Genomic DNA, 128,106 nt, shown 5'->3' with positions numbered 1-128,106 from the left:
GTCTAACGAAGGAAACCTGTGGCTGGGGTGATGCAATGCCTAGCGCCAGGGGTCGTTCCAGACAGATAAAGCACAGGGGTTATACCCGCTGGCATAACAAATTCACACTTCAGCTGTAGGTCTTACTATCTCCTGTGACAATCCTGATGCAGCATCACTTCCACTTCCTCCCCCCCCCCCCCCCCAATATGGAGGCTGCCATATTGATTTTAGACATTAATATCGCGCTTTTACCCTGGCGGTTTTAAAGTGCCAGAGCTGCAGCCAATTGGGGCACGTGCTGTAGGCAGTAGCAGTGTTAAGGAGTCATGCCCAAGGTCTCCCACTGACTGGCTAACTGAACAGGAACGACACATTTTGAACCCAGGTCTCCTGTGTCAGAGGCAGAGCCCTCAACCAGTACACTATCCAGCCACAATGCCAGTTGCCTGACGCGAACACAGTGAATCCAGCGCAGGAGACTTGGGCGCACAGGGAGTAACTTCGGTGTCGTCAGAAGACGGAGCTGAAGTTCCTTTTAAAACACAATTATTCGGCCTCCAGCAAGGCTGGAAGCCAAATCATATCATTCCTCACCGTCCATGGCGGCCTGGAGGGGGAATAGTAATTAACACGGCCGGGACTTGTGCAGCAGCAGGATCAGCCATATACCGCTGTGTCCTGCGCCCAAGTCTACCGGCCCCAATTCCTCTCGTACCCATCTTGACGATCCTCTGCCTTTTAGGCTAGAGTCAGTTGGAGCTGCAATACACTCCCTGTAAAAACATGAACGGAATGAAAGACTGCATGTTATGCTGCCATTGTGTCACATACAGTCAATGAGAAGTGTGCTTCACTGCTACTGTTAATGCACACGTTATACGGTAATGCACTGTGCTGGGATACTGTCCATTGGAATGTATCGCACCGGATGCAATCTGAACATTGTACAAACTAAGTATTGCAATGCAACTTTATTTGACATTTATCTTCAGCAGTATAAGCATAGCTAAAACGCTGCATTCACGCAGCAGAACAATGTAATTAATCTCCCCCAAATCCCCAGGGCAAAACTTGGGGATCACTTCCTGGTAGAGGCAGAGCTTTGTGCTGTAGCTCTGCCTCTACTCTTGTCAATCCCCGCCTCCTGTCTTCTTTCACTGAGAGGGGCGGGTTTGACGCTAATGGAGGCAGAGATAAAGCGTTAAACTCTGCCTGACCCCGAGCAGCAAAATCCAGGACCTGGAAAGTCATGGAATTTTTCCCCGGTATTTGGGGGGGTTTAACCCTCCTGGTGGTATGCAGTTTCAGAGGCTGCATCCGCGGGAGAATTCTTTTTAATAAAATGCGTTTTTTAATGTTTTAGCTAGCACTGCGCTAGCTATGTCCCCCAACCCCACCGCACCTAACTAAATCCCCTGACAATATTTACCCCTCCGTGATCCCGCAAGAGCCGCAGCTTCACCATTCAGCTTCACCCGTCGCTATGGTGACGATCGGACATGACGTCATGCGCAGTCCTGATCCTTCCCATCATGAAGCCTGGAGCTGATTGGGAGGCTGCGCCATCGCGGGATCCCTGGGGGGGGGGGGGGGGTACGTATTATGGCAGCGATCGGGGGAGATCGATGGAGAGTGGCGAAACTTGGGGGACATAGTTAGCTAGCCAAGTGCTAGCTTAAGCATATACAACAGATTTTATTTTAAAAAAATCCTCCCGGGGCCATGTGATCCTCAGCGGCGGCTATCCAGAGTGTAGCTCAGGGTTACTGCCAGGAGGGTTAATTTAATGACATCGTTCTGTCGCGGGAATGCGGCGTTTTAGCTATGCTTATACTGCTGAAGATAAATGACAAAAAAAGAGGATTTCAGACTCTCCTTAAACAATACCAGTTGCCTGGCAGCCCTGCTGACCCTGTAATACTTTTAGCCATAGACCCTGAACAAGCATGGAGATCAGATTTCTGTGACAAAAATCTGACTAGATTAGCTGCATGTTTGCTAATAAGATCAGCAGGACAGCCAGGTAACTGGTATTGTTTAGAAGGAAGTATAGCAGCCTCTATATGCCTCTTACCTCGGGTTTCCTTTAAGGTGCATACACACATCCAATTTTGATTGGCCAATCACTGAACATTTTTACCACCTCCATGTAGTATGAAGGCCAACAGACATGGAATACTATGAACAGATTGTGTAGCTAACCTGTCATACTACAGGGAAGTGGTAACATTGGATGTGTATACCAGGCCTTGGTGCATAACTTATTCCATCTGGGAGTTTCTTGGTAAATCCAGGCGGCCTTTGTATCCCCACAGCACACACAGACTTGATGGCGGTTCAGTGGTTTGCAGTTTGGGCTCTGAACTTCCCTCTGACCTCATCTTTGTAGGGCTGACAAGTTTCTCCCGGGTCTGTGTTTGGACATTGCAGTATGAGAAGGAAATATCCAGGCAGGTTAACCTGAACGTGACACAGAAAGTGTGCTGACAGACATGACTGAGCGATGACAGATGAGCAGCACGTGGCTTTGTGCTGCACATCATGTCTGCAGAGAGGCTACATACCAACACACAACTAATAGAGATGTGTCAGAGTGGAGCTGGACGCTGAGCGGTGACCCTGCTGGTACAGCCGCATAGCACGCTGCCTTTTCTTTCCATCTGTGTTGTTATAAACCGGGATGAACGGAGTTCTGGTATGTCCCTGTAGTTTAACTGTATACGTGTAAAATGGGTGAAGTGGCAATTTGTGTGCCAGAAATAGCCGTACGTAAAATATAGGTAAAATGACTGATATTCTACCATTGGGCAGTGGTAATTCTGACAAATATGTCAGTAAATCTTTCCAACCTTTTACTATCGCTAATCTTAATCCTCACATGAGCCATCCCTCTACAGATGCCTAATCACCACCCCCTCCTTCCCTGATGCCTAACGCTAACCAACCCCTTCCCCCATCACACCAATGCCTAAGGCCCAGTTAACATCAGCAGTTTTTGCGGATCGGAACCGGACTGTATACTGTAGAAATGGAAGCGAACGGATCCAATGTTAATCTATGGTACCGTACACATCCGTCCGTCCGGATACGTTATGTACGTTTCGGTCCATGGATCGAAAAAATGCCGCAGGCCCTAATTTTCCGGATGGTTGCTCCCTGCGGACCTGAAACGGAAGGTTTTGCACGGCTATAGGAACCAATAGAAAACGGAACTTAACAACACACTGGCTATAAAAACGGACCTTTCTAGCCGCTTCCTGTATACTCTCTATGGTACAGCGGCCATCTTGGCTTGTTTGGCACATGGGCCTAGCAGTGCTGCAGGAGTGGGATTCATCCCAGTTCATTGATTTCTGGAAAGAGATGGAAGACATCAGGCCATACAGCATCGAGGACCTGATTGTCCAAGTGCAGGGGCCACATTCCAAGGTGTAGAGGGTGCACCCACCATCTCCTGCGAACAGCAAGCCTCCGTCCCACATTGTAGTAAGTGAAAATTAAGAACGAGGCTATGCCAAGCCAGAAGCTGTAGAAATAGCCTGGATCCATTGTCCAAACAGCCAGCTCTCTCCTCAACAACAACCGCAATGTATTTACAGATCATTCAGAGCTCTGGTGCATATATAGCTTAGCTTATCTTTAATGCTAATTTTAGAACTTCCCCTTTAAAAGGGAAACCGACGCAAAACATATGCGAAACAGAACTGAAACGGACTGGAAACTGATTTAAACTGGTCCGCAACGGATCCGTTCGAACGGACAACGGATCCGCTGGAACTGATAGTTTCGGCATGAAGCGCTAATGTGAACCGAGCTTAACCGTAACTGACCTCCCGCTGCAAAATCCACCGATAACACTAAACCACTAAACCCAACCCTCCCCCCTACTGATGCCTCACACTAGTCTAGCCCTTTCCCCCCCCCCCCCCCCCGCCCCTCTCCAAAATCCATCAATATTTCACACTAAACGTAACCCTGTTCTTACAATAACCCTCCCTCTACCAATGGCTAATCCTAACTGACCTCCCCCTCCAATATCTCTGCTGCCTTTTCTGCTAAACACTCTCTCCTCTCTGCTATTTATTGGATGCCAGTCGGGTTATACCGATATATATTGAGCGCCCAAATGACCTCCTGGCCATTGCTATATCCACAATTGACACTGCAACCATTTTACCATAGCGGCACAGGTGTTGGGGAAGCGGGTTGTGGCTTGGCGGGAGGGTGCCGAGCCATAGGCTACATACTGTACTATGCACTGCTGTACAGATGTGGACGGAGCAGCAGAGGGCAGCACAGAAATATAGGTAGGGGTGGGAAACAAGATGCAAACAAAGTCTGAGTTGATGCAGCTTGCAAAAGGAATGAAATCACTGCTGCAACATCCGATTAAAAATTTGTATCCACTCAGAATTATTTGCATCTCACTGACCGCCCCCTAATGAAGAAGTGGGGGTGGCGGGATCTGCAGCTTGAGGCATTGGGGCACCTGTCAGCCATGAGGTGCCTCAGAGAGGTGAGTATTCATCTCTCTCCACCCTGCAGAACTTTTTATTTTTACTAGATCTCCCATTCCAAGCAGCGTTTCATACTTCTTTGGCCTTGAACTGGTATTTTACGACTTTTAATTTTTTTTGGTCCTCTAAGTCTGCGATTCACAAATGGATTTAATATTTCCTCAGCCTATCATGGAAGTTGGAACACATCAGTGTAATTCCTGGGGTACATTGGAGCTCTAAACATCGGATCCACAGCTCTAGGGACAATAGAGTGGGCAGGCCCTGGCTGGAAGAAATTGCTGGGCAAGGAAAAAATAAAGGCTCGTACACACGTCAGATTTTTCCAAACGACCGGCCGTTTGGATGTTTCAACATCCGGTCGTTTGGACGTCAAATCGGGCGTGTGTACAATCGCTCGTTCAGCTGATAAGACTGGTTTTGACGGCTCCGCGGCAGGCCAAACCCCCCCCCCCCCTTACAAAGTTCCCTTGTGTCTTATGTCACGCAACGCACAGATAACGTGCAGTGCAACTTTTCCATTCCTTTACAGCAATTTATAAGCAACACCCGCTATGAACGAAGCCTGAAGCATTTGGACATTTTAAAGTATATATACACTAAAAAAAAAATAAAAAAAAAAATAAAAAAAAAATCGGTAGATAAAAATCTTATTTTGCATAAAAATGTTTTTTGGTTCCAGCCATAAATAAATAATTTTCTCCTGTATTTCTCCTTCCTGTGGCTTTGCCATGGCAGAGGAAGAGGAAGTAGATTTCAGGGAGGGGTGGTGATAAAAAGCTCCATTAGACAGATACTCAGGACCTGATGCAGGAAATACCGGTACATTTACCATGTGCAGACAGCACACGGCAGCTTTACCGGTACACACGCCAGGAAACCAGCACCCGCTACACTATTAGCACCGTGCACATTGCTATGGAAATGCACTTTAGACCATCTGTTATCATTGTAACATGCGTGGCGCTAATATTGTAATGGGCAGTGCGGCAATTTTACCGACTTTTCTGTTTCAGGCCCTGAGTGTGTTCAGCTAAATCAACTCATATAAAATAACGAGCTTCTTCCAGTCTAGCGTACTGTTCAGCATGTTTGCTGATAGGGGTACATTTTGATATAGATCCCTGTCATGAGGAGAGGGATCTAAAAGTTCACCTACAAAAGTCCAAGGAAAACGTAAAGCACACTTGAAGTGAGAGGAATATGGAGGCTTACATACCTGTATATACTCGAGTATAAGTCTAGAAATGTAGGTCTGGTTCACTTCATAAAATTATAGGGGTCGACTTATACACGAGTCACGGGCAACACCAAAAACCTCTAGCAGATCCACAAAACGCTAGAGGTGTTTGAAGCAGATTTCAGAGAGATTCTAGGCATGTTTAGAGAGGTTTTCTAAACATACCTAGCGGTTTCTGGAGCATTTTTGTGTAGCAGATTTTTTATATTGTTACAGTGAAGCTGTTACTGAACAGCTACTGTAACAAAAACGCCTGGAAAACCGATCTGATGTAGCGTTTTTCAGAGCGGTTTGAGCTTTTCCTATTCTTTACATTGAGGCAGAAATGCATCTGCAAACCGCAAACATGCTGCAGGAGGCACGTTTGCGGTTTGCTAAAAACCTCAAACCGCTGGTGTGCGCCATCCCATTGAGATTCATTAGCCAAGCGTTTTCACAGGCGGCAGCGGTTTTTAAAAACGCTAACAAAAACGCTTGGTGTGCACCTTACTCAGTATACAGGCAAGCTCCTTGCCCTCACTCAGAGAAGCGTCCATGACTTTTTTTTTTGTTCAAAACTCTGGCCACTCCCACCTCCGTTGCTGCAGCCAGCCCCCAGTTTGGCAGCTTAGGCATAATGGATGGCTACTGAGCTGCAACAGGCCATAGCAATACAAGGGGTGGCCGAAGAGCTTTGGAAAACTTCAGAAAATTGGCCCGTCTGCATTGCTAGGAGGAGGGGCGGAGCATCACCTGGCAAGAAGGTAAGTAATTAACTATGGGTCTCCGCTGAACCTGGCAGCACTAAGACAGATCCTGCCATGACAGCCTCTGAATCAGTGGCGTAACTGCAATTCATAGGGGTTCCCCAGCAAAACTTTGATAGGGCCCAATCAGGACGTAACTAGAAATCACTGGGCCCCCTGCAAAACTTTGGTTGGGGCCCCCTTCTTTTTCTGCACAGGTAAGCTGAGAACCAATGTTATTCAATTGGCTAGTGCACACTTGAAGCAGAACTGGCTCTACAGTCTTCTCCAGCCCAGCATCACTACAGTACACAGCAGTGGCGGCTCCAGGAATTTTTTTTAGGGGGTGCTATGCAGGTGCTGGACCAATTTCCGGGGGAGCTGACGACCTGCGGCGCGCGAAGCGCGCCGCGCCAAAAATGGGTGTGGCTACAACCTGCGGCGCGCGAAGCGCGCCGCGGCGAAAAAATGGGCGTGGTCATGACCGGATGAGGGCGGGGCTAACTGTAATTTAAAGTGAACCCAGGGTGAGAGTGATATGGTGGCTGCCATATTTATTTCCTTTTAAACAATACCAGTTGCCTGGCAGCCCTGCTGATCTATTTGGCTGTAGTAGTGAACTGAATTACACCAGAAACAAGCCATGCAGCTAATCTTGTCAGTTCTGACAATATTGTCAGAAACCCCTGACCTGCTGCATGCTTGTTCAGGGTCTATGGTTGAAAGAATAAGAGGCAGAGGACCAGCACGGCAGCCAGGCAACTGGTATTGCTTAAAGGGAGATAAATATGGCAGCCTCAATATTATTCTCACCTCGGGTTCCCTATAAAAGTGCAACGCAAAGACAGAGGGCCCAAGTTTTGGTGACCCTTTTCCCAGAAAATTCACATAATTGTGCAGGTTTTCTCAAGAAAATACACGTAATGTGAGCAGATTTTAACAAAAAACACGTCCAATGACCCCAATATGCACAATCGTTATCAGATATGGCCCCAATATGCACAATCGTTATCAGATATGGCCCCAATATGCACAATCGTTATCAGATATGGCCCCAATATGCACAATCGTTATCAGATATGGCCCCAATATGCACAATCGTTATCAGATATGGCCCCAATATGCACAATCGTTATCAGATATGGCCCCAATATGCACAATCGTTATCAGATATAGCCCCAATATGCACAATCGGTAGCAGATATGACCCCAATATGCACAATCGTTATCAGATATGACCCCAATATGCACAATCGTTATCAGATATGGCCCCAATATGCACAATCGTTATCAGATATGGCCCCAATATGCACAATCGTTATCAGATATGGCCCCAATATGCACAATCGGTAGCAGATATGGTCCCAATATGCACAATCGGTAGCAGATATGGTCCCAATATGCACAATCGGTAGCAGATATGGTCCCAATATGCACAATCGGTAGCAGATATGGTCCCAATATGCACAATCGGTGGCAGATATGGTCCCAATATGCACAATCGGTAGCAGATATGGCCCCAATATGCACAATCGGTAGCAGATATGGCCCCAATATGCACAATCGGTAGCAGATATGACCCCAATATGCACAATCCGTAGCAGAAATGACCCCAATATGCACAATCGGTAGCAGATATGACCCCAATATGCACAATCGGTAGCAGATATGACCCCAATATGCACAATCGGTAGCAGATATGACCCCAATATGCACAATCGGTAGCAGATATGACCCCAATATGCACAATCGGTAGCAGATATGACCCCAATATGCACAATCGGTAGCAGATATGACCCCAATATGCACAATCGGTAGCAGATATGACCCCAATATGCACAATCGGTAGCAGATATGACCCCAATATGCACAATCGGTAGCAGATATGACCCCAATATGCACAATCGGTAGCAGATATGACCCCAATATGCACAATCGGTAGCAGAAATGACCCCAATATGCACAATCGGTAGCAGAAATGACCCCAATATGCACAATCGGTAGCAGAAATGACCCCAATATGCACAATCGGTAGCAGATATCGCCCCAATATGCACAATCCGTAGCAGATATGACCCCAATATGCACAATCCGTAGCAGATATGACCCCAATATGCACAATCCGTAGCAGATATGACCCCAATATGCACAATCCGCATCACCTGAAAAAGAAAAGAAAAACCCATTTACTCACCTACAGCCAGAAGACCTTCTTTCCCGACCTCCTGTCCCGAGTCCCGACCTCATTGTGGCGCGCAGCGCCCGCGCGCCCACGATCCTCTTCCTTCCCGACGTCACCACGAGACTTCCTGCCTGCATGCAGAGAGCAGGGCTACGGGAAAATGGCCACCCGAAGTCTGCAGAACAGGGCTCCGGGCGGCCATCTTACCGTAGCCCTGCCTGCTGCTCCGTGCTGCCGGTGTGTGAACTGACTTGGCGTCTTTTAGACGCCTGAAGTCAGTTCACTCCAGGGGGTGCTTTGGGGGTGCTTGGACAATTCTAGGGGGTGCTCGAGCACCCCCAAGCACCCCCCTGGCGCCGCCCCTGGTACACAGCACTTGGGGAGGGGTAGTGAGGTTGGGGGCTGGGCGCTGTACACAAGACCCTGCTGCACACTGAATAGGGACGGTCTACAAATCTTTGTCTACAAAACTGTGTACGACTCCTTATCAGTGGCTGAGCAGATGCAGTCATTTGAACAATTGTGCAGAGAGCAGAAAGCTTTTTCTCTCCATGTCCTTAGTTGTCAGTCTCTGAGGACAGGGAAAATAAACTTCTCCCCCCATGGGGCCCCTTGCTGCTTCTGGGCCCACCTACGGATGCAACCCTTGCAGGGTCTATTGTTACGCCCCTGGGCCCAATATTCACCATCCTTCCCTTGCCTCTCCTTGGTGCCCTTCACAGCCTGGGGCCCCATCTCACAAGGGCCATAAAACAAGTGAGACCATCAGGATCTCCCCACTCATAACAAGTGTAGCCACAAAATCACCTGATGTGAAGGATGGTTCCCTGTATCGGAGGAAGGGAATGTTAGTAGTTGGGGGCCCCCCACAGCTTGGGGCCCCCTGTGATTGCAGTGGCTGCTCCCCTCTAGTTACGCCCTTGTGCTCTCTCTTCTACACTGTAAGTACAAGGGATAAGCTGGGACCCCATCTGCCCCCCAAAACAGCTGCTATGACTGTCGTGGTGCCCCCTGTGGCCAACATCACAGCTCTACAGGAAGGGTGTGTAAATAACCCAGCCGGATATGACAATTGTCACAAATCAGGTAAACCAACTCAACAGAGCAAAGGCATTGTGTACACAAGTCACTGTAACAGCTAGATCACTTAAAGTGAACTAGAGACGAAGCACCCTCATGTATTTACCATATATATCAGTGGGAACATTAGAGAAAACCCCAACCCTGCTCTCTGTTTCATTCTTCACTGCTCAGCCTGCTTATCAGCCCTGATAAAATCCCCCACGGAGCATTCAGTCTGGCTTTGCTCAGGAATCATTATAGCTGAGTCTGTCTTCTCTGGTGTCTTTTCAAGCCCAAGCCTGCCCCCTTGTGGCTCTGCTCAGGAATCATTATAGCTGAGTCATTATAGCAAAGCCAGACTGAATGCTCAGTCGGGGATTTCATCAGGGCTGATTGGAAGCAAGCTGAACAGTTAAAAATGAAACAGAAAGCAGGGTAGGTGCTTTCTCTAATGTTCCCACTGATCTATATGGTAAAATACATGAGGGTGCTTCCTCTCTGGTTCACTTTAAGAAAGTTGCCACAATGTACATAAATAAATGCAAACTTCTCCAATAATAAATTCAAAATACAAATTTTATTGAATATAATACGCTGACAAAAATCTAAAAACGCATAAAACTGCAATGAAACAATGCTCCCAAGGCAGCCTTTTATTGCAGTTTTATGCGTTTTTAGATTTTTGTCAGCGTATTATATTCAATAAAATTTGTATTTTGAATTTATTATTGGAGAAGTTTGCATTTATTTATGTACATTGTGGCAACTTTCTTAAAGGACACCCGAGGCCAAAATAAACTAATGAAATAAACAATTGCATCTATCTTCCTTCTCCTAAAAATGACTTTTTAAGATATTCCACAGTTTTATTTTATGTTTAAATCTACTTTTTAAGTTTTAACTGTTTTATTGTTTTTGCTCAATGACACATTCATTGAAGTATGCCGGAGTTAAAATCTATTAACTATTGACCCTTTTTATCTCTTTCCTGCTCTCAGAAGCCATTTTCTGCCAGGAAAGAATTTTATAGTTGGAATTTCTTATCAGTGAGGGTCACACTGTAGTCACTTCCTGTCTGAGTCAGGACTGAGTCAGCCACTTACATACCTGATATTTAACTCTTTCAGGCAGAGAAAGAAAAAAAGGAACACAGCATAGTTATTTGTGTGCTTGGCACTGTACATACACGTGTCTATCTCATCATGTCACATGTCACTTCCGGTATCCTTTAAGTGATATACTTGTCACAAATAAAGCTTTCAGATGACATTTTCTCCAGAGCTCTCGGCATGTAGGTATAGGTGAACTTTTACCGCAGTACATTTCTACTTCACAGAGTGACTTTGTTTAGGTAAAAGTTCCTCATTTCTGAAAAACACAGTGAGAGCTGTGACAATAAGGGGACATTATGGAAACCCACCTAGCAGCAAATAAAAAACTTGTCTCAAACTGTTATTAGGAGGGACGATGATCAATGGATATTGTAGAATTGAGCTTATGCAAATTTATGTAAATGTTTATGGAAATATATGCAGCTTGAAAATGGACCAATCAATTTAAACCTTGCTGGGACATGATTGGTTCATTTTCAAGCTGTATATATTTGTAAAAAAATTTACATAAATTGACATGAACTCGGAAATATTTGCATATCACTGATCATCCCTAAGGCCTCTTTCACACTAGAGGCAGCGGTAGAAAAGGCTAAAAACGCTGCCTTTTGGCTGTCAGCATTTTGAAGGCATTTTAACGCCAATACATGACCGCGGTCAGCCCTGAAAAAGCGACGGAGAGCTTCAAAACGCAACGCTCAAAAACATGGCGTTAAGTGTGAAAAGTAAAATGAAAGTCTATGGACTTTCATTTTACCATGGAAAACGCTAATTATGGCTGTGGCGGTAAAACGCCGAAGACAGGTCTCTAGTGAGAAAGATCCCTAATGACAAGAAACGGCCACACTGAGGTAGTAAATATCGCCGCGGCCTCAGGTGCCCTTTAAAGCAAATGTAAAGCCATCTTAAAAAAGAAGTCCGATACTCCCCCAAGGAGAGAGAAGGCTCTGGATCCTATAGAGTTTTCTTGGCCCCCTCGGAGCACTGCTGTCCCCCGGTTCAAAGTCTGAACTTTCAGGACTGCTCGGAAGGCTTCGGAAGTGCTTCAGAAGACGGGCGCATCTGAACTCGTGCATGCTCGTCTTTCGAAGTCCTCGGAAACGCAAGTACCTATGACTCCTCACGAGGGTTCCCGAAGGCATATATAACCACTTGGTTGAATAACTTCAACAGGGAAGGGGGACAGCAGTGGAAGGAGGAGGCGGAGAGAGGGGAGGGCAGGCTCTATGTGTTCCAGAGCTTTGCCTCAACTTAGGGGAGTATACTTTTTTTTTATTTGGTGGCTGTATTTTTACTTTAACAACATGGATGTGCCCATAGCAACCAAATCCTTTCACATTATACAAGTTAGCAGCTAAACTCTGGTTGTCACAGGCGACACTTCCCTTTCTGCAGTGTCCCTCATATGGCTTACAGGACAGTTTGTTTTGGACATCGGGACAGCTTACACTCACCTACGCTGGGTCACCCACGTGACGACCTTACGTGGTTATTCAGAAATCTCTGAATCCGGCCCGCGGGAGATCACATGACTCAGTGTAACTGACATGCACAGCAGGCAGAGGGTTTGCATCACCTGCGCTCAGCAGCTCTGTAAAACCGCTTTCAGGTAACTGGTAAAAGGAGGAGACAGTAGGGGAGTGTTCAGTGACAGACGTGCACAGGCGCGGCATACGACGAGTGCTACACCTGCTCATGTCAGGAATGTGCGCAGCCCCCCCACCCCCCAATAATACTGCAGTTCTGTCTGTCCAAGTTCAATAAATATCCTTCTTCATGTGATCAGCTGCATGGCAGAACTTTCCTCCGGGCTTTTCTCCGCATCTCTCGATTTTTTCCTGGTTTTACCGCCTACAGATAAAGCAGAGAGAAAATGACTGGAATTGTAGGTGTTATATTTAACGCATTTTTAAAACTGAAATTGAACAGACTGGAATACGGGCGTTCAATGAGGTGCTCCTTCCCCCTCATTCCTGCTTTAACAACACTGTTTACCCTTTCCATCTCAACTGGCACTTTCCCTTCTTCATTTAAACAAGCTATCATAACACCACTAATCAAAAAACCCTCTTTAGACTCTACTGCCCTTTCTAATTACCACCCAGTCTCTCTCCTTCCCTTTGCCTCCAAACTGCTGGAACGCCACATTTACTCAGAGTTGTCTAACTTTCTCTCAGCCAATTCCCTGTTGGACCCCTTCCAGTCTGGCTTCCGCCCTCAACACTCTACGGAAACCGTTCTCACTAAGGTTGCCAATGACCTCAGGCAGATTTTCGGTACTAATACTCCTAGATCTGTCCTCTGCCTTCGACACTTTTGATCATACCCTACTTCTCCAGACCCTCTCAACACTGGGAATCAAGGGCCTAGCACACTCCTGGCTCAACTCTTACCTGTCTGGACATTCTTTCATGGTCTCCTAAGCCAATACCAGCTCCTCTCTGCGCCCACTGTCTGTGGGAGTACCACAAGGGTCAGTCCTTGGACCCCTCCTCTTTTCCATTTACACCCATGGCCTGGGACAGATAATAAGCTCTTTTAGGTTTCAATATCACCTCTATGCCGATGACACCCAAATTTATTGTTCTGCCCCAGACCTCTCCACACTACTATCAAAAGTCCCCGAATGTCGATCCGCTGTATCTACATTTATGTCAACCCGCTTCCTTAACCACCCTGGCGTTCTATTAAGATCGCCAGGGCAGCTGCGGGAGGGTTTTTTTTAAATAAAAAAAAACCAATTTCATGCAGCCAACTGAAAGTTGGCTGCATGAAAGCCCACTAGAGGGCGCTCCGGAGGCGTTCTTCCGATCGCCTCCGGCGCCCAGAATAAACAAGGAAGGCCGCAATGAGCGGCCTTCCTTGTTTTGCTTAGATCGTCACCATAGCGACGAGCGGAGTGACGTCATGGACGTCAGCCGACGTCCTGACGTCAGCCGCCTCCGATCCAGCCCTTAGCGCTGGCCGGAACTTTTTGTTCCGGCTACGCTGGGCTCAGGCGGCTGGGGGGACCCTCTTTCGCCGCTGCTCGCGGCGGATCGCCGCAGAGCGGCGGCGATCAGGCAGCACACGCAGCTGGCAAAGTGCCGGCTGCGTGTGCTGCACTTTATTTGATGAAAATCGGCCCAGCAGGGCCTGAGCGGCAGCCTCCGGCGGTGATGGACGAGCTGAGCTCGTCCATCACCGCCAGGCTGGTTAAACTCAATATGAGCAAAACGGAGATTGTGATATTTCCACCTTCACTCTCTGTTCCACCTCCCATTGTCACAATCAATGTAGATAACACCCCAATAGCATCAACCCCCAAAGCTCGTTGCCTAGGGGCAACTCTGGACTCTGAGCTCTCCTTTAAACCACATATTAACACTTTAACTACCTCCTGCTACTTCCATCTCAAAAACATTTCCAGAATCCGTCCCTTCCTTTCACAAGAAGCAACTAAAATGCTTGTACATGCCCTAATCCTCTCCCGTCTTGACTACTGCAACACCCTACTCTGTGGTCTACCAAAAAGCAGACTGGCACCTCTCCAATCCCTACTAAACTGCGGCCCGTCTCATCCACCTCTCTTCTAGATCCTCTGAGGCAGCCCCTCTCTGTCAATCCCTCCATTGGCTACCAGTTGCCCAAAGGCTCCAGTTTAAACTTCTCACACTTGCATACAAAGCTCTACACAAGCTGTCGCCTCCATACATTTCCTCTTTAATCTCCAGATACCTCCCCGCCCGGACCCTCCGTTCCTCACAGGAGACCCTTTTGTCCTCCAGCCTAGTCACCTCCTCTCACTCTCGCATCCAAGACTTCTCACTGGCGGTCCCTCTCCTTTGGAACTCTCTCCCTCAGCTGGTTCGTCATGCCACGAGTCTGGAAACCTTCAAACGTACTCTGAAAACACACCTGTTCAGACAAGCCTATAATCTGCTATAGGCAGCACTGAAGGCACACTGGCTCACCCACTAATCCTGGTGTTTCCTCCCCACTACCCTTTAGATTGTAAGCTCGCAAGGGCAGGGACCTCCTCCTAGTGTTTCTCATACTGCTGTAATTTTAACATATGTATATGTACCAACTACATATCAACTATGTATGTATCTGTATTTATTCTATTCAATGTCATGACTGTACAGTGTCTTGTATTTCTTATGTATATTTGTTCCCCATTATTTGTTTGTACTATGTACAGCGCTACGCAAGATGTTGGTGCTTTATAAATAAAAAATAATAATAATAATATTAAATCTGTGCTCTCCTCCCAGTCTCAGTTTCACTGCCCAAACGCGTGAAGTCACATGACATGCTAAAGACCGTGAGTAAAGCAGAGGCCACCTAGTGGCTGCAGAGGATCGCGCTGATCTCTCGGCCTGACACAGCCAGGGAACAGGTGGATTCCGCCTGCACTACAAGCTGTGTAGCGCCTGACTTGGGCGCAGCCATAGTCATAGTGTAATGCTATTATGTCTATAGTGGCGCAGCAGGATTTTACATTTACTTTGGGTGCCAGCAATAGCCGAACCCCAAATTACTTATCCCCCTGAGTTGGTACGACTTGGAGGGGGGATAGTATTTCACGACGCCCCCAATTTCAGCAGTAGCTGACCGTGCTGCGTACTAATACGCACGCAATGGGAGGGGCCCCTGGTGGAGGAGGAAGTCTGGGCCCCTGGTGGAGGAGCAAGTCTGGGCCCCTCTCTCCCACTGAACATTCAGATTATCTATACAGAAGTGGAGTTAGCGGTGTAAAGTCATACTCAGTGTTCGCAGTAATTTCTTGCCCAGGGTCTCCTCTGTGCTGGTGGGTGTAATGCTGGGAACTGTCACATTGTTCGGCTGCTCCGTGTCCAAACTGACACCACATGAATCAGAATCTGCAACAGAGCAAAACAAGCCACATCACCACCAAAATCTTAAAACAAAACTTTATCAAACATTTGTTTCATAAGTTAAATGCAGGAGGATGAAGGATAATAACCACCTGCCTGATACAGTTTTTCTTAATTGTAACCTGTAGGTTTTTTAATTCATGACTTAAAGAGAAACCATGAATTGAACTTCATCCCAATCAGTAGCTGATACCCCTTTTCCCAGGAGAAATCTATTCCTTTTCTGAAATGGATCATCAGGGGGCGCTGTATGGCTGATATTGTGGTGAAACCCCTCCCACAGGAAACTGTGAGGACCATGGTCCTGGCAGTTTCCTGTCTGTGAACCTCATTGCATTGTGGGAAATCGCTGTTTACAGCTTTTTCCAACTGCCAAAAATGCAAGCATCTCCTTCCACTGACATCACCCTGCCAGCAGTAAAAATGTCACCATGTGATAGGAGAGGAAAGATTTTACAATGGGCAAACACTGGCTAAATCATTTCCACATAATTCTTGTAAAAAATGAAGCACTTTTTTTATTACATTATTTTCACTGGAGGTTCTCTTTAACCACTTGAGGACCCACCCTTTACCCCCCCTTAAGGACCAGCGCTGTTTGTTTGGATCTGTGCTGGGTGGGCTCTGCAGCCCCCAGCACAGATCCGCGGCCACACAGAGCGATCAGATCGCCCCCCTTTTTTTCCCCCTATGGGGATGATGTGCAGGGGGGGTCTGATCGCTCCTGCGTGCAGGCTAGTTGCGGGGGGGGGAGCACCTCAAAGCCCCCCTCCGCGGCGACATTCTCCCCCCTCCCTCTCCTACCTTCTCCCCCCGGTGATCCGGGCTGCACAGGACGCTATCCGTCCTGTGCAGCCAGTGACAGGACGTCCCCTGTCACATGGAGGCGATCCCCGGCCGCTGATTGGCCGGGGATCGCCGATCTGCCTTACGGCGCTGCTGCGCAGCAGCGCCGTACAATGTAAACAAAGCGGATTATTTCCGCTTGTGTTTACATTTAGCCTGCGAGCCGCCATCGGCGGCCCGCAGGCTATTCACGGAGCCCCCCGCCGTGATTTGACAGGAAGCAGCCGCTCGCGCGAGCGGCTGCTTCCTAATTAATCAGCCTGCAGCTGGCGACGCAGTACTGCGTCGCTGGTCCTGCAGCTGCCACTTTGCCGACGCACGGTATAAGCGTGCGGTCGGCAAGTGGTTAAAGTGAACTTGAGACCATTAAGGGAAAAAAAAATTATACATACCTGGGTCTACCTCTAGCCAGCCCGTCCAACCCTCCATCCCCCCCACCCCCGGCTCATTGGTCCCTTGCCGTCCTCCCAGGCTGCCCGGATCCTCCACCAGGCGGCCTAGTAATTCGTTCAGCCAGGTCCAGTCGGTCACAGGGGCAGTCCGGCTGGGTACGCTACCAGTGACTGAAGCATTCTAGTGATGGGAGTGCAATGAGGACTGTATGAATCCAGGCAGCCTGGGAGGACTGGGAGGGACCATTGAGCCTGAAAGGGGCTGGAGGAAGCCCCAGGTATGTGTCATTTTTTTCCCACTTAATCAGGTTTCCTTTAAATCGCTCATTGGGGTACATGTGCGCAGAAAGTCGTCCCCTGGATCACCCGTCCTCACTGTATGACTGCTGCTCCGCCAAAGCATTCATCTTCCTTCCAGCTATCATTTTACAGGGCTGCTTTACAGATGAGACAAAATATATGGCTGCTTGCTATGAGCAATCACAAATCCTTCCCGTACACAAAGCCTTGACTTACAGGTCTATCTCTTTGTCAAGAATGCCTATAGTAGGTCAGTAGAAGACTGCTGCTGCCCACTGCCTGTGCAGTAACACCATATAAAACCCTTCTTAGCATAAAATAATGTAACCCCTGTCCACGTTAGCGCTGACTAGTTCAGCAATAGCTCAAAAGTCTTAAAGAGGAACTCCGGTGAAAATAATGCAATAAAAACAGTGCTTCATTTTTACAATGATTACATATAAATGATTTTGTCAGTGTTTGCTCATTGGAAAAGCTTTCCTCTCCCTGATTTATATTCTGACATTTATCACATGGTGACACTTTTACTGCTGGCAGGTGATGTCACTGGAAGGAGACGCTGCTTGCTTTTTGGCAGTTGGAAACAGCGGTTATTTCCCACAATGCAACAAGGCTCCCACAGTGTGATGTCAGCACCATGGTCCTGACATCACCCTGTGGGAGGGGTTTCACCACAATATCAGCCATACAGAGCCCCCTGATGGTCTGTTTGTGAAAAGGAATAGATTTCTCATGTAAAAGGGGTATCCGCTACTGATTGGGATGATGTTCAATTCTTGGTTACCGTTTCTCTTTAACCACTTCCCGACCGCCCACTACACAGGGGCGGCGGGGAAGTGGAGCCCTGCAGGACGGCCTCACCCACAGAGGCGGCGGTCCATTTAAGGGCATGGGCGGAGCGATCGCGTCATCCGTGACGCGATCCTCCGCCGGCGCCTGTCACCGCTCGCTCGCCGCAACATCCCGCCGGCTATACGGAAGCGCCGGCGGGATGTTAACCCCGCGATCGCCGCATACAAAGTGTATTATACTGGCTGCCTCCTGCCCTGGTGGTCCCAGAGTCCGAGGGACCACCAGGGCAGGCTGCAGCCACCCTAGTCTGCACCCAATCACACTGATTTCTCCCTCCCCTGCCCCAGATCGCCCACAGCACCCATCAGACCCCCCCCTGCCCACCCCCCAGACCCCTGTTTGCACCCAATCACCCCCCTAATCACCCATCAATCACTCCCTGTCGCTATCTGTCAACGCTATTTTTTTTTTATCCCCCCCCCTGCTCCCTGCCCCCTCCTGATCACCCCCCACCCCTCAGATTCTCCCCAGACCCCCCCCCCAGACCACCCCCCCCCTGTTTACTGTATACATCTATCCCCCTGATCACCTGTCAATCACCTGTCAATCACCCGTCAATCACCCGTCAATCACCCCCTGTCACTGCCACCCATCAATCAGCCCCTAACCTGCCCCTTGCGGGCAATCTGATCACCCCCCCACACCAATAGATCGCCCACAGATCCGACATCAGATCACCTCCCAAATCCATTGTTTACATCTATTCTCTCCTCTAAACACCCACTAATTACCCATCAATCACCCATCAATCACCCCCTATCACCACCTGTCACTGTTACCTATCAGATCAGACCCTAATCTGCCCCTTGCGGGCACCCAATCACCTGCCTACACGCTCAGATTGCCCTCAGACCCCCCCTTATCAATTCGCCAGTGCATTAATTACATCTGTTCTTCCCTGTAATAACCCACTGATCACCTGTCAATCACCTGCCAATCACCTATCACCCATCAATCACCCCCTGTCACTGCCACCCATCAATCAGCCCCTAACCTGCCCCTTGCGGGCAATATGATCACCCACCCACACCATTAGATCGCCCGCAAACCCGCCGTCAGATTACCTCCCAAATGTATCGTTTACATCTGTTATCTTCTCTAAACACCCACTAATCACCCATCAATCACCCCCTATCACCACCTGTCACTTTTACCTATCAGATCAGACCCTAATCTGCCCCTTGCGGGCACCCAATCACCCGCCCACACGCTCAGATTGCCCTCTGACCCCCCCCCCCCCCTTATCAATTCGCCAGTGCATTAATTACATCTGTCCTTCCCTGTAATAACCCACTGATCACCTGTCAATCACCTGCCAATCACCTATCACCCGTCAATCACCCCCTGTCACTGCCACCCAACAATCAGCCCCTAACCTGCCCCTTGCGGGCAAACTGATCACCCACCCACACCAATAGATCGCCCGCAGATCCGACATCAGATCACCACCCAAGCGCAGTGTTTCCATCTGTTCTCTCCTCTAAACACCCATCAATCACCCCCTGTCACTGTTACCCATCAGATCAGACCCTAATCTGCCCCTTGCGGGCACCCAATCGCCCGCCTACAATCTCAGATTGCCCTCAGACCCCCCCTTATCAATTCGCCAGTGCAATATTTACATCTGTTCTCCCCTGTAATAACCCACTGATTACCTGTCAATCACCCATCAATCACCCCCTGTCACTGACACCCATCAATCACCCGCTGTCACTGACACCCATCAATCAGCCCCTAACCTGCCCCTTGTGGGCAAACTGATCACCCACCCACACCAATAGATCGCCCGCAGATCCGACAACAGATCACCACCCAAGCGCAGTGTTTCCATCTATTCTCTACCCTAAACACCCACTAATTACCCATCAATCACCCCCTGTCACTGCTACCTATCAGATTAGACCCCTATCTGCCCCTAGGGCACTCAATCACCCGCCCACACCCTCAGAATGCCCTCAGACCCCAGCCCTGATCACCTCGCCAGTGCATTGCTTGCATCTATTCTCCCCTCTAATCACACCTTGAGACACCCATCAATCACCTCCTGTCACCCCCTAGCACACCTACCCATCAGATCAGGCCCCAATTTGCCCCGTGTGGGCTCCTGATCACTCGGCCAAACCCTCAGACCCCCTTCCGATCACCTCCCCAGTGCATTGATTGCATCTATTTTCCCCTCTAACCACCCCCTGAGACACCCATCAATCACCTCCTGTCACCCCCCTAGCACTCCTATCCATCAGATCAGGCCCAATACAACCTGTCATCTAAAAGGCCACCCTGCTTATGACCGGTTCCACAAAATTCACCCCCTCATAGACCACCTGTCATCAAAATTTGCAGATGCTTATACCCCTGAACAGTCAGTTTGAGACATTTGGTTTCCAGACTACTCACGGTTTTGGGCCTGTAAAATGCCAGGGCGGTATAGGAACCCCACAAGTGACCCCATTTTAGAAAAAAAAGACACCCCAAGGTATTATGTTAGGTGTATGACGAGTTCATAGAAGATTTTATTTTTTGTCAAAAGTTAGCGGAAAATAATTTTTATTGGTTTTTTTTCACAAAGTGTCATTTTTCACTAACTTGTGACAAAAAATAAAATCTTCTATGAACTTGCCATACACCTAACGGAATACCTTGGGGTGTCTTCTTTCTAAAATGGGGTCACTTGTGGGGTTCCTATACTGCCCTGGCATTTTAGGGGCCCTAAACCGCGAGGAGTAGTCTAGAAAACAAATGCTTCAAAATGACCTGTGAATAGGACGTTGGGCCCCTTAGCGCACCTAGGCTGCAAAAAAGTGTCACACATGTGCTACCGCCGTACTCAGGAAAAGTAGTATAATGTGTTTTGGGGTGTATTTTTACACATACCCATGCTGGGTGGGAGAAATTTCTATGTAAATGGACAATTGTGTGTAAAAAAAATCAAACAATTGTCATTTACAGAGATATTTCTCCCACTTAGCATGGGTATGTGTAAAAATACACCCCAAAACGCATTATACTACTTCTCCTGAGTACAGCGGTACCACATGTGTGGCACTTTTTTACACCCTAAGTACGCTAAGGGGCCCAAAGTCCAATGAGTACCTTTAGGATTTCACAGGTCATTTTGCGACATTTGGTTTCAAGACTACTCCTCACGGTTTAGGGCCCCTAAAATGCCAGGGCAGTATAGGAACCCCACAAATGACCCCATTCTAGAAAGAAGACACCCAAAGGTATTCCGTACGGAGTATGGTGAGTTCATATAAGATTTTATTTTTTGTCACAAGTTAGCGGAAAATGACACTTTGTGAAAAAAAACTATTAAAATCAATTTCCGCTAACTTGTGACAAAAAAATAAAAACTTCTATGAACTCACCATACTCCTAACGGAATACCTTGGGGTGTCTTCTTTCTAAAATGGGGTCATTAGTGGGGTTCCTATACTGCCCTGGCATTTTAGGGGCCCTAAACCGTGAGGAGTAGTCTTGAAACAAAAATGACCTGTGAAATCCTAAAGGTACTCATTGGACTTTATGCCCCTTAGTGCAGTTAGGGTGCAAAAAAGTGCCACACATGTGGTATCGCCGTACTCGGGAGAAGTAGTACAATGTGTTTTGAGGTGTATTTTTACACATACCCATGCTGGGTGGGAGAAATACCTCTGTAAATGACAATCTTTTGATTTTTTTACACACAATTGTCCATTTACAGAGGTATTTCTCCCACCCAGCATGGGTATGTGTAAAAATACACCTCAAAACACATTGTACTGCTTCTCCCGAGTATGGCGATACCACATGTGTGGCACTTTTTTGCACCCTAACTGCGCTAAAGGGCCCAAAGTCCAATGAGTACCTTTAGGATTTCACAGGTCATTTTGAGAAATTTCGTTTCAAGACTACTCCTCACGGTTTAGGGCCCCTAAAATGCCAGGGCAGTATAGGAACCCCACAAATGACCCCATTTTAGAAAGAAGACACCCCAAGGTATTCCGTTAGGAGTATGGTGAGTTCATAGAAGTTTTTATTTTTTGTCAAAAGTTAGCGGAAATTGATTTTAATTGTGTTTTTTCACAAAGTGTCATTTTCCGCTAACTTGTGACAAAAAATAAAATCTTCTATGAACTCGCCATACTACTAACGGAATACCTTGGGGTGTCTTCTTTCTAAAATGGGGTCATTTGTGGGGTTCCTATACTGCCCTGGCATTTTAGGGGCCCTAAACCGTGAGGAGTAGTCTTGAAACGAAATTTCTCAAAATGACCTGTGAAATCTTAAAGGTACTCATTGGACTTTGGGCCCTTTAGCGCAGTTAGGGTGCAAAAAAGTGCCACACATGTGGTATCGCCGTACTCAGGAGAAGTAGTATAATGTGTTTTGTGGTGTATTTTTACACATACCCATGCTGAGTGGGAGAAATATCTCTGTAAATGGACAATTGTGTGTAAAAAAAATTAACAAATTGTCATTTACAGAGATATTTCTCCCACCCAGCATGGGTATGTGTAAAAATACACCCCAAAACACATTATACTACTTCTCCTGAGTATGGCAATACCACATGTGTGGCACTTTTTTGCAGCCTAACTGCGCTAAGGGGTCCAAAGTCCAATGAGCACCTTTAGGCTTTACAGGGGTGCTTACAATTTAGCACCCCCCAAAATGTCAGGACAGTAAACACACCCCACAAATGATCCCATTTTGGAAAGTAGACCCTTCAAGGTATTCAGAGAGGGGCATGGTGAGTCCGTGGCAGATTTCATTTTTTTTTGTCGCAAGTTAGAAGAAATGGAAACTTTTTTTTTTTTTTTTTTTTCTCACAAAGTGTCATTTTCCGCTTACTTGTGACAAAAAATAATATCTTCTATGAACTCACTATGCCTCTCAGTGAATACTTTGGGATGTCTTCTTTCCAAAATGGGGTCATTTGGGGGGTATTTATACTATCCTGGAATTCTAGCCCCTCATGAAACATGACAGGGGGTCAGAAAAGTCAGAGATGCTTGAAAATGGGAAAATTCACTTTTTGCACCATAGTTTGTAAACGCTATAACTTTTACCCAAACCAATAAATATACACTGAATGGGTTTTTTTTTTATCAAAAACATGTTTGTCCACATTTTTCGCGCTGCATGTATACAGAAATTTTACTTTATTTGAAAAACGTCAGCACAGAAAGTTAAAAAAATCTTTTTTTTTGCCAAAATTCATGTCTTTTTTGATGAATATAATAAAAAGTAAAAATCGCAGGAGCAATCAAATAGCCCCAAAAGAAAGCTGTATTAGTGACAAGAAAAGGAGCCAAAATTCATTTAGGTGGTAGGTTGTATGAGCGAGCAATAAACCGTGAAAGCTGCAGTGGTCTGAATGGAAAAAAAGTGGCCGGTCCTTAAGGGGTAGAAAGCCCTAGGTCCTCAAGTGGTTAAGCCTGGTACACACATTCAATTTTGATTGGTGAATCACTGACTAGTTTTACCACCTCTGTAGTATGAGGGCCAAAAGATTTGGAATACTATAAACTAGATTGTGTAGGTAAGCTCTGATTGGCCAATCAAAATTGGATGTGTGTACCAGGATTCTCTGCGCCATCATAGTTTTCCATAGGTAAGGTTAAGTGAGTCCTCTTCCCGGCAGGATCGCCCTCCCATCAGTTCTATTTCCTACAGTCCTGTCTCATCCTCAGTGGCTCTCGGCAATGTGGCGGTGGTAACAGTTAGTGGCTGGCGCTGATCTAGTCAGTATTGGCCCAGCTGTGAGATTCTTGGTTTTCATCCTGAAATGCTTTACACGTGGCTCAATCTCTGAGCTCTCCCTGCGTCACGATACCTGCGGGATTCTCAGAGTCCACCTGCTGGACAAATAGAAGTATAACCATCTCCAATCCTGCACAAGGTCCTTCTCGACTACAAAGAGGCGTGGCTGCTACTTGGCTAACAGTAGAAACCCTGTAAGGGCCGGACCCACAGGAGCGGTTTCAGCCGCGGTTTGGAATCGCCGGTGATGATAGTCTAATAAAAGGCAATGGAGGCGATTCCACTGGAGTGCTTGCGATTTCCCTGAATTACAATCGATAGTCCTGCAGCACTTCTGGAGTGATTGCACTCCAATACTAAGTATAGGATCACTGCAAAATCACTTTTTCATCACTTGTAGCGATTTTGCAGAGATTTTACTACCCAGAACAAAAAAAATAAAATGCAATTGCTGTACAAACTGCTAGCATCAACACTTTAGCAGCCAACGTATGGCTTGTAAGTGCTCCAGGCCAATTTTTTTTTAGCACATTTGTTTTTCTTACTTGTTACATTTCCCTGCTTCTAATTAGTACTGCTGTAATGCTTGTCACTAGGGGGCAGTGTGAGACAATAACAGAGGACTTCTGCTTTCAGTTTCTATATGTTCTGCTAGCAGAGAGAGATGAAAGCATTCCAAGAATTTACAGCACAACGAGTTCTGCCGACTGAGGTGAAAAGCACTGCACTTATCTCACACCAGATAACTCTATTGAAGCTTCTAATAGGTTAAAGGGAACCTGAGGTGAGAGTGATACGTGGGCTGCCATATTTATTTCATTTTAAACAATACCTGTTACCTGGCTATCCTGCTGATCCTGTGCCTCTAATACATTTAGCCATAGCCCCTGAAGAAGCATATGTTGATCAGGTATTCTCAGCTGACTGGATTAGCCATATGCTTGTTCCAGGGTTTTGACTCCAACACTACGTATGACAGAAGATCAACAGGGCTGCCAGGCAACTGGCATTGTTTACAAGGAAATAAATATGGCAGCCTCCACATACCTCTCTCCTCAGGTTCCCTTTAAGATAAAAAAATGCCAGGAATTGCTACCAAAGATTGTGATTTCTAGTGTGTGCAGCTCCCAGTCTGTCAATCAGGACAGTGATTGTATTCTGGGCGGCACTTACTGGGAATACACTGCTCTGTGTCTGCCAGATCCTCCTTTATCCGAGGGATATCCTCCATGTGTAGGAACACCGAGTCATTCGGGCTTTTTAAGACGTCCGATCTGCTACTAGCTGTCGGGAGAAAGGAAATCCAGGAATAACCCGTCCTCAGTGATAATATACATAAATATACAGTGATAATAAATATACATAAATATACAGTGATAATATTAACCATATCAGCCCCCCCTTATGGGCGAGAGGAATTTTCCCATTTCAGCGCTCCTCCCTTTCATTCCCCAATAACTTTATCACTACTTATCACAAAGAAATGATCTATACCTTGTTTTTTCCACCACCAATTAGGATTTCTTTGGGTGGTACATTATGTTAAAGGGAAGGTCCAAGGACTATGAAAAAAAATAAAAATCCTCATCCACTTACCTGGGGCTTCCTCCAGCCCGTGGCAGGCAGGAGGTGCCCTCGGTGCCGCTCCGCAGGCTCCCGGTGGCCGACCCGACCTGGCCAGGCCGGCGGCCAGGTCGGGCTCTTCTGCTCTCCATTTTGCGGTTCACAGCGGCGAGCTGACGTCATCGGATGTCCTCCGGTCTGTACTGCGCAGGTTCAGAACTACTGCGCCTGCGCAGTACAGCCCGGAGGACGTCCAATGACGTCAGCGCGCCCCATTAGGTGCAGATTGGAGCGCAGAAGAGCCCGACCTGGCAGCCGGCCTGACCAGGTCAGGTCGGCCACCGGGAGCCTGCGGAGCGGCGCCGAGGGCACCTCCTACCTGCCACGGGCTGGAGGAAGCCCCAGGTAAGTGAATGAGGATTTTTATTTTTTTTCATAGTCCCTGAACCTTCCCTTTAAGAATTATTTTATTCTAAATGCATTTTTAATGGGACTAATTAAGAAAAAAATGGAAAAAAATCATTATTTCTCAGTTTTCGGCCATTATAGTTTAAAAATACGACATGCTACCGTAATTAAAATCCACACATTTTATTTGCCCATTTGTTCCGGTTATTGCAACGTTAAAATTATACCCCTAGTATAATGTATAATATAATATGCCCTCTTGACATACATATTAATTTTTATTTATTGGTACACTGAAGTGAAAAATTGCACCCGGCACTGGGCTGATTATCTTGAGGGTTGGCCTTTCTGCGAGAGCTTGTACACAACGTAATAACAGATGCTTCACCTAAACCGCACACTCCTCCATTAGCTGTAAAGGTCATAACATGAGGCGTGCAGCAAGTACAGTAGTGCAGAGCACAACTAAAGGACATACAGCACACAAGGAGATAACTGTGCACCTGTCTCTTTAAAGAGGAACTGTAACGACAAAACGGCCCCTGGGGGGTACTCACCTCGGGTGGGGGAAGCCTCCGGATCCTAATGAGGCTTCCCACGCCGTCCTGCGTCCCTCGGGGGTCTCGCTGTAGCCCTCCGTACAGCGGTGACGCAATATTTACCTTCCTGGCTCCTGCGCAGGCGCTCTGATGGCTCTCGGCGCCGAAGTAGGCGGAAATACCCGATCGCCGTCGGGTCTGCTCTACTGCGCAGGAGCAAGTTTCCGGCGCCTGCGCAGTAGAGCGGACCCGACGGAGATCGGGTATTTCCATCTATTTCCGTGCTGAAAGCAGCCACAGCGCCCCCGCTGCAGCCAGCAAAGGTAAATATTGAACTGACAGTCGGCACAGTCGCCGGCTGTTCGGAGGGCTGCGGCGAGACCCCCGTGGGACAGAGGACGGCGTGGGAAGCCTCATTAGGATCCGGAGGCTTCCCCCACCCGAGGTGAGTACCCCCCAGGGGAGGTTTTTGTTGTTACAGAGTCTCTTTAAGACCTTTTATTCAGTAAACAGCATACAGCCACGAATACAACAGTCTGACAAATGGTAAAGATACATCAAACCTGGGTGGTGGAGGGTGTCTGGTGAGCTGGGAAGGGTGACCAGGGGGTGAACAGTGCCGTCCTGTTCACCCCCTGGTCATCCTTCCCAGCTCACCAGACACCCTCCACTACCCAGGTTTGATGTGTCAGACTGTTGTATTCGTGGCTGTATGCTGTTTACTGAATAAAAGGTCTTAAAGAGACAGGTGCACAGTCATCTCTTTATGTGCTTTAATTTTTATTTAATCCCTAAAGTCAGTAGGTGTAATTTTACTATTTGGCCACAAGATGTCCCCGCTGAGCAAATCCTATGTAGCATACAAGTACCCTACATAGGAAACAATGTGTTGCTACATTGTAACTAGGGAAATGAGGCAGGCTTCAGTGGAAGCCTGCGATCACGGGTGGCCTGCGGGGAGAGTTCCCTTTCATAAATCTAACGATTGTCGGCGGACGGAAGCGCGGCGGCTCTATCTAAGAATACAGTGTTTATTCTCGGCGTTAATGTACGGATTGGCACAGGGGACTTTTGTCTCCTGCAGCCAATCCCCCCTGCTACCAGCAACATCACGATCGTGTGCATCTGCCCGCACAATTGTGTGTAACCCCCCCCCCAAACTTCAGGGACGTGACTGGCGCGTTCCTGCAGCTGTAGCAGCTGCCGCTGCGGATGTGAGGCTCATAAATGGTTAAACAGCTCTCACAATCAAGAAACATTTAGTACAAATTTATGAAAATGTTCAAGACATTAAAAGAAGGTTTAAATTGTGGAATGGGATTCCTGACACCTTATTTAACGTGATTAAGTTAATTTCATGATCTTCAGAAAGCTGCTGGACTTCACATATACCTGCATGAGCTCCCTGGCTCCAGCCTACTGATCACCTGACATCTTAGGGCCCTTTCACACGAGCAGTTGATAGGCAGTGAAAAGCCTGTCAAACTCTCACAACTGCTCACTGCTGCCTAGCAACTCCTCACTGCTGGTAACTGCTCACTGAGCACACAGTTCAACTGCCCATGTGAAAGAACCCTAACGGCTAAATAAAAACCAGCACAAACGGTCATCTTCGTGTTTACTATTTACATCAGAGTTTTACTTCATGTACCCCTAATCTGGTTCCCCCCCCCCCATACTTTTAATATTGTTTAATTACTGGTGCTGCGACTAGCATACAGCACCATCCTCCCCCTTCCAGCCCCCGTTCTGCTGTCATAATCTTCGACTGAGCAGAATGTCGAATATGGGGGGGGAAGTGGCAGTTCTTTCTCCCTCCTGCCCCCTCCACTTGCCGCTATATTTCCCTTTAATATTCTCAGCACACAGCGCGCCGGGGGCTGCATTGTGTGCGATCTTGTGTTATTTGAGGTCGGATATCCTTCCGACTTCAATCACCACAAGACCACACACAGCGCAGCTCCCCTGCACGATATGTGTAGTGATTTATATGGCGAACTATAGCGGCGAGTGGAGGGGGCAGGACTAAGGACATGCAATGGGGTGGAAGAGCTGCCACTTCCTCCCTGCCCATATTTGTTGTCAGAACGGGGCCGCAGGGGAGGGGGGGGGGGGGCTTGGAGGTGGAGAGATGGTGCTGTGTGCTTGTCACACAGCACCAGTAACAAAACGATATTAAAAATATCGGGCCAAGTTCAGGGGTACATTCAGCTAACATCAGAAAGTTTACATAATTTAACTTAATCGGTTAGCTATTAAAAGGTATTATTTTTACAAGTCTGTTTTTTTTCTACCTACAGCAGGCTCTCCTCATGCGCACCGCACCGCACCCCGTTCTCCTCCAGCACCCTCCAAAGTTACTTCCTGGTCAGTAGGGTCGGTGAAGACTGCGCAGGCGCTGCCCAGTGACAAGTGTCCTTGATCGTGCGCCCACCGCCATGGGCGCTCTGCGCATATGCACTACATAGCTGTGACATAGTGCGCATGCATGTTCCGGCTGTGGGCGCATGTTCAAGAATGCTCTGTTTTCTTTGCCATACGGCACTAAGGATCTGTATGGGTTGAGAGCAGCATTACCCAAGTTGCAGTTTCTGTCGCTGATTAACGTGGTGATGGCGTCATCTTTTGGCGACTCTGACATCCTCTGGTATTTGGTCACTTTTGTGGGCTCCCCATCGCAGAACACTTCAATGTCGGGGGACTGCGGGGAGCTGTCCATGCGGCTGGCTGTCAGTGCGTTCTGATACTGCTGTCTGGTAACCTATAGGAAGACAGCGACACATACAGTCTGTACACCAGCATATTCTAGTATATCTAATCAGCCAATCAATGGTCAGCAGTGGCATGCACAAAACAAGATACGATACATTGTGGCTCAGTGGTCAACAGCCTTGTCTTATGCTGGCAATACACTAGTCAATGTGGCCAACAGACTAAAACTGTGTGTTGATGAGTTATTTTGATGGGTCAGCATATTTACACTGCTATACAAGCTGTACACTGGCTACTTTACATTGTATGACAGGGTCATAATTGTGGTCCCATGTAGAGACGGAATAAAATATCTACAAAAATGTGACAGGTGTACTCACTTTTGTGAAATACTGTAAGTACTAGGATTAAAGGACAACTATCAAAGTTAAAGGAAAGCAGAGATCAAGGTAAAGCAAAAATAGATACTTACCTGGGGCTTCCTCCCGCCTCAAACATGTGCGAGTCCCGCGCCATCCTCCCGCCGTTCAGCCTCGGTAACTGGCTCAGTGATGTCAGTGTGAGCCTACTGTGCATGCGCAGTAGGTCCGCACATGTGCAGAAGACCCAGACTGGACGTGACTCAGCAAGTTACCGGGGCTGATCGCGGCGGAACGGCAAACTGCGGGGGGCGGCGTGAAACTCACGTGTGTTTATGGGGCGGGAGGAAGCCCCGGGTAAGTATAGATTTTTGCTTTACCTTCAACTCTGGTACACTTTAACTAAATTTCTAAATGCCATATATATTTCCAGTGATTACTAGAAAATGGCAATACAAAGGCTTTTTTTCATCTTTTCTTGTTTTATGTGAAGAAAATGACATTTACAGAGAACAGTTTTCACTGTGGGCATTACTATGGAGGACTGTGTCCAGCACATCCAGCATACAGAGACAGTCCTCACTGGCTGTAATACTGTGAGTAAAATGTTTTCAGAATGATAGAAAGCAGAAATATAGCTTCAAATGTGTGTAAATAATCATCAGCTGCAGCTCTGTCTTTGTGCTCCTGTGTCTCTCTGCCTGGCAGTCTAGAGTAAACAGTTTACAGGCAGGTTACAGTTCAGCTCTGCCTCCGAGCAAGAATGTTTCCTCTTCACTGTAACTAATAGAAGTCATGCGATCCATCTCTGAGCGGACACCCCAGTCCCTCTCTCTCTGCAACAACCTCTAAGGCTATCCTCTGGACTTACAGTACATTAAAGATTGGGCGAGCATCAGGTTCACCAATCCTTCCCTAAAACTTCCAGTACCACATTCCCCATTATACTTAGCACACTGGGACAGGTAAGAGTGGGGAGCACAGTGAGTGGTTAGAACAGCCATGCCCCTTGGACTCCAATCAAATATAGAGGAGGAGAGGTGAGTGGCAGCATGAACCACGCCCCCTCCCAGAAAGGCTCAGGTGAAGATGTGGCAGGAGACAGTTGGATGAGGCCACCATGGACCATTCAAAGAGGATACAGTGACTATGAAGTGTTGGTTTATTTGCTAGAAAGGAAAATCCAAGGTGACCCCAAGACAGGTTTGAGTAAAATTGATTGAATAGAGGCGCCAGAATAGGATAAAATAGGTTAAAAACCGTTTAAAAAGAGGGGGTGGGTGGATCCACTACCCTCATAAAAATGACCAGGCTAGACTCAAAGCCGTAAATAATGCAAGCAAAATATTTATTGGTCTCCAATTACAGTGCAACGCGTTTCACGGGCACACATCCCGCTTCATCAGGCAATTTGAGACAGGAGAACACAGTTCTGGGTCATATGAAAAGCTAGAGCGCCTCTGTAGAATCTACAGAGGCGCTCTAGCTTTTCATATGACCCAGAACTGTGTTCTCCTGTCTCAAATTGCCTGATGAAGCGGGATGTGTGCCCGTGAAACGCGTTGCACTGTAATTGGAGACCAATAAATATTTTGCTTGCATTATTTACGGCTTTGAGTCTAGCCTGGTCATTTTTATGAGGGTAGTGGATCCACCCACCCCCTCTTTTTAAACGGTTTTTAACCTATTTTATCCTATTCTGGCGCCTCTATTCAATCAATTTTACTCAGATTTTGTCCACCCTAGGTGGAGGGGTGTATCCCCTTTTTTCTTTCTATAGAGAGCGACTTTTTATACCTGAGTGGGGTCAGGTTAAAATTCTCCCCACCTGCTATTTCAGTGGTCGCCTTTGGGGTGACCCATACTTGTGAGTATATTCTCATTTACATTTTTTCCATACTGGTTAAACATACTACACCAGATTTGGCTCTCGGTCTTTGTTTCCTGTTTCTCAACCAAGACAGGTTTGAACAGTAAGCTTAGCAAGGGGTAAGGACGGCCCACGCGGAGCCACACATAGGACGGCCCCCAAGGAGCCACGCATAGGACGGCCCCCAAGGAGCCACGCATAGGGCGATTTACCTTGACATATTGGACGTCGCTGAGTATGTGCACGGAGTAGTCTGGCACGTAGAGGTTGTTGTTGCTGTTACTCAGCTGGTTGTTGCTGCCCCCGTAGTCGTTACGCTCTCTGTTAGGGGATTCAGAACGATTCAAGCCGCTGCAGCGAGAAGGGGATCTGTTTACTATGGACAGCAGGGGAGGGAGGAAAAGAAAGAAGAACATTGGACAGAAAATAGGATAAAGAAGATAGCAAAGGAGATTTACTAGATTGGAAGGAAGAGACTGCCTGTTATTGTCAAGTGGACAGAGATAATTCCTCATTACACACACTATAAAACTTCATTAAAGTGGACCTCCGCTGTAAATTCCAAAGTGAAAAAAAGATTCAGAATAACCCGATCATTGTTCCCCTTCTTCTTTTTACCCAATGCAGCAACAATGCAGCAGGGAAGCATTATGGCAGCTCTGGAATGCAGCATACTGTGGCCAGCACCGCACTACCTCTCTCTTCGTCTCTCCTTTCTCTGATAGGCTGGCTCATTCACAGGTAGAAGCAGATTACCCCTCAGGCCACACTATGAGGCTCCTCCCACCCACGGGTGACACAACCTCTCAGCAGTCTTTGCAAATACAGAATAATGCCATGGCAGTTTGTCAGACGGGGGTGTGGCTAACCATCAAATCCTGGATATTGTGGCACAAATGGACAATTTTTGGACATTCCCTGCTACTGTACTCTGTTATTTTTCTGCAGCCTGCGCTGATAGTGTGGGTTTTATTTATACACCGGAGGTCCCCTTTAAGTAACATTAAAGGTAAACCAAGAAGCTGATCTCCTCCATATAAACACGGCAATCCCCGAGTTATACAATTATTGTACTTCTATTAAGGTGGGCTGGCTGAATTTAGGTAGATTTCTAAAAATAAAAGCTAAGATTTTTCCTCAACTCATTTTTTCTTGCTCTATGGAGAATTTAGAGCACTGACTGGCTTCCTTACATTCATGGGACTCTAATGAACACATGGCAGGGTAATAGGAGGCACCCACATTGATCAGGTATGTTATGATGAAAGTAATTTATCTCTTAGCGTAGGTAAATAGCAGTATAAAAAGGTAAAAAAAAATAAGGATAAACTGGTCCTACCTTAAGTAGGCCTTAGTAAAATAAAGGACATTTATTGAGCACTTAAAATGACAACGCGTTTCACGGCGTAAGCCGCTTCCTCAGGTAGAGTGCAGTGCCTGGATATGCACCTTCTCCAGAAACTGGGCGCCTGTATACAGGACAAGGTGCATATCCAGGCACTGCACTCTACCTGAGGAAGCAGCTCACGTCGTGAAACGCGTTGTCATTTTAAGTGCTCAATAAATGTCCTTTTATTTTACCAAGGCCTACTGAATTATTAAGGTAGGACCAGTTTATCCTTATTTTTTTTTTACCTTTTTATACTGCTATTTACCTACGCTAAGAGATAAATTACCTTCATCACAACATACCTGATCAATGTGGGTGCCTCCTATTACCCTGCTATCTACTTTTATACCCCCGTGTTAGGGGACGCAACCACCTCTGGGTGGTTCATTTTAAGGAGCAGCGACCATCACCCAACAACTACAAGGCCGAGTGGAGACGGTACTTCTCCACATGCTGACATAGAGTGGTTGCTTCTCGTTTGCAACCCTGCTTTGTGAGTATCCGTCTTACTTCATACAGTCCTCGCCCAGAGTAATAACGATAATACACCAGAGTGGGCTCCCGGTCTCCTCTTGTTTTTTGTTTTCTCTACAAGCCCAGTCTAATGAACACATGCTTCTCTAAGGAGGAGCCCTTAAAGGGATACTGTAGGGGGGTCGGGGAAAATGAGTTGAACTTACCCGGGGCTTCTAATGGTCCCCCGCATACATCCTGTGCCCGCACAGCCACTCCCTAATGCTCCGGCCCCGCCTCCGGTTCACTTCTGGAATTTCAGACTTTAAAGTCTGAAAACCACTGCGCCTGCGTTGCCGTGTCCTCGCTCCCGCTGATGTCACCAAGAGCGTACTGCACAGGCCCATTATGGTCTGTGCCTGCGCAGTATGCTCCTGGTGACATCAGCGGGAGCAAGGACACAGCAACGCAGGCACAATGGTTTTCTGACTTTAAAGTCTGAAATTCCAGAGGTGACCCAGAGGCGGGGCAGGAGCATCGGTGAGTGGCTGCGCAGGCACAGAATGTATGCGGGGTACCATTAGAAGCCACGTCTGTAAAATGTCAATTAGCATCATTACCCCTGCCGGTAATGACATTTGAAGGATTTGATCTCTGCCAGTGGCGGACATACGGCCGTGCAGGATAGGAGTCGGGGCCCCCACCCGGATAGCTACCCACCCGGCTACCTAACCACCCACCCGGCTACCTAACCACCCACCCGGCTACCTAACCACCCACCCGGCTACCTACCCACCAGGCTACCTACCCACCAGGCTACCTACCTACCCACCCGGCTACCTACCTACCTACCCACCCACCTGGCTACCTACCCACCCGACTTCCTACCCACCCACCAGGCTACCTACCTAAAGACCCACCAGGCTACCTACCTACCCACCCGGCTACCTACCTACCCACCCACCCACCTGGCTACCTACCCACCCAACCACCAGGCTGCCTACCTACCTACCCACCCACCCACCAGGCTACCTATCCACCCAACCACCCATGGGAGCTGCGCGCCGGATGGAAGCTGGGACAGGAGGTCTGCTGCTGCAGGTGAGTAAATGTTTTTTTTTTTTTTTACTTATATTAGCAGGTGTATGTTCTGGACAGGTCTGCCACATGATTGCATGTATTTTCTGGGCAAATCTGCTACTTGATTGCACGTATTTTCTGGGCATATCTGCCGACTTGATTGCATGTATTTTCTGGGCAAATCTGCTACTTGATTGCACGTATTTTCTGGGCAAATCTGCCGACATGATCGCATGTATTTTCTGGGCATATCTGCCGACATGATTGCACGTATTTTCTGGGCATATCTGCCGACATGATTGCACGTATTTTCTGGGCATATCTGCCGACATGATTGCACGTATTTTCTGGGCATATCTGCTCACATTATGTGTATTTTCTTGAGAAAACCTGCACAATTATGTGAATTTTCTGGGGAAAGGGTCACCAAAACTTGGGCCCACTGTCTTTGCGTTGCACTTTTCAAGGGAACCTGAGGTGAGAATAATATTGAGGCTGACATATTTCTCTCCTTTTAAGCAATACCAGTTGCCTGGCTGCCGTGCTGGTCCTCTGCCTCTTATTCTTTCAACCATAGACCCTGAACAAGCATGCAGCAGGTCAGGGGTTTCTGACAATATTGTCAGAACTGAGAAGATTAGCTGCATGCTTGTTTCTGGTGTAATTCAGTTTATTACTGCAGCCAAATAGATCAGCAGGGCTGCCAGGCAACTAGTATTGTTTAAAAGGAAATAAATATGGCAGCCTCCATATCACTCTCACCCCGGGTTCACTTTAAATTACAGTTAGCTCTGCCCTCATCCGGTCATTGCCACGCCCATTTTTGCCACAGGTTCTATCCACACCCATTTTTAGGTTATGGCCATACCCATTTTTTTGCCGCGGTGCGCATTGGTCATAGGGGCCCTCAATTGCAATTTTGCACAGGGGCCAACTGCTGGCTGTGTCCGCCACTGATCTCTGCTACCCCCAGTATGTACAGTATAAGCTGTTACTCTGTGCCTGTACTGATAGTAAACTAGCTGCAGTGTGTGATGATCTCTGCTGCCTCCAGTATGTACAGTATAAGCTGTTACTCTGTGCCTGTACTGATAGTGAACTAGCTGCAGTGTGTGCTGATCTCAGCTGCCGCCAGTATGTGCAGTATAAGCTGTTACTCTGTGTCTGTACTGCTAGTAAACTAGCTGCAGTGTGTGCTGATCTCTGCTATCCCCAGTATGTACAGTATAATCTGTTACTCTGTGCTTGTACTGATAGTAAACTAGCTGCAGTGTATGCTGATCTCTGCTGCCTCCAGTATGTACAGTATAAGCTGTTACTCTGTGCATGTACTGATAGTAAACCAGCTGCGGTGTGTGCTGATCTCTGCTGTCCCCAGTATGTACAGTATAAGCTGTTACTCTGTGCCTGTACTGATAGTAAACTAGCTGCAGTGTGTGATGATCTCTGCTACCTCCAGTATATACAGCATAAGCTGTTACTCTGTGTTTGTACTGATAGAAAATTAGCTGCAGTGTGTGCTGATCTCTGCTGCCTCCAGTATGTACAGTATAAGCTGTTACTCTGTGCCTGTACTGATAGTAAACTAGCTGCAGTGTGTGATGATCTCTGCTACCTCCAGTATATACAGCATAAGCTGTTACTCTGTGTTTGTACTGATAGAAAATTAGCTGCAGTGTGTGCTGATCTCTGCTGCCTCCAGTATGTACAGTATAAGCTGTTACTCTGTGCCTGTACTGATAGTAAACTAGCTGCAGTGTGTGCTGTTCTCCACTACCTTCAGTATGTGCCTTATAAGCTGAACTTAAACTGATAGTAAACTAGCAGCAGTCTATATTGATGTCTGCTTAAAGAGACACTGAAGCGTACAGCTAGGAAATAAAACATTAGGAGCAGAGACATAAATCTAATATTGTTTCCAGTACATGAAGAGTGAAGGATCTCCAGTTATCTATGCAAAAGAGCCATTGAGCTCCAGAACTTTCAAAGTGGCAGAGAGCTCTGTCTTCTGAAGCTTGTTATCTCAAGTGTCTGTCACTGTATTTTCTTTTTCTCTCCAGAGAAATAGTCACTCTCCAGGTCAATAGTTCACTAGACTGCTCTGTAAAATCATTGAGAATGCTGAGTAGTGTGTAAACTGCAAATATTTGAGAATGATGCAATGTTATAAAAGACACTATATAAATGAAAATAAAAATATGAGAATATTTTCTTTGCTACTAATGTTCTAGTAATTATCCGTACTACACAATCAAGTCATTAAATCATCATCTTTTTTCGCTTCAGTGTCTCTTTAAAGTTCAATCCTATAAATTGTTCCCTTTGGCCTCTGACGGGGGTTGGATTTTTGGAAAGGCCACAGAGGCCCAGGTCCTTGCCATAAAAAGCTCATACCATTTACCATTGATGGGAGGTGTCAAGAACCGGCCCGCGGCACGCCTGCGTATACGGTTCCCGACTGCGGGTTTGACCAGATTAAGCGGGGAACAGCCTTATTTAAGCTACAAACAAGGCTGGAACCCCTCAAAACACCTCTCACTGCCACCACTAGCGTTGCTAGACCCTTCCACTCTGCTGTCGAGTCCCCAGCGCGCACTCCGCGTTTTCGTATTTGGGTCAGCTTTGCGCTTAGGCCAAATACGGGAACGCCACGCACCCACACACACACACAGTTGCAATCTTACACTGTCGTGAAGCAAAGACCCACTAACAGTCGTTCCGAACGATACTGTTAGCTACTCGCACTGGCGTTGTTCGTACGTTGGGTCAGCTGCGCGCTTAGGCCAACGTATGACAAACGCCCCCACACACAATGCAATTACAATTTCCTACGGTAGTGTTGCTCAAGCGTACAATTAGGCATGAACTTATACACGGTTACACTTCAGTCTCTTCTAGGCTATGAGTGTTAGTTTAGTACGGCAGAAGTCAAACTTATTAAATAATAATTTAATATTTCAGAAAAACATAGACAGTGCAGAACTGAATATATACAAAAAGATTACAAAAAAAACAAAGTAAAAATAGTTACAAGATAAAATGTACAAAGATAACACACAAAGCGATTTTGCTTACCAAAATAAACGGGAAATAAACGTACCAGCGTATCGATCTGGTGTTGTTGCGGGCGGTACGCACTTCTGGTCAGGAACCAGGTTAGTTCTAGCCGTGTGAGCTACCTCCAAGAACTACAAGTTGTGGCTATCCTAGCTGCGGTTTTATACTATGAAATACGCCTGGAGGCTGTAAGCCTGTGTGGACGGGGGGAAGCTAGATTTAATAACATCCTCAGACATAATTTGATTTCCCAGAGATCTGACATCCACATGTGAACAGTGTCCTATACAACAAAAGACTTTGTTAACCTCCAATCTCCCCAGGTTACAGGTGACAATTGATTAAGGCTTTCACATTGCAGCAGGATGTCCTGTGTGATCTGCTTCAAAGCAACTGTCTGATTAAGTGTTTCCTAATTACCTGTTTTCTGGCTGTCCAGAGGAACTGTATGCTAATGTCCCAGCCCCCTGCTTCCAGAGAAATTCACTGCAAATGTAGTACAGCCAGATAACCATCCCTTCAAAGCAGAATACACATGTGAGATATAGCAGACAGAAAATGACAGAGATATGTTCCTGTATTTCCTAATATCATCAGCACCTCAATATATTCCTGACACGCCCCCTCTTCCAGACGGCGCCGGCAGATGATTCTAACGAATCGTCCTGCCAAAGCCGACACTGACGGCCGGGCCTGGGGGGGGTAACTCCTTAGCTCCAAGCTACAGGAATGGAAAAGTTGGTCAGGTTGCTGCAATGTGTCGTTGCCCTTGGCAACCTGACGTAACCAACCAGGGGAATGCGAGTCAGTGACAACCGTGAATTTGCGACCATAGAGACAGTGCTGCAGCTGGGGAAGGGTTCCAACCGTCGCTACACGCACTTCCTCTATAGTGGCAGGAGCTATCTCTCGGTCCCTTTGGGGAACGATTATCTGCCGGTCTGCCTCCTCCACTTCGGACAGCTCAGAGGGAATAACTCCCCAGGACCCTCTCAGCCCGCCCCTCCCAGCTGGTGACCTGCTGGCTAGCCCCCTGAGCTCTTCCAGGCTGCTGTCAAATCGAACAGCCCCAGAGAGCTCAGTGCTGCCTGTCACACATTCCAGGAAGGCTGCAGACGGAGAGGCTCCTGGGCCCTCCGGGCCAGGTTCCGGATTGGATGTGGCTGACCCAGCAACATTTGCCACTTCGGTGGACAGTCCCTGTGCTGTAGACCCACTAGCGCTGCGGGTTACCACTGCAGCTGAGGGAGCGTCCACATTAGACGTATCATAAACCACATCACCTTTGGTCTTAAAAACATCGGAAGGGTGAAGACCCGGCCTGGTGCCGTCTGCCCCTTCAGTGGGCAATCCATCTGCTGCAGCCCAGCGACCATTGCTGGTTACTCCTGCAGCCGACGGAGTGTCCACAGGACAAGCATCATTATGTAGCACAACACATATGATATCAACATTATCCGTCTTATACATATTGACATTTAGAACATCACATAAAACATCCACATTATCTGTATCATTACACACATTGCTACTCAGCACTTTACAAGTAGCCTCAACAGTTCCTGCATCGATCACCTCGATAGTCCGTGTGTCATGAATGACATCATCAGTTTCTGCATTCTCCATATCAACATGTCCCACTCCAGGCCTAGGCACTGGAGAATCACTAGGGCTGGCTCCTAGCACACAGTCTATAGCCCCTGGGGCCTCACCAGCACTCCCCACTTGCACTGCGTTATCAAATAGTACCTTGCAAGAGTCCTGAACTTCTGCTGGGGATGCAGGCTCCACGGGGGTTGGATTAGGCTCATACCGGGCTACTAACCGTCCCAGGTCAGTACCCAGCAAAACGTTGGTGGGGATTTTGTCAGTTACCCCAACTTCTTTCAGTCCACTGCCGGCCCCCCAATCCAGGTGGACCAAGGCGGTGGGTATGGCTGGGGTGACACCCCCAATTCCTCTGACAGCAATCATTTTCCCAGGTATGTACTGCTCTGGGTTCACAAGCTGGGGATGTATGAGAGTCACTTCTGCTCCAGTGTCTCTCAGCCCAGTGGCAACTGTACCCCCAACCGTGACAAGCTGCAGATTCTCTGCATAGCCAGTGGCATTTCTGGTAGCACACAAAGCCGTTGGGACTTCACTGGGGTTTGAGGCCTCACTGGATTTTGGGGCCTCCCTCTTCCTCTCTGGGCAAGTCGTGCTGATATGACCCACCCTGTCACATACAAAGCATTTCCGAGTGTCAGTGGTTGGTTGCCTGACTCCAGGAGACAGCGGTGCTTGCCTCCTCTGGGTGCTGGGTGACACCGGTTTAGCCATCTGTTCTCCTCTCCAGCTGGGTGTAGTAGTCCTCCGGGACTCAGGTGCTCTATGGGCGGTGTAGGCATCGGCCATTTCCGCAGCCTCATCCACTGTCTTTGGTTCTCGATCCAGCACAAACAGCCGGACCTCAACAGGACAGGTGTGTAGGAACTGGTCTTTTATCATCAGCTCCTTCAGGGCATCCAAGGTTTCAACTGACAGTCCTTTTAGCCACTGCTGGAAGGCAGTGCGCAGGTTGCACGCGTGATCCAGGTAACTGTCATTAGGACCTCGCTGCACTGTCCTGAAACGTTTTCGATACACCTCTGGCGTGAGGTGGTATCGTGCAATGATGGCTTTCTTAATTGCCTCAAAGTCTGTTTCTTCCTCCTGGGGGAGACTCACAAACGCCTCCAGGGCCTTGCCTCTCAGCCCTGGTGTGAGGTATCTTGCCCACTGCTCACGGGGCACCCCATACTGCCGACAAGTCCTTTCAAACCCCTGTAGGAAAGTGTCTATGTCAGAGTCCTTGTCCATAGCGGGGAACTTATCCAGGGGGATTCTGTGGACTCGCTCACCTTCGCGTTCTGCGGGTCCAGCAGACCGGTTCTGCTGCTGAAGTTTAGCCAGCTCCAGCTGGTGTTGCCGTTCAGCTCTTCCCTCCTCTGCCCGGAGTCTGTCCCTCTCGGCCTGGAGTCGCTGGGCAGCTTGTTCCCTCTCTGCTTGCCGATGTTCCAGAATCAGCTTTAGGCGCAGTTCGGGCTCAGCCGAACCTAGTAGCTGTAGGTCGGCTTCCAGAGATGTCATCTCCGTGTTAGGTGGATCATCCAGGACATCGTCTCCACTCGCATCCTGTGGCGGGAGCGATTCCTCCTCTGGCGTGTCGTGAGCTGCATCTGCTGACGTTGAAGCACGGGCTCATTCTGCCTCATCATGCTCCTCGAGCGCACGAACTAACTGCTCCTTAGTCTGGCCGCTCACCGTCTCGATGCCTTTGTGCTCACACAGGTTGAGTAGTATCTCTTTGTTTTGCCTTGCATAGCTGGATGCTTTCTGAGCCATCGTGTTGCACAAAATAAAAAGAAAAAAAAAGGGGGGGAGGGAAAGCAAACACCAAGTGTGTATCTTTGAACAAAAAAAAACGTATATAGATTCTGCACTGAGTAGACTTCTGTAGGCTAGTTGCTTCTAGCAAGCTTCCAGCCTTTAGTACTCAGAATAGCGAGCTAAACTGCGTACTAATGTACTAAACGATGCCACCACTGCCAGCCAATTATGTCAAGAACCGGCCCGCGGCACGCCTGCGTATACGGTTCCCGACTGCGGGTTTGACCAGATTAAGCGGGGAACAGCCTTATTTAAGCTACAAACAAGGCTGGAACCCCTCAAAACACCTCTCACTGCCACCACTAGCGTTGCTAGACCCTTCCACTCTGCTGTCGAGTCCCCAGCGCGCACTCCGCGTTTTCGTATTTGGGTCAGCTTTGCGCTTAGGCCAAATACGGGAACGCCACGCACCCACACACACACACAGTTACAATCTTACACTGTCGTGAAGCAAAGACCCACTAACAGTCGTTCCGAACGATACTGTTAGCTACTCGCACTGGCGTTGTTCGTACGTTGGGTCAGCTGCGCGCTTAGGCCAACGTATGACAAACGCCCCCACACACAATGCAATTACAATTTCCTACGGTAGTGTTGCTCAAGCGTACAATTAGGCATGAACTTATACACGGTTACACTTCAGTCTCTTCTAGGCTATGAGTGTTAGTTTAGTACGGCAGAAGTCAAACTTATTAAATAATAATTTAATATTTCAGAAAAACATAGACAGTGCAGAACTGAATATATACAAAAAGATTACAAAAAAAAACAAAGTAAAAATAGTTACAAGATAAAATGTACAAAGATAACACACAAAGCGATTTTGCTTACCAAAATAAACGGGAAATAAACGTACCAGCGTATCGATCTGGTGTTGTTGCGGGCGGTACGCACTTCTGGTCAGGAACCAGGTTAGTTCTAGCCGTGTGAGCTACCTCCAAGAACTACAAGTTGTGGCTATCCTAGCTGCGGTTTTATACTATGAAATACGCCTGGAGGCTGTAAGCCTGTGTGGACGGGGGGAAGCTAGATTTAATAACATCCTCAGACATAATTTGATTTCCCAGAGATCTCACATCCACATGTGAACAGTGTCCTATACAACAAAAGACTTTGTTAACCTCCAATCTCCCCAAGTTACAGGTGACAATTGATTAAGGCTTTCACATTGCAGCAGGATGTCCTGTGTGATCTGCTTCAAAGCAACTGTCTGATTAAGTGTTTCCTAATTACCTGTTTTCTGGCTGTCCAGAGGAACTGTATGCTAATGTCCCAGCCCCCTGCTTCCAGAGAAATTCACTGCAAATGTAGTACAGCCAGATAACCATCCCTTCAAAGCAGAATACACATGTGAGATATAGCAGACAGAAAATGACAGAGATATGTTCCTGTATTTCCTAATATCATCAGCACCTCAATATATTCCTGACAGGAGGTTCTTATATTGTTTGTTTGTTTTTTTACCTAGGAGATTTTGGACTAGGTGTGAGCGAGAACCTCCAGCAGAGGGCAGGGGGTGAGAGCAGGATATGCGGGGTTAACTCACCTGGCCACCACTCGCACTTCGATGCGGTCTATGGTGCGTTCCATTGGCTTACACTTCCACATACGGTTCTGGAACTTCCAACTCTGAATGCAGAAGTGTTAGCCGATGGAAGGCATCGGAATGCAGGCGGTGGAAGGCAAGAGCTTATCCCCCTCTTGCCTCCCACACTCTGCAGGATGTTCTGCTTTTTGCAAGTGCGCTGTTCTCGCCTATCCATAATTTGGACCCCACAAGTACCCTTAAAATGGGATACAAAATTAAAGTACACTTGAATAATTTTTTTTTTTTAAAGGGGTAATACTTACCTAAGTAGGGGGAGGCCTTTGGATGGTCTGAAAGCTTCTCTAAGCCTATTCAACTGGCATCAGTTTCTTCCTGCCGCTCTCCCATGGATGAGCGGATCCCTACTGGGCGTACATGGATAAGGTCCGCCCATGCCCAGTAGAGTGAAGCTGCTTGTGCATGGCGGTATTCCTCTGTGCAGAAGTGCTTCCTTCTCCAGGTATAGGCGGAGCTTACTCACTTGTCCAGACTGGATGCGCCGGTCCACCATTGGGAGTGCGGCAGGAAGGAGATGATTTGACTTGCCCTGTAAAGGGACCCTGCACTGGATTGGTGGGCTGCAGGAGGGGGCGTGAAGCCTCTGGACCATTCAGAACAGCAGAAGGTGGCCATTACTGATCTAGCACGATGTATCGCTAACACTCCCCTCAATGGCATCTGTACACATTCATGATGCTCAGCCAATACATCAGGAATGACAGTTTCCGCTGAGGAATATCTATAGATTGAGCGTAGCTTGCTACTTTAAATAACCACTAAGAATCACTTTCCACTGCATGTGTTTGGATGCAATTTTTTAGAACGCCATCAGATTTCCAATCCCAACGTTGTCAACACTTTAATATACATGCAGGGCTGTGGAGTTGGTACAAAAATTATCTGATTTAAACTCCGACTTCGACACCTCAGTTTATGAAACCACCGACTCCAACTCGGACTCCGGGTGCCCAAAATGGCTCCGACTCCACCACCCTGGCAATGATGTCCCGACTCCGGGAGCCCAAAATGGCTCCGACTCCACCGCCCTGGCAATGATGCCCGACTCCGGGAGCCCAAGATGGCTCCGACTCCTCAACGCAGACTCCTTAGTCTAATACTTACCAGGGCTTTGGAGTTGGTACAAAAATCATCCGACTCCCAACTCCTCAGTTTATGAAACCACCGACTCCGACTCGACTCCAGGTATCCAAAATGGTTCCGACTCCCTAGCTCAGTATAAATCAAACAGCGGCGTTTCTACTACGGCGGTATGACTGCTCCAGCGCACTGCCTGCTGCCGCTTTTGAGAGTTTGGTTTTGTTTAATGACAACCCCCTCAAAAATGTATACAACAAAAAAATATAAATTTCCCTTTTTTAATATTTTCCTGGATTATCCAATTGAAAATGCAAACGCAATGGCAAATTTAAAGCACACCTCAAGTGAGAGGGATATGGAGGCTGACATATTTATTTTCTTTTAAACAATGCATATTACCTGGCTGTCCTGCTGATCTTCTGCCTCTAATACTTTTAGCCATAGATCCTGAACAAGATCAGGTGCTCTGACTGGATTAGCCGCTTGCTTGTTTCAGGTATGTGATTCAGACACTACTACAGCCAAATAGATCAGCAGGGCTGCCAGGCAACTGGTATGGTTTAAAAGGAATCAAATATGGCGACCTCCACATCCCTTTCCCTTCAGGTGTCCTTTAAAAATGTCTCTCAAACAGACATAAAACAAATGACAGTGCTCATAGGCTGCAACTGAATTGTAGACCAACAGAGGCATGCAGAGCCCCACAGGTGCTAAATACATGCCTTGCATGCAAGTACATGACTAGTACATGATTTGCATCTGATTTGCATGCAAGGCATGTATTTAGCCCCTGTGGAGCTCTGATTGCCTCTGTTGGTCTACAATTCAGTTGCAGCCTATGAGCGCTGTCATTTGTTTGATGTCGGTTTGAGAGAAATGTGTATACCATTTTATGACTAGCAGCACTAGGAATAAATTGTGTTTTTATTGTTAGACTAGCGGTAGGTCTTCCCCGAGAGGACCCGTCACCGCCGTGGGGAAGTCTAGTAGGGAATAATTTGTGCACATATTTATACTGAAGCTAACGTCCTCCTTTGCTGTACCTGTTTGGAATGCAAGTTGTGTATATTAGTCCACATTGTGGAGCTCTGCACATCTATTGCAGGTAGTCAATTTGGGTGCAGCCCAGCTCTGTTTGGAAGCGCTGCCAATGTCTCCTGCTGTACAATCCTTTAAAAATTTGCAAGTTTTAATTGGCAAAAATCCCAATCGTATCACAGTGTGTTTGTATCAGGGCCGGATTTACCATAAGGTATGTAGGCACATGCCTACAGGCGCCTGATGATGGAAAGGCGGCCCACTACCCTCCCCTCCCTCCTTCCTTCCCTATGCAGAGTCCCAAGTGGAGCATAAATGAGGTCACTCACCCAGCTTTCAGCATTCCACTGACCAGATCTCCCTTCAGTCAGTGGCATCTCTAGCTACTTAATACTGAGGGTACATCTGGCTACCTAATACTAAAGGGCACCTGTAGCTACCTATGATGGGTAAAGAAGTGACAGCTGGGCCAGCCAGCACACTTGTAGTGCAGTTCAGCAGGTGTTTGTAGATGCATCGATGGTGAAGTCTAGGGTGCTATGACTATAGGCTCCTGTGAGGTAAACCCGGGCCTGGTTTGTATTGAAAACAAGCCAGCTAAAATGTAGGAGTCCTGGGTTCAAATCCTGGCTCTTCCGACTCGGTAAGCCAGCACCTATTCAGTAAGGAGTTCATTGGGCAAGTCTCCCTAACACTGCTACTGCCTACTGAGTGCGCTCTAGTGGCTGCCTCGCAAGCGCTTTGAGTCCGACAGGAGAAAGGCGCTATACAAAAAAAGGAATTATTAAAGGAATTAAAATATCAGAAGCAAAGAAAAAGAACACAGAAGGTTGTTTGAGTCATGGAAAGGTTTCTGTGGCCATCTTACATGCACACCAAGGCTTAGCTTCAGAAGAAATTCATATAGTATACACATATGAATCCAACCCATTTTCATACACTGTAAGAGTCCAGCCATGCAATTACCTGGGGAGCCGGCCAACGATTCCCCTCTGCTGAAAACGAAGGTGCGAGATACGGACACGGGTACTGAGAGGGCAGAGCAAAATCACCAGTAAGAAGAGTCTGAGGGATAGATGGGGAGCAGGGCAACATACAGAATGACAGAGGAGCCAGCCAATCACCATCACACAGAATGACAGAGGAACCAGCCAATCACCATCACACAGAATGACAGAGGGGCCAGCCAATCACCATCACACAGAATGACAGAGGAACCAGCCAATCACCATCACACAGAATGACAGAGGAGCCAGCCAATCACCATCACACAGAATGACAGAGGGGCCAGCCAATCACCATCACACAGAATGACAGAGGGGCCAGCCAATCACCATCACACAGAATGACAGAGGAGCCAGCCAATCACCATCACACACAGAATGACAGAGGAGCCAGCCAATCACCATCACACAGAATGACAGAGGAGCCAGCCAATCACCATCACACACAGAATGACAGAGGAACCAGCCAATCACCATCACACACAGAATGACAGAGGAACCAGCCAATCACCATCACACACAGAATGACAGAGGAGCCAGCCAATCACCATCACACAGAATGACAGAGGAGCCAGCTAATCACCATCACACACAGAATGACAGAGGAACCAGCCAATCACCATCACACAGAATGACAGAGGGGCCAGCCAATCACCATCACACACAGAATGACAGAGGAGCCAGCCAATCAACATCACACACAGAATGACAGAGGAACCAGCCAATCACCATCACACACAGGATGACAGAGAGGAGCCAGCCAATCACCATCACACACAGAATGACAGAGGAACCAGCCAATCACCATCACACACAGGATGACAGAGGAGCCAGCCAATCACCATCACACACAGAATGACAGAGGAGCCAGCCAATCACCATCACACACAGGATGACAGAGGAGCCAGCCAATCACCATCACACACAGAATGACAGAGGGGCCAGCCAATCACCATCACACACAGAATGACAGAGGGGCCAGCCAATCACCATCACACACAGAATGACAGAGGAGCCAGCCAATCACCATCACACACAGAATGACAGAGGGGCCAGCCAATCACCATCACACACAGAATGACAGAGGAGCCAGCCAATCACCATCACACACAGAATGACAGAGGGGCCAGCCAATCACCATCACACACAGAATGACAGAGGAGCCAGCCAATCACCATCACACACAGAATGACAGAGGGGCCAGCCAATCACCATCACACACAGAATGACAGAGGGGCCAGCCAATCACCATCACACACAGGATGACAGAGAGGAGCCAGCCAATCACCATCACACAGAATGACAGAGGAGCCAGCCATTCACCATCACACAGAATGACAGAGGAGCCAGCCAATCACCATCACACAGAATGACAGAGGAGCCAGCCAATCACCATCACACACAGAGTCACAACACACACGAGAGGCTCAACAGCTGCACAAGCTCAGAAAATGGGTTGCTTACTTTCTGAATTAGCAAAACAGCAGGAACAGTTACAAACAATTTCATAGGAAGGCAAAAAATAAAAATAATATACTATATTATAGCATTCACACACCCACCTATAGGGGCCCATACACCTAGCGATTTTCCCGGCGATATACAGCAGATTTGATCACTGTGATCGAATCTGCTGTGAAATCGTTGCGCAAACGCTGACCGAACGATCGATTTCCGTCCGAAATCAATCATTCCCGTTGATTCCCGTCGATCCGTCCGTGCGGAAGATTTTGCTCGATCGCCGGCGGGTCGGGAATGCGTCGATAGCGACGTTCGAATGCCCGACGCAAAACAGCGGCAATACATTACCTGCTCCGTCGGTGCGAGTCCCCGCTCTCTCCGCTGTCTTCTTCTCCGCGCTGGGCTCCGAGTCCGGCAGGCTTCACTGAACTTCCTGTCCAGGCAGGAAGTTTAAACAGTAGAGCGCCCTCTACTGTTTAAACTTCCCCCGGACAGGAAGCTCAGTGAAGCCTGCCGGACTCGGAGCCCAGCGCGGAGAAGAAGACAGCGGAGAGAGCGGGGACTCGCACCGACGGATCAGGTAATGTATGCGGGGGAGTGGGGGTGAGCGACTGCTCCACAGATTGTGAATCGGTTTCAGGCTGAAATCGATTCACAATCTGTTTGCAGTAAAGGCTGCCATACAATCCCTCTCTGATAAGATTCGGTCAGAGAGGGATCTATCTGTTGGTCGATCTGATGGCAAATCAACCAGTGTATGGCCACCTTATGTGAGTATATACATCCTTAGCAATTTGCTTTCCTGAATCTTCCACGATTCTGCACTATTGGGCTGCTGGTCTCCTTTTATCTTTTAGATGAACTTGGGGTTGTTATAATCACAGGAGCCATCCACATAATCTATCTTTATGTAAATATACCAGTTTTTCAGCCTTTCTTAGGTTCCAGTCTATGTGATTATACAATATTATTCCGCCACTATGGAGTAATGAACATAAAAACTAAGCCCTCCGTATTCATGGAAGTTTATGCCTGTGACAAGGGACTCAAGTCATAAGGAGTTTAGGCAGTTTTGTCTTTCTTAAATAGACTCAGATAGTTTTGTGAAATGCATGGCCAACTGCGTTGCCGCCCAACCTGAAAGCGTGTTCAGGTCCTACAAGCTTCTATTTTGCTTAATTTGCAGTTAAAGCGGAACTGAACACTGAAAACAAAAACAAAGTGTTTACTTACCTGGAGCTTCCGCCAGCCCCGTGCAGCCTTCCTGTCCTGCGCCCGTCCACCACGATCCTCCATTCTCCCGCCGCCAGCCCCGTGCAGCCTTCCTGTCCTGAGCCCGTCCACCACGATCCTCCGTTCTCCCGCCGCCAGCCCCGTGCAGCCTTCCTGTCCCGCGCCCGTCCACCACGATCCTCCGTTCTCCCGCCGCCAGCCCCGTGCAGCCTTCCTGTCCTGCGCCCGTCCACTACGATCCTCCGTTTTCCCGCCGCCAGCTAGTTTTGTTACCGTCGACTTGGAAGTTGATGGCGACTGTGCCTGCGCACCCCGGGCCACGCATATCTTTGTGTTCCCTTCCGCAATAGCGGACTTCGCTAATAGTGCAAGACGCTATTGCGGGCGGGAACACGAATAACGATATGTGAGGCCCGGGGCGCGCAGGCGCAGTTGCCATCAACTTACAAGTCGACGGTAACAAATCCAGCCGGCGGCAGGAGAAAGGGTGATCATGGAGGACCGGCGGGGGACAGGAAGGCTGCAAGGGGCTGGCAGAAGCCACAGGTAAGTGAAACACTTTGGTTTTTTGAAGTATCCAGTTCCGCTTTAAGCGTACCTTTGTGGCGTTGTACGTTAATACAGTATTTCACTTTGATATCAATACCAGTAACACCAACGCTTGTCACTGAACCAAAAGGAGTCCCCAGAGCTTCTGTAGAAAGAGCTGTTCTATAAAATGTTTATATTGCCAGCGGCCGACATACTTACAAAGGAAAGACGACCCTGCGAGACTTCCAACTTTTCTGACATCATTGTCTGCAAAGCAAAATAGACACTCTTCAGTATAACCTGCAGCTTCACAACAGGAAAACTGCTACAACAGACAAGCCTATAATTTACTATAGGTAGCATTGGAAGATCACTGCCTCACCCAATAACCCCTGTGTCTCCTTCCCTAGTGTTTCCACCCCACTACCCTCTAGATTGTAAGCTTGCAAGGGCAGGGACATCCTCCTAGTGTTTCCACCCCACTACCCTCTAGATTGTAAGCTTGCAAGGGCAGGGACCTCCTCCTAGTGTTTCCTCCCCACTACCCTCTAGATTGTAAGCTTGCAAGGGCAGGGACCTCCTCCTATGGTTTCTTATTCTGCTGTAATTTACCACATGACTGTATACCAATGGTAGTGATATCTCAATCCACACCCGGACACCAGGACACCCGGGGCGAAAATAAACAAATGAAATAAACGATTGTATCTATCTTCCTTCTCCTAAAATGACTTTTTAAGATATTCCACAGTTTTATTTTAGGTTTGAATCTACTTTTTAAGTTTCAACTGTTTTATTGTTTTTGCTCAATGAAAAATTCATTGAAGTATGCCAGAGCTAAAATCTATGAACTATTGACCCTTTATATCTCTTTCCTGCTCCCAGAAGCCATTTTCTTCTAGGAAAGTGTTTTATAGTTGGAATTTCTTATCAGTGAGGGTCACACTGTAGTCACTTCCTGTCTGAGTCAGGACTGAGTCAGCCACTTACATACCTGATGTTTAACTATTTCAGACAGAGAAAGAAAAAAAGGAACACAGCCTAGTTATTAGTGTGCCTGGCACTGTACCCATATCTATCTCATCATATCACTTCGGGTGTCCTTTAACCATGTATTTCTATTACTGAATGTCATGGCTGAACAGTGTTGTGTACTTCTCATGTATATATGTTCCCCAATAGTTGTGTACAGTGCTAGGGAAGACGTTGGCACTATGTAAATAAAATTAATAACAGATGCTAGCAATATGCGTAATTCATGACATCCCTGTAGGCAGGGAGGGAACCTCAGAACGCTGGTGAATCGGTCTAGTATAAAATAACTGCAGTCCATCCAGTCAGATTATGTAGCTGGAATAACCTCCTACTGTCACATGTACAAGAAAAGTCAGCATGTGATGTGCTTTCACTCTATTTTGTCTGGCTACCTCCCACCCTCTACCTCCACCCAAGCCAGCATTTGGTAGAAAAAGATTAGTACTGAACAGATCTCGCTTTCTAGTTTATGAATGGATGGGCACTGTACCAGAGGAAACAGTTGTCATGATGGCGGGAACTCCATAATATGTGAATGCGCCATTCTCAAATCGTAACCCTTCTTTGCCAACTTCTACTTCCACTTTACCCTGGAAGAGACAAAAAAAAAATAAACAGTCCAGTGTTGTGTTTGTTCTCCAAAGATTCCATAACTCCGCAATATTCAGAAAATGCTATTTAATTCCTATCACTAGTAACAAACAGAAAGAAAGAGGTTATACTTGTTAATTTGTTTCTGTCACTGTGACATAATAAAGCAGACCTGTCACTAAAGCCACACGAATGAATTTACACATCAGCTGTACATAACCAAACTTTTGTATTTTGGAAACAAAAAAACCCCTTCCTCCTTGCCATCCATTTCTTCTATACATTGCTTGCCTAGGCACAGGATGGACTCCCCTGATGAAGGTAGAAAGATGGCAGGGTTATCTAATATCACCGGGTAATGTAGAAAGAAAGACGAGCCTGCTACACAACAGCGCTTGCTTTGCATTATTCTTCTATCACTAAAGCCGTGTTGGAGCATCCAGCTTGGAAGCACAGGGTGTAGCATATAAAACCGGCCCTTGCTGCCTGAATGAGAGCGCGAGTACATAGGCAGATGCCGGACAGCTCGTCTCCACGCCCCTGCTACTTGCTTTCTCCCTGCTGCACGTGTGTGTGTGTGTGTGTGTGTGTACAGTGTGTGTGTGTGTGTACGTGTGTGTGCGCGTGTGTGTGTGTGTGTGTGTGTGTGTGCGCGCGTGTGTGTGTGTGTGTACAGTGTGTGTGTGTACAGTGTGTGTGTGTGTGTACGTGTGTGTGCGCGTGTGTGTGTGTACAGTGTGTGTGTGTACAGTGTGTGTGTGTGTGTGTGTACAGTGTGTGTGTGTGTGTGTGTGTGTGTGTGTGTGTGTGTGTGTGTGTGTGTGTGTGTGTGTGTGTGTGTGTGTGTGTGTGTGTGTGTGTACAGTGTGTGTGTGTGTGTACAGTGTGTGTGTGTGTGTGTGTCTAGTGTGTGTGTGGTTCCAGGGTTTATTTCAGCCTATGTCGCCAGTATTTGCTGCTGTATGAAAATGTTACCCATATGGCAGTGGATACCATTGACACAGGCGACAATAAACCCCGAGACCACACATAAGGAGCAAGCAAGTCACAGGCCCAGAGAGGCGGGCTGGCATGCATCTGCCTATACTATCACATGCTTGTGCACGTAGCAGGAGCCGGACTTATATGCACCACCCTGTATTTTTACTCTATAGACATCCGCCTACATAACCGAAGGCCCCATGACACACAACTAACCTTACTGCAGTCACAGGAAGCATCGCTGCTGCGGGGTCATCGAAAAGTTGCTTCTCTTTCTGGTATTGGATAATGTGTGGGACTGTTGGAACTGTAACGCTACGTACACAGTGGATAGTTGACCCACAAAGCAGTTTATTGCAATCGCTTAGGACGATGATCAACACTGTTCTTTGGAAAGGGAGCAGAAGGTGGCAGATAAAAGTTGGCCAAGTATTATCCATCCTAGTGGAATGCTGATAGGGTTGCCAGGTGTCCGGTTTTAGACCGGACAGTCCGGTTTTTGGCCGCTGTGTCCTGTCCAAAAAGGCATGTTAAACCGGACAGTTAAGATGTCCGGTTTTATGCCTTTTGCCACTTGCCGCCACCCATCCGCCAGCGCTGCGCGACCGCTGATTCGCTGCCTGGCTGTCAGTCAAAGGCACAGCCAGCCAGCTTACGCGGCGTAAGTTACGCCAGCTTAAGTACCGCCCCCGAGCCCGCGCTTCCCGACGTTGCTACGGCAACGCCAACGCTGCGTTGCCAATGCACGCATGACGTGCGTCACTCACGTCATTTGCAATGCGATTCTGCATCTGCGAAGGAAGCAAGGTAAGGTCAGGAGTCTGGAGATATGGTGAGTGAGTGACCCATAATTCTCTGGTTGTATTTCCGCTCTTTGTGTGCATTGGCTCCGCTCTATCTCCCCTCCGTATAGTCCAGGCGTGACTTTCAATCTCATTCAATCTCGCCTGAGCCCGCTGCTTACTATACTTTACACTTGAATTCATACTATTGTACAACGCAATTTATACTGTTATACTGTTATATTTGTTATATTTGCTCAAAATGTGTACATACATGTATGCGCAGATTTATATTTTAACTTTATGCCTATGTATGTCCACTTTATTGTTCTCAATAAAAAATTTTGGTGGGAAAAAAAAAATAAATTTTAAAACTTCCCGCAAGAAATCGACCACTTCACTGTGCAAAAACGCCATAAATGCATTGCATTATTTGCATAGTTTTCCAGTTTTGTAATAGTTTTCTGCTCTGTCTCTTATTAAGTGCATTTACTGGTGAAAAGCGGTCTCTTATTATGTGCATTTACTGGTGAAAAGTGGTCTCTTATGTGCATGTACTGGTGAGGACAGTTAGTGAAAAGGCTATGTACTCTGTAATGTGCTGCAGAAGATGTCAGTGCGATATAAATACTGTAAAAAACATTTTTTTAAAAGCCCATTGCTTAGCCCCACTCTACATAAAAGTGCGCTTCTGACTCCGCCCCTAACTCCACCCCCTGTCCGGTTTTCTCCATCAGTTGACCTGGCAACCCTAAATGCTGATGGGAAGTGTTGGTGTTCAGAACATCACTCCGAATCCACCAGAAAACCACACATGTGCTTAACATGACTGATACTTCCTCCTTTGAGCCTTGGAAGAAGGAAGTAGGAAGTTACTTGAAGAGCAAGTAAGTGACCTCCCCCTGACCTTGTCCGCAGGGTCAATGATGACTGGTGCATCGTGAGGTGTTCAGGTGAATTTGGAACAATATTCTAAATTCGAACACCAATACTACTGATGGGTACCTCTATAAACTCAGCAGAATGTCAACCAGAACGACGAGGACTGGTTTAGGAAGCACAGATCTCCAGTGTGTGCACAGACTTGCAAATAAGACAGAGATGGGGGGGATGGTCTGCCTTTAAAGAGGAACTGTAACCAAAGATTGAAAACATTCTTTCCCAAGAGAAATCTTAACCCTTTCTAGAATAAATCATCAGGGGGCTCTGTATGACTGGTATTGTGGTAAACCCCTCCCACAGTGTGATGTCAGCACCATGGTCCTGACAGTTTCTTGTCTGTGAGCCTTGCTGCATTGTGGAAAATAATAGCTTTTTGCAACTGCAAACAACCTTTTAGCCTATCACATTGTTAGGGGGTGTGGCTATAGATAATGGCAATTGGTTCTGTATTTTTTCATGTCTGCCAGTAGTAAAGATGATTACGATTGTGGATCAAACAACATGAACAAATGACATGGTGAATCTTTAGTAACTCCTCACTTTGCACTGTATTGATTTTCCCCCTGTTTGACTACTGATGCTGTCTATATAGCAGCCTGTGTAGAATAAAAAGGCATAATCATGTGACCAAGAGCAGTCCCCCGGGAGCAGCACTCACCTGTAGGATGAGGATGAAGTAGCAACGGAGCAGCACTCACCTGTAGGATGAGGATGAAGTAGTCCACCGGCCGGTTGCGTTGGTAGAGATAGTGCTCAGAAGACCTTTTATTCTTCACATCAAACTTCAGCTCTTGGATCACATGCGGATGTTTAAGCAGACGAAGGAGGATTTTCTCAGACAGAAAAGGAGCTTTAAACGGCTCGATCTCTGGAAATGATATTAGAACATTGTAAAATATTGCTTCAATAAGCCAAGGCAATGTAATCGGGGCAATGTATTCTATAAGAAGGAGCAGAGTGCATGAAATGTGTATCTGCAGCTATATAAGGACCCGTCTGCAAGCTGGAGGAACAGTCATGCTGAAGCCAATGGTGATTCCCAGTAATGGTAACAGGTGGGATGAGCTGATGATGTACAGGTCTCCTACTGAGCATGTAAAGGACGCTCCCGGTGATGGAAGCATGATGGAAGATGTGCGCAGCCAGGACCGCGCAGGCGCAGGACGCTCCCGGTGATGGAAGCGTGATCGAAGATGTGCGCAGGCAGGACCGCGCAGGCGCAGGACACTCCCGGTGATGGAAGCATGATCAAAGATGTGCGCAGACAGGACCGCGCAGGTGCAGGACGCTCCCGGTGATGGAAGCATGATGGAAGATGTGTGCAGCCAGGACCGCGCAGGCGCAGGATGCTCCCGGTGATGGAAGCATGATGGAAGATGTGCGCAGGCAGGACCGCGCAGGTGCAGGACGCTCCCGGTGATGGAAGCGTGATCGAAGATGTGCGCAGCCAGGACCGCGCAGGCGCAGGACGCTCCCGGTGATGGAAGCATGATCGAAGATGTGCACAGGCAGGACCGCGCAGGTGCAGGACGCTCCCGGTGATGGAAGCGTGATCGAAGATGTGCGCAGCCAGGACCGCGCAGGCGCAGGACGCTCCCGGTGATGGAAGCATGATCGAAGATGTGCGCAGGCAGGACCGCGCAGGCGCAGGATGCTCCCGGTGATGGAAGCATGATCAAAGATGTGCGCAGACAGGACCGCGCAGGTGCAGGACGCTCCCGGTGATGGAAGCATGATCGAAGATGTGCGCAGGCAGGACCGCGCAGGTGCAGGACGCTCCCGGTGATGGAAGCATGATCGAAGATGTGCGCAGCCAGGACCGCGCAGGTGCAGGACGCTCCCGGTGATGGAAGCATGATCGAAGATGTGCACAGGCAGGACCGCGCAGGTGCAGGACGCTCCCGGTGATGGAAGCATGATCAAAGATGTGCGCAGGCAGGACCGCGCAGGCGCAGGACGCTCCCGGTGATGGAAGCATGATCAAAGATGTGCGCAGGCAGGACCGCGCAGGCGCAGGACGCTCCCGGTGATGGAAGCATGATCAAAGATGTGCGCAGGCAGGACCGCGCAGGCGCAGGACGCTCCCGGTGATGGAAGCATGATCAAAGATGTGCGCAGGCAGGACCGCGCAGGCGCAGGACGCTCCCGGTGATGGAAGCATGATCGAAGATGTGCGCAGGCAGGACCGCGCAGGCGCAGGACGCTCCCGGTGATGGAAGCATGATGGAAGATGTGTGCAGCCAGGACCGCGCAGGCGCAGGATGCTCCCGGTGATGGAAGCATGATGGAAGATGTGCGCAGGCAGGACCGCGCAGGTGCAGGACGCTCCCGGTGATGGAAGCGTGATCGAAGATGTGCGCAGCCAGGACCGCGCAGGCGCAGGACGCTCCCGGTGATGGAAGCATGATCGAAGATGTGCACAGGCAGGACCGCGCAGGTGCAGGACGCTCCCGGTGATGGAAGCGTGATCGAAGATGTGCGCAGCCAGGACCGCGCAGGCGCAGGACGCTCCCGGTGATGGAAGCATGATCGAAGATGTGCGCAGGCAGGACCGCGCAGGCTGCTCCCGGTGATGGAAGCATGATCAAAGATGTGCGCAGACAGGACCGCGCAGGTGCAGGACGCTCCCGGTGATGGAAGCATGATCGAAGATGTGCGCAGGCAGGACCGCGCAGGTGCAGGACGCTCCCGGTGATGGAAGCATGATCGAAGATGTGCACAGGCAGGACCGCGCAGGTGCAGGACGCTCCCGGTGATGGAAGCATGATCAAAGATGTGCGCAGGCAGGACCGCGCAGGCGCAGGACGCTCCCGGTGATGGAAGCATGATCAAAGATGTGCGCAGGCAGGACCGCGCAGGCGCAGGACGCTCCCGGTGATGGAAGCATGATCAAAGATGTGCGCAGGCAGGACCGCGCAGGCGCAGGACGCTCCCGGTGATGGAAGCATGATCAAAGATGTGCGCAGGCAGGACCGCGCAGGCGCAGGACGCTCCCGGTGATGGAAGCATGATCGAAGATGTGCGCAGGCAGGACCGCGCAGGCGCAGGACGCTCCCGGTGATGGAAGCATGATCGAAGATGTGCGCAGGCAGGACCGCGCAGGCGCAGGACGCTCCCGGTGATGGAAGCATGATCAAAGATGTGCGCAGGCAGGACCGCGCAGGCGCAGGACGCTCCCGGTGATGGAAGCATGAATAAAGATGTGCGCAGGCAGGATCGCGCAGGCGCAGGACGCTCCCGGTGATGGAAGCATGATCAAAGATGTGCGCAGGCAGGACCGCGCAGGCGCAGGACGCTCCCGGTGATGGAAGCATGATCAAAGATGTGCGCAGGCAGGACCGCGCAGGCGCAGGACGCTCCCGGTGATGGAAGCATGATCAAAGATGTGCGCAGGCAGGACCGCGCAGGCGCAGGACGCTCCCGGTGATGGAAGCATGATCAAAGATGTGCGCAGGCAGGACCGCGCAGGCGCAGGACGCTCCCGGTGATGGAAGCATGATCAAAGATGTGCGCAGGAAGGACCGCGCAGGCGCAGGACGCTCCCGGTGATGGAAGCATGATCGAAGATGTGCGCAGGCAGGACCGTGCAGGCGCAGGACGCTCCCGATGATGGAAGCATGATCGAAGATGTGCGCAGCCAGGATCGTGCAGGCGCAGGACGCTCCCGGTGATGGAAGCATGATCGAAGATGTGCGCAGCCAGGACCGTGCAGGCGCAGGACGCTCCCGGTGATGGAAGCATGATCGAAGACGTGCGCAGGCAGGACCGCGCAGGCGCAGGACGCTCCCGGTGATGGAAGCATGATCGAAGACGTGCGCAGGCAGGACCGCGCAGGCGCAGGACGCTCCCGGTGATGGAAGCATGATCGAAGATGTGCGCAGCCAGGACCGCGCAGGCGCAGGACGCTCCCGGTGATGGAAGCATGATCGAAGATGTGCGCAGGCAGGACCGCGCAGGACGCTCCCGGTGATGGAAGCATGATCAAAGATGTGCGCAGGCAGGACCGCGCAGGCGCAGGACGCTCCCGGTGATGGAAGCATGATCAAAGATGTGCGCAGGCAGGACCGTGCAGGCGCAGGACGCTCCCGATGATGGAAGCATGATCGAAGATGTGCGCAGCCAGGATCGTGCAGGCGCAGGATGCTTCCGGTGATGGAAGCATGATCGAAGATGTGCGCAGCCAGGATCGTGCAGGCGCAGGATGCTCCCGGTGATGGAAGCATGATCGAAGATGTGCGCAGCCAGGACCGTGCAGGCGCAGGACGCTCCCGGTGATGGAAGCATGATCGAAGATGTGCGCAGGCAGGACCGCGCAGGCGCAGGACGCTCCCGGTGATGGAAGCATGATCGAAGATGTGCGCAGCCAGGACCGTGCAGGCGCAGGACGCTCCCGGTGATGGAAGCATGATCGAAGACGTGCGCAGGCAGGACCGCGCAGGCGCAGGACGCTCCCGGTGATGGAAGCATGATCGAAGATGTGCGCAGCCAGGACCGCGCAGGCGCAGGACGCTCCCGGTGATGGAAGCATGATCGAAGACGTGCGCAGGCAGGACCGCGCAGGCGCAGGACGCTCCTGGTGATGGAAGCATGATCGAAGATGTGCGCAGCCAGGACCGCGCAGGCGCAGGACGCTCCCGGTGATGGAAGCATGATCGAAGACGTGCGCAGGCAGGACCGCGCAGGCGCAGGACGCTCCTGGTGATGGAAGCATGATCGAAGATGTGCGCAGCCAGGACCGCGCAGGCGCAGGACGCTCCCGGTGATGGAAGCGTGATCGAAGATGTGCGCAGGACGCTCCCGGTGATGGAAGCATGATCGAAGATGTGCGCAGCCAGGACCGCGCAGGTGCAGTGGCCGTCGACTGGCCAGTTGCGCAAAAAAGAAACTGACTTGCTGCGGGGCAACTGAGAATCAGTTTGTCCCGGCGAGGGCACAAGGCGGCTGCAGGGGGCTAGTAGAAGCCCCAGGTAAGTGAAACTTTTTGTCTCAGTTTAGGTTGATTTTAACACGAATCAAGTGTGTACCATATTTTTCGGCATATAAGACGCTACGGAATATAAGACGCACCTAGGTTTAGAGGGCAAGAACCAGGGGAAATATATATATATATATATATATATATATATATATATATATATATATATATATATATATATACACACACACACAGTATATGTATATGTATATGTATATATATATATATATATATATATATATATATACTAAACTTGGTGCATCCATAGTCCAGGTGTGTCTTGCACATGTTCTCCCCCAATTGGTGTCCTCCTGTGTCTCATTCTGCCTCTATGTGTCCCCTTCTGTCTCCCTGTGTCCTCCTTTTCTCCCCGTTTATCCCACTGTCCTCCTTTGCTCGTGTGTACCAGTGTCCTCCTCCGGTCCTCGTGTCCTCTTTTGCCTAGTGTGTCCCCATGTCCTCCTCTGGTCCCCACTTCTGTCCCCCTGTGTCGCCCCCCCCTCCCCCCAGATCTCCACCACTCCATGTGTGTAAATACAATTAGCGGCAGTACGGCTCACCTAATCTACATTTCCAGGGTCGATCACAGACCACTCATCTCCAGCGCTGTTCCTCTAGCACCAGCTTCTGCCGATCGCATTATCAGCAGAAGTCAAAACTAGGGGAGCCGTGCAGAAAATGAGAGGTCTGTGTTCCTTACTTGAACTGTGGATTAGGTGAGCCGTGCTGCCGCTAATTGTATTTGCACACGAGGAGCGGAGGAGGGGAGCAGAGGACGACACAGGCGGACAGTACAGGGAGTCCCCAACATCGCGTCAGTGGTTCGTATCAACGGGCGATACTCCCTGTATTTGGCATATAAGATGCAGGAACTTTTTCTCCCCATTTTTTGGGCAGAAAAAGTGCATCTTATGCGCTGAAAAATATGGTAAATTAGCTTTCTAAAACTAACTCCTTGTAGTTCCCTATGTAAAGGCCTGAATGGCCAGAGCGGTGAGCGGTGCACCTGTTCATGCAGTGTAACCCCTTGTAGTTCCCTATGGAAAGCCCTGCATGGGCAGTGCGGTGAGCGGTGCACCTGTTCATGCAGTGTAACCCCTTGTAGTTCCCTATGTAAAGGCCTGAATGGCCAGAGCGGTGAGCGGTGCACCTGTTCATGCAGTGTAACCCCTTGTAGTTCCCTATGGAAAGCCCTGCATGGGCAGTGCGGTGAGCGGTGCACCTGTTCATGCAGTATAACCCATTGTAGTTCCCTATGTAAAGGCCTGAATGGGCAGTGCGGTGAGTGGAGCACCTGTTCATGTAGTACAGGCAGCGTTCTACAGACCTGTGGCCATGAAGCGATGTGTGGCCAGCAGGAGTTGGGGGGAAATCTTCACCTTCATCTCGCTGTCCGACAGCTTGAAAAGCGAGAAGTCGTGCTGCTTCCTTTCCCGGTGGGGAACTCTCTCCTTCTTCCTGTTGTCAGCTAACAAGAAAATCACATTTCAGGTTCATACTTTTCCTAAAAATCTGATCACAGAAATCTATTTATGGATATTTGTACCTGTTACTCTGGCCTCAGCTAGTTTAAAGGACAACTGAAGTGAGAAGAAAATAGAGGCTGCCTTATTTATTCCCTGATAAACAATACCAGTTGCCTGGCAGCCCTGCTGATCTATGTGGCTGTAGTAGTGTCTGAATCACACCAGAAACAAGCATGCAGCTAGTCTTGTCAGATCTGACTGTCTGAAACACCTGATCTGCTGCATGCTTGTTCAGGGGCTATGGCTAAAAGTATTAGAGGCAGAGGACCAGCAGGGCTGCCAGGCAACGTGTATTGTTTAAAAGGAAATAGATATGGCAGCCTTTAAACTACCACCACTCCACCAGCACCCAAATGACCTGATTCATCTGCTCATTACCACTTACTGTACAGATCTGTCTCATCCAGGATCTCAGACTTGATGATCTCTTCTATGATGTCCTCCAAGGTAACAATCCCCATCACTTCATAGAAAGGGTCCCCTTCCCCTTCATTGTTCACCCGCTGAACGATCGCCAGATGGGACTGGCCTGCAACAAACCAAACAGAACGGTTTTCAGCAAACAAATACGGAAGTCTGGGCCATAGGTAGGCCACCTTAGTGATGGTCAAGTAGATGCAAATAACTTCGAGTTGATGCAAATTTATGCAGATTTTGATGCAAATTTATGCAGCTCGACAATGAACCAATCGAATTTTACCTCAGCAGGATTTGATTGATTCATTTTCAAGCTGAATAAATTTGCATTGACTCAAAGTTATTTGCATTTACTTGACCATCACTACCTACGGTACCAAACTCTCCTGCAATAAAATGCTGAGGAAATACAGAGATATGGCAGTACATCGTAAATGCAACCACTTATATGTGTTTCAAGAAGTCTGGAAAAGTGAACTAAAGTCACGAAACAAAGGTCACAATACAAGACATCTATGGAGGGAAACTGTCATTCATCCACAATCACCTGCAACACATAGGCACAGAGGTTCTGGTGTCCTAAACACCGCCCACTGCCGAACCCACAAATCCCCACCGAAATGCAGGTTTCCCTTTCCTCTTTCCATTTGGGGTGCCCAAGCTCACCATCCTAGATCTGCGCTGTTCACATCCCAACCCCCCCCCCCCCCCCCCATGAGTAAATGGAGCTGGATGGGCTGGCTGGATGTCACTCCTAGAGCTTTCAGGGCTGGCTGAGACTACCCATCATGTTCTCTATGCTTCCTCTGCAGTGACTAGCCCAACTCTGTGCATAAAGTTCCATCTAACAAAATATCACTTTTAATGAATCACCAAAAAATAAATATGGATGAACATATTAAAACAATACATAACGGTAATGTCATTAAACGCAGTCTGATGCAGGTTTTGTGACCAAAGGTCACCTTTTCAGGAGCATGTAGTACAAATTTAAAGAGAAACCGTGACCAAGAATTGAACTTTATCCCAATCAGTAGCTGATACCCCCTTTTACATGAGAAATCTATTCCTTTTCACAAACAGACCATCAGGGGGCGCTGTATGGCTGATATTGTGGTGAAACCCCTCCCACAAGAAACTCTGTGGACCGTGGTACTCCTGGCAGTTTCCTGTCTGTGAACCTTGTTGCATTGTGGGAAATAGCCGTTTACAGCTGTTTCCAACTGCCAAAAACAGCAAGCAGCAGCTACATCACCTGCCAACAGTAAAAATGTCACCATGTGATAAATGTCAGAATGTAAATCAGGGATTTAAAAGATTTAACAAAGGGCAAACACTGACTAAATCATTTATACATTATTATTGTAAAAATGAAGCACTTTTTTATTACATTATTTTCATTGGAGTTCTTCTTTAAATCTCTGTGAGTCACGACAAGTCCACTTCATACAAATCATTCCAAAAGGTTCATTCCATAGGGCAAATAGCCCAGTAAACAGTATTAAAGTGAACCAGAGACGAAGCATCCTCATGTATTTTAACCATATAGATCAGTGGGAACATTAGAGAAAACACCTACCCTGCTCTCTGTTTCATTCTGCACTGCACAGCCTGCTTGTTATCAGCCCTGATAAACTCCCCGACTGAGCATTCAGTCTGGCTTTGCTACAAGGACTCAGCTATAATGATTCCTGAGCAGAGCCAGCAGGGGGCAGGCTTGGACTTGAAAAGACATCAGAACACAGACTGAGCTATAAATATTCCTGAGCAGAGCCAGCAGGGGGCAGGCTTGGACTTGAAAAGACATCAGAGAACACAGACTGAGCTATAAAAATATTCCTGAGCAGAGGCAGCAGGGGGCAGGCTTGGACTTGAAAAGATACGAGAACACAGATTGAGCTATAAATATTCCTGAACAAAGCCAGACTGAATGCTCAGTCGGGGATTTTATCAGGGCTGATTAGAAGCAAGCTGTGCAGTGCAGAATGAAACAGAGAGCAGGGTAGGCGTTTTCTCTAATGTTCCCACTGATCTATATGGTAAAATACATGAAGGTGCTTCGTCTCTGGTTCCCTTTAAGACATGTAGCGTAGAATGAACATCAGCACATCAAATAAAAAAGGATGTGCGCTCCCGTCAAATACCTAACCCGGAGCAAAGTGCTTTTCTCATCCCTTTCATTCCTGTGCATCAAAGTTTATGTTTAACCCCTTCTGGATCGTCCATAGTAAAATCTTCCGACCTTATTTGCAGGGCTATGGAGTCGGAGCCATTTTGAGGTTTTTATTACTGAGGAGTCGGAGTTGGGGTCAGATGATTTCTGTTCCGACTCCACAGATCTGCTTATTAGAACACTAGTTTCTGACACAATAGATTTTACTGCAGCAGTCTTGAGCGCTCTGCCAGATGACACCTTGTGGAATGAATGAGGAGTGATGCTGATTGGCTCCTGGTCAATATGATCACATAATTATCACTTTTTCTCTCACAAAATCCTAATTTCCACCACTGTTTAGTGGCCTTGCAGTGTACTCAGTTGCGTACCTACCACAGGGCAGCCCGCTCCAGGTGTAACCATGCCTGGGGGTCCATGGCGCTCTGCTCTGTCCTGCGTCCTCGGTACCATGACTACGGTGCCCTCTCCCATCATGTTACATGATGATAGAGGGCGCTCTAATCATAGACAGAGATGCAGGGCAGAGCACATTGCTGCCCGGAGAGGTGAGTCAATACACTCCCAGTGCCAATACTCTGCATAGAAGGGAGGGGCCCCTCTGATTACCGCAACTACAAAGGGAGGGGCGGGGTAACCTCTGGCTAGTGCTTACTTCTATCAAGGGGAGGCCTTTCTGGCTACCTATATCAAGAAGCAGTCTCTGGCTACCTAGATCAACGGGGGCTCCCTGGCTACATTTATCAAGGGGGGGGCTCTCTTGCTACCTATATAGAGGGGGGGCTCTGGTTAACTATATCAAGGGGGTCTCTCTGACTGGCTATATTGCGCAGGGCTCTCTGGCTACCTATAATGTTTGCCATGTTTCATGTGTCGGAGTTAACATTTTCTGTATTTCCTGTGTCGGAAGCAATGTTTGCCGCATTGCATGTGTCAGAGGTAACGTTTTCTGCATTTCATGCGTCTGAGGTAACTTTTGTCTGCATTTCATGAGTCAGAGGTAACATTTGCTGCATTTTGGGGGCTCATGATTATTAAATGATATGCTACCGCAGGAACCAAAAGAAACATGACAGGTAAATTTATATATTTTGCTGGCCACTTTATTAGGTACGTCTTGCTAGTACTCGCTTTAAAGGGAACCTAAACAGAGGGATATGGATGTTTCCTTTTAAACAATACAAGGTGCCTGACTCTCCTGCTAAAGTCTGCTAAAGTCTTTAGCTAGCTGTAGTAGTGTCTGGATCACACACCTGAAACAAGCATGCAGCTAATCATGTCATGCTCAGGCACTTTTCTCCCTCAACCCCAACACTTTTGTGCCAACCCCTCAAACCACCCCCCCCCCCCCTTTTCAGTGCAAAAGGGACATTTTGGCTTCTATTTACTTTTCAGGAAACAAACTGAGTTTGGCAAGTTCATTTGTATACATAATGGAAGTGGTTTAACACTAACTGTACCTTCCGGGATAAAAGAGAAATGACGGGCTTGAACGAGGTGTTTGCATGAATCCCAGTACAGATCATTGTCCATTCATTTGAACGGACAATGCTTGAGCAATGAGTGCCATGGCCCTTTAACACCATGCAGAAGCCCTTGTGAACTGGCCCTATAGGTGCCTCTGATGATACAATCTTGATTGTACTATGTAACCACGTCTATGTAATATGAAGGCCTACTTTAACCACTTCCGGATTCTCGGAGCGTATATACACGCCCCTGAATCCTGAAGTGTATTCCATGAGCGGCCGTTCCATGTCAGTTCCCGGAGGGTGTCTCCGTGAACACCCTGCGAGCCTCCGATCGCGGCTCGCAGGGTAAATGTAAACACCCGGGGAAGACTTTCCCCGGTGTTTACATGTATACGGCGCTGCTGCGCAGCAGCGCCGTAGAGGAGATCGGTGATCCCCGGCCTCTGATTGGCCGGGGATCACCGGCATCTGATAGGCTAAAGCCTATCCCATCAGGCGCAGGACGGAAATCCGTCCTGCGCCGCTCACAGGGGGAGGGAGAGGGAGGGAAAGGAGGCCAGGAAGCGCTGCGGAGGGGGGCTTTGAAGAGCCCCCCCCCCCCGCAAGCGCAAGCAGCCGGCGGCGATCAGACCCCCCCAGCAGGACATCCCCCTAGTGGGGAAAAAAGGGGGGGAAGTCTGATCGGCCTGGCTGCTAGCTGATCGGTGCTGCGGGCTGGAGAGCCCACGCAGCACCGATCAGCACAAAATAGCGTGGTAGGGAAGTGGTTAAAGTGAACCTCCAGACTAAAAATCTACTCAGCAGCACTGGAAAGGCTTGGTGTTTCTTTTACGGTTTCACAGCATCAGAACTTTGTTTTTCTTACCCAAGCCTCATTTTTAGCTGCACAGGAGAAAACTGCCCGGGCATTTTTCCCCTGATGCTGTGCAAAGCATGATGGGATTTCTGATCTTCTCGTCCTGCTGTTTTGGTGCAAATTTTTTTTCTTAAATTTTGAATTTGAGATTTGAAGCTTAGCACGTGCAGCTGGGTGGGGTGATCAGGACACAGGACAGTTGGAACTGTGCCTCATGCTCCCTGTCACCTCCATTCAACCAAAAAGATGGCTGCCCCCATGAAATCACAAACATTTGCCTGTTCTTTTAAAACAGGGTGGGTAAGAGATTATATTACATATCTATTTTGATTAACATAACTAATGTAACTTAATAATAGTATGTTTAGGCTTAAATTCATCTTTAAAGGAATACTGTAGGGGGTCAGAGAAAATGAGCTGAACTTTCCCGGGGCTTCTCATGGACCCCCGCAGACATCCTGTACCCGCGCAGCCACTCACCGATGCTCCGGCCCCGCCTCCGGTTTACTTCTGGAATTTCAGACTTTAAAGTCTGAAAACCACTGTGCCTGCGTTGCCGTGTCCTCGCTCCCGCTGATGTCACCAGGAACGTACTGCGCAGGCACAGACCATACTGGGCTTGTGCTAAACACTCCTGGTGATGTCAGCGGGAGCGAGGACACGGCAACGCAGGCGCAGTGGTTTTCAGACTTTAAAGTCTGAAATTCCAGAAGTAAACCGGAGGCGGGGCCGGAGCATCGGTGAGTGGCTGCGCCAACACAGGATGTCTGCGGGGGACCATTAGAAGCCCCGGGTAAGTTCAACTCATTTTCCCCCGACCACCGTACAGTATTCCTTTAAAGTCTACCAGAGCTGAAGAAATTAAAAGTTTTATACATACCTGGGGCTTCCTCCAGCGCCATTAGCTTGGCTTGCTCCCATGCCGTCCTCCTCCGCTAAGGGAACCGGGTCCCGTCACTTCAGCCAGTCGGGGAGAGTCTACGCAGGAGAAGTGCGCCCTCTACTTATCTCTCTGGCGGCTGCTTGTGTCAAACTGGCTCCAACTGACGGGACCCGGTTCCCGGAGCTGCGGTCAGCGGAGGATGGAAGCGTGGGAGCGATCCGAGCGGAGGGGGCTGGAGGAAGCCCCAGGTATGTAAAATACTTTTTATTTTGTTCAGCTCTGAGTCCCTTTAAAGTGAACCTTAAAGAGAATCTGTATTGTTAAAATCGCACAAAAGTAAACATACCAGTGCGTTAGGGGACATCTCCTATTACCCTCTATCACAATTTCGCCGCTCTCCGCCGCATTAAAAGTGGTTAAAAACAGTTTTAAAAAGTTTGTTTATAAACAAAACAAAATGCCCACCAAAACAGGAAGTAGGTTGATGTACAGTATGTCCACACATAGAAAATACATCCGGGGGCGTGGCGTGGCATGCTTCCGGCCGGACGCATGTGAGCTAAGCTCCGCTCTGATTCAACCCTTTTATGCCGGGGATGTAATCCAATTGCCCTGCCATCATCCAAATCTCATCTTGCCTTCATCCCCCCAACTCAGTGCATGCCGGGGAGAAATAAGTCGCAAGTCCGCAGCTCGGAAGGCCCTCTTATGAGCTACTTTCTCCGGGCCCAACCCAAGATGGCGTCCTCACAACATGGCTCCAGGCGCTCCAACCGCTCATCGCCTCAGAGACACTCTTCCTCTCGCTCTTGTAGCCCGGAACAACTTGGCCTCACTAAGCGGGACCTTGAAGATGCCCTGGACCGCATCTACAACAGGTTTGTAGGCAAGTTGCAAACGGAACTCCGCAAAACCACGGAGGCCCTCTCCCACGAGATAGCAGAAATCGGAGCCCGCGCTGGCGTTCTAGAGACAAAGCACGATGAGCTATGCAAAGCACACAAGCAGTTGGCGGCTGAACATGACACCCTCAAATCCGAGGTAAGCTCTATGCATCTCCATATGGAAGATTTGGACAATCGTAATAGGCGCAGTAACCTGCGTCTCCGGGGTCTCCCTGAATCCTATACCGATTTAAGGCCTACAATTACCAAAGTGTTTGCTGACCTTCTCCCTGATGTGGATGAAGATGTCTTTGTGTTTGATCGGATACATCGGGCCTTGCGGGCTAAGCCCCCTGAGAATAAGCCCCCCAGAGATGTGGTAATGTGCTTTAAAGACTTTATCTTAAAAGAACGTGTCCTGCAGGCCGCACGCAAAGCCACCGAGATTTCATTTGAAGGTTTTAAGCTACAGCTATACCCTGATGTTTCTCCTGTGACTTTAGATAAACGCCGTGAAATGAAAGCCATCACGAAGGTGCTTATAGCTGCCAAAATACAGTATCGCTGGGGTTTCCCCTTTAAACTTATAATCGCACAAGATGGCTCAGTGCTTACTGCTTCTACTCAGGCTGAAGGTGCTACACTACTCGAGAAGCTGGGTTTGCAACCTCCCTCCGTACCGACTTCTCAACGACGCCAGAGTGTCTCTCCGATTTGGTCTCAACCTTCGGCCTCCAAGTCCCCCAGAATGTCCTGTCCGGATGAATAACCGACCCTGCGGTGACTTCAGTAACTATTAATGCTCTCCCTCACTTTATGTGTACTGTTAACCGGGGCTGATCAGGCACCATGCCAAGACCGTTGACTGCCTGCCTTTCCCCCCCCCCTCACCTTTGGGGCTGCTTAGAAGATCATTAGCTGCCCAGATTTAAAAGGTGTTGATTCCTGGACTAAGATGTCCCTCTTTAGGGCTTCCAGATGGTATTCTACGTTCCTGTTTTGTTCATGTTTGATTATGTTAGCTGTTATTTCTGTTTTATTCAAGGCTTTGTTCACTTTTCAGTCCTCTCAGGTATTCTCATCATTGATAAGCTGGTTATGCCCTTTATATGTAAACTCTAATTATGGTTAAAATGATATCACACAACGTGCAGGGCTTAAATGAACCCTGCAAACGGCATAAGGCCTTTTCTGCATATAAACGCTTAGGAGCTACACTACTCTTTTTGCAGGAGACTCATTTTGCCCGTGGAAAATCCCCACAGTTCTTTGACAGGGCTTTTGGCCGCCACTATCACTCCACTTTTGCTAAAAAAGCTAGAGGGGTTTCAATTTTTATACACAATTCTGTATCATTTGAATTACAGGAGTCCTATCAGGACCCAGAGGGCCAAATTTTAATCTTGAAAGGGATCCTGGCCGGTAAACTAACAACCTTGCTTAATTGCTATGCCCCCAATACAGCTCAAGCTGACTTCTTTATTAAACTGAATTCTCTATTGGAAAAATACTCCTCTCCTAACTTAATCTTAGCAGGCGATTTTAATGTGGTAGCCAACCCAACACTAGACAGGAGCACCCTCTCACCCTTTGCTCGTAGTTTTCCTAGAAAGTTGCAGAGGCTGCTGTCTCAGAACCAATTGGTCGATATCTGGAGGGCATTCAATATAGGCTCTCGGGAGTACACTTTTTATTCTCATGCCAGAGGTTCTTATGCTAGGCTAGATTATATATTTTTGACTCCACATTTTTCAGCCAGCATATCAGCTTCTTCCATAGAAATTTGCCCTTGGTCAGATCATAATTTTGTCTTGGTTCAATTTAATTCCTTTGGTCCACCCCCTTCATATAAACGCTGGCGCCTTAACGACAGCTTAATTGCCTCAGAGGCTGACCGTTCTGAGATAGCAGCCTTTATAGAAGATTATTTTTGCCTTAACTCATCTCCTGATCTCTCCCCTGGGCTACTATGGGCTGCCCATAAACCCTCAATCAGAGGCATCCTCATATCAAAAGCTATTAAGGCAAAGAATGACAGATCACAAAAAATCGCCTCCCTTACTTCAGAGTTAGAAACACTATATAAGTCACATGGCTCCTCGTTGGACCCCTCCTTAGTTCAGTTGCTCCAACATAAACGGACCGAACTGAATCTCCTATTAAATAATAAGGCTGAAAAAGCTCTCAAATTTATAAAAGCCAAATTCACACTATATGGGCAAAACCCCTCCACCATGTTTGCCAGAAAATTGAATAACTTTTATAAACCCCCTCATGCTTATAAATTAAGGAATGATAGTGGCCGCCTTGAGGTCTTACCCCAGCATGTCATCCGAATTTTTCAAAAATTCTATTCTAAACTCCTGGGTTCACCAGCCCCTATCGAAGCCAGTCAGGCATCATCCTGGCTATCTTCTCTGAACTTGCCCAACCTTTCTTCTGAACAATTATCACGGTTAAACGCTCCTATCACCCACAATGAATTAGCCATAGCAATTAAAGAACTTAAATCCTCCTCTGCCCCTGGTCCTGATGGGTACTCATCCACTTATTACAAAAAATTTGCACACTTATTAATTCCTCATTTGACCCCTGTCTTTAACGCTGCCCTAAAAGGAGAGACTTTTCCTCCAGAAATGCTCTCAGCCAACATGTCCCTAATCCCTAAGCCAGGCCTAGACCACTCCCTCCCTAATAATTTTCGACCTATCTCAATCATTAATAATGACATAAAATTATTCTCCAAAATTCTCTCTGTCAGACTGGCTTCGATGGTTCACTCCTTAATCCAAAAAGAACAATCTGGCTTTATACCAGGCCGCCAGGGGTATGACAATGTCCGTTTAGCCCTTAATCTTATCCAGGACTCCCAGCTCACCGACTCTCGTTTCTTGATGTTAAGCTTAGACTTCAATAAGGCTTTTGATTCGGTGGGCTGGGAGTATTTACATATGGTTTTACCCTCCTTTGGTATATGTGGTCCTTTTGTATCGGCTATAAAGGCTCTTTACACTGACCCAGTAACCCACATTCATATCCCAGGAGCTTGCTCTAACCCCATTAGGTTGCGCAGGGGCTCCCGTCAGGGGTGCCCACTATCTCCTTTGCTTTTTGCCCTGGCTGTGGAGCCCTTGGCGGAAGCCCTGCGCCAACACCCTGACATCCACGGTTATGATGAAACTTATAAAATGTTGCTCTATGCAGATGACGTGTTGTTATTTTTATCTCAGCCTGTCACTTCGCTCCCAATATTGCTCCCGTTGTTGGGAAAATTTGCCTCTTTCTCAGGACTTGAGGTTAACACTGCCAAGTCTGCGGCTATGCCAATCAATCTTCCCAGACCTGCAGTTAAACTATTAGAAGCGAACTTCGATTTTAAATGGCAGTATCAAAAATTTAAGTATCTGGGGGTATTTTTGACCCCCAAATATTCATCTCTTTTTGAAGCAAATTATCCCCCTTTATTTACAACCATCTCTAAACACCTTAAAGACTGGTCAACTTATAAGATTGGCTGGCTAGGCCGCAGCCTGGCATGTAAGATGATCCTTTTACCTAAACTGCTGTATTATTTCAGGACTTTGCCCACCCTCCTTCGGAGGAGTCAACTAGCTCAACTCCAATCCCTTCTTAACAAATTTGTATGGGACAATAAACCCCCTCGTATCCGTTCCAAAATATTATATCGGCATAAGCTTTCTGGAGGGATAGGCATGGTCAACTTATGGCTCTATTATTTAGCTGCCCGTACCTCTCAATTATTGGACTGGAACCAAACGGTGGATCCTCCATTATGGTGCCAGTTTGAAGCAGGCTCAATTGAACCTTATCATTTACCTACACTAATAGCCTCTCCCAATAAGCAGATAGTTTCCAAAATTCTCCCTCTTAATACTATTGTAGCCCAATCCCTCAAATTATGGTTTCTCACTCAAGCCCAATTTCAATTAGCCCCTATTTTGTCTACTCGGATATCCTTTTTGGGTAACCCAGATTTCCTCCCAGCCCTAGAAAACCCCCAATCTTTCTCTTGGTGGAAAGACCAAGGTTTAATCACAGCCAATAAATTTTGGATAGCTGATAAGTTTTCATCTTTCTATCACTTTCGCTTCTCTAGATCTATTCCCGATGAAGAAATGTTCCACTATTGCCAAATCAAGCATTATTTTCAGTCATTATACAACCCTATCCCACAAGATCCCCTTAAACCTTTCGAGAATATGTACTATAACCAAGGCCGAGGCAGAGGCTCTATCTCAAAAATTTACCTACTACTGATTGATACGGGCACTGACAGTAAATTGCCTTATATGTTAAAATGGGAACAAGACCTAGGAGAACAACTGGATCTAGGCACCTGGGCAAAAATTTGGTCAAATGTGGCCTCAACCTCAGCCTCCAATGTCTTAAAGGACACTGCCATTAAGCTTATGCTTCGCTGGTACTTTACCCCAATGAAACTGCATAGGATATTCCCTACAGTCTCCTCCTTATGCTTCCGTAATTGTAATAACAATGGCTCCCTCTCCCATATCTATTGGGACTGTAGGGTCGCTCAAGAGTTTTGGGATCAATGGAACGAGCTGGCCTCTAAGATATTCTCTTTGAATATTAAGATCACCAAAAAGCAAGCCTTATTATTTTTCCCGAACCCAGTAATTTTAAAGAAATATCAGAAACTATATAGATATTTGGTGTTATCAGCTCTCTGGGCCATAGCTCTGAAATGGAAAACTGCCACTCTTTCCATTGCCCTGATCTCTGACAGGATGAACAATATTAAACTAACTGACAGACTATTTTATGCCTCAATTGATAACCTTGATAGATTCAACTCTATCTGGGATCCATGGTCTACTTATTGTGAGAATTTAAATCCGAACACCTAGAGCTCACTTCTGAATGCTTTTCTCTCTCCTCCTTCTTATCTTGTTATGATTGCTGATTGTATGACTTGTTATGATGGTTTGTACCTGACTTGTCAATTGACCATGTTATTTGCTAAACTTGAATAAAGCCTTTCTTTGTTACAAGAAAATACATCCATACACAAGCAGGCTGTATACAGCCTTCCTTTTGAATCTCAAGAGATCATTTGTGTGTTTCTTTCCCCCTGCATCTCTCATGCACTGAAGTTTCAGGCTGCTCTTTTCTTCCTGCAAACCGCTTTGCCCTTGTCTGAATTTCCTTCAGTATGTGAAAGCCCAGCCAGCTCAGAGGACGATTTATCCAGCTTGTAAAAGATAAGAGAGAAGCTGCTCTAATCTAAATAACACACAGGCAGTGTGCATAGAGGGGCCTGGAAGGGGGAGTTCATAGCAGAACCACAACACTGAAGAACTTGGCAGCCTTCCAGACACAGGCCGACAAGTCTGACAGGGGAAAGATACATTGATTTATTACAGAGACTGTGATAGCAGAAAGTGCTGCAGTAAGCCAGAACACATTAGAATAGCTTTTGGAACTTGTAGGATGATAAAAAACAGGATGCAATTTTTGTTACGGAGTCTCTTTAAGCCTGTGAAAAAAAATGAGATTAACTCACCTGGGGCTTCCCTCATCCCCCTGCAGCCGATCGGTGCCCTCGCAGCTTTGCTCCGATGCTTCTGGACCCGCCAGCGAACACTTCCGGTTTGGCCGTCACCAGCCGCCAGGCATGGGAACGCGAGTGATTGTTCGCGTTCCCAGCCTGTATATCGCCCCCTATGCTGCTATTGTGACCTCCTGGCGCAATAGCAGCATAGGGGGCGATATACAGGCTGGTGACGCGAGTGATTCTTCGCGTTCCCAGACACATTAGCACCATCTATGCTGCTATATGGTATATGATATATGCTATAGCAGCATAGATGGCGCTATTGTGGCCAGGAACGCGAAGAATCACTCGCGTCCCCAGCCTGTCAGCTCCTGTCACCGAAACAGGAAGTGGCTGCCGGCGGGGCCAGGAGGATCGGAGGGAGACTGTGAGGGCACCGGACAGTTGCAGGGGGCTATTGGAAGCCCCAGGTGAGTAAAACTCATTTTTTTTCCTGACTTAAGTGTCCCTTTAAGGTTCACTTTAAGTATCATCAAAGTACATTCACTCAGTTTACACTTTCTAGTACAGCAAAGTCCCCGTTATCTGGAACTCAGGCAACCAGAAATCTCAACTAACCAGCATGCCTCAGGGGATAACGGGGACTTTACTTTTGGTGGGTTTTGAGGCTTTTTAAATATTTTCCAAACCTCCAGCAACATCTAGCAGCCTTTAAGCAGCACCTAGCGGCTCCCGGCAGGTGGGCATGTTGACTGGCATGCACAAGGTAAGCCAGAAAGCCGCTAGGAGCTGCAGAAGGGCTGCTACAGGTCGCTGGAGGCTTGGTGAGTATTTAGGGGGTGAGGTTTGTGCTTTTTAGGCCCATTGCTCAAGCAACCAGCAAGTCCATGACCCGTCTGGGTCGCCCACTACGGTGCATGCGTTGTCCCAGCCTTGTGGCTACTGCAGCAGGCTTCCAGCCACGGCATGCACAGTTTGTAACGCCTTGTAACTGCACAAGCGCAGAACACTCCTGGCCGTGTTTGAGGAAGCATGGGGCTGGGACAGTGCCATAGCGTGCGGGTAGCAGACTTCAACCTCAACGCCTGTCCATTGAGGGGTTAAAACAGGAGTGCATACATGCATTTCTGCAGAACAGACTATGGGAGAGCTCTAAGAAACCAGAAACCCCCCAAAGGGTTATGTGATTTCAAGTGTTGGTATACGGTACTTATACGGCATTTTCAAAAAAAACGCTCCCAGTGACTTGCAAAAATAACCTTTTATTCCCCCAGTTCAAGCATACTTGATCTGCTTTAGATTTTTTTTAAACGCTCACATTAACTTGCATTAAAATCATAGGAAAAATCGTGGCAATTTTTGCAAATTTTACGATTGTGGCAATTTTTATGCAAGTCAATGGGAGCGTTTTTTAAAAAATGCTGACACAGCACTGACTGATCAGAAAGCGCTCTGCAGTGTGTCTCAGGCCTAACAGCTTATAATGTACACACTGGAGCTAGCAGAGATCAGCATACACTGCAGCTAGTTTACGATCAGTATAGGCAAGAATTGGCAAACTCTGTAGCTCATTTTCTGTCCAATACAGGTGCAGAGTAACAGCTAATATTATACATACTGGAGGTAACAGATTGGTACACATTTTGATATTATTTAAAGAAAAAACAGAGGTCAACAGCTTATATCGAACACACTGGGGTTTACATAACTTAATATGGGAAAAAAAACTAAAAAAAAAATATTATATAACTATTGCATTATTGATCTCAGACCAATTTTAGACACGTGCAGTATAAGTACCGTATACCAACACTCTCAAGAAATCACATAACCCTTCGGGGGAAAAAGCAATGAGCAGAAAATAAAAATCATTTCACTTTTGTTTATTGAACAGCTCAGTGGTAAAATAAAAAAAAGGTCCTTTCATATGAATTTGCAGGAGATCTTCTGATATTTACCAGGATGTTCACAACTGTACTCTGGTGTAGCCAAATTCTCCTCTTGCATCAAATTGTTATTCACCTCAGACTCCTCACATGATTACAGCTGGCTGTCCTGCCCATTTAGCATTTTCTATTAAATTATTTGCCTTGGCCAAAGGTGGTAAATGCACATAAAAAAAGATTTTCTGATGAGAATCCTTGCATAGAGAGCAGACCTAGAGGGTATAGTTCCTTAAACAGAACCTGAGATGGGGCCTTAAAAAGAAAATATACGTACCTGGGGTTTATGTACACCCATGATCACTCCCTCGTCGTCCTCCTCCACCTCCTCGTATGTAGTTCAGCAATTGGCCCCGGAAAGTCCTCCAGTCTGGGGCCAACTGCACATGCATGGCCGTGCACTCCCCTTGCATGGAGGCCCAGAACATTCTGGCGACAACACTACGGCAGTGGAGCGCACACAGACGGACTGCACTGTCTGGACAACTTACCGGGGCCAGTTGCGGACAAAACAGGCGGCGTGTGGGGGGTGACGAGGGAACGGGACAGGAGGTGGCTGGAGGAAGCCCCAGGTATGTATATATATTTTTTAAGGCTCAATCTCAGGTACACTTTAAAGCAATACTGAAGAGACCCTAACAAAAAAAGTCAGATGTTCACCTGTGTGGAGGGAAGGATCTGGATCCCACTGAACCTTCCCGGCCCTCTCTCCAAGTCCTCGGCCCACCGCTGTCCCCCTGTTGAAAGAATTTTGGCCAACTGGTCGAATACACCTTCAGGAGTCCTCATGAATGCTTCAAACGTACTTGTGTCTCCGAGTACTTCTGAACTCGAGCAGTTCCGGTCTCATGCCTGCACCGCACAGATGCACCCGTCTTCAGGAGCCCTCGTGTCTCCGAGTACTTCTGAACTTGAGCAGGTCCGGTCTCATGCCTGCACCGCACAGATGCACCGGTCTTCAGGAGCCTTCGTGTCTCCGAGTACTTCTGGACTCGAGCAGGTCCAGTCTCATACCTGCACCGTACAGATGCACAGTCTTCAGGAGTCCTTGTGTCTCCGAGTACTTCTGGACTCGAGCAGGTCCGGTCTCATGCCTGCACCGCACAGATGCACCCGTCTTCAGGAGCCCTCGTGTCTCCGAGTACTTCTGAACTTGAGCAGGTCCGGTCTCATGCCTGCACCGCACAGATGCACCCGTCTTCAGGAGTCTTCGTGTCTCCGAGTACTTCTGGACTCGAGCAGGTCCAGTCTCATGCCTGCACCGCACAGATGCACCTGTCTTCAGGAGCCCTTGTGTCTACGAGTACTTCTGAGCTCGAGCAGTTCCGGTCTCATGCCTGCACCGTACAGATGCACCCGTCTTCAGGAGTCCTTGTGTCTCCGAGTACTTCTGAACTCGAGCAGGTCCGGTCTCATGCCTGCACCGTACAGATGCACCCGTCTTCAGGAGTCCTTGTGTCTCTGAGTACTTCTGAACTCGAGCAGGTCCGGTCTCATGCCTGCACCGCACAGATGCACCCGTCTTCAGGAGCCCTTGTGACTCCGAGTACTTCTGAACTCGAGCAGGCCCGGTCTCATGCCTGCACCGTACAGATGCACAGTCTTCAGGAGTCCTTGTGTCTCCGAGTACTTCTGAACTCAAGCAGGTCCGGTCTCATGCCTGCACCGCACAGATGCACCCGTCTTCAGGAGCCTCTCGTGTCTCCGAGTACTTCTGAACTCGAGCAGGTCCGGTCTCATGCCTGCACCGCACAGATGCATTCGTCTTCAGGAGTCCTTGTGTCTCCGAGTACTTCTGAACTCGAGCAGGCCCGGTCTCATGCCTGCACCGTACAGATACACCCGTCTTTAGGAGTCCTCGAGTCTCCGAGTACTTCTGAACTCGAGCAGGTCTGGGCTCATGCCTGCACCGCACAGATGCACCTGTCTTCAGGAGCCCTTGTGTCTACGAGTACTTCTGAACTCGAGCAGTTCCGGTCTCATGCCTGCACCGTACAGATGCACCTGTCTTCAGGAGTCCTTGTGTCTCCGAGTACTTCTGAACTCCAGCAGGCCCGGTCTCATGCCTGCACCGCACAGATGCACCCGTCTTCAGGAGCCCTCGTGTCTCCGAGTACTTCTGAACTCGAGCAGGCCCGGTCTCATACCTGCACCGCACAGATGCACCCGTCTTCAGGAGCCTTCGTGTCTCCGAGTACTTCTGAACTCGAGCAGGTTCGGTCTCATGCCTGCACCGTACAGATGCACCTGTCTTCAGGAGTCCTTGTGTCTCCGAGTACTTCTGAACTCGAGCAGGTCCGGTCTCATGCCTGCACCGCACAGATGCACCTGTCTTCAGGAGTCCTTGTGTCTCCGAGTACTTCTGAACTCGAGCAGGTCCGGTCTCATGCCTGCACCGCACAGTCGCACAGTCTTCAGGAGTCCTTGTGTCTCCGAGTACTTCTGAACTCGAGCAGTTCGGGTCTCATACCTGCACCGCACAGATGCACCCGTCTTCAGGAGCCCTCGTGTCTCCAAGTACTTCTGAACTCGAGCAGGTCCGGTCTCATGCCTGCACCGCACAGATGCACAGTCTTCAGGAGTCCTTGTGTCTCCGAGTACTTCTGGACTCGAGCAGGTCCGGTCTCATGCCTGCACCGCACAGATGCACAGTCTTCAGGAGCCCTTGTGTCTCCGAGTACTTCTGGACTCGAGCAGGTCCGGTCTCATACCTGCACCGCACAGATGCACCCGTCTTCAGGAGCCCTTGTGTCTCCGAGTACTTCTGAACTCGAGCAGTTCCGGTCTCATGCCTGCACTGTACAGATGCACCTGTCTTCAGGAGTCCTTGTGTCTCTAAGTACTTCTGAACTCGAGCAGCTCCGGTCTCATGCCTGCACCGTACAGATGCACAGTCTTCAGGAGCCCTCGTGTCTCCGAGTACTTCTGAACTCGAGCAGGTCCGGTCTCATGCCTGCACCGCACAGATGCACCCGTCTTCAGGAGCCCTCGTGTCTCCAAGTACTTCTGAACTCGAGCAGGTCCGGTCTCATGCCTGCACCGCACAGATGCACAGTCTTCAGGAGCCCTCGTGTCTCCGAGTACTTCTGAACTCGAGCAGGTCCGGTCTCATACCTGCACCGCACAGATGCACAGTCTTCAGGAGTCCTTGTGTCTCCGAGTACTTCTGGACTCGAGCAGGTCCGGTCTCATGCCTGCACCGCACAGATGCACAGTCTTCAGGAGCCCTTGTGTCTCCGAGTACTTCTGGACTCGAGCAGGTCCGGTCTCATACCTGCACCGCACAGATGCACCCGTCTTCAGGAGCCCTTGTGTCTCCGAGTACTTCTGAACTCGAGCAGGTCCGGTCTCATGCCTGCACCGCACAGATGCACAGTCTTCAGGAGTCCTTGTGTCTCCGAGTACTTCTGAACTTGAGCAGGTTCCGGTCTCATGCCTGCACTGCACAGATGCATCAGTCATCAGGAGCCCTCGTGTCTCCGAGTACTTCTGAACTCGAGCAGGTCCGGTCTCATGCCTGCAACGTACAGATGCACAGTCTTCAGGACCACTCATGGAATGCAAGTGCTTCCGAAGCCTTGACCGGAGTCCCAAAGGCATGACATTTCAACAGAAGAGAGGCGAACCAATAAAAAAATGAGCTCACGTTAGTCCGATTATGTTTCCTCAGGAGCCTAATTTCTGCCACACATGGTCTCTTATATGGAATAAGGCCTCTTTTGATGCTATGGTGCTTACCATTAACCGAATTCAAATTGAAGTTCCAAAATTGACCAAACAACTTGATGAGTTGACATCTAAACTACATGAGCTCCTAACAGAGGAAGAAACTCAGAAGGTCAACCAGGAACTTGGAGAACTTAGACAAGTTACCAGAACTAAAACGGAAACCATCAAGAGGCAAAAATTCCAACGTAATGCAGCAGATTATTCTACGGGCTATGTTTATATCTGGCAACAACTGTACAAACGGCCCAGTCGCCCTAAAGATCCTAAAGCAGGTCCACGACCTGCTAAACCTGGCAAACCTAAACCTTCAGGTCCTACACCTACTGGAGATGGATCCTCCGATTTTTTACCTACCAGCACCCCGTCAGAATCAACAGACCAGTCCAGCCAAGACGAAAGCGCCGTGGCGGGCGCCGAAGGAAGTATCAGAGACAGACTGCGTCTGCGGCAGATACCCAAGACATAGAGGCAGAGAACATTGTGGTCAACATTTCTTCAATAGAACTGACTGAGTTACAGTTGCATGTTCTTAACAAGGGATTGTCTTTCGCACCCACCCACTGGCCAGACCCATTGCAACTTGACATTGAATTACAGCGTTTTTTCAGACGGATCAAACTAAGACACTACTTCAATCAGCCCAGGTTCATACCGACACAACAGGAGGACATATCCCAGTTATCCCTGGGTGATACCAACCTACGACTGAAAAGCACATTCAATCCACCTTCCTGTCAAGCAATTGATAGCTATATCACTAAAGTTACGACAGATGTGCAAAAACTGATACGTGAGGATAGGATTCAGATTAGACATAACCTTTCTAGGGAAGAGCGCCAGGCTATTATAGAATTAGAACATAATAGTGCCATCACTATCAAGCCAGCTGACAAGTGGGGAGCAGTGGTAGTGATGAATACTTCTGATTATTTGTCTGAAGCATATCGTCAATTACGAGATACTAATACTTATAAATCACTGCCCTGCGACCCCCTATCAGATATTCAAAAACAGGTTAGTGCCATCCTGGATAGAGCACTCAAACAGAATATTATTGATGCTAAACTGGCACAATATTTACGTATTGAATTTCCAAAGACACAGAAACTATATCTCTGTCCCAAAATTCACAAAAGACTTCAATTGCCACCAGGCCGACTAATAGTGTCGGGCATTGACTTGATCTTGTCTCCTTTGGCGAAATATTTAGATTATCTATTAAGACCTTATGTGTTCGCCCAGAAATCTTATCTGAGAGACACTGCCATGTTCCTGGATAGTATTTCAAAACTGCCCCGGTTACCGGAGGATTGCTTCTTGGTTACGATGGACGTGGAGAGCCTCTACACCTCCATGCCACATGATGGGGGTGTGGAGGCTGTCCGACATACGTTATTTATCGCTTCTGATTACTCTGATGTTCAAATTCAGTTTCTCATTGATCTTCTTGGGGTGGTCTTGACATGTAACTATTTTGTCTTCAATAACAAATTTTTTCTACAGGTACGGGGCACTGCCATGGGGTCGAACGTGGCTCCGTCCTACGCAAACATCTATATGAACGTGTATGAGGAGAGCTTTGTCTACACCAATTGTATTTTTCAAAAATATGCCAAGATTTGGCTTAGATATATAGATGACGTATTTTGCGTGTGGGCGGGGCCGCGTTCGACCCTTTATGAGTTTGTGTCATGTTTGCACCAACAATGTGAAGCTATCAAATTGACAGTCCACTGCGATAGGACTAGTGTTAATTTCTTGGATACTACAGTCTCTGTAAACAATGGGGTGCTCTGTACTGATTTATATGTCAAACCGACAGATCGTAATGCTGTCCTTACATATGACAGCTTTCACCCGATTACGACTAGACAAGCTATCCCTAAGAGCCAATTTTTACGTATAGGCAGAATAGTGGGTGATGAAGCTGTGAGAGACACTAGGTTTACTGAGATGGCCAATACATTTTTGGCTAGACAATACCCTGCCCATGTGATTGATGATGCACGTAGGGAGGCGTGTAGACACCCTGTCCGCCCAAGAGGAAGAAGAGTTAATGACAATCGATTGCCATTTGTATCACAGTACAATGTATGGTCACACCATATTGGTAAAAGCATTAAAAAATATTGGCACATATTGTCTGACTCTTTTCCCTCTATAGGTGAATTTCAAATACCACCTCTTCTTTCATACAAGCGAGCTCCCACCCTGCGGGACAGATTGGTACATGCAGAGATGAGGACTCTAGTACGACCACCTGACAATACGAGTAGGACAGGTACGTTCCCATGCCTCAATTGCGTGCACTGTCACTCCATTATCAGAAGCCCTACTTTTGCACATCCACGCACGGGGAGGAGATACCCCATACGTGGATGTTTCAACTGTGACTCTCAATACGTGATATATCTGTTGAAATGTCCATGTGGACTGATCTATATAGGACAGACTACTAATAAGTTTAAGGTTAGGCTATCTGCACACAAGTCTGCGATCCGCAACTGACTGATTGATCAGTCGGTTGCGGCTCATTTTGTCCAATGTGGGCACCAGGTCAGTCAGCTACGCTGTCAGATCATTGAGGGTATTCCCCCTATGAAAAGAGGAGGTAGCAGATTAAAGAGGCTCCTCTATAGAGAGGCTTTTTGGATAAAAACTCTTGACTGTTTGGAACCTAGAGGTCTAAACAGAGAGTATGATTTGACGCCGCTGCTGTGATCTGATTTGCCCCTGTTTGAGAACATTATATCCATTCTTCACTTCATTTTTATTTTTCAGACTTGTGTGCAGATGTAGCCACCTTGATACCCTTAGATCCCTTCTTTTATCACAAGGCTGTTGATGTTCCCCTCTCTATTATTGGGCTCAGTGGTGCGGTGCATCTGTGTGTTTACATTCTAGCCTGGGTGGGAGGATCCTGCTCCCTGGTTGGACAGTGCCATGGTTACGCTGTAGTGGGTGGCGCCTGGCCGGCTGGAGGCTGACGCTCCGACGTGTGATATGCGCTGTTTCTCCTGCGCTTCACGCGGCGGCTTGCGTCTCACCACTTCCGGCCTCGTGGTCTCTGACCATGTGACGCCACGCTGCTGCTGCGGACCAATGCACACGTCTCCTCTCAGAGTTTGAGGGAGGGGGCGGGCTCAGATGGCGGTGTCCGTCGGGGTGAGCGGGTGGTCCTACTTCTGGCTGGAGTGTCTTCACAGGTATGTGCCCAGATATTCTATTGGTTCCCCCACATGTTAATGTTTTCCATCAGGTCCGCACTGTGCCCTGATTCACCTGATTGGCTGTATGCTTTACAGCCCAGGATTGGCCATTTTTGAATTTGGGTGGGGGTATAAATTGTGTATGTCTGTACAACTCACTTAGGCTGTCACCAACTTGAGAAAGGGGCTATGCCCCGAAACGTCGTTTTCTGTGACCACTATGTACTTCAAATAAAAGAGCATTATACTTGGATGGTGCCGGCTTTACGTTTCTACATTGCATATCGGATTGGTTACCGGATAGCCTGAGCACATCCTACTTGTTCCATTGGACGGATGCTGCTTCTTCTCTACAGAATAAAAAAATGGGCGCCAGAGACGGCAGCTAGTACAATATTGGTACAATTACCAATATTCTACTTAATCTTTATCGATATTTTACTGGCATATCCTAACCCTACTCTCACTCACACAAAACCCTTCCTCTAATGATGCCTATGCCTAAGACCCCCCCCCCCTTATTTTACCGGGTGGCATAATTATCCCTCATTGCTGCTAATCGCGGCTTTTACTATGCTGTTGCCATTTTTAACGGCACTCGTCCTGCACCATTTTAACTGCTATGGCGGAGAGAGGACTGGGAAGGATCTATTCACTCTACATAGGCGAGTATTTTTTTTCCCAGGATTGCTTCAGATTTGCTTTATCCCACTAACAACAGAATAAGCTGAGCAAGATGGCCACCTTACCTAGCAAGAAAGGATATGGATAAAACCATGTGTAAGAGGGCAGGACATATAAATTTGAAGTGAGAGGAACGTGGAGGCTGACATCATCATTGCCTTATAAACAATGCCAGTTGCCTGGCTATCATGTTGAGCTTTAGTTTTGTTTGAATCACAGCCCTGAAACAAGCATGCAGCCAACATACCGGGGATCAAAGCATCTGATGCATGCTTATTCTGGGCCAGTGACTTATAGGTTTCTCCTCTTATTGTATCCCTGATATGTGTCTCCTCTCCGGCTTAAAGGGAACCCGAGGTGAGAGGGATATGGAGGGTGCCATATTTATGTCCTTGTAAACTATACCAATTGGCTGGCAGCCCTGCTGATCTTCTGGCACAAGTAGCGTCTGAGTCAAAACCCTGGAACAAGCATATGGCTAATCCAGTCAGCTGAGTCAGAGTACCTGATCTGCTGCATGCTTGTTCAGGGTCTATGGCTTAAAGTATCAGAGGCAGAGGATCAGCAGGATAGCCAGGCAACTGGTATTGCTTAAAAGGAAATAAATATGGCAGCCTCCACATACCTCTCACCTCGGGTTCCCTTTAATTGAAGCCTGTGTGTACTGCATTTGCTGCAGTTCAAAGGGCAGCAAATGCAGGCGGCACAGGATTTAGTAAAGCCGGTCAGCTGGGATAGAGTAAGAGGCGTGCAGGGACCAGGTAGTATTTGTATACCAAGCAGTCGAGATGGTCTTACATGCACCACCCTGTAGTATTAAGAGGCAGACCATCAGCACAGAAGTTAGGCAACTGGTATTGTTTATTAAAGAATTAAAATGGCATCCTCCGTACACCTCTGTAAGGTTCTCTTTAAACACCATGAAAATCAACAACATACAGGGAGGGTGGAGCCTGCTGCTGCAACCAACCGCAAGACACAAAACAGGAAGCACCATGATCCCCTGAGAGAGAGCGAGGATACTGATCCAGGTTATGGATAAAAGGATGCTGAGTATTAAGCAAGACCAGCCTGCCACAACACACATACACCCTACTGATGCCAGATCATATACTAACATGTGCAGATACTGACACAGCCAGCCAATCAGCAGCATAAAGCAAGACCAGCCTGCCACAACACACATACACCCTACTGATGCCAGATCATACACTAACATGTGCAGATACTGACACCGCCAGCCAATCAGCAGCATAAAGCAAGACCAGCCTGCCACAACACACATACACCCTACTGATGCCAGATCATACACAAACATGTGCAGATACTGACACAGCCAGCCAATCAGCAGCATAAAGCAAGACCAGCCTGCCACAACACACATACACCCTACTGATGCCAGATCATACACAAACATGTGCAGATACTGACACAGCCAGCCAATCAGCAGCATAAAGCAAGACCAGCCTGCCACAACACACATACACCCTACTGATGCCAGATCATACACAAACATGTGCAGATACTGACACAGCCAGCCAATCAGCAGCATAAAGCAAGAGCAGCCTGCCACAACACACATACACCCTACTGATGCCAGATCATACACAAACATGTGCAGATACTGACACAGCCAGCCAATCAGCAGCATAAAGCAAGAGCAGCCTGCCACAACACACATACACCCTACTGATGCCAGATCCTATACTAACATGTGCAGATACTGACACAGCCAGCCAATCAGCAGCATAAAGCAAGAGCAGCCTGCCACAACACACATACACCCTACTGATGCCAGATCATATACAAACATGTGCAGATACTGACACAGCCAGCCAATCAGCAGCATAAAGCAAGAGCAGCCTGCCACAACACACATACACCCTACTGATGCCAGATCATACACAAACATGTGCAGATACTGACACAGCCAGCCAATCAGCAGCATAAAGCAAGACCAGCCTGCCACAACACACATACACCCTACTGATGCCAGATCATACACAAACATGTGCAGATACTGACACAGCCAGCCAATCAGCAGCATAAAGCAAGAGCAGCCTGCCACAACACACATACACCCTACTGATGCCAGATCATACACAAACATGTGCAGATACTGACACAGCCAGCCAATCAGCAGCATAAAGCAAGAGCAGCCTGCCACAACACACATACACCCTACTGATGCCAGATCATATACAAACATGTGCAGATACTGACACAGCCAGCCAATCAGCAGCATAAAGCAAGACCAGCCTGCCACAACACACATACACCCTACTGATGCCAGATCATACACAAACATGTGCAGATACTGACACCGCCAGCCAATCAGCAGCATAAAGCAAGACCAGCCTGCCACAACACACATACACCCTACTGATGCCAGATCATACACAAACATGTGCAGATACTGACACAGCCAGCCAATCAGCAGCATAAAGCAAGACCAGCCTGCCACAACACACATACACCCTACTGATGCCAGATCATACACAAACATGTGCAGATACTGACACAGCCAGCCAATCAGCAGCATAAAGCAAGACCAGCCTGCCACAACACACATACACCCTACTGATGCCAGATCATACACAAACATGTGCAGATACTGACACAGCCAGCCAATCAGCAGCATAAAGCAAGAGCAGCCTGCCACAACACACATACACCCTACTGATGCCAGATCATACACAAACATGTGCAGATACTGACACAGCCAGCCAATCAGCAGCATAAAGCAAGAGCAGCCTGCCACAACACACATACACCCTACTGATGCCAGATCATATACAAACATGTGCAGATACTGACACAGCCAGCCAATCAGCAGCATAAAGCAAGAGCAGCCTGCCACAACACACATACACCCTACTGATGCCAGATCATACACAAACATGTGCAGATACTGACACAGCCAGCCAATCAGCAGCATAAAGCAAGACCAGCCTGCCACAACACACATACACCCTACTGATGCCAGATCATACACAAACATGTGCAGATACTGACACAGCCAGCCAATCAGCAGCATAAAGCAAGAGCAGCCTGCCACAACACACATACACCCTACTGATGCCAGATAATACACAAACATGTGCAGATACTGACACAGCCAGCCAATCAGCAGCATAAAGCAAGAGCAGCCTGCCACAACACACATACACCCTACTGATGCCAGATCATATACAAACATGTGCAGATACTGACACAGCCAGCCAATCAGCAGCATAAAGCAAGACCAGCCTGCCACAACACACATACACCCTACTGATGCCAGATCATACACAAACATGTGCAGATACTGACACAGCCAGCCAATCAGCAGCATAAAGCAAGAGCAGCCTGCCACAACACACATACACCCTACTGATGCCAGATCATACACAAACATGTGCAGATACTGACACAGCCAGCCAATCAGCAGCATAAAGCAAGAGCAGCCTGCCACAACACACATACACCCTACTGATGCCAGATCATACACAAACATGTGCAGATACTGACACAGCCAGCCAATCAGCAGCATAAAGCAAGATCAGCCTGCCACAACACACATACACCCTACTGATGCCAGATCATACACAAACATGTGCAGATACTGACACAGCCAGCCAATCAGCAGCATAAAGCAAGACCAGCCTGCCACAACACACATACACCCTACTGATGCCAGATCATACACAAACATGTGCAGATACTGACACAGCCAGCCAATCAGCAGCATAAAGCAAGATCAGCCTGCCACAACACACATACACCCTACTGATGCCAGATCATACACAAACATGTGCAGATACTGACACAGCCAGCCAATCAGCAGCATAAAGCAAGAGCAGCCTGCCACAACACACATACACCCTACTGATGCCAGATCATACACAAACATGTGCAGATACTGACACAGCCAGCCAATCAGCAGCATAAAGCAAGAGCAGCCTGCCACAACACACATACACCCTACTGATGCCAGATCATACACAAACATGTGCAGATACTGACACAGCCAGCCAATCAGCAGCATAAAGCAAGATCAGCCTGCCACAACACACATACACCCTACTGATGCCAGATCATACACAAACATGTGCAGATACTGACACAGCCAGCCAATCAGCAGCATAAAGCAAGACCAGCCTGCCACAACACACATACACCCTACTGATGCCAGATCATACACAAACATGTGCAGATACTGACACAGCCAGCCAATCAGCAGCATAAAGCAAGAGCAGCCTGCCACAACACACATACACCCTACTGATGCCAGATCATATACAAACATGTGCAGATACTGACACAGCCAGCCAATCAGCAGCATAAAGCAAGAGCAGCCTGCCACAACACACATACACCCTACTGATGCCAGATCATACACAAACATGTGCAGATACTGACACAGCCAGCCAATCAGCAGCATAAAGCAAGATCAGCCTGCCACAACCCACATACACCCTACTGATGCCAGATCATACACAAACATGTGCAGATACTGACACAGCCAGCCAATCAGCAGCATAAAGCAAGACCAGCCTGCCACAACACACATACACCCTACTGATGCCAGATCATACACAAACATGTGCAGATACTGACACAGCCAGCCAATCAGCAGCATAAAGCAAGAGCAGCCTGCCACAACACACATTCACCTTACTGATGCCAGATCATACACAAACATGTGCAGATACTGACACAGCCAGCCAATCAGCAGCATAAAGCAAGACCAGCCTGCCACAACACACATACACCCTACTGATGCCAGATCATACACAAACATGTGCAGATACTGACACAGCCAGCCAATCAGCAGCATAAAGCAAGAGCAGCCTGCCGCAACACACATACACCCTACTGATGCCAGATCATACACAAACATGTGCAGATACTGACACAGCCAGCCAATCAGCAGCATAAAGCAAGACCAGCCTGCCACAACACACATACACCCTACTGATGCCAGATCATACACAAACATGTGCAGATACTGACACAGCCAGCCAATCAGCAGCATAAAGCAAGAGCAGCCTGCCACAACACACATTCACCTTACTGATGCCAGATCATACACAAACATGTGCAGATACTGACACAGCCAGCCAATCAGCAGCATAAAGCAAGAGCAGCCTGCCACAACACACATACACCCTACTGATGCCAGATCATACACTAACATGTGCAGATACTGACACAGCCAGCCAATCAGCAGCATAAAGCAAGACCAGCCTGCCACAACACACATACACCCTACTGATGCCAGATCATACACAAACATGTGCAGATACTGACACAGCCAGCCAATCAGCAGCATAAAGCAAGAGCAGCCTGCCACAACACACATACACCCTACTCATGCCAGATCATACACTAACATGTGCAGATACTGACACAGCCAGCCAATCAGCAGCATAAAGCAAGACCAGCCTGCCACAACACACATACACCCTACTGATGCCAGATCATATACTAACATGTGCAGATACTGACACAGCCAGCCAATCAGCAGTATAAAGCAAGACCAGCCTGCCACAACACACATACACCCTACTGATGCCAGATCATATACTAACATGTGCAGATACTGACACAGCCAGCCAATCAGCAGTATAAAGCAAGACCAGCCTGCCACAACACACATACACCCTACTGATGCCAGATCATATACTAACATGTGCAGATACTGACACAGCCAGCCAATCAGCAGCATAAAGCAGTCAGAGGATGCTGAGGCAGGGACTGGGGAGAAAGGAAAAAGATGCTCAGTGAAAGCAGGATAAGCTATCTCGCAAGGCAGGAACGGTACAGCTGAGAGGGCGGGATCCAGCATACAGTCAGGGAGACAGGATGAGGAAGGGGAAACGAGGTAATGATGCGATGTACTGAATGCAGCATGACCCAGCGAGGAAACAGAATACAAACCACCAGAGAGCCCAGCAGATGACGCAGAACAGGAGGCAGGGATTACAGAGGGATGCTCCAACAGAATGCTGGCCAAGCCATTGTAAACAAATGCTGATAGAGAACAGGAGAGTCCAGCAGACGAGGGACAGGGTGAGATTCAGAGAATGTAGTACTCTGAGCCAGGGGTGGAGGGGTTCAGGGATGCAGCTGGAGGCAGGGAGAAGGAGGGGAGAAAACACAAGCAAGGATAAAGTGAAATAACCAGCATGAGCCAGAAAAAATACATGCAAACCTGGGAGTGACGATAATCATGCAGAAGTATATCAGCCAGGCAGTGACGGGTGCTGAGCCCAGGGAAGTATGACACTGGCAGGGAGAAGGGATGCTGTGCTGGAGAGCAGGGAGAAGGGATGCTGTGCTGGAGAGCAGGGAGAAGGGATGCTGTGCTGGGGAGCAGGGAGAAGGGATGCTGTGCTGGAGAGCAGGGAGAAGGGATGCTGTGCTGGAGAGCAGGGAGAAGGGATGCTGTGCTGGAGAGCAGGGAGAAGGGACGCTGTGCTGGGGAGCAGGGAGAAGGGACGCTGTGCTGGAGAGCAGGGAGAAGGGACGCTGTGCTGGGGAGCAGGGAGAAGGGACGCTGTGCTGGAGAGCAGGGAGAAGGGACGCTGTGCTGGAGAGCAGGGAGAAGGGACGCTGTGCTGGAGAGCAGGGAGAAGGGACGCTGTGCTGGAGAGCAGGGAGAAGGGACGCTGTGCTGGAGAGCAGGGAGAAGGGACGCTGTGCTGGAGAGCAGGGAGAAGGGATGCTGTGCTGGAGAGCAGGGAGAAGGGATGCTGTGCTGGAGAGCAGGGAGAAGGGATGCTGTGCTGGAGAGCAGGGAGAAGGGATGCTGTGCTGGAGAGCAGGGAGAAGGGATGCTGTGCTGGGGAGAAGGGATGCTGTGCTGGAGAGCAAGGAGAAGGGATGCTGTGCTGGGGAGAAGGGATGCTGTGCTGGAGAGCAAGGAGAAGGGACGCTGTGCTGGAGAGCAGGGAGAAGGGACGCTGTGCTGGAGAGCAGGGAGAAGGGACGCTGTGCTGGAGAGCAGGGAGAAGGGACGCTGTGCTGGAGAGCAGGGAGAAGGGACGCTGTGCTGGAGAGCAGGGAGAAGGGACGCTGTGCTGGGGAGCAGGGAGAAGGGACGCTGTGCTGGGGAGCAGGGAGAAGGGACGCTGTGCTGGGGAGAAGGGACGCTGTGCTGGAGAGCAGGGAGAAGGGATGCTGTGCTGGAGAGCAGGGAGAAGGGATGCTGTGCTGGGGAGCAGGGAGAAGGGACGCTGTGCTGGAGAGCAGGGAGAAGGGACGCTGTGCTGGAGAGCAGGGAGAAGGGACGCTGTGCTGGAGAGCAGGGAGAAGGGACGCTGTGCTGGAGAGCAGGGAGAAGGGACGCTGTGCTGGAGAGCAGGGAGAAGGGACGCTGTGCTGGAGAGCAGGGAGAAGGGACGCTGTGCTGGAGAGCAGGGAGAAGGGACGCTGTGCTGGAGAGCAGGGAGAAGGGACGCTGTGCTGGAGAGCAGGGAGAAGGGACGCTGTGCTGGAGAGCAGGGAGAAGGGACGCTGTGCTGGAGAGCAGGGAGAAGGGACGCTGTGCTGGAGAGCAGGGAGAAGGGACGCTGTGCTGGAGAGCAGGGTGAAGGGACGCTGTGCTGGAGAGCAGGGAGAAGGGACGCTGTGCTGGAGAGCAGGGAGAAGGGACGCTGTGCTGGAGAGCAGGGAGAAGGGACGCTGTGCTGGAGAGCAGGGAGAAGGGACGCTGTGCTGGAGAGCAGGGAGAAGGGACGCTGTGCTGGAGAGCAGGGAGAAGGGACGCTGTGCTGGAGAGCAGGGAGAAGGGACGCTGTGCTGGAGAGCAGGGAGAAGGGACGCTGTGCTGGAGAGCAGGGAGAAGGGACGCTGTGCTGGAGAGCAGGGAGAAGGGACGCTGTGCTGGAGAGCAGGGAGAAGGGACGCTGTGCTGGAGAGCAGGGAGAAGGGACGCTGTGCTGGAGAGCAGGGAGAAGGGACGCTGTGCTGGAGAGCAGGGAGAAGGGACGCTGTGCTGGAGAGCAGGGAGAAGGGACGCTGTGCTGGAGAGCAGGGAGAAGGGACGCTGTGCTGGAGAGCAGGGAGAAGGGACGCTGTGCTGGAGAGCAGGGAGAAGGGACGCTGTGCTGGAGAGCAGGGAGAAGGGACGCTGTGCTGGAGAGCAGGGAGAAGGGACGCTGTGCTGGAGAGCAGGGAGAAGGGACGCTGTGCTGGAGAGCAGGGAGAAGGGACGCTGTGCTGGAGAGCAGGGAGAAGGGACGCTGTGCTGGAGAGCAGGGAGAAGGGACGCTGTGCTGGAGAGCAGGGAGAAGGGACGCTGTGCTGGAGAGCAGGGAGAAGGGACGCTGTGCTGGAGAGCAGGGAGAAGGGACGCTGTGCTGGAGAGCAGGGAGAAGGGACGCTGTGCTGGAGAGCAGGGAGACGGGACGCTGTGCTGGAGAGCAGGGAGAAGGGACGCTGTGCTGGAGAGCAGGGAGAAGGGACGCTGTGCTGGAGAGCAGGGAGAAGGGACGCTGTGCTGGAGAGCAGGGAGAAGGGACGCTGTGCTGGAGAGCAGGGAGAAGGGACGCTGTGCTGGAGAGCAGGGAGAAGGGACGCTGTGCTGGAGAGCAGGGAGAAGGGACGCTGTGCTGGAGAGCAGGGAGAAGGGACGCTGTGCTGGAGAGCAGGGAGAAGGGACGCTGCGCTGGAGAGCAGGGAGAAGGGACGCTGTGCTGGAGAGCAGGGAGAAGGGACGCTGTGCTGGAGAGCAGGGAGAAGGGACGCTGTGCTGGAGAGCAGGGAGAAGGGACGCTGTGCTGGAGAGCAGGGAGAAGGGACGCTGTGCTGGAGAGCAGGGAGAAGGGACGCTGTGCTGGAGAGCAGGGAGAAGGGACGCTGTGCTGGAGAGCAGGGAGAAGGGACGCTGTGCTGGAGAGCAGGGAGAAGGGACGCTGTGCTGGAGAGCAGGGAGAAGGGACGCTGTGCTGGAGAGCAGGGAGAAGGGACGCTGTGCTGGAGAGCAGGGAGAAGGGACGCTGTGCTGGAGAGCAGGGAGAAGGGACGCTGTGCTGGAGAGCAGGGAGAAGGGACGCTGTGCTGGAGAGCAGGGAGAAGGGACGCTGTGCTGGAGAGCAGGGAGAAGGGACGCTGTGCTGGAGAGCAGGGAGAAGGGATGCTGTGCTGGAGAGCAGGGAGAAGGGACGCTGTGCTGGAGAGCAGGGAGAAGGGATGCTGTGCTGGAGAGCAGGGAGAAGGGACGCTGTGCTGGAGAGCAGGGAGAAGGGACGCTGTGCTGGAGAGCAGGGAGAAGGGATGCTGTGCTGGAGAGCAGGGAGAAGGGATGCTGTGCTGGAGAGCAGGGAGAAGGGATGCTGTGCAAGAGAGGACACAAGCAAGGCTAAAGTGAAATAAACTGAAGGAGCCAGAAAAAAAATACATGCACACAGAGTGACAGTGATGATGCGAATGTAAATCAAGTATATGGAAGTCACAAATAGGTAGAAGGGAGATTGCTGAGGCTAAAGAGGACCAGCCGAGAAGAGAAGCACCCTGAATGCAGAACTCAGCCGGCCGGGGATGAGTGTGCTGAGGCAATGCTGGAAACAAAGCCAGTCGAGCCAGAAGTCTCTAAGCTGAACATTAAAGGACACCTGAAGTGACAGCAATATGAGGGCTGCCCTGTTTAATTCATTTATAAACCGGTTGCCTGGCTGTCCTGCTGATCTCCTTGGCTGCAGTAGTGTCTGAATCATTCGCCTGAAACAAGCATGCAGCTAATCCTGTGAGACGTCAGAAACATCTCTGATCTGCTGCATGCTTGTTCAGGGTCTACGGTTGAAAGTATTAGAGGCAGAGGATCAGCAGGATAGCCAGGCAATGTGCATTGTTTAAAAGGAAATACATCAGCCTCCACATCCCTCACTTCTGGTAATGTTTTTAAGACACAGGGAGTAAAGGATACTGAGCTGGATTAATATAAATAAAGGAGAGAGGGCTATAATGGTCCTGATGCTGAGTAGTAGGAGACAGGAATGGAGGGATGCCAATGAACTCAGAGCTGAATGCAGTAAATCAGAGCAAGAGATGCTGATGTGGAGAGAGCTAGATGTGATGGTCCTGATGCTGAGTATAATTAGGGAGTAAGGGATGCTGATGTGGAGAGAGCTAGATGTGATGGTCCTGATGCTGAGTATAATGAATTAGGGAGTAAGGGATGCTGATGTGGAGAGAGCTAGATGTGATGGTCCTGATGCTGAGTATAATGAATTAGGGAGTAAGGGATGCTGATGTGGAGAGAGCTAGATGTGATGGTCCTGATGCTGAGTATAATGAATTAGGGAGTAAGGGATGCTGATGTGGAGAGAGCTAGATGTGATGGTCCTGATGCTGAATATAATGAATTAGGGAGTAAGGGATGCTGATGTGGAGAGAGCTAGATGTGATGGTCCTGATGCTGAGTATAATGAATTAGGGAGTAAGGGATGCTGATGGGGAGAGAGCTAGATGTGATGGTCCTGATGCTGAGTATAATGAATTAGGGAGTAAGGGATGCTGATGTGGAGAGAGCTAGATGTGATGGTCCTGATGCTGAGTATAATGAATTAGGGAGTAAGGGATGCTGATGGGGAGAGAGCTAGATGTGATGGCCCTGATGCTGAGTATAATGAATTAGGGAGTAAGGGATGCTGATGTGGAGAGAGCTAGATGTGATGGTCCTGATGCTGAGTATAATGAATTAGGGAGTAAGGGATGCTGATGTGGAGAGAGCTAGATGTGATGGTCCTGATGCTGAGTATAATGAATTAGGGAGTAAGGGATGCTGATGGGGAGAGAGCTAGATGTGATGGTCCTGATGCTGAGTATAATGAATTAGGGAGTAAGGGATGCTGATGTGGAGAAAGCTAGATGTGATGGTCCTGATGCTGAGTATAATGAATTAGGGAGTAAGGGATGCTGATGTGGAGAAAGCTAGATGTGATGGTCCTGATGCTGAGTATAATGAATTAGGGAGTAAGGGATGCTGATGGGGAGAGAGCTAGATGTGATGGTCCTGATGCTGAGTATATTGAACTAGGGAGTAAGGGATGCTGATGGGGAGAGAGCTAGATGTGATGGTCCTGATGCTGAGTATAATGAATTAGGGAGTAAGGGATGCTGATGGGGAGAGAGCTAGATGTGATGGTCCTGATGCTGAGTATAAGGAATTAGGGAGTAAGGGATGCTGATGGGGAGAGAGCTAGATGTGATAGTCCTGATGCTGAGTATAAGGAATTAGGGAGTAAGGGATGCTGATGTGGAGAGAGCTAGATGTGATGGTCCTGATGCTGAGTATAAGGAATTAGGGAGTAAGGGATGCTTATAAGCATAGAGCTAGAGGTTGTCTAGGTGATGGTCCTGATGCTGAGTATAAGGAATTGGGGAGTAAGGGATGCTTATAAGCATAAGAGCAGGAGGTTGTCTATGTGATGGTCCTGATGCTGAGTATAAGGAATTGGGGAGTAAGGGATGCTGATGTGGAGAGAGCTAGATGTTGTCTAGGTGATGGTCCTGATGCTGAGTATAATGAATTAGGGAGTAAGGGATGCTGATGAGCAGAGAGCTAGAGGTTGTCTAGGTGATGGTCCTGATGCTGAGTATAATGAATTAGGGAGTAAGAGATGCTGATGTGTAGAGAGCTAGATGCGATGGTCCTGATGCTGAGTATAATGAATTAGGGAGTAAGGGATGCTGATGTGTAGAGAGCTAGATGTGATGGTCCTCATGCTGAGTATAATTAGGGAGTAAGGGATGCTGATGTGGAGAGAGCTAGATGTGATGGTCCTGATGCTGAGTATAATGAATTAGGGAGTAAGAGATGCTGATGTGTAGAGAGCTAGATGCGATGGTCCTGATGCTGAGTATAATTAGGGAGTAAGGGATGCTGATGTGGAGAGAGCTAGATGTGATGGTCCTGATGCTGAGTATAATGAATTAGGGAGTAAGGGATGCTGATGTGTAGAGAGCTAGATGTGATGGTCCTGATGCTGAATATAATGAATTAGGGAGTAAGGGATGCTGATGGGGAGAGAGCTAGATGTGATGGTCCTGATGCTGAATATAATGAATTAGGGAGTAAGGGATGCTGATGTGGAGAGAGCTAGATGTGATGGTCCTGATGCTGAATATAATGAATTAGGGAGTAAGGGATGCTGATGTGGAGAGAGCTAGATGTGATGGTCCTGATGCTGAGTATAATGAATTAGGGAGTAAGGGATGCTGATGTGGAGAGAGCTAGATGTGATGGTCCTGATGCTGAATATAATGAATTAGGGAGTAAGGGATGCTGATGTGGAGAGAGCTAGATGTGATGGTCCTGATGCTGAGTATAATGAATTAGGGAGTAAGAGATGCTGATGTGTAGAGAGCTAGATGTGATGGTCCTGATGCTGAGTATAATTAGGGAGTAAGGGATGCTGATGTGGAGAGAGCTAGATGTGATGGTCCTGATGCCGAGTATAATGAATTAGGGAGTAAGGGATGCTGATGTGGAGAGAGCTAGATGCGATGGTCCTGATGCTGAGTATAATGAATTAGGGAGTAAGAGATGCTGATGTGTAGAGAGCTAGATGCGATGGTCCTGATGCTGAGTATAATGAATTAGGGAGTAAGGGATGCTGATGGGGAGAGAGCTAGATGTGATGGTCCTGATGCTGAGTATAATTAGGGAGTAAGGGATGCTGATGTGGAGAGAGCTAGATGTGATGGTCCTGATGCTGAGTATAATGAATTAGGGAGTAAGGGATGCTGATGTGGAGAGAGCTAGATGTGATGGTCCTGATGCTGAGTATAATGAATTAGGGAGTAAGGGATGCTGATGTGGAGAGAGCTAGATGTGATGGTCCTGATACTGAATATAATGAATTAGGGAGTAAGGGATGCTGATGTGGAGAGAGCTAGATGTGATGGTCCTGATGCTGAGTATAATGAATTAGGGAGTAAGGGATGCTGATGGGGAGAGAGCTAGATGTGATGGTCCTGATGCTGAGTATAATGAATTAGGGAGTAAGGGATGCTGATGTGTAGAGAGCTAGATGCGATGGTCCTGATGCTGAGTATAATGAATTAGGGAGTAAGGGATGCTGATGTGGAGAGAGCTAGATGTGATGGTCCTGATGCTGAGTATAATGAATTAGGGAGTAAGGGATGCTGATGTGGAGAGAGCTAGATGTGATGGTCCTGATGCTGAGTATAATGAATTAGGGAACAAGGGATGCTGATGTGGAGAGAGCTAGATGTGATGGTCCTGATGCTGAGTATAATGAATTAGGGAGTAAGGGATGCTGATGGGGAGAGAGCTAGATGTGATGGTCCTGATGCTGAGTATAATGAATTAGGGAGTAAGGGATGCTGATGTGTAGAGAGCTAGATGTGATGGTCCTGATGCCGAGTATAATGAATTAGGGAGTAAGAGATGCTGATGTGTAGAGAGCTAGATGTGATGGTCCTGATGCTGAATATAATGAATTAGGGAGTAAGGGATGCTGATGTGGAGAGAGCTAGATGTGATGGTCCTGATGCTGAGTATAATGAATTAGGGAGTAAGAGATGCTGATGTGTAGAGAGCTAGATGTGATGGTCCTGATGCTGAGTATAATGAATTAGGGAGTAAGGGATGCTGATGGGGAGAGAGCTAGATGTGATGGTCCTGATGCTGAGTATAAGGAATTAGGGAGTAAGGGATGCTGATGGGGAGAGAGCTAGATGTGATGGTCCTGATGCTGAGTATAAGGAATTAGGGAGTAAGGGATGCTGATGTGGAGAGAGCTAGATGTGATGGTCCTGATGCTGAGTATAAGGAATTAGGGAGTAAGGGATGCTTATAAGCATAGAGCTAGAGGTTGTCTAGGTGATGGTCCTGATGCTGAGTATAAGGAATTGGGGAGTAAGGGATGCTTATAAGCATAAGAGCAGGAGGTTGTCTATGTGATGGTCCTGATGCTGAGTATAAGGAATTGGGGAGTAAGGGATGCTGATGTGGAGAGAGCTAGATGTTGTCTAGGTGATGGTCCTGATGCTGAGTATAATGAATTAGGGAGTAAGGGATGCTTATAAGCATAGAGCTAGAGGTTGTCTAGGTGATGGTCCTGATGCTGAGTATAATGAATTAGGGAGTAAGAGATGCTGATGTGTAGAGAGCTAGATGCGATGGTCCTGATGCTGAGTATAATGAATTAGGGAGTAAGGGATGCTGATGTGTAGAGAGCTAGATGTGATGGTCCTGTTGCTGAGTATAATTAGGGAGTAAGGGATGCTGATGTGGAGAGAGCTAGATGTGATGGTCCTGATGCTGAGTATAATGAATTAGGGAGTAAGAGATGCTGATGTGTAGAGAGCTAGATGCGATGGTCCTGATGCTGAGTATAATTAGGGAGTAAGGGATGCTGATGTGGAGAGAGCTAGATGTGATGGTCCTGATGCTGAGTATAATGAATTAGGGAGTAAGGGATGCTGATGTGTAGAGAGCTAGATGTGATGGTCCTGATGCTGAATATAATGAATTAGGGAGTAAGGGATGCTGATGTGGAGAGAGCTAGATGTGATGGTCCTGATGCTGAATATAATGAATTAGGGAGTAAGGGATGCTGATGTGGAGAGAGCTAGATGTGATGGTCCTGATGCTGAGTATAATGAATTAGGGAGTAAGGGATGCTGATGTGGAGAGAGCTAGATGTGATGGTCCTGATGCTGAATATAATGAATTAGGGAGTAAGGGATGCTGATGTGTAGAGAGCTAGATGTGATGGTCCTGATGCTGAGTATAATTAGGGAGTAAGGGATGCTGATGTGGAGAGAGCTAGATGTGATGGTCCTGATGCCGAGTATAATGAATTAGGGAGTAAGGGATGCTGATGTGGAGAGAGCTAGATGCGATGGTCCTGATGCTGAGTATAATGAATTAGGGAGTAAGAGATGCTGATGTGTAGAGAGCTAGATGCGATGGTCCTGATGCTGAGTATAATGAATTAGGGAGTAAGGGATGCTGATGGGGAGAGAGCTAGATGTGATGGTCCTGATGCTGAGTATAATTAGGGAGTAAGGGATGCTGATGTGGAGAGAGCTAGATGTGATGGTCCTGATGCTGAGTATAATGAATTAGGGAGTAAGGGATGCTGATGTGGAGAGAGCTAGATGTGACGGTCCTGATGCTGAGTATAATGAATTAGGGAGTAAGGGATGCTGATGTGGAGAGAGCTAGATGTGATGGTCCTGATGCTGAGTATAATGAATTAGGGAGTAAGAGATGCTGATGTGGAGAGAGCTAGATGTGATGGTCCTGATGCTGAGTATAATGAATTAGGGAGTAAAGGATGCTGATGTGGAGAGAGCTAGATGTGATGGTCCTGATGCTGAGTATAATGAATTAGGGAGTAAGGGATGCTGATGGGGAGAGAGCTAGATGTGATGGTCCTGATGCTGAGTATAATTAGGGAGTAAGGGATGCTGATGGGGAGAGAGCTAGATGTGATGGTCCTGATGCTGAGTATAATTAGGGAGTAAGGGATGCTGATGTGGAGAGAGCTAGATGTGATGGTCCTGATGCTGAGTATAATGAATTAGGGAGTAAGGGATGCTGATGTGGAGAGAGCTAGATGTGATGGTCCTGATGCTGAGTATAATGAATTAGGGAGTAAGGGATGCTGATGGGGAGAGAGCTAGATGTGATGGTCCTGATGCTGAGTATAATTAGGGAGTAAGGGATGCTGATGTGGAGAGAGCTAGATGTGATGGTCCTGATGCTGAGTATAATGAATTAGGGAGTAAGGGATGCTGATGTGTAGAGAGCTAGATGTGATGGTCCTGATGCTGAATATAATGAATTAGGGAGTAAGGGATGCTGATGTGGAGAGAGCTAGATGTGATGGTCCTGATGCTGAATATAATGAATTAGGGAGTAAGGGATGCTGATGTGTAGAGAGCTAGATGCGATGGTCCTGATGCTGAGTATAATGAATTAGGGAGTAAGGGATGCTGATGTGGAGAGAGCTAGATGTGATGGTCCTGATGCTGAGTATAAGGAATTAGGGAGTAAGGGATGCTGATGGGGAGAGAGCTAGATGTGATGGTCCTGATGCTGAGTATAATGAATTAGGGAGTAAGAGATGCTGATGTGGAGAGAGCTAGATGTGATGGTCCTGATGCTGAGTATAATGAATTAGGGAGTAAGGGATGCTGATGGGGAGAGAGCTAGATGTGATGGTCCTGATGCTGAGTATAATGAATTAGGGAGTAAGGGATGCTGATGGGGAGAGAGCTAGATGTGATGGTCCTGATGCTGAGTATAATGAATTAGGGAGTAAGGGATGCTGATGTGTAGAGAGCTAGATGCGATGGTCCTGATGCTGAGTATAATGAATTAGGGAGTAAGGGATGCTGATGTGTAGAGAGCTAGATGTGATGGTCCTGATGCTGAGTATAATTAGGGAGTAAGGGATGCTGATGGGGAGAGAGCTAGATGTGATGGTCCTGATGCTGAGTATAATGAATTAGGGAGTAAGGGATGCTGATGGGGAGAGAGCTAGATGTGATGGTCCTGATGCTGAGTATAATGAATTAGGGAGTAAGAGATGCTGATGTGGAGAGAGCTAGATGTGATGGTCCTGATGCTGAGTATAATGAATTAGGGAGTAAGGGATGCTGATGTACACAGCAGCACAGATGCAAAACACGCCAGTTCATTCTTCTGATGGGGATGCTGAGATTTGGATGCAGCCTACCATAAAGCATATAATGGCCCTCATCTAATTCACTTTTTCTCTTGAATTTTCTCCCAGAAGAGAATTTTTCTTATCAAAAAATAACATATCAGCACCTAGCAATTGAAAAAGTACTAACTAGTAGTATAAAACTTATTTTGAGTATTTTCTTGCATGCAGGAAGCCTTAAAGAATATCCAAGACAGAATTTAAGTTTGCTTTTACTTATCTAGGGCTTCTTCCAGCCCCCGTAGTCTTGTAGGTCTCTCGCTGACCTCTCGGTACCCTTTATTGACCCGCTATCAGGCCCGGTAAAGGTCTCGACTCAGCTGAGTCGGGAGCTACTGCACATATGCTGACCCGGAGGACTGCCTCCTTATTCACACACCCGTAACTAGGAGCATTGTGCAGATGCACTGCCAGTCTTCTTCCAGTCCATGGAGGCTCTCGATCCCTCAGGTGAGATTGCAGTCAGTCATCATGCTGAAAGACAGCGATCTAACTATAGGGGTACAGCACCACCGTGTGGACGGAGGGAGAATTGCAGCGCTGGATTCAGAGGCGGTAATGTGCAGGGCTCTCGTAATCTAGCGGTATGGGTTTTTTCCTCCTGCTTCTAGGGTCTAAAAGCTTGTGAAAAATTGCATCGCTTTTAGACCCTAAAATCCAAAAGTAATCATACACCTAGGGAGGATAATGACCTGCGCATGTGCAGAACGCTCCTGGCCAAGGGATCCCTATCAAAGAGATTCAGCCCTGGGTCTGCAGATGCACAAAACAGCTCGAGGACTTTACCAGGACTGACAGCGGATCAACAGGCCAGCGAGGGGCCTACAAGACTATGGGGGTTGGAAGAAGCCCCAGGTAAACGCAAACTGTTTAATTCCACCTTGGATATCCTTTAAAGGTATTTTATTGATAAACTCAGGAGAAAAGTAACTAGGATATGGGCCGATGTGTAACATGAGAGCATTGGGGGTTACAGTCTCCCATGCGATGTCCTCTCACCCTTCTTGAACTCCTCCAGAACAGCATCCAGCCGGGTGTCATGGAAGACGCAGTGCAGCGGGCGGTGATAGAAGCGGGTGACCGTCTTCAGAGGGGTGCAGTCATCCGGGTCCACGAAAGCCAGATCCTTGACGAAGAGGATATCCACGATATTGGCCCGGTCCTCCCCCTCGTAGACCGGGATGCGGGTGTAACCGCTCCGCAGGATCTCCGACACGGTGCTAAAGTCCAACACGGCGTCGTAACGCAGCATGAAGCAGTCGCCCAGCGGGGTGAGCACGTCCTCCACCGACTTGGTCCGAAGCTCCAGAGCCCCCTGGATGATGTTCAGCTCCTCCTTCACCAGGTCGTTGTAGGGGTCGGCGGCCCGCAGCATCTCCAGCAACTTCTCCCGGGTGTAGAAGGTGCTGATCTCCTGGCGTAGCGCCCAGTCCAGCAGCTGACTGAGTGGGAAGGAGATAGGGAAGGTGACGGCCATCAGCAGGTGGGTCAGCCAGACCGAGCGGGCGGCGATAGCCAGGCCATGGCGGCTGCACACAGAGTAAGGGGCCACCTCGCCGACGAGGAAGACGCTGGTGGCGCAGACCAGAATAGTCAGCCAGGGCTGCTGGGCAGGGAGGACAGCGTAGTACAGCAAGGCAGCCAGGGAGGTGTTAGCCAGCGTGTTGCCTAGCAGCAGCGTGCAGAGCAGGTAGGAGCCCCGGCCGCGTACCCACTGCACGCGGCGCGCCTGTTCTCGTTCTGCGGGGGAGCCGCTGTTCTGCAGCATGCGGAGCTCCACGGGGTCCAGCGACAGCAGCGCCAGGCGCAGACCGCTCAGCACCGCAGAGGAGGCCAGCAGCAGCAAGGCCAGGGCCACTTTCAGCCACACCTCCATGCCTTCTACTGGCTCCGCCTCCTCGCGCACCTCCAGCGCGAAGGCCCCGCCCCCGAGGTGCTCCCAGCTCCGCCCATCGAAGGCGCAGAGGGAGTAGAGCTTGCCCCGCTCCCCCTTGCGCAGGCGCCGGACCCGGACCTCCAGCAGCGCCGAGGAGGAGGAGGTGAGCCGCGGCGGGCCCAACACCTCCACGTCCGAGGCGCCCTCCTCCTCCCGGCAGCGCACCTCCCCCCCGCCCGGCTCCTCCACGAAGGCCAGGCGGCTGCCGTTCCGGAAGGCGGAGGGGGAGGAGGCGTAGAGGCGCAGCGTGAAGCGGGTCCCCTCCGCCGCCCGCACCGTGCCGCCCTCCACCGACACCCGGCCGCCCAGCGTGTCCTCCGGCCGCAGCCCCAGCAGCCGAGCCGAGACGGGCGGGGAGAGGAGGAGCAGGAAGAGCGCCAGGCTGTGCTGCTGACCGTCCGCCGCTCCGCCATCCCCCGCCATCCTCACTGGCAGCGGGGGGCGGGGACACGTCACGTGCGGGGGCAGAGGGGCGCGGCTACTGGCGGAGAGGGGAGCGGTGACGTCATGCGAGAGAGAAAAGGCGGGAGGAGGAGAGCTGAGGAGTGAGGATGGACCATGTCACTGGAGGGGAGGGGGAGGAGAGCTGAGGATGGACCATGTCACTGGAGGGGAGGGAGAGGAGGCTGTGAGGAGAGCTGAGGAGTGAGGATGGACCATGTCACTGGAGGGGACTCAGGGAGGGGGGAGGAGGCTGTGAGGAGAGCTGAGGATGCTCCATGTCACTGGAGGGGAGGGGGGAGGAGAGCTGTGAGGAGAGCAGAGGAGTGAGGATGGACCATGTCACTGGAGGGGACTCAGGGAGGGGGGAGGAGGCTGTGAGGAGAGCTGAGGATGCTCCATGTCACTGGAGGGGAGGGGATGAGAGCTGAGGATGCACCATGTCACTGGAGGGGAGGGGGGAGGAGAGCAGAGGATGCTCCATGTCACTGGAGGGGAGGAGAGCTGAGGATGGACCATGTCACTGGAGGGGAGGGAGGAGGAGGTACTGGAGGCTGTGGTGAGGGCTGAGGATGCTCCATGTCACTGGAGGGGAGGGAGGAGGAGGTACTGGAGGCTGTGGTGAGGGCTGAGGATGCTCCATGTCACTGGAGGGGAGGGAGGAGGAGTTACTGGAGGCTGTGGTGAGGGCTGAGAATGCTCCATGTCACTGGAGGTGGGGGGGGGATGAGGTACTGGAGGCTGTGGTGAGGGCTGAGGATGCTCCATGTCACTGGAGGGGAGGGGTATAAGGTACTGGAGGTTGTGAGGAGAGCTGAGGATGGTCCATGTCACTGGAGGGGAGGGAGGAGGAGGTACTGGAGGCTGTGGTGAGGGCTGAGGATGCTCCATGTCACTGGAGGTGGGTGGGGGGGGGATGAGGTACTGGAGGCTGTGGTGAGGGCTGAGGATGCTCCATGTCACTGGAGGGGAGGGGTATAAGGTACTGGAGGTTGTGAGGAGAGCTGAGGATGGTCCATGTCACTGGAGGGGAGGGAGGAGGAGGTACTGGAGACTGTGGTGAGGGCTGAGGATGCTCCATGTCACTGGAGGAGAGGGGTATAAGGTACTGGAGGCTGTGAGGAGAGCTGAGGATGGTCCATGTCACTGGAGGGGAGGGAGGAGGAGGTACTGGAGGCTGTGGTGAGGGCTAAGGATGCTCCATGTCACTGGAGGGGAGGGGTATAAGGTACTGGAGGCTGTGAGGAGAGCTGACGATGGTCCATGTCACTGGAGGGGAGGGGGGATGAGGTACTGGAGGCTGTGAGGAGAGCTGAGGATGCTTTATGTCACTGGAGGGGAGGGGGGATGAGGTACTGGAGGCTGTGGTGAGGGCTGAGGATGCTCCATGTCACTGGAGGGGAGGGAGGAGGAGGTACTGGAGGCTGTGGTGAGGGCTGAGGATGGTCCATGTCACTGGAGGGGAGGGGTATAAGGTACTGGAGGCTGTGAGGAGAGCTGACGATGGTCCATGTCACTGGAGGGGAATACTATAGTTAAATACTATCCCCCCCCCCCCCCCCCCCCAAGTTGATGCAACTCGGAGGGAGATGTTATTCGTGGTCCATCAACTGCCGAAGCCCCGAATTACCCTTACGCACACTGCGCAGAATTACATTTCTGCTATAGGGCGCCTAGTTTTAGTGGTTCGCCGAGCACCGAAACCACCTGTTTCGAGGAAGCGGAGTAGAGTAGGCAGTTGTTCTTGTCACTGGTGTGCAGGGGGGAGGAGATTATGGAGGCTTGGTGGAGAGCTTGGAATGGTTCATTTTACAGTGACAGGAGATGGTGGTATTACAAGCTTGAGAGGAGACCATGATATGTTGGGACCAGGGCAGAGGCAGAAGCAGGAGAGGCTCCAGGCTCAGGGCGCAGTATAGGAGGGGGGGGGGGGGCAAATTCAGAAGCGGGAGAGGCTCCAGCCTCAGGGCGCAGTGTAGGAGGGGGCGCAGGGCGAGGCAGAGGCGAGAGAGGCTCCAGCCTCAGGGTGCAGTGTAGGAGGGGGCGCAGGGCGAGGCAGAGGCGAGAGAGGCTCCAGCCTCAGGGCGCAGTGTAGGAGGGGGCGCAGGGCGAGGCAGAGGCGAGAGAGGCTCCAGCCTCAGGGCGCAGTGTAGGAGGGGGCGCAGGGCGAGGCAGAAGCGAGAGAGGCTCCAGCCTCAGGGCGCAGTGTTGGAGGGGGCGCAGGGCGAGGCAGAGGCGAGAGAGGCTCCAGCCTCAGGGCGCAGTGTAGGAGGGGGCGCAGGGCGAGGCAGAGGCGAGAGAGGCTCCAGCCTCAGGGCGCAGTGTAGGAGGGGGCGCAGGGCGAGGCAGAGGCGAGAGAGGCTCCAGCCTCAGGGCGCAGTGTAGGAGGGGGCGCAGGGCGAGGCAGAGGCGAGAGAGGCTCCAGCCTCAGGGTGCAGTGTAGGAGGGGGCGCAGGGCGAGGCAGAGGGGAGAGAGGCTCCAGCCTCAGGGCGCAGTGTAGGAGGGGGCGCAGGGCGAGGCAGAAGGGAGAGAGGCTCCAGCCTCAGGGCGCAGTGTAGGAGGGGGGGCAGAAGCGGGAGAGGCTCTAGCCTCAGGGCGCAGTGTAGGAGGGGGTGCAGGGCGAGGCAGAGGGGAGAGAGGTTCCAGCCTCAGGGTGCAGTGTAGGAGGGGGTGCAGGGCCGAGGCAGAGGGGAGAGAGGCTCCAGCCTCAGGGCGCAGTGTAGGAGTGGGCGCAGGGCCGAGGCAGAGGAGAGAGAGGCTCCAGTCTCAGGGCGCAGTGTAGGAGGGGGCACAGGGCCGAGGCAGAGGAGAGAGAGGCTCCAGCCTCAGGGCACAGTGTAGGAGGGGTGCAGGGCGAGGCAGAGGAGAGAGAGGCTCCAGCCTCAGGGCACAGTGTAGGAGGGGTGCAGGGCGAGGCAGAGGCGAGAGAGGCTCCAGCCTCAGGGCGCAGTGTAGGAGGGGGGGCAGGGCCGAGGCAGAGGGGGGAGAGGCTCCAGCCTCAGGGCGCAGTGTAGGAGGGGGTGCAGGGTGGGGCAGAGGCAAGAGAGGCTCTAGCCCAGGGTGCAGTGTAGGAGGGGTGCAGGGTGGGGCTGAGGCAGAGGGGAGAGAGGCTCCAGCCTCAGGGCGCAGTGTAGGAGGGGGCGCAGGGCGAGGCAGAGGCGAGAGAGGCTCCAGCCTCAGGGCGCAGTGTAGGAGGGGGGGCAGGGCCGAGGCAGAGGGGAGAGAGGCTCCAGCCTCAGGGCGCAGTGTAGGAGTGGGCGCAGGGCAGAGAGAGAGGCTCCAGTCTCAGGGCGCAGTGTAGGAGGGGGCACAGGGCCGAGGCAGAGGGGAGAGAGGCTCCAGCCTCAGGGCGCAGTGTAGGAGTGGGCGCAGGGCCGAGGCAGAGGAGAGAGAGGCTCCAGCCTCAGGGCGCAGTGTAGGAGGGGGGGCAGGGCCGAGGCAGAGGGGAGAGAGGCTCCAGCCTCAGGGCGCAGTGTAGGAGTGGGCGCAGGGCCGAGGCAGAGGAGAGAGAGGCTCCAGCCTCAGGGCGCAGTGTAGGAGGGGGCACAGGGCCGAGGCAGAGGGGAGAGAGGCTCCAGCCTCCGGGCGCAGTGTAGGAGTGGGCGCAGGGCCGAGGCAGAGGGGAGAGAGGCTCCAGCCTCAGGGCGCAGTGTAGGAGTGGGCGCAGGGCCGAGGCAGAGGAGAGAGAGGCTCCAGCCTCAGGGCGCAGTGTAGGAGGGGGGGCAGGGCCGAGGCAGAGGGGAGAGAGGCTCCAGCCTCAGGGCGCAGTGTAGGAGTGGGCGCAGGGCCGAGGCAGAGGAGAGAGAGGCTCCAGCCTCAGGGCGCAGTGTAGGAGGGGGCACAGGGCCGAGGCAGAGGGGAGAGAGGCTCCAGCCTCAGGGCGCAGTGTAGGAGTGGGCGCAGGGCCGAGGCAGAGGAGAGAGAGGCTCCAGTCTCAGGGCGCAGTGTAGGAGGGGGCACAGGGCCGAGGCAGAGGAGAGAGAGGCTCCAGCCTCAGGGCACAGTGTAGGAGGGGTGCAGGGCGAGGCAGAGGAGAGGGAGGCTCCAGCCTCAGGGCGCAGTGTAGGAAGGGGTGCAGGGTGGGGCAGAGGCAAGAGAGGCTCTAGCCCAGGGTGCAGTGTAGGAGGGGTGCAGGGTGGGGCTGAGGCAGAGGGGAGAGAGGCTCCAGCCTCAGGGCGCAGTGTAGGAGGGGGCGCAGGGCGAGGCAGAGGCGAGAGAGGCTCCAGCCTCAGGGCGCAGTGTAGAAGGGGGCGCAGGGCGAGGCAGAGGCGAGAGAGGCTCCAGCCTCAGGGCGCAGTGTAGGAGGGGGGGCAGGGCAGAGGGGAGAGAGGCTCCAGCCTCAGGGCGCAGTGTAGGAGGGGGCGCAGGGCGAGGCAGAGGCGAGAGAGGCTCCAGCCTCAGGGCGCAGTGTAGGAGGGGGGGGCAGGGCCGAGGCAGAGGGGAGAGAGGCTCCAGCCTCAGGGCGCAGTGTAGGAGGGGGCGCAGGGCGAGGCAGAGGCGAGAGAGGCTCCAGCCTCAGGGCGCAGTGTAGGAGGGGGGGCAGGGCCGAGGCAGAGGGGAGAGAGGCTCCAGCCTCAGGGCGCAGTGTAGGAGGGGGCGCAGGGCGAGGCAGAGGCGAGAGAGGCTCCAGCCTCAGGGCGCAGTGTAGGAGGGGGGGCAGGGCCGAGGCAGAGGGGAGAGAGGCTCCAGCCTCAGGGCGCAGTGTAGGAGGAGGGACGGGGCACTAGGGATGCTCATTCGGATTCCGTGGAAATGCAATTTCCGAAATTCCGATCGGAAATTGCATTTCCGCATCGGGATGCGGAAATCGGTAATACAAGTGCGGTAGGCGGATTTCCGCCGGAAATCGCGGAAATTTCGCCCGACTTTAACATCGATTTTCTTAAAAACTATAAGGTCTTTTTGAAAACTTTTTTTTGCATCTCGTTTACAAGATTTTGTTTAACCCCCTTGCCAGTCCACTTCCCGCGGCAAGGGGGCAGCAGAGCAGCGGCATCCCCTCACCCACTCCGATTGCCTCCGGCGATCAGAGTAAGCAGGAAAGCCCGTACAGAACGAGATTTCCTACTGGGCTTCCCTGGTCGCCATGGCGACAGGGCGGGATGGCGTCACCGACAGCGCGGCGGGTAGCGGCGAATCGGCGAGTAGCGGCGGCGATCGCATACCACACTCAGCTAGCAAAGTGGTAGCTGCGTGTAGGGAAAAAATTTTTTTGAAAATCGCCACAGCGGGGCCTGAGAAATCCACCTATGCAGGTTACCCCGAGCTGAGCTCTGGATAACCGGCAAAGAGTTTAATAAACCCTGAAAATGTGTTTCTAGGACTTGCGGGGGCTTTGCTATTAACCGCTAAAGTCGGTGGATTTTTACTGTAATGTAAAATGCAGAAAATCTGCATCTGCCTGTTTTCTGCATTTTACATTACAGTTTTCAGGGTTTATTAAACAGAATCTTGTGAACAAGATGCAAAAAAAAAAGTTTTCAAAAAGACCTTATAGTTTTTGAGAAAATCGGTGTTAAAGTCGGGTGGAATTTCCGCGTTTTCCGCCGGAAATTCCGCATTGGAATGCGGAAATTGGTAGCGGAATCGGTAATTGGCACTGGCGGAATGCGGATTTACAGCGGAATCGGAAATTGGCATTTCCGACCATCCCTGCGGGACAGAGGAGAGAGAGGCTCTAGCCTCAGGGCGCAGTGTAGGAGGGGCCCGGGGTTGGGCAGAGGGGAGAGAGGCTCCAGCCTCAGGGCGCAGTGTAGGAGGGGGCGTAGGGCCAGGCAGAGGCGAGAGAGGCTCCAGCCTCAGGGCGCAGTGTAGGAGGGGGTGCACTGACATCACTAAAAACCTATACTACAGCATAGTAAGGGTTATAACAGTGTAATATTAAAGTACACTGCTTCGGAAAAGTAATTTTCAATTAAGAAAGTAGAGTGAAGACACAGAGGTCCATATTAACATCAGGTCCTGTGTGCTACTGAATAGCTAATTAGGATTAGTAATGGCCACTTTGTTTATAGTAAATCTGTCCAGGGCATACTAATGTCACTCTTGTACAGAGAAGTGAAAAGATGTCACTTTTGTGTAATTTGTAGCTTACATTACAGAATAAGGTCCATTGCAGACTAAAAATACTGTGTATTCTCCTTGTTCTGTACAGAGTGCTGACATTACCAAGCAAATAGGAGAGCCTATGCAGGGAGAACAAACGCCCACAGTGGAAATCCGATTCAGTGAAGAAGTGACAGCGGAAGCATCCTGGGGTAAGCATGATTGTTACTTAAAGGGGAACTGAAGTGAGAATAATATGGAGGCTGCCATATTTACTTCCTTTTAAACCATACACATTGCCTGGTAGCACTGCTGATCTATTTGGCTGCTAAAGTGTCTGAATCACACCAGAAACAAGCATGCAGCTAATCTTGTCAGATCTGACAATAATGTCAGAAACACCGGATCTGCTGCATGTTGTTCAGGGGCTATGGCTAAAAGTAAAGGCAGAGGATCAGCAAGACAGCCAGGCAATGTGCATTGTTAAAAAGGAAATAAATATGTCAGCCTCCATATAACTCTTGCTTCAGTTGCCCTTTAAAGCGGAACTGAAAGAAAAAAAAACAAAGGCTTTCACTTACTTGGAACCTCTGCCAGCCCCTGGCAGCCTTCCTGTCCCACGTTGGTCCTTCACGATCCTCCGTTCCCCCGCTGCCAGCAAGTTTTGTTACCGGCGACTGCGCCCCCCGGTCCACGCGTATCTTTGCGTTTCCGCTTGCAATAGCATCCTGCACTATCAGCAAAGGGCGCTATTGTGGGCGGGAACGAGAAGAAAGATGCGCGTGGCTTGGGGCGTGCGGGTGCAGTTGCCATCAGCTTACAAGTCAGCGGTACGACAGTAACGAAATTAGCTGACGGCGGGAGAATGGAGGACCGGCACGAGACAGGACGGCTGCAAGGGGCTGGCAGAAGCCCCAAGTAAGTGAAACACTTTTTTTTTTCTTTCAGTTCTGCTTTAAAGATGCCGATCACGTCACATTTATTGTAGTATCAGTAAAGTGAGCCTGTGGTGAAAATAAACTGATGAGATACACAATTGTATTTATGCTCCTACTCTTAAAAGTGCTTTTTTTTTAGATATCGTATGGTGTTATTTCTTATTTAAACGTTTACAAAGTAGGTTGAATGTTTTGTTGCCTCTGCTCAGTGGCAGCATAATAAGTGTCCAAGACTTAGAAAAAGGTCAATAGTTCATATATTTTATCTCTCCCCTGTCCTCAGAAGTTGTATTCTGCCAGGAAAACTTTACGGCCATTATTTGTTTATCGGTGATGTTTACTATATTTTCGACAAGGTATCGACGAGTCAGAAGCTAACGCTTCCATGTGTAGAAATGAAAGGATACCAGAGCCAAAAGGCTGTGGTAAAAAGTGAAGGTGCAGTGGGTAGGGGGGCATAGTCAAATGCTTAACGCATCTCCTGTTCCTCTCCGTCAGTCTCTGCTGTGTCCCTGTGGGCACGTTGATTGAAGACGTGGGGGAGCAAGTGCGCTCCTGTCCTGTGACATTACTCTGTGTGGCCAGCAGAATGGATATACAGCATGTCCGCGGTTGGAGTCGCCCGAGTCGTCGATGTGAACGAGACTGAGCGGAGGAGAACGGCGAGTGACAGAGGGGAGCGGGAGGCATGGTAAGTATTAGATTCTGCCCCTTTACCCTACTGCACCTTTACTTCATGCCAGAGCCTTTAGGCTCAAGTGTCCTTTAACCTTCTTGGCGGTAACCCCGAACGTAGTTCGGGGTAAGCCGCCGGAGGGTGCCGCTCAGGCCCTGCTGGGCCGATTTGTTTAATTTTTTTTTTGCTGGACGCAGCTAGCACTTTGCTAGCTGCGCCAGCACCCCGATCGCCGCCGTTGCGCGCCCGATCGCCGCTATACGGTGCGGCGCGTGGCCCCCCCCCCCCCCCAGACCCCGTGCGCTGCCTGGCCAATCAGTGCCAGGCAGCGCCGAGGGGTGGCCCGGGACTCCCAATGACGACCCGACGTCAGTGACGTCGGTGACGTCATCCCGCCCGTCGCCATGGCGACGGGGGAAGCCCTCCAGGAAATCCCGTTCTTTGAACGGGATTTCCTGATCGGAGATCGCCGAAGGCGATCGAAGAGGGCGGGGGGATGCCGCTGAGCAGCGGCTATCATGTAGCGAGCCCTGGGCTCGCTACATGATATAGAAAAAAAAAAATTAAAAAAAAACTGCCGCGCTGCCTCCTGGCGTATTTTTTTATACCGCCAGGAGGGTTAAAGAGAAACTCCGACCAAGAATTGAACTTTATCCCAATCAGTAGCTGATACCTCCTTTTACATGAGAAATCTATTGCTTTTCACAAACAGACCATCAGGGGGGGCTGTGTGACTGATATTGTGGTGAAAGAACTCCCACAGGAAACTGAGTACTGTGGTACTCCTGGCAGTTTCCTGTTTGTGAACCTTGTTGCATTGTTGGAAATAGCTGTTTACAGCTGTTTCCAACTGCCAAAAAAGCATGCAGCAGCTACATCACCTGCCAGCAGTAAAAATGTCACCATATGATAAATGTCAGAATGTAAATCAGGGATTTAAAAGATTTTACAATGGGCAAACACTGACTAAATCATTTATACATAATTATTGTAAAAATGAAGCACTTTTTTTTATTAAATTATTTTCACTGGAGTTCCTCTTTAACTCTCTCAGGCAGCAAAATAAAGCAAGTAAAACAGCCTGGTTATTAATGTTTGGCACTGTACATACACATGTTTATCTCAGCATGTCACATGTCGCTTCGGATACACTTTTATATGTGCTATAATGTGTTTGCTCTGACTTTGTTGGTGTGTTTATTGGTAAAATAGAATATTAATCTATTTAAATCGATTCTTCTGTTGTGATGACTTTCACTGCATCCAGTGAATAACAACATAGGAAATCCCATCATGCTTTGCACAGCATCAGGGAAAAAAAGCCTGGGCTTTTTGTCTTTGATGGGTGGAGCTTAGTTAAAAATGCAGCTAAAATTATAATTTGGTAAGAAAAACAAAGTTCTGATGCTGTGAAACTGTTAAAGAAACACCAAGCCTTTTCAGTTCTGCTGAGTAGATTTTTAGTCCGGAGGTTCACTTTAAAGAGGAAATTCATCCACGTATTGTGTGGGAGGGGCCTTACAGTACACGACACAATTTTTAACCATTTCAGCCCATGGGTATTTTTCACCTTATGGATGAGAGGAATTTTCACATTTCAGCGCTCCTCCCTTTCGTTCCCCAATAACTTTATCATTACTTATCACAAAGAAATGATCTACACCTTGTTTTTTCCACCACCAATTATGCTTTCTTTGGGTGGTACATTATTAAATCATTATTTCTCTGTTTTCTGCCATTATAGTTTTAAAATACTACATGCTACCTTAATTAAAATCCATACATTTTATTTGTCCCGGTTATTGCAACATTAAGATTATATCCCTAGTATAATGTATGGTGACAATTTTTTATTTGGAAATAAAGGTGTATTTTTTCAGTTTTACATCCATCACTAAGCCAATAAATTAATAATAATAATATGCCGTCTTTACATACATATTACAACATTTTTATTCCCCTGACACAGTAGGTGTAATTTTACTATTTGGCCACAAGATGTCCCCATTGAGCGCTTCCTATTCTTGTACAAAATGTACACTATAGGAAGCAACATTGTTGCTACTTTGTAACTAAGGAAGTGACGCAGGCCTGTGATCATGGTGGCCTGCGGGGAGATTAATATAACGATTGGCAGCGGTAAGCAGCAGAAATCGGAAGCACAGCGACTGTATTTCAGAATGAACGCTGTTTTTGAGCTAAAACAATGTTAATTCTTGGTGGACTTTTGTGCTCCTGTTAAACAATACCAGTTGCCTGGCTGTCCAGCAGATCCTTCTGCCTCTAATGCTTTTAGACCCTGAACAAGCATGCAGCAGATCAGATGCTCTGACTGAAGTCAGACTGGATTAGGCGCATGCTTGGTTCTGGTGTGCGAATCAGACACTACTGCAGCCAGAGAGATCAGCAGGACTGCCAGGCAACCGGTATTGTTTAACAGGAAATAAATATGACAGCCTCCATATGTCTCTCACCTCTGGCTCCTAATGCAGGTGTCAGTAATGGATTCATTTCTTATCACAATATGATGGGGTGTAAGGCATCAGTGCAGGTCCTCTTACACACCACTAGATGGAGCAGTTGTTGCAGATTTCAGCAGAACACCACTAGCCTGTTACCCGATAAGTAGACTTCAAACCAGTATTTCTGCAAAGCCAGGGAATGCATTTATTACAGGTAAAGATAATTTATGTATTTTGTATTTAGCTACATTTGAAGGGAAATTCTACTTCATATTTTGTAATAAACAAAGAGTGGCACTATACACTTTTTCTTTTTAATGTAAAGCCTGGTACAAACTTCCAATAATGATTGGCTAATCACTGAGCGATTTTACAACCTCCGTGTACTGTGAGGGCAAACAGACATTGAATACTATGAGCAGATTGTATACGTAAACCCTCATGGTACACGGAGGTGGTAAAATTGGTCAGTGATTGGCCAATCATAATTGGAAGTGTGTACCAGGCTCAACAGTAAATACACACACTCCAATTATTTTGATTGGCCAATTCTGTCACCTCCATGTGACATGAGAGGTTTACCTACAGAATCTTAGTATTCAATATCAGTTGATCCTCCTAGTACATGGAGGTGGTAAAATTGGCCAGTGATTGGACAATCATTATTGAAAGTGTGTACCAGGCTTTAGAATAACGCAATCTGTTACAAGGAAGTGAACAGACCCATAGAATTATACGTGCAATCAGTTGACATACAGAATTAGTTTGCATTGCCATGGAAACGGATATCGAGGTTGATTGATCAAGCTGTGCTGCTAAAGCAGTGTGCGCAGCCTAATGACAGGAGCGCGGGCTCATTGCACGCTATGCTGCGGTAGTGCAGCTAACTAACGGCTGCTCCACTGAATCCCCCCCCCCCCCCTTCCCCGAGTCCCGGCAGGTCCAGTGGTTTTTGTAAAATTTTAATCGCCCTGAAAGCGCTTGTGCAATGATTCTCTATGAGAGAGTTCATATCTGAGAGGTTCGTTTGCGATCCGCGGTGCTTGGGACATTTTTGAGGCGATTTGACTCAATGGAAGGTATAGGAAAAACACCAAACGCTCACAAAATCGCTCTGGCAAGCGATTGCAGGCCTCAGTCAGTGTTTACAATTAAGGCCACTGCAGCTTTAAGGGCTCTATGCAGGGCTGCACAACTCAGCACACAAGTGATTCCCCACCCCGTCTTTTCTGCCCAACAACAGAGCTTTCTGTTGGTGGGCTATGATCGCTCCCAGGATTTTTTTTTTCGTTTTATATTTCTTTTTTATAACAAATTTGCCTACTTTTTTTTTTTTAATCCAGCTTTCCCTCCCCCCCCCCGCAAGGCAGTCAGCATGATCGACTGTCACAGGCTTCAGACTACGACAGCGGATCGCTTCCCTGCCACCCAGGGGGAAAGCAGTGTCACACGACTGTCCCTAGTACAGCACTGCTGTAGATCGCAGCCCTGTACAGAGTAAATAGGTACAGAGTAAATAGATGGCAGTTTTGCCGTCTAACAGTCTCCTAGCGGCAATCATCCATGCGGAGATGCGCGCACATCGGCGTGTGCGATCTCCTACACGAAGAGACCCGAGTACTTCCAGAGTCTACACGAAGACACCCGAGTACTTCTAGAGTCTACACGAAGACACCCGAGTACTTCTAGAGTCTACACGAAGACACCCGAGTACTTCTAGAGTCTACACGAAGACACCCTAGTACTTCCAGAGTCTACACGAAGACACCCGAGTACTTCCAAATTCTACACGAAGAGACCCGAGTACTTCCAGAGTCTGCATGAAGACACCCGAGTACTTCCAGAGTCTACACCAAGAGAACGGAGTACTTCCAGAGTCTACACGAAGAGACCGGAGTACTTCCAGAGTCTACACGAAGACACTTGAGTACTTCCAGAGTCTACACGAAGAGACCGGAGTACTTCCAGAGTCTACACGAAGACACTTGAGTACTTCCAGAGTCTACACCAAGAGACACGAGTACTTCCAGAGTCTACACCAAGAGACCCGAGTACTTCCAGAGTCTACACGAAGACACCCGAGTACTTCCAGAGTCTACACGAAGACACTTGAGTACTTCCAGAGTCTACACCAAGAGACACGAGTACTTCCAGAGTCTACACCAAGAGACCCGAGTACTTCCAGAGTCTACACGAAGACACCCGAGTACTTCCAGAGTCTACACGAAGACACTCGAGTACTTCCAGAGTCTACACGAAGACACTCGAGTACTTCCAGAGTCTACACCAAGAGACCCGAGTACTTCCAGAGTCTACACCAAGAGATACGAGTACTTCCAGAGTCTACACCAAGAGACCCGAGTACTTCCAGAGTCTACACGAAGAGACCCGAGTACTTCCAGAGTCTACACGAAGAGACCGGAGTACTTCCAGAGTCTACACGAAGACACTTGAGTACTTCCAGAGTCTACACCAAGAGACCCGAGTACTTCCAAAGTCTACACGAAGAGACCGGAGTACTTCCAGAGTCTACACGAAGACACCCGAGTACTTCCAGAGTCTACACGAAGACACTCGAGTACTTCCAGAGTCTACACCAAGAGACCCGAGTACTTCCAGAGTCTACACCAAGAGACACGAGTACTTCCAGAGTCTACACCAAGAGACCGGAGTACTTCCAGAGTCTACACGAAGAGACCGGAGTACTTCCAGAGTCTACACCAAGAGACCCGAGTACTTCCAGAGTCTACACGAAGACACTTGAGTACTTCCAGAGCCTACACGAAGACACTCGAGTACTTCCAGAGTCTACACGAAGACACCCGAAGACAGCCGGGCATGAATTTTGAATGTAGGACAGCGGTGTAACAAGGGGACGCAGAAATGACCAGGAGAGCTTGGTGGGATATAGAGCCTTCCATCTCCATAAGTGAGTATCTAACCTGAAGCTAGTTTCACCAGTAAACGAGGACCTGTAGTGAAAATAACATAATGAATATAATTGCTTATTGTTTACAATATTAATTTATAGATTATTTAGTCAGTATTTGGCCATTGTAAAATGCCTCCTCATGCACCTGATGAAGGACCTGCGTTTCCACAACATGTAGTGCTCCTCTTCTGCAATACACAGCAACTTTTTGCAGACAGTGGTGTGCCGTCTCTTTTGTACATTTGGTTGGTTCCGGCATCGTTTGAGCAATCCGGTCGAGACTTGGCGCTGGCATTTCACCAGGTTTCATACACCTGAATAACTAGTGGTTAAAATCTTTCCTCTCCCTGATTTGCATTCTGACATGTATCACAGGTGGTGACATCTTTAGTTCTGCCAGGTGATCTGTAAGGAATGTTCGTTGCTGAGTTCTAAGCACAGAGGGAGATGCTGCTTTCTTGGCAGTCGGATAAAGCTGCTATTTCCCACAATGCAACGAGGTTCACAGACAGCAAACTGTCAGGACCATGGTCATGACATCACACTGTGGGAGGGGTTTCACCACAATATCAGCCATACAGACCCTCCTGATGACCTATTTCAGATTTCTGGTGGGAAATGGGGTACCAAAAACTGATTGGGAAGAAGTTCAATCCTCGGTTAAAGTTCCGATTAAAGTTGTGCAGAAGAACCCAACTGACGTGACTGAGCCAGTTACCGGGGCTGATTGCAGCTGAATGACAGACTGCAGGAGGACAGCGGGGTCCCGGGGCCGGCGGCTGAGAGTGGAGATGCTGCGAGGGACATGTCGGCTGCCACGGGATGGAGGAAGCCCCGGGTAAGTATATCACGGGGCAGCACATTTTGCTTGATAACACAGACACAGGCCATTTATATCGTGCTTTTCTCCTGGTGAGCTCAAAGCGCCAGAGCTGCAGCCACTAGGGCGCGCTCTATAGGCAGTAGCAGTGGTAGGGAGACTGGCCCAAGGTCTCCTACTGAATAGGTGCTGGCTTACTGAGCTGGAAGAGCCGAGATTTGAACCCTGGTCTCCTGTGTCAGAGGCGCTCCACCCCTTAACCATTACTTCATTCAGCCACTACAATATGCTATCCAGCCACTACCCCTTTAAGAGACAGCTGTTTGTGGAATGATGTGAAAACCATTAGGAATATTGGGACGTTTCAGATCATTCTGCTTCATTTTAAAACCATTCGGAGGAGAAAAGCTGCTGCAATTTCAAATACCTCACAGATCACTTCACGTTCCTCGTGCACTGAGCCATAAAACGTAAATCCTGCCGCGATTTTCATCCCAATCTGGGAGTTGTTGAAATTGCTTCTCCAAATTCTGAAATGATGCTTGGCAAACATTGCGGATTTCAGAGTCTGAATCGTTTTATAGCGTTCTGGCGATGTGGCATTTTGAGTTCCTGGTTAGGAAAACTAGAATAATATTTTCAGAATATTACAAACTGTTTACAGATCCCTGTTAGCTTTACTAACAGATCCCTGTTAGCGGACCCAAACCAAACATTTTTTTTAGTTCAAAATATTTAGTTGCACCCCTCTGACACATACATAGATAACTAACGCTCCTTCAAGCCTATAAGCATTTCAGTGCATGCTTTTCACCCTTTCTTTTCATAACTAGGGTTATACAGGTGGCAGCCATTACTTCTGAGCTTAGTAGGAGGTTTTAGATCATGGGCGTGTTTGTCATCAGCTCCCCTCCCTCACAGGGGCGTCGTCTATGTGAAATCTCACACAAGCTGAGATCACCTCCCCTGTGACATCATCAGTAGCTGCCTGTGTTTTGTTTTTTATCTCCTCCACCAGTCTGCCGGATTCTGTCCCGGCAATATGAAAGGAAGGGAGGGGTTCCTCCAATAAATGTAAAATATTTTATATTTGTCATCATGCAGCTGAAAAACGGCTGCTATTTATTATTATAAGTTAGAAAATGGATTTTATTTCTGAAATCTTGTATTTTTAATTTGGGTCCACTTTAAATGTTTTCAAGTAGTTGTAATTAGAGGAAAGTCAGGAACGTCTATCGGGGAGCTTCTTCTACGAGGCCTCCTGAACTCCTCACAGAGTTACCGGTACATCCCTCATTCGGGAAGCCTTCAAGAGAACCCGAGGTGGGCAGATGGGACACAGAGTCATGTTCTCTGCCGCATAACATGGCTGAGTCCCCCCCCACCCACCGCTCTCAGCCCCCCCTCCCACCGCTGTGCTATGGCCCCCTGAGATCTCGGAGGTAAACACAGGGAGAAGGATTCCCTGTTTTAAACGCCTACCAGGGGCGTTCCTGCAAGGTTTTCAGAGCTGCCATTGGGCAGCTCTCTGTCCCCGGCCACGCCCCCTGATGCTCCTGTGCCTCCCTGCACGCTATGAGAGACACACAGTCTCTCCTTGCAGCGTCGTGACCCAGAGGTCACAAAAATGAAAGAAAACCATTGCGGCCCCCAGAAGCGTTTTTTGCGGCTACCTGATCCACTCAGCCTTTTACTTTTTTGAGCCTACCTCGGGCTTGCTTTCAGGCTGGGTTCGCACTATGCCAGATGCACAGTGGTGCATTCACAGTGTCCTGAATAGATACGCTGTACCCCGTGGCAGTGACCAGTTAGATGTTCATACTCCCTACTGTCGTGATTCCAGTCCGCTGCCATCGCCGGTCCTCTATCATTGCTGGCATGCCGCTGGCTTGGGGACAAGCTCTCAGAGCTCCAGTAGAAGCATAGGGCTTCCACTAGATTGAATAAGTCCAATGGAAATCCTCTCTAGCAACAAGGAGAATTATCATTGGTACACCATGAACCAATGAGATCCTACCTGCTGCTAGAGAAGATTCCCGTTGGTCTTTTGCAATCCAATGGGAGCCCTATGCTTCTACTGGAGCTCTGAGATATATACCATCGCTTGTTCCAGAGCCCAGCAACGGTGGAGGACTCAAATGGTGGCGGAAAACACAGAATACAGGTGAGAAGATCCGTAATGGAGGGGGAATCAGTCTAGTGCGATCGGACCCTGTCATTGATTCCATGGATTCCATCTGTGGTCTCCGGAAAAATTGTGCTGGTCAGGAACGTGCGCTCCCCTCCCTCTCCCGTTCTGCTCTGTTCTAAGTGGAAAGTGTGAATGGATCTCATGCTCAACGAGCTGAACTCTTGCACAGGACAGCAGGAAAACATCGAGAAACTAGGCCTAAGGCCTGCTGGGTGCTAGGCTCTTTCTGCATATGCCGTGCGCCAACGGCCACCCGACCCCCTGGACCCGTCCTCCTCCTGTCGGCTAAACATGTGCAGTAGCCGAAAAAACACGAACAAACAAACAGGAGGATGACTCAGGGACAGTTATATTGTATTATATAGAATGCACCCTGTATGTATTAAGAGAGTTCAGGTTGTCTAATTCCCCCTCATCTGTGACTAATCACAAATTGTAATTTGATCTCTCAGCTGTGTCAGCTCAGGAATCTCCTCTGCCATGGCAGAGCTACTAATTTGTAAACACAGGATGTTAACCCTATGTCTGCTTCCATGAATGCAGGTAGACACACTGCGGATTTATCGCAGGCGTTCTATGGAGGTTGTAGGTTTTGCCCATAGTTGTGTCACTCCACCATTCTACCTCTCGCATCTCCACCCCTGAAAGGACACCTGAACTGAGAGGGATATGGAGGCTGCCATATTTATTTCTTCTTAAAGCGGTATAAAACCCTGACATGATATTTAATAAAAACATGTTTCCCTTCTTCTTATATGCCATACAGTTATCATATTTGCATTTGTGCATAGGTATTATTATTCATTGAGAAATTATACGTTCCCAAAAGTACAGTTTTTTGCTTTGAGAGCTGACTTTGCATTTTATTCATAACTGGTCTTATTCATCTTGTATTGAAGGCAGAAATGCTTTCAGTGCCTGTCTGTGTCCAGCAGCTTCTGCACAGTCAGTGTGTCACATTCCTCACTTGGTACAATTAAGTAAACACAAGATAACATAATACATACTTCGGATGTGTCCAGATTTCTCTGCACTGAACTTTCCAGTCCTGTGTGTAACCCTTTGAATGCCAGTCTAGTAAAAAAAAATGCTGATTGTATATAATATGCTGTAAATAATTTTTTAGAGCAAAGAATAAATGCAGGGTTATATTCCGCTTTAAACAATACCAGTTGCCTGGCAGCCCTGCTGATCTCTTTGCCTGCAGTAGTGTGTGAAGCACACACCTATAAACAAGCATGTAGCTAATCCAGGCACACTTCAGTCAGATCACCTGATCTGCATGCTTGTTCAGGGGCTGTGGCTAAAAGTATTACAGGCCAGGCAATCTGCATTGTTTTAAAGGAAATAAATATGGCAGCCTCACCTCTGAGTTCAGGTATGCTTGATGAACACCCCGAACAAAAAGCTAGCGATACGAATGTTTGCCGTTAATCCTCGCAATGTGTATGGCTATATGAAGGGACTGCTTATTCCTCCACAAAAGAAGACAACCTTTAAAGGATACCCGAAGTGACATGTGACATAATGAGATAGACATGTGTATGTAGTGCCAGGCACACAAACACAGTGGTGTGAAAAACTATTTGCCCCCTTCCTGATTTCTTATTCTTTTGCATGTTTGTCACACTTAAATGTTTCTGCTCATCAAAAACCGTTAACTATTAGTCAAAGATAACATAATTGAACACAAAATGCAGTTTTAAATAATGGTTTTCATTATTTAGCAAGAAAAAAAACTCAAAACCTACATGGCCCTGTGTGAAAAAGAAATTGCCCCCTGAACCTACAGTAATAACTGGTTGGGCCACCCTTAGCAGCAATAACTGCAATAACTTGCAACAAGTCTTTTACAGCGCTCTGGAGGAATTTTGGCCCACTCATCTTTGCAGAATTGTTGTAATTCAGCTTTATTTGAGGGTTTTCTAGCATGAACCGCCTTTTTAAGGTCATGCCACAACATCTCAATAGGATTCAGGTCAGGACTTTGACTAGGCCTCTCCAAAGTCTTCATTTTGTTTTTCTTCCGCCATTCAGAGGTGGATTTGCTGGTGTGTTTTGGGTCATTGTCCAGCTGCAGCACCCAAGATCGCTTCAGCTTGAGTTGACGAACAGATGGCCGGACATTCTCCCTCAGGATTTTTTGGTAGACAGTAGAATTCATGGTTCCATCTATCACAGCAAGCCTTCCAGGTCCTGAAGCAGCAAAACAACCCAGACCATCACACTACCACCACCATATTACTTCTATGCCAGATGTAACGGGACACGCACCTTCCAAAAAGTTCAACTTTTGTCTCGTCGGCCCACAAGGTATTTTCCCAAAAGTCTTGGCAATCATTGAGATGTTTTTTTTAGCAAAATTGAGACGAGCCTTAATGTTCTTTTTGCTTAAAAGTGGTTTGCATATCTGCCATGCAGGCCGTTTTTGCCCAGTCTCTTTCTTATGGTGGAGTCGTGAACACTGACCTTAATTGAGGCAAGTGAGGCCTGCAGTTCTTTAGATGTTGTCCTGGGGTCTTTTGTGGTCTCTCGGATGAGTTTTCTCTGCACTCTTGGGGTAATATTGGTCGGCCGGCCACTCCTGGGAAGGTGCATCACTGTTCCATGTTTTTGCCATTTGTGGATAATTGCTCTCACTGTGGTTTGCTGGAGTCCCAAAGCTTTAGAAATGGCTTTATAACCTTTACCAGACTGATAGATCTCAATTACAGTACTTTTGTTTCTGAATTTCTTTGGATCTTGGCATGATGTCTAGCTTTTGAGGTGCTTTTGGTCTACTTCTGTGTGTCAGCTCCTATTTAAGTGATTTCTTGATTGAAACAGGTGTGACAGTAATCAGGCCTGGGAGTGGCTACAGAAATTGAACTCAGGTGTGATAAACCACAGTTAAGTTAATTTTAAACAAGGGGGGCAATCACTTTTTCACACAGGGCCATGTAGATTTGCAGTTTTTTTCCTCACTAAATATTAAAAACCATAATTTAAAACTGCATTTTGTGTTCAATTGGGTTATCTTTGACTAATAGTTAACGGTTTTTGATGAGCAGAAACATTTAAGTGTGACAAACATGCAAAAGAATAAGAAATCAGGATGGGGGCAAATAGTTTTTCACACCACTGTAACTAGGCTGTGTTCCTTTTTTTCTTTCTCTGCCTGAAAGAGTTAAATATCAGGTATGTAAGTGGCTGACTCAGACAGGAAGTGACTACAGTGTGACCCTCACTGGTAAGAAATTCCAACTATAAAACACTTTCCTAGCAGAAAATGGCTTCTGAGAGCAAGAAAGAGGTAAAAAGGGGAATTTCCTATCAGTTAGGGTCACACTGTAGTCACTTCCTGTCTGAGTCAGGACTGAGTCAGCCACTTACATACCTGATATTTAACTCTTTCAGGCAGAGAAAGAAAAAAGGAACACAGCCTAGTTATTAGTGTGCTAGGCACTGTACATACCCATGTCTATCTCATCATGTCACATGTCACTTCGGGTATCCTTTAAAGGGAACCTAAACTGAGAGGGATATGGATTTTTCCTTTTAAACAATACCAGTTGCCTGGCAGTCCTGCTGATCTCTTTGGCTGCAGTAGTGGCTGAATCACAGACCTGAAACAAGCATACAGCTAATCCAGTCTGACGTCAGTCAGAGCACCTGATCTGCATGCTTGTTCAGGGGCTGTGGCTAAAAGTATTAGAGACACAGGATCAGCAGGAGAGTCGGGCAACTGGTATTATTTTACAAGGAAAAATCCATATCCTTCTCCGTTTAGGTTCCCTTTAAGCATTTACAGCCCTCCTAGGAAGCCCTTATACTCCTTCTATTAAAATGATATTCCACATGAGAAAATGCTTTTGTTCTTGAATGATATCGGCCTCTCGATCATGTGGCTCCCCTGGTTTGTTTTCCACAGAGACGGGCTGAGATAATTCCTTATAAATGTCTGCTTTTCTCCCTCCAGCACCTGTTATAAATCACCAAACAAGTCGTTCATCCCAAACCTGTGACATCATCCAGGGTGAAGGGGTAAGTGTGAAAAAGCACTTTTGCATCAGCTGCAGCGTACTTTAGAAACCTTTCAACCTCATTTAAGTGTCCTCCCCGATGACATTGTATTCAGTTCCCCGGGGGAGGGCACAGGTATGATTTCCTCTGTGGTGTGCAGGATTTAGATGATGCTTTGTAACTGTTGTGCTTTTCTTAGTGCCGAATGCCTGGCCAGAAAGCGCAGTTAATGTTAACACTCCCTTAAAGGTTTTTTAAAAGTGTGAATCGGATTTCTTGTGAAAGGTGGGCTGCTGTATAAAGTTTCTGTTTCAGAACTGTAAAATGAACAGATCTGACAAAATGCATGTTGCCAATTTCATTGGGTATCAGGGGCTATGTACAGTAGTCCTATTTGTTAGTCAATGCAAACCTGAAGCGGAAATAAAATTACGAGATAAAGAATCGTATGTGTAGTACGGCTAAAAAATAGAACATTAGTAGCAAAGGAAAGAGTCTCATATTGTTTTTCAGCACAGGAAGAGTTTAAAAAAATAGTTATCTATGCAAAAGAGCTTCTCTGAGCTATTTGACCCACGTTGGGTGGAATACAGTGCTGTTTTCCGGAGCACATAAACAACTAAGAAATAGTGAGAGACATCTTGAGATGAGGTTTTACTGCAGGAAAGTTGAAAGAGTCATTATTGCAGCTTTGTTTTATAGTTTAAAGAGAAACTCCAACCAAGAATTAAACTTTATCCCAATCAGTAGCTGATACCCCTTTTACATGAGAAATCTATTGCTTTTCACAAACAGACCATCAGGGGGTGCTGTGTGGCTGATTTTGTGCTGAAATCCCTCCCACAAGAAGCTCTGAGTACCGCGGTACTCTGGGCAAACTGCCACAATGTAACAATGTTCACAGACAGGGAATAGCTGCTTACAGCTGTCTCTAACAGCCAAAACAGCTAGGAGCAGCTACATAACCTGACCACAGTAACAATGTCACCATGTAATAAATGTCAGAATGTAAATCGGGGAGAGGAAAGATTTTACAATGAGCAAACACTGACTAAATCATTTATACATAATTATTGTACAAATGAAGCACTTTTTTTATTACATTATTTTCACTGGAGTTCAACTAGACGGCAACTAGAGTGCACTCAGTATCAGGCCTCTTGCGTACTACATTCGATTCAGATTTGCGGTTTTTAATCGATTTTTTTACATACAATTCCGATTGGTACTGCATGCTGCGTTTTTTCTGCGTTTTTCTTTTGATAGCATTCAGGGAAAATCGGGATCGCTAATCGGATTTGCAGTGGGCAGGGGGCCTTCGGGAGACTTGCCCAAGGTCTCCTTACTGAATAGGTGCTGGCGTACTGAGCAGGCAGAGCTGAGATTTGAACCCAGGTCTCCTGCGTCAGAGGCAGAGCCCTTAACCAGTACACTATTCAGTCACTTTGCATAAGTTGTTTTTTCGCTTCAGTTTTGCTTCAAAAAAATAAATGAAAGTAAAACTTTATAATGCTCCTGAGACCGCAATACCAGATAGGGATTAAACAGATAACTGTTTGATCTCAGTTCTGACTTTGACAGATCTGTTCCTCATTTGATGAGAACTTTGTTTTTGTCTCTCGCTTTCTCCTGCCCTGACTCACAGGACACTTTTTCTCATCTAATCTACAAAATGTATTATTCAGCCCCTAGCCAATTTTAAAAGTACTACAAAGTAGTTAAGAAAAATATGAAAATTAATTTTATTTGGTAAAATATGGGTTAAACAATGTTGGGATGCTGGGAACTGGGAAGGTATTTTATTGATAACGTGAGAAAGCATCTCCTGTGAGAAAAGATGCTTGAATTGGGGGCTGTTTTTCCTGTCTAGCCACACAGAAATAATGCAGGAGGACCTATAACTACCTAAAGACTGCTCCACGCCCAATGGGTGTGGCCACCGCGGCAGCCAGAGGACCGCCTAACGCCACTTGGTGTCAAGTCCTGGGGCTGCTGTTTACAGGAGGTGTGCGCGCAGGGTGCACGCGCATCTCCTGCTCGGGGGGGGGCGAAGCTCCGTCCCGCCTTCAGTCTCCGAATGCAGTCCTCAAGTGAATGCCCCAACTAAAACGCTGCATCCCCACAGCTGAAATCTAACTAAATCCCACTAACTCCCCGTGCAAAATCCACGACTTTCTTGGATTCGGATTTTGCTGCCCTGTGCGCTTCCGTGAGAGGCAGAGCTTTCAACTGCAGCTCCGCCTCTACACGCGTCTGTCAGCAGCGGATCTCCGCCTCTCCCCCGCCCCTCTCAGTGAAGGAAGACTGAAAGGGGCGGGCGGAGGTGGAGATCCGCTGCTGACGCGTGTAGAGGCAGAGCTGCAGGTGAAAGCTCTGCCTCTCACGGAAGCGCTCCCTGCAGTGTGCCCCGGGGTGTTTGGGGGGATTTAGTTAGATTTCAGCCGCGGGGATGCAGCGTTTTAGTTAGGGCAATCGCGTTAAAGACATTTTTAATATAAAAACTTGATTTTAGTGAGATTTCAGTGTCTCTTTAAATGACAACTGCCCTGAGAGGGATATGGAGGCTGCCATATTTATTTCCTTTTAAGTTATACCAGTTACCTGGCTGTCCTGCTGATCTTTGATGCTTTAGTAATCTCTGATTCACACACTTGAAACAAGCATGCAGCAAATGCAGTCAAACTTAACTCAAACATCTGTATGCTTGTTCAAGGTCTGTGGCTAAGAGTATTAGAGGGAGAGGATCTGCAGGACAGCCAGGCAATCTGTATTGTTTAAATGGAAATCATTATGGCAGCCTCCATATACCTCTCAGGTGAGTTGTCCTGTAAAGGAAATCAGTAGATTGAGCACCTGAACAGAATGTGATAACTGGGCGTGTCTGTGGTTGAACTGCTCAAATGAGTAAAAAAATTGAGTCTTTGTTGTTCTATTTCCATGGCATATTTTGAATTCTCTGGAAAACTGTAGGCAGCTTCAGAGTAAAATGTGAAAGTAATTTTTACTCGGTAATATTTAACCACTTAAGGACCAGGGTAGTTTCTTCTGATCGGTGCTGCGTGGACTCTCCAGCCCGCAGCACCGATCAGGAAATAGCCAGGGCGATCAGCCTTCCCCCCCCTTTTTTCCCCACTAGGGGGATGTCCTGCTGGGGGGGTCTGATCGCCGCCGGCTACCCGCACTTTCCGGGGGGGGGGCTCTTCAAAGCCCCCCTCCGCAGCGCTTTCCGCCCTCCCCGGCTTTCCCTCCCTCTCCCTTACCCTGTGAGTGGCGCAGGACGGAGTTCCGTCCTGCGCCGGATAGCATAGGCTTCTGCCTATCAAATGCCGGCGATTGGCCGGGGATCGCCGATCTACGTCACGGCGCTGCTGCGCAGCAGCGCCGTGTGATGTAAACAGCGGGGATTTCTTCCCCGGATGTTTACATTATGCGTGCAGTCTACGTGAACTGGCATGGAAAGGCCGCTCGATCGAGCGGCCGTTTCCATGCTATACTACTAACGACCCGCCGACGCCTATCGGCGTTAAGTGGTTAATTACAAAATGATTTCTGTAGCACTTTTTCAACAAAGTTGAGATTTCAATCAATGCTTTAGAATGACAAATGTTTACACTCTCTGTGAATGACCGTAATTTGCCCCCACCGGCTTTTCATGTATTATATTGAGCCATTTTGATTGTGTGTATGTAATATGTATATATTGTAAGCCTTTGGCAGGGTCCTCCCTTCCCTAGTGTATTCTACAGGATAGTGTGCTCCTTTCCTATGACAGCCTCGTACTTGTATTACTGGACCTACCTAACCAGCCCAAATCACATGATCCTGTATCTTGTTCCCTCTCCCTTCCCTAGTGTATTCTACATGATCGTGTGCTCCTTTCCTATGACAGCCTCGTACTTGTATTACTGGACCTACCTAACCAGCCCAAATCACATGACCATGTATCTTGTACCCTCTCCCTTCCCTAGTGTATTCTACATGATCGTGTGCTCCTTTCCTATGACAGCCTCGTACTTGTATTACTGGACCTACCTAACCAGCCCAAATCACATGATCATGTATCTTGTACCCTCTCCCTTCCCTAGTGTATTCTACATGATCGTGTGCTCCTTTCCTATGACTGCCTGTACTTGTATTACTGGACCTACCTAACCAGCCCAAATCACATGACCATGTATCTTGTACCCTCTTCCTTCCCTAGTGTATTCTACATGATCGTGTGCTCCTTTCCTATGACAGCCTCGTACTTGTATTACTGGACCTACCTAACCAGCCCAAATCACATGATCATGTATCTTGTACCCTCTCCCTTCCCTAGTGTATTCTACATGATTGTGTGCTCCTTTCCTATGACAGCCTCGTACTTGTATTACTGGACCTACCTAACCAGCCCAAATCACATGACCATGTATCTTGTACCCTCTCCCTTCCCTAGTGTATTCTACATGATCGTGTGCTCCTTTCCTATGACAGCCTCGTACTTGTATTACTGGACCTACCTAACCAGCCCAAATCACATGATCATGTATCTTGTACCCTCTCCCTTCCCTAGTGTATTCTACATGATCGTGTGCTCCTTTCCTATGACCGCCTCTTACTTGTATTACTGGACCTACCTAACCAGCCCAAATCACATGATCATGTATCTTGTACCCTCTCCCTTCCCTAGTGTATTCTACATGATCGTGTGCTCCTTTCCTATGACAGCCTGTACTTGTATTACTGGGCCTACCTAACCAGCCCAAATCACATGATCATGTATCTTGTACCCTCTCCCTTCCCTAGTGTATTCTACATGATCGTGTGCTCCTTTCCTATGACAGACTCATACTTTTATTACTGGACCTACCTAACCAGCCCAAATCACATGATCATGTATCTTGTACCCTCTCCCTTCCCTAGTGTATTCTACAGGATCATGTGCTCCTTTCCTATGACAGCCTCGTACTTGTACTACTGGGCCTACCTAACCAGCCCAAATCACATGATCATGTATCTTGTACCCTCTCCCTTCCCTAGTGTATTCTACATGATCATGTGCTCCTTTCCTATGACAGCCTCGTACTTGTATTACTGGGCCTACCTAACCAGCCCAAATCACATGATCCTGTATCTTGTACCCTCTCCCTTCCCTAGTGTATTCTACATGATTGTGTGCTCCTTTCCTATGACAGCCTGTACTTGTATTACTGGACCTACCCAACCAGCCCAAATCACATGATCATGTATCTTGTACCCTCTCCCTTCCCTAGTGTATTCTACATGATCGTGTGCTCCTTTCCTATGACAGACTCATACTTTTATTACTGGACCTACCTAACCAGCCCAAATCACATGATCATGTATCTTGTACCCTCTCCCTTCCCTAGTGTATTCTACAGGATCATGTGCTCCTTTCCTATGACAGCCTCGTACTTGTACTACTGGGCCTACCTAACCAGCCCAAATCACATGACCATGTATCTTGTACCCTCTCCCTTCCCTGGTGTATTCTACATGATCATGTGCTCCTTTCCTATGACAGACTCGTACTTGTATTACTGGGCCTACCTAACCAGCCCAAATCACATGATCATGTATCTTGTACCCTCTCCCTTCCCTAGTGTATTCTACATGATCGTGTGCTCCTTTCCTATGACAGCCTGTACTTGTATTACTGGACCTACCTAACCAGCCCAAATCACATGATCATGTCTCTTGTACCCTCTCCCTTCCCTAGTGTATTCTACAGGATCGTGTGCTCCTTTCCTATGACTGCCTCTACTTGTATTACTGGACCTACCTAACCAGCCCAGATCACATGATAATGTATCTTGTACCCTCTCCCTTCCCTAGTGTATTCTACATGATCGTGTGCTCCTTTCCTATGACAGACTCATACTTTTATTACTGGACCTACCTAACCAGCCCAAATCACATGATCATGTATCTTGTACCCTCTCCCTTCCCTAGTGTATTCTACATGATTGTGTGCTCCTTTCCTATAACCGCCTTGTACTTGTATTACTGGACCTACCTAACCAGCCCAAATCACATGATCATGTATCTTGTACCCTCTCCCTTCCCTAGTGTATTCTACAGGATCGTGTGCTCCTTTCCTATGACAGCCTCGTACATGTATTACTGGACCTACCTAACCAGCCCAAATCACATGATCATGTATCTTGTACCCTCTCCCTTCCCTAGTGTATTCTACATGATCGTGTGCTCCTTTCCTATGACAGCCTTGTACTTGTATTACTGGGCCTACCTAACCAGCCCAAATCACATGATCATGTATCTTGTACCCTCTCCCTTCCCTAGTGTATTCTACATGATTGTGTGCTCCTTTCCTATGACAGCCTCGTACATGTATTACTGGACCTACCTAACCAGCCCAAATCACATGATCATGTATCTTGTACCCTCTCCCTTTCCTAGTGTATTCTACATGATAGTGTGCACCTTTCCTATGACAGCCTGTACTGGTATTACTGGGCCTACCTAACCAGCCCAAATCACATGATCATGTCTCTTGTACCCTCTCCCTTCTCTAGTGTATTCTACAGGATTGTGTGCTCCTTTCCTATGACAGCCTGTACTTGTATTACTGGGCCTACCTAACCAGCCCAAATCACATGATCCTGTATCTTGTACCCTCTCCCTTCCCTAGTGTATTCTACAGGATCGTGTGCTCCTTTCCTATGACAGCCTCGTACTTGTATTACTGGGCCTACCTAACCAGCCCAAATCACATGATCCTGTATCTTGTACCCTCTCCCTTCCCTAGTGTATTCTACATGATCGTGTGCTCCTTTCCTATGACAGCCTCGTACTTGTATTACTGGGCCTACCTAACCAGCCCAAATCACATGATCATGTATCTTGTACCCTCTCCCTTCCCTAGTGTATTCTACATGATTGGGTGCTCCTTTCCTATGACAGCCTTGTACTTGTATTACTGGGCCTACCTAACCAGCCCAAATCACATGATCATGTATCTTGTACCCTCTCCCTTCCCTAGTGTATTCTACATGATCGTGTGCTCCTTTCCTATGACAGCCTTGTACTTGTATTACTGGGCCTACCTAACCAGCCCAAATCACATGATCCTGTATCTTGTACCCTCTCCCTTCCCTAGTATATTCTACATGATCGTGTGCTCCTTTCCTATGACAGCCTGTACTTGTATTACTGGGCCTACCTAACCAGCCCAAATCACATGATCCTGTATCTTGTACCCTCTCCCTTCCCTAGTGTATTCTACATGATCGTGTGCTCCTTTCCTATGACAGCCTTGTACTTGTATTACTGGGCCTACCTAACCAGCCCAAATCACATGATCATGTATCTTGTACCCTCTCCCTTCCCTAGTGTATTCTACATGATTGTGTGCTCCTTTCCTATGACAGCCTTGTACTTGTATTACTGGGCCTACCTAACCAGCCCAAATCACATGATCCTGTATCTTGTACCCTCTCCCTTCCCTAGTGTATTCTACATGATCGTGTGCTCCTTTCCTATGACAGCCTTGTACTTGTATTACTGGGCCTACCTAACCAGCCCAAATCACATGATCATGTATCTTGTACCCTCTCCCTTCCCTAGTGTATTCTACATGATTGTGTGCTCCTGTCCTATGACAGCCTCGTACTTGTATTACTGGGCCTACCTAACCAGCCCAAATCACATGATCATGTATCTTGTACCCTCTCCCTTCCCTAGTGTATTCTACATGATTGTG

General features: G+C 48.6%; 1 protein-coding gene across 2 annotated transcripts; it reads right to left on the bottom strand.

Annotated features, from left to right (window-relative positions):
- Nucleotides 1-10,475: 10,475 nt before the first annotated feature.
- CNNM1 (cyclin and CBS domain divalent metal cation transport mediator 1) lies at nt 10,476-100,315 on the bottom strand. 2 transcript variants are annotated; one of them, XM_068257895.1, is made up of 12 exons: nt 98,939-100,315; nt 59,848-59,991; nt 59,264-59,404; nt 53,660-53,829; nt 50,156-50,255; nt 48,850-48,897; nt 45,368-45,430; nt 31,499-31,662; nt 28,923-29,106; nt 25,009-25,119; nt 15,569-15,685; nt 10,476-12,671 (listed from the first exon to the last, which is right to left on the bottom strand). In XM_068257895.1, the coding sequence occupies exons 1-12, from the start codon at nt 100,296-100,298 to the stop codon at nt 12,595-12,597; spliced, it is 2,679 nt and encodes an 892-aa protein (XP_068113996.1). In that variant the 5' UTR covers nt 100,299-100,315; the 3' UTR covers nt 10,476-12,594. The 2 variants fall into 2 exon arrangements, with proteins under 2 accessions (XP_068113996.1, XP_068113997.1); XM_068257896.1 differs by lacking the exon at nt 45,368-45,430.
- Nucleotides 100,316-128,106: the final 27,791 nt, after the last annotated feature.

This window comes from Hyperolius riggenbachi, chromosome 10 (assembly GCF_040937935.1).
Source record: "Hyperolius riggenbachi isolate aHypRig1 chromosome 10, aHypRig1.pri, whole genome shotgun sequence".
Taxonomy (NCBI): domain Eukaryota; kingdom Metazoa; phylum Chordata; class Amphibia; order Anura; family Hyperoliidae; genus Hyperolius; species Hyperolius riggenbachi.
This window is presented reverse-complemented; position numbering and strand designations above follow the sequence as displayed.

What these genes read in the sequence shown, in the direction of transcription:
- CNNM1 (XM_068257895.1), bottom strand. Translation starts at nt 100,298, where the DNA reads ATGGCGGGGGATGGCGGAGCGGCGGACGGTCAGCAGCACAGCCTGGCG. An exon ending in TCTGGAGGAGTTCAAGAAGG is followed by an intron (nt 59,992 to 98,938) that starts GTGAGAGGACAT and finishes GGTTTGTTGCAG; the next exon opens with GCCAGTCCCATCTGGCGATC. An exon ending in CATGACAACTGTTTCCTCTG is followed by an intron (nt 48,898 to 50,155) that starts GTACAGTGCCCA and finishes TTTGCTTTGCAG; the next exon opens with ACAATGATGTCAGAAAAGTT.